Source organism: Podarcis bocagei (genome assembly GCF_964188305.1).
Source record: "Podarcis bocagei genome assembly, chromosome: 2".
Taxonomy (NCBI): Eukaryota; Metazoa; Chordata; class Lepidosauria; order Squamata; family Lacertidae; genus Podarcis; species Podarcis bocagei.
In genome coordinates this window covers 105,541,812-105,685,990 of record NC_138126.1, presented here as the reverse complement: position 1 = coordinate 105,685,990, position 144,179 = coordinate 105,541,812, and positions in this window count along the sequence as shown.

Here is a 144,179-nt window from a genome sequence, read left to right as displayed (position 1 = left end):
AAAATTATTAGACGCCATTGGCATATTCTTAAGGACATCCCTGGGTGTGAGAATATCCCCCTTTTTGCCAAACGATGCACTAAGTCATTTAAAGATATATTGGTGCATACAGATTTAAAATCCACACCCATACAACGTACGTTTTCTAGTCTTCCACGTGGTTTTTTTAAGTGTGGGCATTGGATGTTATCGCCAGACACGGCCATTTTAAAGAGAGAACCTTTTGCCTTCTGAGCTTTGTGTGTGTGGACGGGTGACACAGCAGATTAGAAAGTAACAAGAACGTATTACTGTTGGCTATTTGCAAATTAGTTGCGCTGCAGAAGGCGTGCTGGGGAGACCACATATTCAAGAAATGCAAAATAACTAGCTAGGTTTTAATAATAAAAACAAAAACTCCTTTTATATTATTATTATAATATTATTATAATAATATATCAATAAGCATGACCCAACCACCATGGTACTGAGAGAGCTAGGTGCTACTCTTTATATACTATACCCAACAGCTTAAATAACATAACTAATAGCACCTACTATACTGCTTCACAGCTGTAAAACTAGGTCACATTATTTGCTCTGGCCCTTAAAGAAATACACATCTTGCGGAACAATAATGAACCTTCAAATATAAAGAGACCATTCAACAATTACAAGGTCAGATCAATGATCCAGCCAGAATCCTTATCCTGATAACAACTAATATCAGTTGTTTTTTAAAGAATGAAGAGAGTGTTTTGTCCTCGGTCAATTGTTGCCCCCTTCCACTGGTCCAATGGGATGCGCTTTTGTGGGCTCTCCTTCCTTGGAGGTTTTTAAGCAGAGGTTGGATAGATGGCCATCAGTCATAGCTGCTTTAGTTGAGATCCCTGCATTGCAGGCAGTTGGACTGGATGACCCTCGGGGTCTCTTCCAACTCTGCAGTTCTATGATTCTATGATGACATTGGGTTTGATCAAGGAGAGGGAAGAGCAAGACTCAGAAGCAGCCAAACATCCTTCCTGACTTCTAGTTCCGGCCTTCGCTAGTGTGGGTTGATATTTCTGCTTTCCGCAAGTGCATGTCCTCATTATTTGAACCCAGCTGTACTACTTGATCATTGCCTCTCCACTTCAGGGCATGTAGTAGAAATCATGGGGTAAATTTGCCCATACTGTTTCCCAACTTCTGTCGCTCATGGCAAACTAGCTGTGTGCATTTGCTTAGGTGCAGCTTTCAGTTTTGCTCAGAAGGTGGCATTGATTTGTACCTCAAAATCGTGCACATGGTGGTGGGTGTATGTGGAATATGACTGGGTAACCTCAGAAGGAAGCAGCTGGGATACAAGACCGGTAGGGCTTTCCATACTGCTGGCTTCCAGATGGTTGGGTGAGCAAAGTCTACATTGCACAGATCTGTTATATGTTCTGTGAAAGCAGGTCGTTCTTTTTACTTAAAACCTGTTCGATATTAACAAAAATTGTGACTACATTGCCCTCATTCACTTTTTCCAAGACATTTGTGGTTTTAAATATTTCTTCCACATACTTGAAATGTCCCCTTCTTCAAGGAAGATCCGTAGGAGAGTTGCTAATTGAGATTATAATAGAGTATCTGTAAACATGCAATAGATTTCTCTCTCTACTGAACACCACTTTGCACATATAAACATCTCATTTAATATGCCCTTTCCTTTCCCATTTTTCTGAATTCCACAAGACTCTTCAGTAATATTTCAGTCTGTGGAAGGCTTGTCTGCTTGGAATAATGCTGTATAATTTGTACAACATGCCATCGAACCTTTTGTTTCTTTGGGGTCATTCTGGAGTACCGTATCTTTCACTCTATAAGACGCACTTTTCCCCTCCTAAAAAGTAAGGGGAAATGTGTGTGCATCTTGTGGAGCAAATGCAGGCTGTGCAGCTATCGCTGAAGCCAGGAGAGCAAGAGGGATCAGTGCGCACCAATCCCTCTTACTCTTCTGGCTTCAGGGATAGCCACGCAAAGCCTCTTGAGTGCAGCCGGAGCGTTCCTCCCTCTTTGCTCAAAAGGCTTTCCGTTGCTTTCTTGTTTCTTGTTTTCCTCCTCTAAAAACTAGGTGCATCTTATGGTCGGGTGCATCTTATAGAGCGAAAAATACGGTAAATCAGAAACCATTGGTTCCAAAGGAAGCTGCTGCCTCCCATAGGATTTTCTCATGTGCCTCTTCCCTACCAACCACCAAGGCTTGTAAGTGTTTAGCAGGTGAACCCATTCTTAGCCTTGAAATAAGTGGTAGAAATACTTTGCTGGCTTCATATCTGCAAGCAAGGCCACTCTTAAAGGCACAGGGACAGCAAAAGGTGAACACCTGTTCCAAATTGGTCTGTCAGATTGCAATCCATATAGCTTCGAACATTTCCAGAGGCAGAAGAAGAAGAAGAGGGACAGTTTGTTATGTTAGATGCCACCAGGCAATTAGGAGGAAGATATCCAGTCTTCCTTTCTTTACCTCCAGAATAGGGTTTAGCATGAGCTGTCAACCCTGCCAGACATACTTGTCAATTCTATTATTTGAGTGGCAGGCTGGTGATTTTAGGACATTCCTGCCCCTTCACTTTTCTGTAGGGCTGTTTAGCAGAGACGTCATTGTAATGTGCAATTATATGGTATCCATAACATGCAATGCCTCTGGTTTTTGTTTTTTTATTTATACCTCCTCCTCGGTGGTGGGTGTGTGGAAGAACAAGCCTTTTCGAGATCGGTTGTTGGATTTGTAACGCACCTCCTTCTCGGGGCATTGTCCCTTCTTTTCAGAATAAAAACCATCTCACAAAGCCTTGTTCTAACTCCCGTCATGTCAGAGAATATGCCGGCACCGCCTTGTGAGAAAATGGCAGTGACGATTGGGCCATGAGAGCAAGGGACCCAGTTTTATTGGGCCTCGTCCAGATCTGATGACCTCTTGGGCACAGATCCGACTTGCCCAGCTGTTGTGCCATGGGAGGGGAGGGAAAGGGCCGATTGGAAGAGAACAGGCTGCAGATGTCTGGCCAAGATCCACGCAGGAGATTGCAGAAGGCAAAGGGGGGTGGGTGGGTAGGAGATATTTCCACAGCAGAAAAAGCTTTGCTTTATGTGCCTCTTTCATGCAGGCCATCCGGGCCCTTGTCAAGCCTCCTGGAAAGGGGACAGGCCTGAATGACTGTAATATGAGCCGTGAAAGTGGATATTAAAGTCTTTATTACAGGGTGATGCCTGCTAATTGCAGCACTTCTTTCAGGGAGCGGAGAGATGATGAACGCCGGAGACAGCACCCAATTATTAGAACTCAGTTGGTGTGAAGGGAAGGCGGCTCAGCAGTTACCAGAACTTTATCAAGCTAACATCATATAGGCAGTGAATTATAGGTATAAAAAAAATAATGGAATGAAATGAAATTTTGCCTCGATGCAGCCTGTTCCATGTCATCTTATAGCGTTGTTTTGATTATAATATTTTCCCCCTCAAGAACAATGCAGGTTTTCATTCTAACCATGTGCACTGTCATTAACATTTTGGGGCTGGAATTTGATTTGGGATTGCTGGGGATCCTAGAAGGGTTTTAGACGAGAGGCCAGTGAAAGCACTTTCCCCAGTCACTCTCCCCCGCCCACCCCCTAAGTAAAATCCAAGCTATTATTTGATTCTGCCAATAAAGATTCTCTCTCTCTCTCTCTCTCTCTCTCTCTCTCTCTCTCTCTCTCAACACACACATACACAGAAAGTGAGAGAGAGAACAACTAGGGCTTCAATGCCTTTCAGAGGAAAACCCAATGCATATGTGTGAATAAATATTGAACCAGGAACCAGGCAGAAGGCCTCCTCGGTGGTGGCTCCTTCCCTGTGGAACACCCTCCCATCAGATGTCAAGGCAATAAACAACTATTCGACTTTTAGAAGACATCTGAAGGCAGCCCTGTTTAGGGAAGTTTTTAATGGCTGAAGTTTTATTCTGTTTAATATTCTGTTGGAAGCCGCCCAGAATATGGGCGGGGAATGAATGAATAGGAACCACTTGGATGGTAGAAAAACTGGCCATGCCACTTCACAAACAGCTTTGTTTCCATAGTGGCCTGTTAAAACCACAATTCCATCCCCAAGTATAGCCTACTTCAACCTGGTGCCCTCCATATTGGGCTGCAACTCCCACCGCCCCTGACAATTGGCCATGATGGTTGAGGCTGATGAAAGTTGGAGGCCCACAGACAGGCTCCCCTTCTCTGTTTTACTAGAAGGGAAGAAATGTGCTTGAGAACCTCATATGCATATGGGTAGGTGTGTGGGAGGGAGGAGTGGAAGGAGCAGGAGGAGTTTTGCGTTAGTAAAATGGAGGAATTTGGGAGAGCAGATTACAGGATGGTGAGGAAGAGCTGGAGGAAGAGAGCAGTCTTAAATGCCATATTATCCTTGGTGCAGCTATGGATGGGTTGCAGGGTTGTATCAGCACCATGGAGAGAATAAACATGTTTCACTGAGCATATTATTTCATTTTTTCATTCATTCATTCATCCAGCCACCCATCCAGAGATAGTAGACACCTGAGCTTAAAATTCTATGGAGAAGCTACAGTGGAGTCTGTTGCCTTCATGCCCTGATGCTTGTGGATTTCCCAGAGTACCTGCCTGCCCTGGAATGGAGGCAGAGCGGTGAACGAGATGTACCTTGGTCTGATCAAGCTGGACCATTCTTAAATTAGATCAATTGTTTATATGCTTAGTCCTTGCTTTATTTGTTTCCAGTCCCATGTGCAAATGTTAATGTACTGACCAAGGATGAAGACTGGGGTTGCAACCTTGTGTGCACTTAACCTTAGAATATGTGCCATTGAACCCAGGAGGACTTGCTTTGAAGAGCACATGCACAGACGTGTGATGAGAAATGCTTAAAAGACCAGGAATGTTTACAATTTAGCAAATCCTTCCAAAACACTAAGCCAGGGGAACTCAACGGTGCGCACTTGAAGTTGTTGGACCCCAACTCCCATCAGCTCCAGCCAGCATGGTGAGTGGTCAGAGGGAACAGGTCTCCATCAACATCCGAAGGGCACCACAACAGCTACCCCTAGTCCAAGTAGTAGCTTGGACTACTGTAATGCTACCTTTGAAGGTGACTCAGAAACTACAACTAATCCAGAACGTAGCAGCTAGACTAGTGACTGGGAGCGACCATTGGTCCTAAAGAATCTTCACTGGTTCCCAGTATGTTTCCGAGGACAATTCAAAGTGTTGGTGCTGACCTTTAAAGCCCTAAATGGTCTCAACCCTGAAGGAGCTTCTCTACCTTCATTGTTCAGCCCAGATACTGAGGTTCATCTCCGACGGCCTTCTGACCGTTCTCTCACTGTGAGAAGTGAAGTTACAGGGAACCAGGCAGAGGGACTTCTCAGCAGTGGTGCCCTCCCTGTGGAATGCCCTCCCATCAGAGGTCAAGGAGATAAAGAACTACACAGCTTTTAGAAGACATCTGAAGGCAGCCCTGTATCAGGAAGTTTTTTAATATTTGACTTTCTATTATATTTTTATATGTGCTGGAAGCACATATAAAACCACCTAGTGTGTCTGGGGTAACCCAGCTAGATGGGTATAAATAAAATAACAACAACAACCCCTACACTAAAATGTTACCCATTGTCTGGAAAATGAAGAGAAGTTCTTGGAGAAGAAAGGAACCCAGTGAATCCAGACTGCAAATGGCAAAACACAGGACAGATGAAAGATCTTCCATTGTGCCAACTATTAGCTTGAAACATTACAAACTTTTGAAGCTCCTGAGTTTTTCCTTTTCTTTTTATGTTCAAGCTTGGCTGCTCAGAGCAATGATAAAGTAATGGAAAATGGAATATGTTCTTAGATGTCCAAGCTTGGCTGTCAGTCACCCATGGTATTTTGAGAACAAAGGGATGGTCAAGGCCATTGGTTTAATTAAAGGCTATTTTAAAACTGGGGTGTCCAAAGGAAGCCATCAGAGAAGCAAAGGAAAGAGTGACCTTATAATGAATATGATAATACAACCAATATAATTTCTGGTGAAATAGTGCACTGGAAAAGTAAGAAACAACTGGTCGTGGTAAATCAGTAGTTAAGAAAGATACAGGATATTTAAATACAATCTGAGAGACCTCAGCAATTAAACTAGGAAAGAGGCAGAATTAACAAAACTTTCTTAATTTAAAATTGGGTTTTTGGAGCTCTAGATAGGAAGTGAATCCGAATCAGTTCATTACTTAACTTTTTAAACTTATGATTTAGGTATGTAACATAATGGTTCTTCTATGGGAATAGTAAGAGTTTTCTCTTTTTATTTTGCATTTCATTATTTTGCATGGGTTTTTTCTGTTGTAAAATAAGACTACATGTCCTCAGTGGTAAATCAGCTGTCTTAAAACCTAAGAAGTAATGATAAAAATAGTGTCAACTATGGAAAGCAGAAGTATTGACTATCCAGCCACCCAACTACCAGGTTAATATAGTGCCTTTCCTTTGATGAACTTGGAGTGTGTGTGGCAGGCCTGTTAGTAGGAACCTTGAGCAGAAAAACCACTTTTGACACGGCAGAGGCAAAAATCAAGGACCCGGAGCTCGCACAATACTTGTATTGGCACTGGCTCTGTAACTGACAATTAAATTTAATTACACCTTTGAGAAATAATAGAGTAAGTTTTTTAACGGGCTTATGTAGGGCTGCTCTGATTTTCATGCCGTACAGTTTCTCCTAAATGAGATGGATAATGCAATGATGTTCACACCTTTATCGAGGCTATTAGCTGAACTCAGCAGTAGGACAAATAGCACGGCTGGGAATATTTCAGAAGGCTGAAATGTGGTTGCTTAAAATTGTTTGTTCTTAGTACTTATCATAAACTAGAGGCTGATGTCAGGAGGCTGCCAAGCTGCGGATGCTAATGTTCATATTTACCTGGAGACCTCTTTAGTCCAAAGTAAGCTGAGCAAACCCAAAGCAGAACCTGGATTTATGCAGAAGGTAGGCTGGTGCTGTACAGTAGCGACACCTGTATGGGGCCTTGGTTCTCATGAACTCTTTTGCAATCCTTTATTCCAGGCACGTCCAACTCTCTAGAGACTGCGATCTACTCCCTTTAGTGGGGAGTGGGGTCTGAGTTGTTCAGCTGTTTTGGGGAAGGATTGGCAATAGCTGGAGTGCCCCTCCCCCCATTTTTCACGGGGGGGAGGGGCACTCCGCCACAACCGCAGGATATACAAGTTTTCAGAACTGAGGCAGCGGCGCGATCACTCAGGAGAACACAGGCGATCACTTCCTCCCATCCTGCGATCGACATGGAGCAGCCCGGCGATCTACCTGTAGATCACGGTCGACAGGTTTAACATGTCTGTCTCCAGATGTTGTTGGACTACAACTCCCATCATCCCTGAGCTCTGGCCTTGCTAGCTAGGGGTGATGGGAGTTGTAGTTCAACAACATCTGGGGACCCACAGGTTGAGAAAGGCTGACTTAGAACAACACAGTATCCGAGCATGGGATTCCTGTTTTGAAGGGGGGGGAAACTCATGTTTTTGTACTCATGATCTGTCAGTAAACCAGGTTGGGCTGTTGTTGTTGTTGTTGCTGCTGTTGTTGTTGTTGTTTCTAGCCATAGAGAAATTATGGCCAATGACACGTTAAGATGAACTAGAGCTAATTTTGCTATGCAGGGTGGTGAATTACATCCTATGCTCTTCAAGAAGAAGGATTCTGATTGATGGGGGTAATTCAGAAAAAATAACGATGATGCATGTTATTTGTGGAAAAAGAAGGAAGAATGGAAGGGAAATGTCAGGGAACTGACATTGGAGCCAGAGGCGGAGGCAAGGCTCCCAAGTGATGCTGGAGAAGGGCCCAGCAGGGAGAGAGGCAGCTCCGCAGATGGGGAAGGAAATCAGCGTAACACCAGGGATAAAGGGGGGCAGATGGGGGAATCGGCGAGAGGGCTCCAGGACTCCTCGCCGGAGACCAGCGAGGAGAGCACGGGTCCTCCGCTACCCGCACCCTCCCTGTGCAGAAGACTTCCACGCAGGGAGAGTAGGAGGAGACTTGGCGTCAAACAGCTTTTATGCTGGAAAAGGTTTAAGAAACGCCCACTGACGGATTCTGCCAGCGACTGAAACAGCCACGAAGTGAAGGGCTGTCCAGACAGAAAAGGTTTAACCAGGCAACCTAGCCAGGAGTGGCGGCAACTTACGCACGAGTAACCCCTATCACTATTACAGGAAAGATAGAATGGCCTTGTGGGATTAGAAAATCAAACTGCATTAATTCACCATTGGATCAGCCCCTCTCCAGTCTCAGGGCAGTACGAAAACAATGAACCAGCGCAACTAAAGGGATGCTATACATCAGAGCTTCCAAACTGTGCCGCAACACATTAGCGTGTTGGCTGCAGTGTATAGGTGTGTTGTGTGAATGCTCCCCATGCTTCTCCTGGGGCTGGAAAGGGGTTAGTTTAACCTCCAATTTGCTAGTAAAACTGAATTACCTGTGTCACAAAATGAAGCATGTCTAAAAAGTGTGTCACCAGCATGAGAAGTTCAGAAAGCTCTGCTATACAGGCAGGGCCAGATTTAGGTTTGATGGGGCACTAAGCTACTGAAGGTAATGATGCCCTTTATATGTCTAGCTGTCTTTTGTCAACAACAAATTGTTGCTGTTTGTTTCACCAGAAGTGGCTTAGTCATGCTGGCAACATGACCCAGAAGCTGTACGCCGGCTCCTTTGGCCAGTAAAGTGAGATGAGCGCCACAACCCCAGAGTCGGCCACGATTGGACCTAATGGTCAGGGGTCCCTTTACCCTTTAGGTATCTATTACTTACATCATAGGAGACTACACAACATGAAACACTGTTGCTGTATGTAGGTTTTATTATTATTTTTTTATCTTCTATTTTGGAAATGTACATCCAGTTTTTTCCCTTAAATTTTTTTGGGGGCCACAAGAGAGTGGGGCCCAAGCTATAGCTAGTTTAGCTTATATGTGAATCCAGCACTGTGATGGTCTCTTGTACTACCAGTCCTATTCGACCTGCAAGTGTGGGCTCAAGTCAGTGGAAGTATACCTGGGATTTGCAATTTATCTGTTGGAAAGAGAGGCAAAGTAGGATGCCTTTGTTATTGTTGTTTTTGCACTGTGGAGCCCTGGGTTTATTTCTATATTGGAGTCAACATTTCATCTGCTGATGGCTGGTTTCCTACTCCGTCGTTTTTTTATAAGGCTATTTCCCCCCCCCTCCAAAAAAAAGATTACAAAATACAAACATATAAAGACATAGAAGACATTAATTCCTCAACAGGTAGAAACAGGTCAGGAGACATCAAAAGAAAATGGGAAGAGAAAAATCAAAAGGATCCCGAAGAAGATTACACGAGGAGAGTTCTGATATAGAGGGGAGTTGTAGGCTGCCAGAGAACATTGATAAGCTTTATGCTTGCTGCAACAAGGGATGTGGGAGAAAAGTGATTTTGATGCTTTGTAATGAGAAACCACCTAATTTGCACTTTCTGAGCCAAAATATGAACTGAAATGCCAGCTGTCCTTCGAAATGTGCACTTCTCTGAATTTTGAAATGCAATTCTCCACCCAAAGCATGTTTACCAAAATGCATATATATGGAGAAAGTGTTCATAAAGGTGCATACAGTGGTACCTAGGGTTAAGAGCTTAATTCGTTCTGGAGGTCCGTTCTTAACCTGAAACTGTTCTTAACCTGAAGCACCACTTTAGCTAATGGGGCCTCCTGCTGCCGCTGCACCGCCGGAGCACAATTTCTGTTCTCATCCTGAAGCAAAGTTCTTAACCCGAGGTACTATTTCTGGGTTAGCGGAGTCTGTAACCTGAAGCGTATGTAACCTGAGGTACCACTGTATATTAGTGAAACACAGGCTTGTGTTTTATTAGGAGAAGCTGCTTGCAAATATATGACAATGCATACAAAAATATTTTATCAGGGAGAAGTTGCAGTAATATACTGAAGAATTTTTAACAATGAAAGAAGTGCAAATGCTGTAGAAGTGTGTAGAATTTAGGAATTGGAGAAACTGAATTTAGGATTGGAGAAATGAGAAACCGAAAGAAACCAAAATTGCATGGATTCATCCACTCCTAGCTGCAAGTCTCCCAGGGGAGCCAACTTGGGCCCCTGGTTATGAGTGCCCAGCATGTGTGATGTCATGCCATCATGTCGTAACATGACACACACACCCTGGCCTCGGTGGTACCAGAAGTCAAGTTCCAAGATCTCAGAAGGCCCCAGAAAGCATCTCCAAGGCCTCAGAGATGCTGTCTGAGGCCTTGCGAGACCTCAGAAGTTGCATGGGGGCCCTGCGGTGTGGGTTCCGAGCACCCACAATAATTTTTTGTGGTTGCTCAGGCACCCAGAGCCCCCCATACTTGGCGCCCTTGAATGGGGCCTCCCGCTGCTGCCGCGCGATTTCTGTTCTCATCCTGAAGCAAAGTTCTTAATCCAAGGTACCATTTCTGGGTTAGCGGAGTCTGTAACCTGAAGCGTATGTAACTTGAAGCGTATGTATCCCGAGGTACCACTGTACTGCAAGAGTTTCTCATTATAGTGGACGCTCAGGTTGTGGACGTGATCTGTGCAGGAGGAAAATTCGCAAACCAGAGCGCCGCATCTGCTCACATGTGGGCTGTGATTTGGCACTTCTGTGCATGTGCAAAGTGCAATTTAGCGTGTCTGCGCATGCGCACGCGCCGAAACCCGGATGTAACCCATTCCGGTACTTCCAGATTTCGACGCGTCCGTAACCCGAAAAAATGCAACCTGAAGCGTCTGTAACCCGAGGTATGACTGTAGTTTGTTTTAGAGAAATGGATACTGAGCCCAGCGTTGGAGCATATGCCCGTGCTGCCCAGGACAGGCGCGCTCCCAAGGGGGCGGGGAGTGCCCTCCCAGGCATGGGATAGCTGCTTGGGGTGCACAGAGCGGCGCATGTGCCCTGCAGCTGGCGGTGGACATTTGGCACGCCTCCCACCTGTGACTGCCAAATGTCACCCCCCCTCAGCGAAGATACCGAGGGCGGTCCAACCCTGATTGAGCCATGTGGGTTGTAAAGATGACCAATTCTGAAAAAGTAATCAAGAGCAACCATTTTCCAAAATGCATCTTTGTCTGCAAATATCTAGGCAAATGCCCCCGCAACTATAATTCTCCATTCTCTTCTTTCCTGTGAAGAATATTGACCTTAATAAGCCTGCCTCGAGTTTCCAACTGTTCAGGGAAAAATGGAGCAAAACATTTTGCTCATTATTAAGGTTTTTCACATCTAAAAACGCCAGCAGTATAGATAATGCACGGAAGTTATATCACTCAGAGCGACCTATCAACAACTCAATATTCATACTATTTGCATATCGGGGGTGTGAATGTCCTCTAGCAAGTTTTGTAGGAGGTTAATTTTAAAGATGAGGAAAATGAATTGATTATTTCATTTCCTACAATGCATGTGAAAGAGCAATGAATTCCCTTTGCAACTAGCACAGTTTTCCACCTGTAAGGGGAGGCAGTTCAATGTCAACCCCTTGTCCAGATCCTGAGCTTCTGAAAGATTAAGTTCAAGATTAAGTTGCAGGAGTTAATTACAAAATCTAGGGCTGTTTCCTCCTCCCGCTCCCCTTAGCAAATTATAAAGCCTTTTCTTTCCTTTTTTTTAAACTGCCTGAAAGCTAAAATTTTCTACACCCCTCCTTCTCTTCTTGGAGGAATTAGCGTCTGTTTGATCCGTAGCCACCATGCAGATTGCATGTCTGGACATCAAGGTCAGAAAATTATCGTTGCAAATCAATCTCTAAAGAGGATTTTTTGTAGCATAATCATTTTCAATAAATGTGCTGGTGTGTTAACACCACAACCGAATCCAAGGATGATTTAAAAGAAAAGAAAAAGCCAACCTGTGTTTTAAGGAAGGCCATGCAATAACTTTTTCTGTGAGGACAGCAGGGAGTCCTTTGATGCTTCTCTTCTTTTTCTTTTTTGTGTCATCTTTATCTGTCATTTAATTATCTTACTTGCCTTCTGCTTATTTGCTTTTAGCTTCTGAAATGAACTTTGTAACAGAGTCCCCCCCCCCTTTTTACAACAGATTGCTGGGGGTGGGGTTGAGAATAATCGGGAGAGCAAGCAGAGAAAATTGCCCCAGATCAATAAGATGTGGGATTATGAGACTTTCCTCCCAAACTTGCATTTAACATTGTATGTTATGCACACGGGTTTTGCTTCTGACTAATGCAGTGTTATACATACCAGTTTGTTAGAGTAGGGCACCTATATGGATGTCTGACTTTCTTAACGAGATGGATTAGCCTAATTAAATTCATATGGTTCGCAGGAGACAAAAGTAGTAGGGGAGCAATGGGTCATTTGGTTACTGAAACTTGTGATTCCCAAATTCTTTTTGCTAATTTATAGACTTCCTGTAATGATGGCTTAGCTACAGACTGCCTTTAATCCATTTCACCACTGTCATATTCTTAAGGAATTTGGTTTCTGGGAATTCCAATCTAAATGGACCTGATCCACACCTTCTGGACTTGTGGATTAGAACATTGTTTTGGATCAATAAGTTGAGGCTGAATCCTAACAAGATGGGGCACTGTTTGTGGGCAGTTCCCAAGTTCAGGTGTCAGGCCATTTTGTCTGTTCTGGATGTGGGATCTCACACTGGTGTTGAAGATGCAAGTGGTCTCACCGCTGGGAGTGCCTTTTCCAGCTTGGGTTGTTGTAATAATAATAATAATAATAATAATAATAATAATAATAATAATAATAATAATTTATTTGTACCCTGCCCATCTGGCTGGGCTTCCCAAGCCACTCTGGGTGGCTTCCAACAAAGATTAAAAATACATTAAAATGTCACACATTAAAAACTTCCCTGAACAGGGCTGCCTTCAGATGTCTTCTAAATGTCAGGTAGTTGTTTATCTCTTTGACAGGGAAGGCGTTCCACAGGGCGAGCGCCACTACCGAGAAGGCCCTCTGCCTGGTTCCCTGTAACCTCACTTGTTGCAGTGAGGGAACTGCTAGGAGGCCCTCGGAGCTGGACCTCAGTGTCCGGGCAGAACGATGGGGGTGGAGACGTTCCTTCAGGTATACTGGGCCGAGGCTGTTTAGGGCTTTAAAGGTCAACACCAACACTTTGAATTGTGCTCGGAGACGTACTGTGAGCCAATGTAGGTCTTTCAGGACTGGTGTTATATGGTCTCGGCGGCTGCCCCCAGTCACCAGTCTAGCTGCTGCATTCTGGATTAGTTGTAGTTTCCAGGTCACCTTCAAAGGTAGCCCCACGTAGAGCGCATTCCAGTAGTTCAAGCGGGAGATAACCAGAGCATGCACCACTCTGGTGAGACAGTCCATGGGCAGGTAGTGTCTCAGCCTGCGTACCAGATGGAGCTGGTAGATAGCTGCCCTGGATACAGAATTGACCTGCGCCTCCATGGACAGCTGTGAGTCCAAAATGACTTCCAGGCTGCACTCCTGGTCCTTCAGGGGCACAGTTACCCCATTCTTGACCAGGGAGTCCTCCACACCAGCCCCCCTCTGTCCCCCAAGAACAGTACTTCTGTCTTGTCAGGATTCAACCTCAATCCATTAGCTGCCATCCATCCTCCAACCGCCTCCAACAGTTGTGCCAGCTATGGCCATTCCTGAGTGGGGATAGATAGTGAACATAAACTAGTAATATCAAGACTGTTGTAATGCGCTGTTTGTGGAATTGCTTTTGATGTTGGCCTGGAAGCTATAGCTGGTGAGGGATGCTATGGAACAACTGTTGCACTGGCTGTCTATATCCTCTTGAGCCAAGTTCAAGGTGAATGCATCAACAGCCCAAATCCCAGGCTGTGTGTGGGAGCTAGAAACCTGACACAGTTATGGAATTTTCTCTCATCTCAAGGCTGGTGCCAATTCATTCATATATATAATATTTGCACCAGTTAAAGGACTTTCTATTTATCAAGGCCTTTGAGTTAACCTCTTTTTGGTCACCATGTCTGTTATGATGAAAATTTTGTGTTGTTGCTGGTGTTTCATTAGTTGGTGGTTTTTATTATGCATTGAGTTTTAATGTATTTTGATTGTAACCCGCTCTGGGATTGCTTCAGGCTTGAAATATTTTACTTAAAAATAAATATCCTTTGGATTTCACACTCCTCCAAATTTTGCAGTGCAGCTGCTGGCTTGAAAATAAAGTAAAATATCAAAATGCTTTAAAAATGCATATTTTAGTATAAAATGTGTACACTGAGATAAAATACATATTTAAATAGGTATTATGTGATAAAACATGTATTTAAATACAAATTCTTTCGTGCAGCCGAAAAAGCAATTGCAGATTAATGGAGAAAGGGGACTGGACAGACTTATGAATGAATATGTGGAATTTACATGGACTGGAAATAGATTCATCCCTAATGACATGTATATCCAAGTTGTTGCCTTTTACTTCCACATCATCTAGAGATACTGCACACAGCTCTTGCTCCATCTAGGCCGAACAAGCCTCCTGGAGTTCAAGCAATGTGGACGCAAACAGAAACTGATTTTTCAAGCACAGAGCTTGCTAGTGGAAGTGGATTTCTCAGAAGAATAAGGTATTATGGAGAGGACATCCTGGTGAAGAAGTGAGAAATGCAAATTATATCTCCAGATTTGCTAGTGGGTTTTTCTTTTTCTTTTGTTCAGTTAAGATTTACAATTTCGCTTTTATGTGTGGCCTCAGGCATTTCTATGTATTCAGACAAATATATGAGCCCTCCTCCTAAGAGAAAATTACTGGTTAAAGGGAGACCCATGTTATACAGCATAACATGACAAAGAGGTCAGGTTTTTGCATGTTCATTGTGGCACAACTAACTGACAAATTTCCTCTTTGAAGGGGAGAGACCCTTAGAGGTGGCTTTTTAGCCAATTTAGCTGAATCTTTGAGCCTGGGAGAGTTTGTTTGTTTTTAATGCCGTCCTTGGTATTTAACAAAAGACATAATATTATAGTGTTAGGAGTTGTGAGGGGAGTTGTAGGGTGTACAGTATACAAAGACCCTTCTAACCCCTGTATCTAGCAAGTGTTGAAATAAAGGCCAGGCTAGTTGCCCGGTGAGGCAATTGCCTGGGAGATGGGCCATTAAGGGGAACAAAGGAAGTGGACAGCAAATGGGTGAGGTCCCCTTCCTCAACTCAAGTCACAGACAGTGAGAAGGATAAAGCCAGAGTTGAGAGCAGGGAGTTGAAGTGATGTGATCTAGAAGCAAAGCATCAAGCTGGAAAACAAGAGAGACAGATCCGATTGATTACTGTTTGATTGCAAGGCTACAACTATGGAGGAAGCCAGGCCCTTTCGGGGTGGTAATTCTGTGAACCCCTCCATCGTAGGCTCAGGTTGTATTTATGTGAAAATAAACCATGTATCACAAAGACACCACTGTCACCACTGTGCCTCAAAGGAGGCAAAAACCCTGAGTAAGCGCCTGGAACCCCTGGGATCTCGCACCACTCGGAGACTGAGGTGTCTTGCAACAACATCACTTCTGGATCATACTCCTGAACAGCCATCTCTAGGACCATATGGTCTTCTCATGACATAGAAGTAAAATGTGGTGAGCCACTCTACACATTGCGTGTGGTGGTGCAAGTACTATTTTGTATGATAACCAGAAAGTGTAGAGCAAACTTAAGTGGACCCAACAGTGGATTCACCACATTGAACCAGATTCTTCAGGCCAAGCAAAAAGAATACAAGAAGGACTGTGGCTGACCTGAAGTCTGATGCTGAAAGTTATTGCAGAGATGGCCTATTGTCTACATGTCCAAAATGTCATCTGGTTGAGAGCTGAAATGTTGCCCTGAAAATGTATGCTCCATTGATCTGGGTGAATTTTTGTCTTCTTCTTCTTTTAAAAATTACCTTGGAAAAGAAGACGTATAGGTGGGGAGAAAGATCTGTTTGAAGTCTCCCAGGAAATCTATGACAAAGCCTGAAATATCAGGTAACTCTACTCGACTAACAACACAAAGCTAACCGTGTCTACTCAGAAGCAAGTCCTACTGAATTCAATGGGACTTACTCCCAGGTGAGTAGGTAGGGTTGGAGTTGAAGCCTAAGCCTTTCTTATGTTGGCCAAATAGGCCTTCCTAATATGCCTCTGTGGTCAAGTCTAAAAAGAACATTAAGAAGTGCCTGCTGGATCCAGTGGTGTAGCGTGGGGGGGGGGCACAGCGGTGCTTACGCCAGGCGGAAAATTGTTAGGTGCACAAAATTTCAACACCTGGTGCTGCCTCAGTACAACTGCACCCTTCCGCCACTGGGCTCTGTTCAAAACAGCTTTTTTATGCGAACTAGGGAGTGATTTCTCCAGACAATGGAGCAAGTCCTCTTCTCTTATCTCTGTGACTGCAATCTCCTGGGTGACATGGATGCTGTTATGCAGTTGAATATGCATGTATACTCCATTTCCCTCTCCTTCACGCAGCCCCGGATGCTGTCAACCCATGCTACGCCACTGGCTGGATCAGACCAATGGCCTTTCTAGTCCAGCACCCCATTTTTACAGTGGCCAACCAGATGCATTTGGAAAACCCACAAGCAGGATACAATAACACTCTTCCCTCCTGTGGTTTCTTGCAACTGGTGTTCAGAAGTATTACTGCCTTCAATCACGGAGGCAGAACAAAACCATCGTGACCATCAGCCTTTGACAACCCTCTTCTCCATGAATTTGACTAATCCTCTTTCAAAACCACCCAGGTCTCTTGCTAGACGTTTCCCACACCCTGCTCTCACCCAAGCCCCCGAGTCCAAATTTCATACAAAGTGTATTGGGATTTTCAGCTGTTAGAGCATGAGACTCTTAATTTCACAGTTGTGGGTTCAAGCCCCACACTGGATGAAAGATTCCTGCATTGCAGGGAGTGGACTAGATGAGCCCCTTCCAACCCTACAGTTCTATGATTCTACTCTGGCCCTGATAAGGTCAGCTTGTTCTGTTTACCCAGCGGCAGTCAATCAAAATGAACTGGCCTCCATATCATTGCTACTTTTATTATATATGAAGAACCAATCTATGTTCCGTTAAGGAACTCTGTCTCTAGATAACTCCTCTTACCCAGTTCCTAGTTTTGTGTGCGAATGAGCTGGCCTCTGCCGTTGAAGACTTGCCCTCACTATTAATCCTTCTTGTCTCAAAGCTGAACCTGCAGATTTGTCCTTGAGTGCCCATGAATTATTATCTGATAATTGCTTTTATAGTGGGCAGGAAGGGGGCAGGGAACCTTATAGTGACCTCCCACTCTCCCTGCAGATCTCAGCAGCAGGATGTTAGCATTGCTTTTTTCCCTGTAGATCCATTCAGCTCCCGCCGCATGGTGCCTTCTTTTGTCCCAAAAGAATATGTGCTTGGTTCTTTAAATTCTCCAAAGGGGGGTTCTGCTTTTGATGATGGAGCATACTGGGCAGCTTTGTGTATCACAACTCAATGGACGCATTGCTTTGAGAAGGCTGAAATCCCGCTGCACGCTGCAAACTTTGAAGATGCGTTACACTTTTCTTTTCTAGTGGTAAAATAGGAACATGCTCTCTGGCCATCTTTCCGTAATGACACAAATCCCTTCTAACAGGCATGATTCCATTAAATGCAGGTCAAAGGGTTTTTGATACATTTATAATAATTTTTGCTTACATTGTGGGATATGGTCAGGTTAGAGTCTTTTAGATGAATTACGTACAGACTAATCTTCAGTCTAAAAGTGATTTGACTGCAGAATGTTCCTGTAAATCAAGTTTGGATAATCTTTGGCCCTCCAGACACTGCTGAACTACAACTCCCATCATCCCTCGCCATTGGTCAGGGTAAAGATTAGGGTAAAGGGTGAAGGCAGTCCTGTTTAGGGAAGCTTTTAATGTTTAATAGGTTATTGTATTTTAATATTCTGTTGGAAGCCCAGCCAGATGGGTGGGGTATTAATAATAATAATAATAATAATAATAATAATAATAATAATAATAATAATAATAAATATTAATATTATTGCAAAAAAGTATATTAGGATAAATTCACACTAAAATGTTGATGAATTTTCATGAGGACTTTTAAAAAAGAGTTGCAAAGTGATATGGAAATGTGGAAAACTAAATATAAATCATTGGGAAAAAGGAAACTGGAAAGAAACCAGAACTGACAGATCCACCCATCCCTAGACAAAACATTTGCATACATTTGTAGATGTAGAAGTGATTTCTGGGAATCTTCCAAAGCAAAGAAAGTATGAAACTGCCTGATACAAAATCAAAACAATGGTTCATATAGATCACTACTACTTGCACTGACAGTGGCTGTCCAGGATTTCAGATGGGAGTCTTTCCCAACCTTAATGGGGAATGCCAGAGATTGAACCAGAGACCCTTTGCTCTACCACTGAGCTTTGGTTTCTAGCCATATAGTGGGAGGGTGTTTTGTTTCCTGTAGAAGTACTTTGGCTAAGCATAGATGAATTGCTGAAAACTGGGATGGGAAGCGTTATATGGACACTTGCTGGAATTATGGAGAGTGACAAATCTATAGATCTGGGGGATGGGAAAGCTTTTCAGCTCAGGGGCCCTTGTGGACAACTTTCCAGGGGCCACATGCCAATGGGCAGGGCCAGAAGCAAAAGTGGGCAGAGTAATGAATGTGAATTCTACCTTTGTAAACAAGCTTCTACTCACATATTTACACACCTGAGACACAACAAGAAACACCATCAATATTCCAGCCATGCCAGAGCACTCAATGATGGTGTGGTCTGGGGAGGTGGTGTTGCCTGGGGAGACTCCTGAGGGACAAATAAAGTGGCCTGAAGGACCACATTTGGTTGCCAGTCCTGAGCTTCTCCGCTCCTCTTCAAGATCCTGTTCCAGTTGTGTTCAAGGAGACCAAACAAGTGGTGCTAGGATGATGTAGCAGATGCATATTAAATGCTGAAGGGCACCTGAAGAGGTTGGAATGGATTGGTGGAGTAGACAACAATAGGAGGGCTGTTGGTCAAGATGGAGAGGCATCAGCAGAACTTGAATGGGAGGGGGATGCCCTCTGGAGCTGTGGGTCAATAATGAAAGGGTGATCCTTCATATACATGAAGATACCAACATACAGACGCAGCTAGTGGCCCCCATTTCAATCTAACCTGCCCTCCTCCACTGCCGCTGTCCAGGCTGACAAAAGGACTTCTGGTGCACTCATGTGTGTCTCAAGCTCACTGTTTCATGCAAAGGCCAGCTGCTGTCACCCCATAAAGTATTTGAGGAATATCTTGAGCCTGGGCAGCTGTGCCGTGCCGGCAAATCCCTGCTATTTGTATTAGGTAGTGGTCCTCTGAGCGGGAGGCAATGAATATTCCAGCCTTGTCTGCGTTTTTCTGGCCGATGTGCCTGTCATCAATCATTGGGGCAGGTTCACAAGGCCACGGCAGGCTGGGAGGCCCAGCTATCAACTTGCAAGCTTCAGTGCTTGGAGGATAGTCTTCATAGCACAGCATGGAAGCCTAAACGATATAACCTAAGAAGCCTGTTTGTGGGGTGGCCACTTACATTAGAGGTGCTGCTGCAATCAAGAGTGGAACCGACTGTAAAGGAGAAAAGGATGTTTGCAACCTATGCTGCTTAGCTTGGCTGTACAGGGTGGGCTTCGTTTGGAGTTTGCTTGTTTTTTGGAGATGTATTCTGCAACATGCCATTGATACAACAATAGTACTTTAGTGGTGGATTTATGCCTATGCTATCCACATGTCATTCTGCTTTATCACCTGTTCTGCAATGCAGTAGTGTAGCGTGTGTGGGGCTACAGGGGCACTTGCCCCCAGGTGCAAAATGGTGAGGGGTGCAAAATTTCAGCACCTGGTGCTATCTCAATACAGCTGCAGGCTCCCGTCGCTGGGCTCCGTTGAAAAGGGCTTCTCTGTGAAAACCGGGAAGTGACCTCTCCAGATAACAGAATGACTCTTCTTTTCTTATCTCTGTGGCTGCGATCTCCCGGGTGACGCAGACACCATTAGGCAGTTGAATGGTCATCCACACTCCTTTGGTTTCCCTCCCACCCAACCACCCCTCTGCATGGCCCTGGAAACCCAAGAAACGCCACTTCTGCATTGCTTCCCCAATGTTACCGCATTATTGCTATCTGGAGGGGCACCCTTACACTATATAGCAGCGGTTCTCAACCTGTGGGTCCCCAGATGTTGTTGGACTACAACTCCCATCATCCCTAGCTAGCAAGGCCAGAGCTCAGGGATGATGGGAGTTGTAGTCCAGGAACATCTGGGGACCCACAGGTTGAGAACCGCTGCTATATATAGTGCAACAAAAGCAAGACAATTGATGAGGAAGTAGTCTCGAGCTGAGGCAATGGGTTACTTGCGTAAAGTACACTCCACTGAATCCCAGTTCGCTGAGGGAAACAAGCTGTGCTCATGTCCAGCTTGTGGGCTTCTGGTAACCCAAATTATGGTTTTCTCCAGTTTATTGCTGCCCACTTCACAACCAAACAGAAGCAGTGGTGGGATATGGGGTTGCAAGTCACTGTGGCATCAGCACTGCTGTCAACACTTTTTTTAAAAAAAAAATGGGACACAAGGAAAACCTTGCTGGATAAGGTAAAAGTCCTGTCCTTTCCTAGCTCCCTCTCCTTTCCACCACAACATATTTCAGAATATTTTTCCAGGGGCAGGGCAGAACCGCAGACCCCCTCAAGTGTCCTGATTTAATTGGGACACCCCGAATTTACAGAAGCTGCCCCGACTTCTGATACCCATTTGGGATACCCCGATTTTCCTGGGGGCTGCTCTAGGCTGTACAGCATCTCCCCATGCTGCATGGGGTTGGATTGGACCTTCCTGGAGGAGGCGCTAGGCCGTGCAGTGCCAGGAAATGCAGCATTTTGTGGAGGCTGCTTCTGGAGGTCCAAGACAGCAAAGGTAAAAGAGGGGGGGAAGAGGGGGGTGGGCAGGTGAGGAGTCGAGGGGGGTGCCCTGAATTTTTCTCACAAAACGCTGGAGGCTATGAAACTGAGGGAATGGAGATTTGTAATGGACCTAGCATGAGAGAAACTATTTTTTTTTTAAGGCTGAATTTTTCAAAGAAATGTAAGGAATTTATTTCTTTGGGGGGGGGAGAGGGTTTGGGCCAGCATAATCCCTGTGAACACATACAGACTTTAACAATATGTGTACTCGCTTCAGGGAGGGCTTAAAGCAGTGAAATATGTGATATTTCACCCCCACTACCCAGAATTATAAGAATAATAATATTTTTTTTATTTATACCACGCCCATCTGGCTGGGCTTCCCCAGCCACTCTGGGCAGCTTCCAAAAAAAATATTAAAATACTGTAATACATCAAACATTAAAAGCTTCCCTAAACAGGGCTGCCTTCGGACATCTTTTAAAAGTCTGGTAGTTGTTGTTCTCTTTGACATCTGGTGGGAGGGTGTTCCACAGGGAGGGTGCCACTACCAAGAAGGCCCTCTGCCTTGTTCCCTGTAACTTGGCTTCTTGCAGCAAGGGAACCACCAGAAGGCCCTCGGTGCTGGACCTCAGTGTTCGGGTAGAACGATGGGGGTGGAGACGCTCCTTCAGGTATACAGGACCGAGGCCGTTTAGGGCTTTAAAGGTCAGCACCAACACTTTAAATTGTGCTCGGAAACGTACATCTCTAGCCCCCAGCATGGGCATGAAAAAACCCACCTGCCCAAGTGGAAACCTGGGCAGTGTTGAACCGCCCTGAGCCATTTCTAAATGGGGAAGTTGAGAAGTTTCAGCACTGGAGCTGGGATGCTCCATACATAATAAAGACACTGTAGGGAATGACAACTCGCTGCCTGTGGGTGAGGTGTGAACCGGGCGACCTAGAAAGGCCTCCCCTATCCCCCTCCCATTCTGAGCCAAGCAGAGTTTTTCTTCAAGCCGCTTCAGAAGCAAAAAAGGTACTCAGTTTGTAAGGGATGAAAGTGATGTGTGAGAGAGATCTCAGCGTCATTGTGGAAAGCTGGCTGAATGGGATCAGGCTGTGGCCATCAGAAAGGCAAACAGGAAAGGCCAAGGGAATAATGCAACAGCCTTTCATAACGCTTCTGTGTAAATGAATGGTGCTCCCCCCAACTTGAGCGCTGTGTATACACACCCCGTGGCAGAAAATAATGTAGCAGAACAAAGTGCAAGAGAAGAAGGATAAGGCAGCGACGATCACAGAGAGATCATCCTCGCAAAGGGGAGCAGAAGAGAATGAAGACCCTTTTTAACTTCCAAAAGGAAACAAAAGGCTAATGGAAAGGTGAGAGGCGAAGGCACAATAGAGGAATATAAAATTGCTTATCTCGCCCTGGGAAAGGTAAGCCCTTTTATGCAATATGCATCAAGAACGACTCTTGCAGAAATTAATACAGCAGGTTTAAAATAAACAACTGGAATATCTTTTTCCAGGCAATTAACCTGGAGACCTCCCAGCCAAAAAGGAGAGAGGAAAGGACTTGAGGGCATGGCTAAAAGGATTATCAACATCGCTAGCAAAGACTGTTGCAGAAGACTACTGCAGCCGTGCTTGAAGTCCCTTAAAATTGAGGAACCCCTCCCCAAATAGTTGTTCTTATGTATGGGGGACATCTTTCCCTTATCAACATCTTAAGGAGTTGCACTGAAATAAACTAGACTGTGTTTCTGCACTTGTGTAGCTTCCTCTTTTGCAGGCTCAGGCTGGGAAAAGACTAGGCGAGACAGGTTGAGATGGCAAGAAGGAGCCTTTTTTCTCCCACTAACTTCTGAGACCACTGGCTAAGTCCATGCTTCCTTGACTCCATCTGCTTCAGCCCACGCAGCACAATAATGGCTCATTGCAGCCGTCCGAGTCAAGATATGCCACTCAAACACACCTCCCTGTTATCTGTGGCCGGTTGCCAATGATCTCTTGGGCAGGTGCCATCCTGCTGGCGAGGAATATGTTGCAACGTCCTCTACGTTCGAATGCTCTCGCCTGGCAAGGAGGCTGCCTCATCTGCTTGCAGCCTGTCCACCTTCTGCGTGGAGGAGAAGGGCAGACAATCCAGCTTGGCCCAGATGCCTGGCAGAAGTGGTAGGAGAAGGGCTGGCTGGGTGGATTCCAGGCATCCGGGCATGTCACACAATTACCAGCAGAAAATTAGGGCAAAGCTAAGACCGGTTTTCCTGTCTCTTTCTGTCTGAGTGATCATCAGCCTCATTAAAAAATGACTAATTATTATTCTGGCTCATTAGCAGCTATAAATCTCCAGTGCCACAACTTCATTTAAAGGGGGGAAAATATGACAAGTTAGTACTTCATTATGTTCCTTAGTGCCAAACGTTAACCTTTTTCTAGGCAGGCTGGGTCCCCCCCCCCAGTTCAAAGGGGCCAGCTGATGCCAAGGCTGAAGGGGCATGAGCTTCTCCAACCATGCAAGGCCAAGAGAAACAGCAGAAGAGGTAGCTGTGATGACAATGTAGGAGGAGTATGCTAGGGGAGGAAAGAGACATGTGCTTGCATAGAGGTGTTTCCTTATTTAAGAGGCTGGGTGGATCGAGACAAGTTAGTCAACTAGAATTTGCCCTGAAATTTAAGAATGAACAGAGAGAGTTGTGTCATAGGTCACTCTACAGCCTCAAAAAAAGCCAGGTTTTGGATCCATGTGCCATCCCCATGCCGGAAAGTAGGTCTCTGGACATCTAAAATGGAGCCTGTCGCTTTATAACTTGTATTAGTGTGCCTGTTACTGCTTGCTCTGGAGAACACATACAGTGGTATCTTGGGTTACAGACGCTTCAGCTTACAGACGCTTCAGGTTACAGACTCCGCTAACCCAGAAATAGTACCTCGGGTTAAGAACTTTGCTTCAGGATGAGAACAGAAATCGTGCAGCGGCATCGGGAGGCCCCATTAGCTAAAGTGGTGCTTCAGGTTAAGAACAGTTTCAGGTTAAGAATGGACCTCCAGAACGAATTAAGTTCTTAACCTGAGGTACCACTGTATTCGGCCTTTGATTGTGATAGGCTGATGAGAATATTGAATCACAGACTTGTTGAGTTGGAAGGGAACCCAAGGGTCATCTCGTCGAACCCCTTGTAATGCAGGAATCTCAGCTAAAGCATCCATGACAGACGGCTATCCAACCTCTGCTTAGAAACCTCCAAGGGAGGAGAGTCCACAGCCTCCCGATGGAGACCGTTCCACTGTTAAAGTCAGCAAGTTTTTCCTCATGTTCAGTTGGAATCTCCTTTCTAGCAACTTGAAGCCATTGGTTTGAGTCCCACCTGCAGAGCAGGAGAAAAGAAGCTTGTTCCCTCTTCCCTGTGACAGCCCTTGAGATATTTGAAGGTGGCTTTCCTATCTCCTCTCAGTCTCCTCATTGCCGTGCTAAACATACCCAGCTCCTTCAGCTGTTCCTCATATCTTCCCTGGGTTGTATCTGCACAGTCTGCACACACCAAAAATGAGGAAGAAAAGGATTACCACTTGTCCTCTTAAGAGAATAATCCCTTACAGCAGCATTCCCCAACTTGGTGCCCTCCAACTGTTGTCAGACTCCAGCTCCCTTCATCCCCAGCCAGAATACCTGATGGTCAAGGATGATGGGAGTTGGAATCCAAAACAACCAGAGAGTACCAGGTTGGGGGAAGGTTGCTTTATGGTACTTGACCAATAGCTTTATGGCTCAGGTTGAAGGTCTGTCAGTCATGAAATAAAGTCCTAGTCCATTGATGTATATGGTGTGTATGTTCCTTCTTGCCTTTGTTTCTTCTATATGAGATCGATATTCTGGTCAGTGGAGACACTGTGAAGATTTATACTCTGGTCTTTTCAGCCTTATTTAGGGGCTCCAGATTCTCTCTCTCTCATCTATCTATCTATCATCTATCTATCTATCTATCTATCTATCTATCTATCTATCTATCTATCTATCTATCATCATCATCTATCTATCATCTATCTATCTATCATCTATCTATCTATCTATCTATCTATCTATCTATCTATCTATCTATCCAGTGGCGTAGCGTGGGGGGTGCCAGGGGTGCCGGCCGCACCGGGCGCAACATTTGGGGGGGGCACGTTTGGCCGGCCCTCCTTGAGGAAGCAGGAACCCCACTGTCCTCGGACCTCCTCCGAAGGCTGGCGGTGGGGCGGAGAGACCTTCTCCCCGCGCCAGCCTTCAGATGGCTGTCCTGAAGACTTGTGGTGGGAGCAGTGACGTAGTGTGGGGGGTGCAGGGGGGCCTGCTGCACCTGGCGCAACATCTGGAGGGGGGCGCGGAAGAGACTTGAGTGCTAAAATCCACGGGTTAGGGGGCGCAAATTACTTGCCTTGCCCCGGGTTAGGGGGCGCAAATTACTTGCCTTGCCCCGGGTGTTGAGAACCCACGCTACGCCACTGTATCTATCTATCTATCTATCTATCTATCTATCATCACACGAACAAATGATACAGTAGAGCTAGATTTTGAAGGAAGATCCATGGTAGTTTACAGCACAAGTTATATCTATTTCTAGAAGTGACTTCAAGATCACTTTGTCACCCACTTGTTTTTGATGACATCTCTGCTGCTCTAGCGGACCCTCAGTACTGACTCTCAATTGCGCATGAGTTTTCTCCAACTGTAGAGGCTGCCAAGCTCTCCTCTAGCCACTTCAGATGGGGATGTTCTCCCAGTTGTCAAGACATGAGGAAATATATGGCTCTATGATGATCACAGTGGATGGAGGCCCAACCACGTAGGACAAGTGACACGAAAAAGTACATGAGGATTCTGCATAAGGATTGTGATTATAAAGCCGCCTTCCTGGGTAGCTTTTAATGGATTTAAAAATGGCGTCCCTGTACTTTAAAAAATGCATTGTTTATAGCCATTTGGGTAGGTCCACAAACTGTGTGAGTGATGCTAAAGCAAAGGTAGCTGACCTGCGGATCTCTAGATGACAGAGTTTTCATGCTCATTCTGCTGCATAACAGTGCCTGTGTCACACAGTGCCTGTGTCACCCAGGAGATCGCAGCTGCAGAGATGAGAAAAGAAGAGTCATTCTGTTGTCTGGAGAGGTCACTTCCTGGTTTGCATGGAGAAGCATTTTTTTCAACAGAGCCTAGTGACAGAAGTGCTGTACAGTGGTACCTCAGGTTCCATATGTTTCAGGTTACAGACTCCGCTAACCCTGAAATAGTACCTTGGGTTAAGAACTTTGCTTCAGGATAAGAACAGAAATCGTGTGATGGTGGAGCAGCAGCAGGAGGAGGCCCCATTAGCTAAAGTGGTGCTTCAGGTTAAGAACAGTTTCAGGTTAAGAATGGACCTCTGGAACGAATTAAGTACTTAACCCGAGGTACCACTGTATTGAGGCAGCCCCGGGTGTTGAAATTTTGCACCACTAACATTTTGCACCACTAACAATTTTGCAGCACTAACATTTTTGCTAGTGATGTATGGAAGTGAGAGCTGGACCATAAAGAAGGCTGATCGCCGAAGAATTGATGCTTTTGAATTATGGTGCTGGAGGAGACTCTTGAGAGTCCCATGGACTGCAAGAAGATCAAACCTCTCCATTCTTAAGGAAATCAGCCCTGAGGCTCACTGGAAGGACAGATCCTGAGGCTGAGGCTCCAATACTTTGGCCACCTCATGAGAAGATGAGACTCCCTGGAAAAGACCCTGATGTTGGGAAAGATGGAGGGCACAAGGAGAAAGGGACGACAGAGGACAAGATGGTTGGACAGTGTTCTTGAAGCTACCAGCATGAGTTTGACCAAACTGCGGGAGGCAGTGGAAGACAGGAGTGCCTGGTGTGCTCTGGTCCATGGGGTCACGAAGAGTCGGACACAACTAAATGACTAAACGACAACAAACATTTTTGTACCCGGGGCAACCGCTTCTGTGCCCCACGTGCCACGTGCCACTGGGAGAGATTGTTCCATCTACGAAGCAGAAACGCTTGCGTTGATGGAATGATCGGATTAGTGTGACAATGAATTCCACCCTTAGTGGGGGGTTTAAAGAAATAATTTCACTCAAAACCAAGTAAATCTATCTATCTATCTATCTATCTATCTATCTATCTATCTATCTATCTGAGAAATCAATCTAAAGGCACAGGGTTATTCTCTCTCTGCAATAAATGGCATCCATTTCTCAACCAGTAAGACTGGTGAACAGTTTCCTGCTTCTTCTTTGGACGCGATCACTTAATTTGTCAGTTTCAGCCATTCAAGTGTTTTAATAAGCCCTTCCTTTATAAATGGTGCTGTGACTAATTCCCCAATGTCTGGCCAGAAGGATCTTTGCTGCTACCAAAAGATTTAATGTAAGCGGTCTATCAGAGTGCTGATATCTTTTATTTAAATTACTGAATACCACGTTATGGAGTCTGGAGTTACGACGTTGATCACTGTAATTTGGAAAAATTACATTGAAAACCTGCACCTCAAATGTCTGAACATTATTGTAGAAGCATGAAATGCATGAGAAAAAATAAATAAATAATGCCCTAGACCACAATTCACTTCCAATAACAACCAATTAGAGAGCTATGTTCTTTTCATCCTGTCAGATCCGTGGCAAGTACCATCTAAAGACATGCTGATGAACTGGCTAGTCTTTAAAGAGCTCCACAGCACTTTTATTTATTTATTTTTGCATTGTTTGTTTGTTTGTTTATTGAATTTATATACCACCATAAAGCCACAAGTCTCAGGGCATGTTCACAGAATAAAATCAGACTGTGGGACCATGAAATACATAATCAAAATAAAAACAACAACAACAGCCCAATAACCTCCCCAACACATTTTAAAGGGGCATAGGATGTCAATCAAATCAACCATATTATTGATTGATTGATTGATTGATTGATTGATTGATTTTTTATGGGACATGGGCACAGCTAGGTGGTCAGCTTTATAGCAAGCTTTTGAGTGAGGTGCTTGTATAATCTAGGATGGGGTAGGGAATGAATTTTCAGCCAAATTCTCAGCAGAATTCTTAGCTGAATTGGACTACAACCTCTTCTGCTCATCCTTCCAGGGGCAACATACATACATCATACCCTCCAACACATTGACGCAAGAAACCAGGATGCACATCTTCCTGGCCGGCTCCCGCTTGAGTCACGTGACCCGTGCAAGAACACGGCACATTTTGGAGCAAAACGTGTGAGATCGCAACCTTACGTGAGATCATGGCACCTCAAAATGGGTTCTCCCTCTAAAATGCGGCATGATTGTAAGAATACCTCTAATCAGTTTACTTCATGGCATGTTGTTTGTAAGCCCATAGGGCAACATAGGTTCCCTCTGGTGTAGTGGATATTGAATAGTGCCAGATTCCAGGCAATCTTTGTTTCTGCCTCTTTCTTGCCAGCCACAGCTGTAAGGGTTGGAAATGAGGGCAGGCCTAGCATCTTCTTCTCTGGCGATCCCTTTTAGCCGAGTAAGATTGTTTTCTGCTGGGTCCACAGGGGACCATCACAATGCTCAACGTGCAACATTTTTGCCTGCAAACTAGTTTGAACAGTGGTCTTCTTCTTCTTCTTCTTCTTCTTCTTCTTCTTCTTCTTCTTCTTCTTCTTCTTCTTCTTCTATCATAGCTGAGTAATATTGTCTACCATGAACACGATCTTAGCAGTGAGTCCATAAGTGATTGTGGAAGCCAATTCTGGATCCACATGTCCTTCCATAGTGGGGACATGGGTTTCCAGGCAGGAGTTTATCACGGTGAGGGTTGCCAAAAGTGCCTTCCTCTTAGCATGTTTCTCCCTTTTTGCCCTTCGTTCAAGCATCTTCAAAGTCCACGACACCTTTGGTAAAGGCTGTTCTCCAATTGGAGCGCTTGCAGTCCAGTGTTTCCCAGTTGTCGGTGTTTATATTACATTTTTTGCCTTAAGAAAGTCTTTAAACCTCTTCTGTTGACCACCAACACTACACTTTCCAGCATAGGAGCGGGTCAGCCAGTGGAAGTTGAGGGGAAAATACAGAAATTTGAGGAAACTCAACTGGTGGCTTACAAGGTAATAATGGCAAGCTTCTCCTCAGTCAGAGCTTGAAAATAAAATTAGCTCCTTAGGCCAGAAAGCACTCACAGTGCCATTCAAGGGCTGAGAGGAACAGCATAGCCCTATCACAGTTGTCAGTCCAAAGGACTAGCATAAAAAGGGTTACACATTCTTTTAAAGACTCACCCCATCCTGTGCTTAAGAGGGGAGGAAAAAAACCACCTTCTGCTGCCTGACAGATAGCTGGCTACTAAATCCCCACAGGGAAGCACTGGTGAGAAAAAAATTACTGCTGTGGAACTAACTTTCCCAAATTATATCACCCTCCCTGACAGCATAATTGGCCCCTTTCTTGAAGATTTAACATGGCGCATACATCCTTAAACAGTTGAGTGTTATTTTTAAGAGCGCTCAATCCCCCCCCCCACCTCGCATCTCCCCACCACCACCGAGCCAGGTGATGTAGAAAAACTGACTTCACCTTCATTGCCCCAAATGACTGAAAAGGTCATTTGGGCTGATAGTGAGATTGGAGAGAGGCTGAACAGGAAGAGATGTGCAAGTTGGGAGCAGCAAAGAAACCCAAGCTGCTTTTGCCAACGGTACTGCAGCAAAGAGCTCCCTTTTCTCAGCCAAGCTGACCCAAGGTTGTCGCACACACTCTTCTCCAGAGTGCTGGCAGGGTGGATGCTTTGGGATGAGGAAACTGTTTTGGAAAGGTCATGGTGACATATAATTAATTCTGAGGTTTAATGACAAACACAGAGAGGCAAACAAAGCATTTTTCATGCTGCGTGATGGGAAAGAGTAAAATTATGGCTGAGTTGAAATGGGGGGAGGAATTGTTTTGCAAACCTTTTTGTCCAGTGCAGCTGGTTGCAAGGGTGAGAGTGTACCAGGTGTGTGTGTGTGTGCGCATGCGTGCACGTGTGCATGCATGCGTACATATGCCTGTGTGGAAAGGGAAAGTATCCCTATTGCTTAGGCAACTGGACTGATGCTCTCTTGCTTCAATCTGGGAGTGCATAGCTGACTTGTTGGAACATGATGCACACTTCCGAAGCACACCCAGAAGCACAGTCTGTTGACATTTGGTGGATAGATAATGACCACCCAAAATTGGTTCCAATATCGTCAAATAATGGAATTTTTTAAACAGGACAGGAAAGTCGGCTTCCAGGTGGAAAAATCAAAATTAGAAACCGAATTGTTAGAACCCAATACTAAGAATTTATCTAGAATGTACAACTTGTTGTTGAAATGGAACACACAGGATGAAACAGTTAAATCGGCTATGATTAAGTGGGCTCAGGATGTTGGACATAACATTATGTCAGCTGACTGGGAATGGTTATGGAACACCGGTATAAAATTTACGGCATGTAATGCCTTAAAGGAAAACATTATGAAAATGGTATACAGGTGGTACATGACCCCAGTCAAGCTGGCAAAAATCTATCATTTGCCCGATAACAAATGTTGGAAGTGTAAAGAGACTGAAGGTACCTTTTGTCACCTTTGGTGGACATGCCCGAAGATTAAGGCCTTCTGGGAAATGATCTATAATGAAATGAAAAAGGTACTTAAATGTACCTTTTCTAAAAAACCAGAGGCCTTCCTCTTGGGCATTGTCGGCCAATTGGTGACAAAGAAAGATAGAGCTTTTTTCATGTATGCCACAACAGCAGCAAGAATACTCATCGCAAAGTATTGGAAGACACAAGACCTACCCACTTTGGAAGAATGGCAGATGAAAGTGATGGACTACATGACATTGGCCGAGATGACAGGCAGAATCCGTGACCAACGAAAAGAGACGGTAGAAGAAGAATGGAGAAAATTTAAAAGCTATCTTAAGGACTACTATAAACTTAATGAATGTTAAAATGTCGTAGTTTCCAGAAACAAAGGGGTACAGGGACATAAGGTCAGAGTGTAAGAGAGGACTAAGATGATAGAGATTGGAAAGTAATAACTGGGAGTTGCTAGTTGAACTATGGACATTGGGATGCAGAGAGGGGGGGTATGGGGAAGTCCTAGAAAGGAGGTTTATGAAAATATGTTTGAAACTATACGTGTATGTTTGTCATTTTTAATGTTTGTCTGTTTTTCTCAAAAATGTTGTAAAACCAATAAAAATTTTATAAAAAAAAAAAAATAGATAATGACCACCCACGTTCCTATGTGAGTATCTACAGGTTCGTCATGACCATGCATGATGAAAACTGGATTGGAACAAAAGTGTTACCACTCCAGATCCTGGCAGACACTGAGACAAGACAGGGAGCGTTGGCTCAGTGGCCCAGTCAACAAAGGCAAGTTCCTGCTTCCATGCCGCCACCACCCTCAATGGAAAGTGAGGGCAATGGGAGGGTTTTGCCAACCCTCAGGGACATCATCTGCTGACACTATGCAGGGGAGAAGTTCTTTCAAGTAACAAACGAACTGAAAGAACAGTGCAGAATTAGCAACAGACCAGGGTAGTAATGGCTGCAAGCAAGCCTGGAAAAGGACACAAAGGAGTGGAAAGGTTACGGGGGGGGGGGGAGAGGTGCTGGAATTCACCACGAACACCTCCCTCGTCCTCTTAGAATGGCAATGGCACTCACATGAGAGATGCTGTAACTGAGTTCCAGCGACTTCAAGCTGGAAAAAAATCCCTGGTTGCCCCCCCACCCCCAGATCTGGCTCTTTCACTCCCTCCCCTGCCCCAGAGCAACTATGCATCAAAAGTCAACGCTAATGAAAATTTGCCAGATTAAAATACAGTGTATGTGGAGAAGGCCTACCTGGGAATGTTCTGTGGGTCCTGCAGTTATGTGTGACTCCAGAGTCACGTAAGAACATAAGAGACCTGCTGGATCAGGTCAAAGACCCATTCAGTTCAGCACTCTGTTCCCTCACAGTGGACAGCCAGATTGCAATAGACTGGCTAGCTCTGTCTCTTATGTCCTGGTTATCTATGTCTAGGCACCTCCTGTGGTCCTGCTAGGAGTACAGCCAGAGCCCGCCTTTCAGAATATGAAAAGGTACAGTCAGCCTGCACCTTATGTGGGGGGTTACATCCAGGGTTCATGCCTAAAGCCAAAATTGCATATAGTGAAAACACATTGGGTTCAATGGTGGGCGGGAAAGCCAAAGTTATCCTGTGCATTTTGCCCTTAGACTTTTATACTTTGCTACATTATGGGGCAGGAAATTCTATTAGCTTGTTATGCATGCTGTGAAAGTTCAGAGTCTCTCAGATTGGCTTGAAACTTTGCCAACTTCTCAATGTCATTAAAAGTCCCTCTTGTTCTTGTTATCGGCACTAGATTGATCTTGGCATCCGTCCTGGTACAGATATATCATCTGAATGGAAAGATATCATTGAGATCCTCAGTATATAAATATCACCCACTCTAGAACTCCATTTCCTAGATTTGTCCCTGATTAAAAGGAGTCCAAGTCACAGGAGCAACTGACGGAAGATGCTTTTAGGAAGCAATTTTACCTCTTTGGCAGGGGAGGAAGGGATTAAGTAAGGCTAAAGACACAGGCCAGGAAACAAAGGCAGCAGCTATCAAAGGCATGCACATCTGAGCTGTTCTTTAAGACTTCACTGCCCTTTTTGTGCTTCTTTAAATAGAGATGCAATGAGATGGTCTATCAAAGTGCATCCAACGATTCTTAAGGGTGTACCCCCTTCCTTCCTGGGGTACTAAGTCTTGCAGGGTACCCTCTGTAGTGTCTATGTGTGTGGATGAAATCCTTAGGCAATCCCAATTAAAAGAATGTCTATCAATGAAATAAAGTGATGACATCACTGGAAAGTCAAAGGGTACTATGTGGTACATTTTGCTATGAGGCAATCACATGCTCTCCAACAGCATTGCTAAATGCCAAAATTTAGTAAGCGCAGGTTTACTAGAAATTTACAGCTACGTCCCATAGAACCAACCATCCCCCTGAGGATATCTTCCCTTAGGCACAAGTTATTTTTTGCACTGCCAACCCACACATGATCCCTCAGGGGGAAAGCATGATTTTATTTTGAATGTTACAAACAAGCGCAAGTCACTTTTTCCATCTGTTCCCCTTGGAAGATGCAGTATCCAAAGCCACTCTTGAGCCTATCTATGCTGCAAACTTTTATTAATGCTGTGCCGTTTTAACTGTCATTGTTCCTCCAGCGAATCCTGGGAATTGTTATTTGTCAAGGATGCTGAGAGGACGACTGTCAGATATCCCCCATCCCTCTTCACAGAACTATAGTTCCCAGGGTTCCCCAGGGAGAGGGAAGGAAAATCAAACCCGCTTGAATCTGTCAGGTAGACATCCTGAGCAGCCTTTATAAACACATGCACTGCGCTATTAAAAGATGAGCTTCTTTCTTCAAAACTCACTGCCTAGTGAATATATACACAAGCATACTGAACCCCACCATGTTATGTTCCTTTGCCAAAACCTCTAAGGCAGTGGTTCTCAACCTGTGGGTCCCCAGATGATGTTGGACTACAACTCCCATCATCCCTAGCTAGCAAGGCCAGAGCTCAGGGATGATGGGTGTTGTAGTCCAACAACATCTGGGGACCCACAGGTTGAGAACTGCTGCTCTAAGGCAACAAAAAAAATTTACTGCTCAGGGGCCACATTTGCTTCTGGACAAACTTCAGAGGGGTGCATGCCAATGGCAGGTGGGTCCAGAGGCAAAGGTAGGCAGAGCGATGGATGTGACTCCTACCTTTGTACAGAAGTCTACATTCCAGCCACACACAAGTCAGAGGTGCGGCTAATCACACACACAAACACTTCCATCCAGGCACGGAAAAGGCAATATCACAGTTCAAGGGCGCATTCAAGCCAAGCAAGAAAACTCAAGGGCAAAATTGTCATGGGGTATGGTCTGGGGAGAGGGCTGTGGAGTGTCCCAAGGGCTGGATAGAGAGGGTTTTTTGGGGGGGCACATTTTGCCCCAGCCCTGAAGATCCCCACCTGTCAGAGAGTGGGCAGAGGTGGAGACCACCTCCCCATCCTGACCCTTCCAAGGAGGAGGAAGGGGAAGGCAGTATAGATTTACAACAGGGGCTTGAGAGTGGTCACATCTCAGAGGCAGATGAGGGGAAAAGTTGGGAAATCATGGTAAAGCCAGAGCAACATCCAGCTGACACGTTGTCATTAGAAAGCATTCCAGACCCTCCATCTCCCAGAACCCGGCAAGCCTTAAAAGTAGGAGAGCAAAGAGCTCAAAGACAGAAGGCACTTGGCGGCACCCGTAGAGGAGGTTATGATGATGACGAATGAAGAAGTGGGAGAGACAGGGGATGGAGATTCACTTGGGACAACGCCAATATCCAAGAGGCTGGGTTCTTTAGCCTCTCTCTGTAAAGTTTGAAATAAAAAAGGACTGTAAGAAACTTTCCCTTGTCTTTATACTTTCCTGGGTGACAAACCAAGAACTGCTGACAGCATCCTGACACCACCCCTGCTCTAAGGAAAGAAATAATTTTGTGTGTGTGTGTGTGTTATGCAAAAATCACAGTGTGGGAAAAACTGTGAAGCCAGCCAATGCCTCTACGTAGCTCCATCCTTATTTCAGACATTGTGATATATCAGTATATCACAAAGTTTAGCTGGTGATACATTGCAATGTTGAAAACCAAATATCACCCAGCCCTATCCCTGCTGTAAACAAACACATCTGAAATTTGCTAACCGTCAAGATGGCAACACCTTAGTTTCAAAGCAAATAATGTTCACAATCCCTCTAACTTTCTGATAATTGTTATGCTTTCTTCAATACTTCGTTCTGAGCAGTTCAATAGCCATTCGTCTTATGGAAATTTCTTTCGAACCCTAACCAGTCACAGTTTGAACCCACTTTTTGATCTGATTTGGGGCCTGGCTCCTACCTTTTATCTCTGGCCAGCAGCCTAGCACTGCGATATATATATAAATATTTGCTGCTGCAAACTGCGAAGCCGGCAGGATCGCAGGCATTAATCTGAGACCAAGGCTTCCATCGCCACATGGTGATTATCTCCCTTAATTTGATGGCATGCTATGGCTTCGCCTTCGACGAGTGAGCTGGGATTCATGAATGGGAAGGGAAAAGGGACTGCTTGCAGCAAGAGGTTTACTCTCCCCATGTAGTAATGGCTATATCAATGTTATCTCCCCCAGAAGGTGGCCTGTGACAGATATATTAATGACACAGCGTGCAGCTCCAAGGGGAAGGATGCACAGAGCATAAGGAATTCAAACAAACAGCAGCAACAGGAATGGAAGAAGATTTCCTCTCCTACAAGAGAGCAGAGGCTCCGTGCATACATCCGGCATTGATTCCCATCAATCTAGCAGATATTGGCTCGTGGGGATGAACGGTGCTAAGCCACGTGTGACTTGATTGAATACCGAGATGGCCAGCTAGCACAAGCCTGGTCTTTCCAAATGATTCAAGTAAAGCACAGGAAGCCATGGGAAGGGATTGGGAAGAGTGGCATTGGTAAGGTAGCATTCCCCAACTTGATGACCTCTGGATGTTTTTAGTTTCCAACTCCCATTGTCTCTTGGCTATTTGACATGCTGGCTCACGTTGGTGAGAGGTGGATGCCAGTAGCATGCAGAGAGCATCAGGTTGGAGAGGACTGAGTTAGGGCACTGATTTTCAAACTCTGCCTTCAGGAATATTTGGACTCACAGCTGTCCATGGAGATGCAGGTTAATTCTGTGTCCAGGGCGGCTGTCTACCAGCTCCACCTGGTACGCAGGCTGAGATCCTACCTGCCTGCGGACTGTATTGCCAGAGTGGTGCATGCTCTAGTTATCTCCCGCTTGGACTACTGCAATGCGCTCTACGTGGGGCTACCTTTGAAGGTGACCTGGAAACTGCAATTAATCCAGAATGCGGCAGCTAGACTGGCAACTGGGGGCAGTCACCGAGACCATATAACACCGGTCCTGAGAGATCTGCATTGGCTCCCAGTACGTTTCTGAGCACAATTCAAAGAGTTGGTGCTGACCTTTAAAGCTGTAAACGGCCTCGGTCCTGTATACCTGAAGGAGCGTCTCCACCCCCATCGTTCAGCCCAGACACTGAGATCCAGCACCGAGGGCCTTCTGGCGGTTCCCTCATTGCGAGAAGTGAGATTGCAGGGAACCAGACAGAGGGCCTTCTTGGTAGTGGCGCCCGCCCTGTGGAATGCCCTCCCTTCAGATGTGAAGGAAATAAGCAGCTATCCTATCTTTAAAAGACATCTGAAGACAGCCCTGTTCAGGGAAGTTTTTAATATTTAATGCTGTACTGTTTTTAACATTTGATTGAGAGCCGCCCAGAGTGGCTGGGGAAACTCAGCCAGATGGGCCAGGTATAAATAATAAATTATTATTATTATTATTATTATTATTATTATTATTATTAGGAACCCTGTGGAATTGGAGTGGGGAGGGGCGGAGTCCTATATTAGCTTTGTTCCAGGCATGACTGCATAGAGGGCAGCGTTGATCTAGACCAGTGTTTCCCAACCTTTTTTGGGCAAAGGCACACTTGTTTCATGAAAAAAATCTCGAGGCACACCACCATTACAGCCCCGTGACGTCAGCGCGCAGCGTCACTCCGGGAAGGACATGAATTGCTAGCAAATTACATAATCACCTCCTTGAGCGCTGGCTCATCTTCTCCGAAGGCAGAACCCCATTAATTAACAGCACAGACTCACACCATAGCCAAGACGAGGGGGGGAAACCTCAGTCATGCACAGTCATGCACATGTGGGGGCTAAATGAGGACGAAGACCGGGCAGAGAGCAGGGTTCAAATCACCCCACCTGGCCAGGACAATCCCTGGGTGCTCCCTTGGGCCACTCGCCTGACCCACCTCGCAGGGCTGTTGTTGCGAGGATAACACGGGGAGAACCACGCGCGCCCCCGGGAGCTCCTTGGAGGAGAAAGCGGGCGATGAATGCAATGCACGAAATATATGAGAGGCGACCAGGTTTTGCAGGTGAGGGGCCCCCGCCAGCCTCCGCTTCCAACACCCGGCGCAACGACGCCAAAGTTTCCCCCCAGGCTCGGCTCGGGGAGCAGCGCTGCTCCCCCCGGCTCCCCTTCGCCCTCCCGGCTCTCTCTGCCGCCCACTGGGGACCCCCCTCACCTGCCAAGTCCGGAGCGCCGGTGGAAGTTGCATGCATGCATGCAGGGCGCCGTGTTGCCATTGCATTGCACTGCACTCCATGCAACGCCTGCACGCATGCATTGCCTTGCACGCCCGCCAAAGGGTCTCCCCGCGGTCCGATGCGTCCCCTCCGGCGTGGATGCAGCATTGCAAAAATAACACACACCCCGACGCAGCCCTACCTGGGGGGCAGCCTCCGCCGCCGCCGCTCCGCCGCCGCGGGGATCCCCGGGCTCCATCCTGCCGCCCGATCTCCGCGGGGGCGCAGGCAGGCTGCGCGGGGTCTGCGCGGAAGAGCCCCTGCCCGCCGCCGCTGCGCTCATTCCATGGCCGGGAGAAGAGTGCTTCAAACAAAACGCCCGGCCCGCCAGGCCACGCTGGGAAACGTAGTTTGCACACCCCGCGCGGGCGCGGAGCCCAAGGGCGAGGGGACTACGGATCCCGGCAGCCCCCGCGCCGGGGACGGAGGGGGAGAGGCCGGGTGCAGGGATGGAGGGACGGGTGGGCGAGCGAGTGAGTGGCAGCCGCCAAGCCTTGGCCGAGAGCCAGGAAGGGCCTCCCTGGAGGAGGAGGAGGAGGGAGGCGCAGAGCGGGAGGGAGGGAGGGAACCCCAGGGGTCATCTAGTGACGGCGCCCCAATCGAAAATTTGACTTTTAAAAAAAAATCTTTCGAATTTTTAAATTTTTCCCGCGGCACACCAGGCAACATCTCGCGGCACACTAGTGTGCCGCAGAACAGTGGTTGGGAAACACTGATCTAGACAATGGGGAGGCATAGTTGCTCCTCCTTCTCATGCTCTCACATGATCTCACAGAATGAGATCTTCCCACAGAATCTCATGAGAGGAAGGGAAGGTCGAGGTCTTTAAAGGCCTCACCTATGAGGGGTCAGGGCTTCTTGCCCTGTGAGCTTCCTACCCACCCTAAGGTTAGAACCTCACTGAGATATTTGGGTTGCTAGCTTACTGGGTAGGGCCAGGAGAGCGCTGGATACTCTCACTCCTTTGTCATTGGGCCAGATACTGTCCAAGATAGCCATTTGTCCTAAGAACCCCAAGAGACACATCTCTTTGGAAGCGAAGCACTCCCCATCAGAGCGTTGGAACATCAGCCCCGACCAGAGAAGAATGGCAAATCAAGTTGATGGACTATGCCAAAATGGCAAAACTAACTGGGAAGCTCAGGAATCAAGAAGGCAAGAAATTTTAAATAGAATGGGAAATGTTTATAATGTATATACACAATCATTGTAAGCAGGTTAAAACATTAGCAAGATTTTAAATACATTTGTAATGTAACAGAATGTGTAGATAACTTAGGAAGATGAAAAAGATGGAGAAGTATTGATATGCAGTTGAAAATAGAATCAAAAGGACCTATGGAAGGATTGGGGGGAAGTCAGGAGATTCAGAGCAATCTCTATATTTGGATTTTGAATTGTTTTATGTTTATATTTTTGAATATATATGCAGGTTTTGGTGTCTTCGGGTGTCTTCCCGTGTAAGAGTTGGGGTGTCTAGGCGACGTTTCGACGAGGTCTCACTCGTCGAAACGTCGCCTAGACACCCCAACTCTTACACGGGAAGACACCCGAAGACACCAAAACCTGCATTCCTGTACCCGTGAAAACCTACGAAAGCATATATATATATATATATATATATATATATATATATATATATATATATATATATATACACACACTGTGAGGGGATGATTAGCTGCTTGTGCGTAAAAGCGTACTCCCTCAGAGTTTGTGCGGCTCCACAAACCTCTGTGCGTGACAGAGCTCCTCAGACATGTCTGCTCTAGTCACTCGTAGAGTCTGACAGTGGCTGCCGGCGGAAGCGCTTCCAGCAAAGAAGCTCCTTGACGGAAACGCGTCTCCTGGATTCACGGCGTGACAGTTTCCGGCGAGGCGTGGGTCTCCCCACGGGCGCCTCAGATACCTCCCCACTGTTCTCACTGGAAGCGTCTCTGAGCCCTGCCTCCTGCTCGCATTCCCTCAGAGATTCACTCCTCCCCCTGCTGGTTCCTGCCTCAGCTGTTGAGTCTCTTTCTTCCTCCCTGAGCCCCTCCGCCTGTTCCTCCGATGGCAGTTCCCTGACACACACACACACACACACACACACACACACAGTGGTGCCCCGCAAGATGAAATTAATTCGTTCCGCAAGTTTTGTCGTCTAGCGAATTTTTCGTCTTGCGAATCACGAAATCCCATAGGAATGCATTGAAAATCAATTAATGCGTTCCTATGGTCAAAAAAAGTCCAAACAAAGCCAAATTTGGTACAACAACAGTTTATTAACTGCTCTTTAAAGTCACACATACTGTAAAGAGCAGTTCAAAAACTGAAGGGAAAATAAATTAACTTTATAAACAAAACATGTCTTTGTTTTTAGACAAAGGAAACAAAGTCGCGAGACGTTTTCGTCTTGCGAAACAAGCCCATAGGGAAATTCGTCTTGCGAGGCAAATCGAAAACGGAAAAACCTTTCGTCTAGCGAGTTTTTTGTCTTGCGAGGCATTCGTCTTGCGAGGTACCACTGTATATGAATGAACATACCGTATGTCATCCACCTTTGTTGAAAGTTGGGATAAAAACCATAGGATAGCTATTATCCTTCCTCTCCCGCTCCCCTGTGCAAAGATACCTACATCTGCAAACAACAACAGCAGCAACAACAACAACCCTCCCCTTTTCATTCATTGTGTGTAGACTGAATAGTACACTTTTGGTTACTAGTCTATTCGGCAAATACTAAAAAAGCTATAGTGGTATGATGGAACTTAACACCCATATAAGTTTTACATTTCAGTTTCCCTCTGAATAGTTCCTTGGTCCCCACAAATAACATTGAGATGACTGATAGCCATCAGAAGATATTGGGGGGGGGTTTACAAAATGGTTCATGGGTATAGAGTTCTGGTTAGACAGATGATCAACTTCCAGAACTCCAAATAGATGCTGAAATCTTACCTAGTTCCAGAAGTTTATTGCATTTTATTTATAGGCGACCCGTAACAGAAGGCTTATAGAGTAAAACAATAAATTCAAATTATGTGTAACCAGACAAACCACACCAACTGAGACGGAAGCAAAACAACTAAAACCAGGAATTGGAGGAATTTAAAAGAAAACATGGAGATAAATAAATATTAAGAACCACAGCATAATTTAAAAGGCTTGGAATAAGAAAAGGCTGTTTGCTTGGTGCCAAAAATACATGGCAGAAGGTGCCAGGTGGCCTCTCTGGGATGGAATTCCACAAACAGGGAAATGCTCCTGTTTGAACCCCTAAAGCAGGCTTCCTCAAACTCGGCCCTCCAGATGTTTTTGGCCTACAACCCCCATGATCCCTAGCTAGCAGGACCAGTGGTCAGGGATGATGGGAATTGTAGTCTCAAAACATCTGGAGGGCCGAGTTTGAGGAAGCCTGCCCTAAAGAGTAGTGGCCAATCAGTGGGGACAATACTGAGCTAGATAGACCAATGACTGAGCTAGATAGACCAGTGACCTGACTCACTATAACATGACTTCCTTTGTCCCTAACTGTGCGGTCTCTAAGACTGCCGTATGTAATATGCAAAATGAGCTGACAGCATGTTCACAGTGGTTGAAGTTGAAGCTCACTTCACAGCTGCATTTATGGACAAGCACAACAAGTCATCAGTCTCCTTCAGCTGCTCCACCTGCGAAACATTAGCAAATGTTGCTCACTAAGTGTATTGCACAGCCATCCAATAACATGCATTCTCTTGGAGGCTTACAAATATTAAGAGAGTAAACTGCTATAGTCATAATGCAATACAAATCAATGAAAGCACCATCAAAAATTGTTTCTGGCAGATACACAATAAAGAAACATTCATCGTGAAACCAGGAAGCCCAGATTAAGAACATGGGTTGTGAATAATAAAGCAGTCTTCATTTAGTGCCGGAAAGCTCATAAGGTGCAGCTGGGCAAGCCCCTTTGGGGAGGCTGATTCAGGACTGGTCCTATTATTGAGCAGGTTGAGGCAGTCGCTTCAGGCTGCGGGTGCTGGGAGGCAGGCAGCAGTGCTGCAGTGTTGGGAGGACAAAGCGGTGTCTGCTGCACTTCACCCCCTAAGCTAGCCTGCTGCCCTCAGGTGTGGTGGGGAATGCTGTCTCTTCACCAGTGCCAAAGTAAGATCCAACTATCTGTCTTTGTTGTTTAGTCGTTTAGTCGTGTCTGACTCTTCGTGACCCCATGGACCAGAGCACGCCAGGCACTCCTGTCCAGTGGTGTAGCGTGGGGGGTGCAGGGGGGCCGGCCGCACTGGCCGCAACATCTGGGGGGAGCGCGCTCGCACTCGCAGCTCTCTGCCCCTACTGGGTTAGGGGGCGCAAATTACTTGCCTTGCCCCGGGTGCTGACAACCCACGCTACGCCACTGCTCCTGTCTTCCACTGCCTCCCACAGTTTGGTCAAACTCATGCTGGTAGCTTCGAGAACATGTCCAACTATCTTGTCCTCTGTCGTCCCCTTCTCCTTGTGCCCTCAATCTTTCCCAACACCAGGGTCTTTTCCAGGGAGTCTTCTCTTCTCATGAGGTGGCCAAAGTATTGGAGCTTCAGCTTCAGGATCTGTCCTTCCAGTGAGCCTCAGGGCTGATTTCCTTCAGAATGGAGAGGTTAGATCTTCTTGCAGTCCATGGGACTCTCAAGACTCCAGCACCATAATTCAAAAGCATCAATTCTTCGGCGATCAGCCTTCTTTATGGTCCAGCTCTCACTTCCATACATCACTACTGGGAAAACCATAGCTTTAACTATATGGACCTTTGTGGGCAAGGTGATGTCTCTGCTTTTTAAGATGCTGTCTAGGTCTCACTATCTGTCTAGTGGGCTTCAATATATGGAATGAATAACACTATCTCGTCATTCACCTCTTGAGTTGTCTTTGACCGTTCGTTGCCTCCATCATCCTGCCACTTTCTGGGTGGTCCCCATGGTCAAGTCTCTTAGTTGCTACAGCAGGCATGGCCAAACTCAGCCCTCCAGATGTTTTGGGACTACAACTCCCATCACCCCTAGCTAACAGGACCAGTGGCCAGGGATGATGGGAATTGTAGTCTCAAAACATCTGAAGGGCTGAGTTTGCCTATTCCTGTGCTACAGGGTTTCCCAAAGTTGGGTCTCCAGCTGTTTTTGGACAATAACCCCCATCATCCCTAGTTAGCAGGAACAGTGATCAGGGATGATGGGAACTGTAGTCCAAAAATAGCTGGAGACCCAAGTTTAGGGAACCCTGAGCTGCACTGTACCAGCTTTCCAGATGACATTCCACCTTGCAAAGGCCTTGCTAGGTGTGGGAGGAATTGTATTTCCCCAAACTCGTTTGATTGTCGGTTGGGTTCTGGGACAATGCAACAACTTTGAAAAGAAAGACACTTCCTTCAGGGAAGATGTCCAAAGTCCTGTGCAACAACAAGTGGCAACTGATCATTTGTTGCCCTTTAAACTGATCATCTGGAAATGCCCTGTGGTATTTATTCCCGGTGACTCTTTGTCTGTGCTGTTCCCTGCCTATTTGACACACGCTCTTCCTTTGATCTGAAAGTCAGGCTACATTTTAAACAGGAACAAGCAAATAGCTGAGGCTTTGTTTTAAGCCCTGTAAGCAGCGCACGGTCTTGCTGGCTCTGGATCTACCTACCAACCGTAGACATAAATCCCCTTTTCCATTCCCTTTGTAGCTTTTTGATGTCTGCCCCCTTAAACCTTTCTCTGCATGCCCTGTCCCTTGTGAAAACGTATACACGGCAATTGTCTGCAGGCCGGCATGAGGGTCTGGATTTACTCTTCTTATCAGGAGGCAGCAGCTTCTCACCAATTGACGTCGGCAGCGCAGAAGGAACAGCCAGCCCTGCCAGAAATTGAGGCCTAGCCCATGGGACTTCTTAAAATGAGCTAGCAGCCTCACTCACTTATGCTGCCTCCCGCTTCCTCTTTCACTGCCCAGTACCCCTGGTTATAATAGTACCCAGGCTTCTTCCATCTTCCTTCCACCCAGCACACACATAATACTGAAATTACTGTTCCCGGTTGATAAGCTCATCTCCTGCTGTTGTTTTTCACTGCCCCTCGTGGTTCTCTGTGCTGCCTTGCTTCTCTTCCCTCGGTGCTCCCTGTTTTTTTCTAAAGTGGCAGAGCAGAGAAACAGTGCGCAAAGGTTTGTGGGTCGCTGGAGGATAAGGAAGCGACACAGTATAGGTCTAGCACACCACAGGCTGCTGTGCGTTCGGTGACACAACAGTGTGTATAAGTTGCGGAAGGGATGCGGGAGAATTCGATCAGAAATAGGAGTGGAAATTGCTGCAATCTGCATTGTTTCCTGAGGTCAGGAATGGAAATTATGTGGGCAAATATGGGCTGCATTTGCTACCATTGGATATTTAGTCTGCAAACAGAAAAAATAAACAGATTGTTTCTGACTTTTCCCTTCCATTGAAGTTAATAACATCATTAGTTATATCCAGTGGCGTAGGGTGGGTTATCAGCACCCGGGGCAAGGCAAGTAATTTGCGCCCCCTAACCCGTGGATTTGCACCCCCTAACCCCCAGATGTTGCGCCTGGTGCGGCCAGCCCCCCCTGCACCCCCACGCTACGCCACTGGTTATATCATTACAGTCATACCTCGGGTTACAGATGCTTCAGCTTGTGCGTTTTTGGGTTGCGCACCGCACCGAACCCAGAAGTACTGGAACGGGTTATTTCCGGGTTTCGGCACTCGCACATGCGCAGAAGCGCTAAATCATGCTTTGCGCATGCGCAGAAGTGCCTAATCATGACCCGCGTGTGCGCAGGTTGTGAACGTGCCTCCCCCATGGATCACGTTCACAACCCGAGCGTCCACTGTAATTACTTTAGCTTCAGACATAGTGGATAGTGCAACGAATAATGTAGCTTTTAGCAGAAGCCACATTGTAGCAGAATGGAAATAGTGCTGATTGTGATGGGATGGAAATTGCTGTCTTCTTAAATTCCTAGTTGGAGCCCCTTGACCACCTCTTACATTATTTTTGGGGGTTTAGGTTCTGATACTCAAGTACAAAACCCTGATCAAAAGAGGTGGAGAATGGGACATCTGTGACTCCAGAACTCTTGGGCCACTTTAGTTGCCAGTGGGTGAAGTGCTGCCTCATTGTCCCTCAAGTAAAGTGAACTATCAACCAGAAGGAAGATGGTTATCTCTAGATACCTCTCACACTGATAGTTTTCCCCTTGTGCAATATTCTGTGAATGCCTAATGATCAAGTGTATTTCAGGACATGACGGAGACGAAACTTGCAATGAGTATGTACACAATTCACCCAGCATCTTAAACTAATTTCATATCATGGTTTAAGATCCCAGCTCATTCCAGTCCTGGTAACCATAGTTTCCTGTTTCACGGGCAACAGGAAACTGTGGCTAACTGAAGAATTTCTGGAACAGCTCAGGGAATAGGTAATGTGAGGATGGACTGTGCAGCCAGAAGACTCATGAATGTTGGTTTATTAAGCTTAGATTTCATCACCCTAACAAGGCCTCTGTTGTTTCATTTGAGCATTTCCCACCATTAGTTATCAATGAGCAGATTCAAACCATACATTTTAAGTACATCCAATGCCTATGTAAAACACACCCCAAAGAATCACAGGAACCGTAATTTGTTAAGGGTGCTGGGAATTGTAGCTCTGTGAAGAGGCAACTACAGCACAGTTCCCAGGATCCTTTGAGGAAAGCCATGTGTTGGATGTACTTTACAAGTCTGGTGTTGATCTGCAGAATATTACCCAAGACTCTTAAGGCTCTGTTGCTTTTTACACCTAGTTTTTAACTTACAGGGTGATAATTCAGGCATGTTGGTGTGACATGAGTATGTGGACAAAGTGCCACAATTATGTCTGAGTGGAGATTTTAATCCCAGGACAGATGTTCCCCCTTCTGTCCAGAAAGTTGATCAGGGTGCATTGGGTGCCCCTAAACAACACATTTTTAATGTTCTGTTGGACATTGGATTAATGGCTTTAGACCCTAATCTCTAAATATTCTGCCAAACCACAGAAATAACCAGACTTTGGTATGAGTTCTGTGGGTCCAGTGAAATCTAACCTTTTCCAAAGTCAGTGTCTATAAATCTCCCAATACAGTTTCCAGGTTAGTATTCTGCAGCATATATGTGCCTTCAGCATTCTCACCAGGCCATGAAGGGTGTGATTTGCAGTCATGGGAGTGGAAAGCCCAGACAAGGCATCTGTATTTGCATTAGCCCGTTATTGAAAAGTGCCTTTTGAAAATGTCACCAAATCTCAGGAGAACTGATTGGAAAATGTGAATGAATTACTGCAAATTTACAAAACAACACCTCTTCACTGTATGTAGAACTTCTATCTCATGAGGTTGTTTCTTCATTTGTCATGCTTCCAACTATTTACAGACCCCTGACTTTTAGCTTGGGAAATGCTTGACTCCAGGACCAGCCCAAGGCATTTTTTCTCCCCCTTGCTCCCTGCAGTTGCTCCATTGCATGATCAGACACCTGTCTTGCAGCACTCTCTGAAGGCATTCTGGGCTGCACTCTTCAAACCACAGGGTGCTTCATATCCCCAAACTGCTTTTCCACCAAGCAAGCAATGTTTGGGCTCCCCCTACTCATTTCCTGAAACAACATCTTCCTATCTATGCATCCATGCAGGGATGGTCAGTGTGGTGCTCTGGATGTCACTGGACTACAACACCCATCATCCCTGACCACAGGCTATGCTGGCTGGGGCTGATGGGAATTGGAGTCCAGCAACAACTGGAGGGCACCACATTGCCTACTTCTGCGTTAGTTTTGTTGGAAAAACGCCCTGGGAAGGCTGCAAACTTCCCAAGTCTCCAGAGCGTTCCCCGGTGGCCCTCTCTGGCTGTAAATCTTCTTCAGTCCAGAGTAGCCGGTAATAAGTGACCCTTCTCTCCTGAAAAGAGCACGCCAGTCTTCTGGTATATCATAGCAGAAGAAAGACTCAGTCGTAGTTCTAAAACGACTTTATTTACAGTCTTATATACAAAGACTCCATCAGTATGTCTGTGCTCTCTGAACACCAGTGCAGAACTGCGACACACACAGAAGTGAAACCAACTTCCAATAGTACTCAGAAGGAAGAGATAATACAGACTTCCTTCCTCACGCTCTCTCTTCCCTTCACTAGGGAGCGTGCAGACAGAAAGGGTAAAGGTCTGGCGGTTTGCAACTCACCAAGATAGCTCAGTCAGAAGAGAATGAGACTCTTAATCATGGGTAGGCAAACTAAGGCCCGGGGGCTGGATGTGGCCCAATCGCCTTCTAAATCTGGCCCATGGATGGTCCGGGAATCAGTGTGTTTTTACATGAGTTGAATGTGTTCTTTTATTTAAAATGCATCTCTGGGTTATTTGTGGGGCCTGCCTGGTGTTTTTACATGAGTAGAATGTGTGCTTTTATTTAAAATGCATCTCTGGGTTATTTGTGGGACATAGGAATTCGTTCATTCCCCCCCCCCAAATATTGTCCGGCCCACCACATGGTCTGAGGGACGGTGGACCGGCCCCCTGTTGAAAAAGTTTGTTGACCTCTGCTCTTAATCTATGGCTCAGCAGGCGAGGGGTGACATAACTGAGCTCCTGAGACCTGGAGCACCTTTCCCCACATGGGAGCCACAGAAAAAAAGAATGTAATTGGTCCAGGGAGCCATGGACTCATAAGGACAAAGGTACTGCTAAGGTTCAATGTTCCTTACCGTGTCTGGAAGGATAAAAGCATATTGTAACCACCAAGAGCAACTTGCCTTGTACTAAGACAATTGGTCCATCTAGCTCAGTATTATCTGTGCTGCCTGACCTCAGTTCTCCAGGATTTCAGGCAGGGGACATTCCCAGCCCTGCCTCAAGATGCCAGGGGTTGAACCTGCGACCTCCTGCATTGAAATCGGATGTTCTACCACTGAGTCACCTGTACACACTCCCTTTCTGGCTGTTTATTGTAAGCACAACACATCTTGTGTGACTTGCCCTAGTTCTAACATCATATTAAGACTACGTCGGAGCAACTTCTGAGAATAAACGAATGCTGCTGCTTGAACATCAGGGAGTGATTTGCCACTGCTCTGCCAGGAGGGCAAACGTGGTATCTGAAAATAGTCTTGGCATTTGTACAAAGAACGCAGAAGGCTTCCTCGCTCACAGACAGACAACGGGGGTGAAGGGGATCAGGTGCTAGTTCACTTGCTTTCTTGCTTCTTGGATCGCCACTTGAGCATCCAGTCCGTAAGCAGGAAGAGGCATAAGGCCTCCCTGCCTATCACATGCGCTCCCCACTGAGGCACCCCACAGCTTGCCTCTCCCCTGCTCCCACTTCCCCAAATGCGGTGGTTGGGAAATAAATGGCAATTTCTCAGCAGCTGTCTGGAATGCGAGAAGTGGTGATCGATAGGGCCCTGCTCATCTGTGCTGTTTGATTCTCCCTCCGCCGATGCAATCAAGGTGCTGGAGACAACGGGTGCCAGGCAGCGAGTGGTATAACACATTCAATCAAGGAACAGATGTGGAGCTGATAGAGTGTGTCGCAGAATCACATTCTGGGATAAGCTCCCTCCTCCTCCCCTCCTCCTTGTCTTGCTCCCTCCGTTCTGTTGCTTCTCAGGCAAATGGGGAGTCTTTTCCTTCCTCCCCTTTGTAATGCCCTAAGGGCCCTCTACCAACCTGCACCAACGCTTCTTTCTGCTGGGCATTGATCTGTCCATTATGATAAAAGGACAAACCAAAGAGGTAAGTGAGCGGACTCCCAATGTATTATTGACAAGCTGGGCTTCAAAGCCCCCTGCACAACTTGACTGAAAACTCTTTGGTAAGGTAAGAGGTAAAGGACCCCTGGACAGTTAAGTCCAGTTAAAGGTGACTATGGGGTTGCAGGACTCATCTCGCTTTCAGGCTAAGGGAGCTGGTGTTTGTCCACAGACAGCTTTCCGGGTCATGTGGCCAGTATGACTCAACGGGATACCGTGATGGAAGCCAGAGCGCATGGAAATTCCACCGCAGTGGTACCTATTTATCTACTTGCACTGGTGTGCTTTTTGAACCTGCTGCTCCAGAGAAGCGGACACCGAGCAATGGATCCAAACTACAAGAAAGAAGATTCCACCTAAACATTAGGAAGAACTTCTTGACAGTAAGAGCTGTTCGACAGTGGAATTTGCTGCCAAGGAGTGTGGTGGAGTCTCCTTCTTTGGAGGTCTTTAAGCAGAGGCTTGACAACCATATGTCAGGAGTGCTCTGATGGTGTTTCCTGCTTGGCAGGGGGTTGGACTCAATGGCCCTTGTGGTCTCTTCCAACTCTATGATTCTATGATTCTATGATTCTAACTGCTAGGTTGGCAGGAGCTGGGACAGAGCAACAGGAGCTCACTCAGTCGTGTGGATTCGAACTGCCGACCTTCTAATCGACAAGCCCAAGAAGCTCAGCGATTTAGACCACAGCGCCACAAACGCTGTGCACCTCACCCGGCTGAAGGAAGATAGACAGAGTTACAGAGGGAAACTGGAAGGAGTTCCATTTTGTTTGCTCGTTCTGTTATCAGTATTACTACATTCTGTACATCCCATCTCTAAGCAGTGAGAAGTTCCAGCGCATGGGGTTGGCTTTCTTGGAATGAGGGCACTGTGGAGACCAATGGTGTTTATGTGGTAGAATCAGTGCTTTTTTCTGGGGGGAAGCAGCAGTACACATACCCCTAAACATTTTGTGAATCTAAGTTTGGCCTCATTGAGGGGCAGTGTTTTAATATGAGTAGGAAAATGAGAGTACCCCTAAACATTTTCTTGAAGAAGAAAAGCACTGGGTAGAATATTTTAGGATAAGACTAAATCACTATTATTTATTATGATTCATTAAATTGTTATTTATCAAATTTATTGAGCGAGGGGAGGCGGGGAGCTTCCCATGCCAAAGTTCCAGGGCTCACTGGAGGGATAGATCCTGAAGTGAGGCTCCAATACTTTGGCCACCTCATGAGAAGAGAAGACTCCCTGGAAAAGACCCTGATGTTGGGAAAGATGAAGGGCACAAGGAGAAGGGGACGACAGAGGACAAGATGGTTGGATAGTGTTCTCGAAGCTACCAGCATGAGTTTGACCAAACTGCGGGAGGCAGTGGAAGACAGAAGTGCCTGGCGTACTCTGGTCCATGGGGTTACAAAGAGTCGGACACGACTAAATGACTAAACAACAACATATGAGATATCCCTATCCTCCATGATGTGACTTCCCAGGGCTGCCTTGACAGGTGAGAGTGATACTCACAAATATCTCTTCCAATTGCACTTTCTAAAAGAATATTCTCCCAATAAAAGCCTGTTGCTGCCTAGCAAAGCCGTTGCGCACAGTGACTCTTGCAAAGCCCAGGTGCGCCATACAGCCCCCAGGTGGCCTGCCTTTGCAGCCTGCAGATCTCTGCTGCTCTCCGCCGAGTTTGTTTTGTGCAAAGCGAAAGCGATTTGGTTTGCAATCTCAGTTTTTTGCCATCCGTCACTGCCTGTGACACCCAGTGGTAATAGAAGGGCCTAGGATCCCTGGATTTTATAGCTCCGCTCGGCAGCATTTCTCCTTTGGCGGGGCCATAAATTTTGCCTCTTTTTGTGGGCATGTGTGCCGATTGTGCAAAATTAGTCGCCTTTTTGCAAAGCGCTCTGTATTCTGAGCAGCGCCTTTGGGGTCTGGGGAAGAGCCTGGCAGAGGAAGCTTAATTAGGGGCCTGTATTTTGTTGGGAACAGCACAGTGGCACGTTGGCAAAGCCCTGACAGCTTCCAAATGAAATAAGTTTTAGGGGTCTTGTTGAAGTGACCCTGGCGGTATATCACAAAACACAGCTCTCGGAGTTAGTGCATGGACAATTTTTGCTTTTGCTTTTAAGACAGAACCAGGGCCAGCCTGAGGTGTGAAGGGAGAGTGAGCTGAATCTGGTATGATGAAGGGAAGAGACTCTACTGCAGGTGAATTCTTGACTGGATTTTCATGGGGTTGTGGGAAAGAGCAAGGGGTTTCAGTGGGGCCAGGGCAGAGAGCTCTTTTATGAAATCACTGGGGAGGGTGCAAACTGCAGGACCCTACCCTCCAACATTTCTCCGACGGAAGTAGAGATGTCCTATTCAACAACAACAACAACAACAACATTTATATCCTGTTCATCTGGCTGGGTTGCCCCAGCCACCCTGGGTGGCTTCCAACATATATAAAAACAAAACATCAAACATTAAAAAGCTTCCCTATACAACTTCCCTGAGAGCCAGTCAGGTGTAGTGGTTAAGAGTCTCTCAGCCTCACTCACCTCACAGAGTGTTTGTTGTGGGGGAGGAAGGGAAAGGAGATTGTTAGCCACTTTGAGACTCCTTAGGGTAGTGATAAAGTGGGATTTCAAATCCAAACTCCTCCTCTTCTTCTTCTTCTATACATGGCTGCCTTCAGATATCTTCTAAAGGATGTATGGTGACTTACCGTATATCCTTGGCTCGGGGGGTTGCATCAGGGCGGAGAAAGGGGATGCATTGGGGGTGGGCTGCCCCAGGTGTCACCACAGGAGGGGTGAAAAAATGCCAGGAGGCACTCACTGTGGGGTCTGCAGCATGCCCGCGCCATGTGTCTCTCTGGGAGTGACACGGTGGCTTGAGTGCCCACAGCCTGCACTGCCCTAAACGGTCTGCCCGCTGCCTCCCCCTCAGATGTAGGGCGGCTGAGTGGCAGGCAGACTCCTTGGAGGCCCTGCGGATTATCCTGCCCCAGCTGGCCCCGCCCCTGGGCACCACCCCAGGTGCCCAATCAGCTTGCTCCACCACTGGGTTGCGTAACTCCATAGCCTCCAATGTTTCTCCAATGAAAATAGGAATCTCCTAAGAAATCCTAAGAGCTGTTCGACAGTGGAATTTGCTGCCAAGGAGTGTGGTGGAGTCTCCTACTTTGGAGGTCTTTAAGCAGAGGCTTGACAACCATATGTCAGGAGTGCTCTGATGGTGTTTCCTGCTTGGCAGGGGGTTGGACTCGATGGCCCTTGTGGTCTCTTCCAACTCTATGATTCTATGATTCTATGATTCTATGAAATCAAATTAGAAATTGGGACAGCTTCTTTAATCCAGGACTATCCCTGGAAAACAGGGACACTTGGAGGGTATGCAGAACTGGACCTGGCATGCAGCCAGGTGAAGTGACCTGCTTTCATCTGGCATCACAGTGGTGGGACTAGATGAAGGCAAAACTCTGGTGTCTGGCAGCAGGACTTTTTGATGCCTTAGCCAGGGCTCCTCGGCTTCAGGCAACTCCAGATGGCCATTATTTTGCAGGAGAGATTTGAGTGCATACCGGGAAAATTTGGTTTGCGCAATTAAAGTAGATTAAAGTACTCCATTGCCCCAGCACAACAAATCCACTCTAAGACGAAATCTACTTTTTGCAATTAGGAAAGTGATGGGCAGACACATTGAAAAGTGTGAAATGAATGAATAACAGGAAGATGTAAAAATACCCCACAAGTAAATCAGGATGAATGTCAGATGAATGCTCATTGTCGTACGCACATCAGAACAAGTGCTCGATAAAGGCAGGATATTATCTAACCACTGCAAAAGCTTTGTGCAAGCAAATTGAGACGGATGCTCAATAAATAGCCCTAAATGTCTCAGGCCAGCGCTGGTGACTGTGATAAGCAGGTGCTGTTGCTAAAGGAAGAAAGGAAGGGGCATTGTGGAAGCCAAGGGAGGGGCCCGCATGGTGGATCCAAGCCAAGGAGCCCTCAACAGTGCCAAAAGGGGCAGGACAAGGTTTGGGAGATGAAATGGCACAAGTAATGCTGAGATGAAGGCAGCATCAGCACAGGCCTTTCCCAGCGCAGCGGTTGCCCCACAGGACACACAACAACTAGTACGTGCCTATCTAACCCCTCTCTGTCTACAGTAGGCACAGTGGAAAAATTCGCCACCTGAAGGGCAACAGTAAAAGAACTCAAGGAGACTCCTTGTGGATCAGGTCAGTGCTGGATCCTGCTCTAACAGTGGCAGTGAGGTGGCACTGGTGGGACACTGTAAGTCTCTTGGCTTTCCAACAGGGGGTCACTGGTTCTTACTAAGTGGAAAGGGGAGGTGTGAGGAGCTTGGTCCAGCGCAACACATGGCAGCAAGACATTTGGAAACACTGTGGTTCCCACCAGTATTTTCCGTTGGGGACACAGCACAGGGATGAGGTTAATTTCACCACCATCTTGGCCCCATGGCTGTGATTCAATATGTCTCCCCACAGCCACGTTTTGGGTGGTGGTAGCGGGGAGAGATCCTCTGCTATGCCAGTAGAACCCATGTCTCATGGATTTACTTGCTGGCAGGTGAGATAGCAGTGGGCAGCAGCAGCAGGGTTCCAGTGGAGCTGCCATTTAAATTTCCCACAGTGCCCCTGATGGATACCCACAGGGGGCTTCCATTTCTCACATAGTGATAAGGAGAATTGCGGGAACTTAAAATGGCTGCTGCCAGACCCTGCTGAATGGGGTGGGTGTCAAGTGGGTATCATCAGTTGGTTCCACCTGAGGATACTACAGCTTCTCAGTTTCTGAATTCTCATTTTCAATACTGTTTATCAATACAGTGGTACCTCTGGTTGCGAACAGGATCCGTTCCAGAGCCCTGTTCACAACCTGAAGAGAATGCAACCCGTGTCTGTGCGTCTGCATGTGCGTGGGTCGTGATTCACCACTTCTCTGCATGCATGTGACATCACATGCATGTGACATGCACGAGTGGCGCAACCTGGAAGTAACCCTTTCTGGTACTTCCGGGTTGCTGCAGGATGCAACCTGAAAAGATGTAATCTGAAGCTAACGTAACAAGAGGTATGACTGTACTATTTTCAGCATTTCATCCAACTTCCCTTCAAGTTTAAACAAGAAGTGGTTGTTGTTTTCATTTTCTTTCCAAGACCCTTCCCCTTCCTTAATCCCTGTCCTCCTAGTACCTGTATTATAGCATCCACTAAATCCTTTGTGCATGGCTCTGGGAGCACCCACAGAGATTAGGTTTGAACCGGGGCTGCTCTCTCCCAAGAGGCCCATTAGAAATTACACCACGGAGAAGGGTGAGCAGCCCGTGATGGATGAGAGTCATAAATTATCACTAGGATGACACTCTTTGATTAAGCTAAGTGCCAACTGTGGCACCTGGGGCTTATTTATTTATTATTATTTTAAAAGGGGGTGAAATTAACAACCTTATCACGATTCAAAGCATCTCTTCCAAGAAAACCTTTCTCTAAATTAAAAATAAAAAATAAAAATGTTGCTCCGTGTGTCTTTGAAGTGTAGCAGAAGGCAAACGGAAGCAGCCGACTGCTTTGAGGCAGCACCTCTCTTGCCCGACAATGGCTCCTCCATCACCCCTGGCCTCTCCAAGGATAATTCTCCCTGCCTCTCATGCACAAGTGTGAAGCTGGGTTAATCCTAAACTCCACCTGAGTTGCCCTCCTAGCCCAGATGGAGACATAGGTGGAATTCCTTTTCTTTCTGAAATAGAATCAGGGCCATGTCTATATTCTGCTTCAGAGGCACCAGCTTATCCCGAGGTAGGCAGTGGCACAACGTTGCGAGGAGCCGGGAGCGGAGGCAAACACATTCTGAAAATTAATGGGGCCCGGCCCCCTCAAAAAAAATATATTCCGGGGACTGAAATTGCCTCGGTTCCTAGGAGTTGACAGCTGTGTTCTGCTTGTATCCATGGAGCACCCACTAACCACTGTGTCAAGGAGCTGTCAAGGAGCCAAGTCAACCACAGGGCAGGCACACACATGGGAGGCATGGAATACAACCCCCCTGCTTCTAGCACCTCCCAGGTCATCCCTTTTGCAGACTGCTCTTCAGTGTCACACCACCAAGATCCGGGATCTAAGTTGTTGTCTTCTGTGCCCTCCCTTGAGGCAGGTGGCTGCCACCACTCTTCCTCACCCAACCAGTTGGTCCTTGACACACTTTCTTTGTCTCCACTTGCTCCACCTCCTTCTCAAAGGTAAAGACCAGGCAAAGGCAACCTCGGCCCTCCAGATGTTTTGGGACTACAACTCCCATGATCCCTAGCTAACAGGACCAGTGGTCGGGGATGATGGGAACAGTAGTCCCAAAACATCTGGAGGGCCGAGGTTGCCTATGCCTGGTAAAGACAAATCTTACCGAGGGGAAGGGAAGAGGCAGCAATAGCATTAACCTGTAAAACAGGGGTGGGAAATTGGGTGCAGCTAGAGAGTTAGATCCAGTAGTGGCCAACCCTCTGCAAGCCAGTATTCGCACATTGCATATGGCAGAGGTAAGCAGAGCTAAGCTCAAGACTCTCAGACAGTTTGTGGCCTGTACATCCCAGGTTCATGCATGAACTACAGACTTGCTTTGAGGGGCAGAAGAGCTAGCTTACAATAAAATCGTGTCACATAAAGACAGAGATGGCTCCACAGTCTGTAGAAGTCATGCCGGCTGAGAAACAGGAACCCCCCAACATGTCCTAGGTGAGCCCCACATGAGGTCATGGCCCTGAAAAAGTTTCTTTCACAGTGAGATTGTGGTGCCCAAAATGGCAGCCATACTCTCACGCAAAAAATTGGGATGTCCCAGTTTTCTCGGGACAGTTGAGGGGTATGCCACTTGTGGTCATGAACAGGGGATTGCTTGAGTCTTTTGCTGCAGCACAGTTTTCCAGGGTGGGAGCCAGGATAGACTGTAGCAAGAAAAACCAGTGAAAGAGCCTCATGGTAGTCTACAGTGTGTAGTCGCCTGAGCAAGCTCCTTTAAGCCACAGAAGGCCCTTCCTACAGCTATTCACGTCAGAAACGAAGTGTTCGAAACACCGAGACTGCAATTTTATGTGCGCTTAGTTGGGTGTGAGACCCATTTAACTCAGGGGGAGCTTCCTTCCTTCAAAGTAAATGAACATAGGTTTCAGATTGCACAGTGGCAATCCTGGGCATAATTACACCGATGGCGCCACCCCTCTCTTCAAAACCTGCTGTTTCGGCATAGCCTTTGGCTGTAACTCTAATCCTCATCTTCTAACTTAAACAAAGACTAAGTATACATGATTGTGCTTTCTGGGATCCAGCTCCTGTTATGGTTGCCTCCCCTCCTTCCTCTCTCTTTTCTCTCTCCATCCCTCCCACCCACCGCCCAGCATCCCACCTACACTGCAGTCAAAATGTAGATTTTAAATAGCTGGACTTTGTTTGCTGATGAAACTCTATAAATCACTAGGCAAATGGATGGTGCTAAATAGATAATGCCACCGAACACAGCGGGTCTTTGTTGTAAGTAAACCTGCTTTGGGATTACGTTGCCAAACTGTTTGTGCGTATGCTAAGAATAAGGGGGGAATGTGGTGTGGAATGCTTGCAAGCATTTCAACAGGAACTTTGGAGAACCATCCATCTATGTATACCCCAAGGCCAAACTGATAAAGGTGCCCTTGAGTGATCAGGTAGGAAGCTGCCTTGGTGCCCTCTCTTGGTCACTTGTGGAAGGTCTTGTTGTTCCTCTCCTTCAGTCTCATAGTTGCTGGGCCTGAGTTGCCCTGCCCTTGCATGAAGTCTTGGGTTTGCAATTTTGGGAGAGGGGAGACTGCGGCATTGGGGAGAGGGCAGGCTGGCGAGGCCCCCTAGATTCAGAGGCCCGAGTTGCCCTGTCCTCGCATGAAATCTTGGGTTTGCAATTTTGGGAGAGGGGAGACTGCCTGCTGGGGAGCAGGCAGGGTGGCGAGGCCCCCTAGATTTAGAGGCCCTAGGCTTCAGCCTACTTAGCCTATACAAAAATCTGGCACTGGTTGTAGTACCTTTTAGATGTTCTGAAGTGTTATGCTTAAAATGCTCCGTAGAACTGGTCCAAAGCATACCGGGGTGGGGAAAGAGCTGCACCTCATTCATAGGGCGGCCATGTGTCCTTACTTTACAGAAAGCTGCTGTCTGGTCCAGGTTTGGCTAAAATGTAAAAGAATCCTAAGAAGGGAGAGCAGCAAGAGTCCTGAAGATGTTACAACTTTAGCAACAACTTTTTTGGTGACTTGCTCCAAAAAAACAACTTTCCCTGAAAAAGCTCAACAACTTTTTGAAATATGGGAACCCTACTTAGGGTAGAGGGATGTGGGAGGCACTGTGGGTTAAACCACAGAGCCTAGGGCTTGCCGATCAGAAGGTCGACGGTTCGAATCCCCACGATGGGGTGAGCTCCCGTTGCTCGGTCCCTGCTCCTGCCAACCTAGCAGTTCGAAAGCATGTCAGTGGAAGTAGATAAATAGGTGCTGCTCCAGCGGGAAGGTAAATGGCTTTTCTGTGCGCTGCTCTGGTTCGCCAGAAGCAGCTTAGTCATGCTGGCCACATGACCTGGAAGCTGCACGCCGGCTCTCTCGGCCAATAAAGCAAGATGAGCACTGCAACCCCAGAGTCGGCCACAACTGGACCTAATGTTCAGGGGTCCTTTTACCCTTTACCTTTTACTTAGGGTAGACCCACAGAAGTCAATGGATTAAAGTCCACGGTGCCTGAATAATGTTTGGCATCACCCACCACATTTATATTTAAAATTATAGGCATTCTTTCTAAATCAGAGGTATACATTCAAATTAGCATATGCACATTTTATGCAAATCTGCATCCTCTTTGTTGGCAATGCATTTCCTCTTGTCCGATGGCCTCCCAATTCTTGAACATTTAGGAGCAAGGCAACAAAACTTTCCTGTGCCCAGTATGTCCTTTATGCCCTTTAGGTTACTCTATCCCTAAATGGGATCATCTGACCAAAGCCATCACCTGCAACTCTGGGTACCATGGGTACCATGTGCTGCCCCATTCCCCTATATACTCTATCCCCTCCAAGAAAGATAGTCATTCTTCAGGCACAGCTCTCAATGATTTCTGAAGCTCAGAGTTCACCAAGCAGGCCATTAATTTCTCCTCTGCAAATGTCTTGGCTGTCGGAGATGCTTATGAATTGTACATCTTGGACTCTGTGTATCCCCCAAGCCCCCCTTCCCCACCACCATTGGCCAAGCAATAACTCAGCTGCCAAAGGGGTGGGGAAGCAACCCCCTAGGCAAAAGACAGAATCCTTCACTGAACTTACAGCTTGGCTGTGCATTGGGAGCGAGCAAGAACAGTAACACACATCACTAGGTCAAGAAAAATCATCCGAAAATGGGAAGGGGTGTTTATTTCAGGGGTCTAAATTATGTTTTAGAGGCACCGTCATAAATCTGGAGGCTCTCTGCTGACTCTGGTGTACTTGTTCCTGATTAAGAGGAGAGGAACTGAGGCAGAGGAAGAGCAGGATACGCCCACTCAAATTGAATACTGATAGATAGCTCTCCCCCCAATTCTGACAACCCTTCTTCCTGGAGCAGATGTACCTTCAAAATGGTTCCTGGGTAAGGAAACTGTTTGCAGCTGGGAGTGTCAGGAGTGACACACTGAGCAAGGTGGAGTCAATGGAAGGAAAGAGATGGCATACTGGCTGAAAGGGGAAATGAGGCAAAGTATATAGGCAGTAGTGGGTGGCACTGTGGGGTAAACCACAGAGCCTAGGGCTTGCCGATCAGAAGGTCGGCAGTTCGAATCCCCACGATGGGGTGAGCTCCCGTTGCTTGGTCCCCGCTCTGGCCAACCTAGCAGTTCAAAAGCACAAAGTGCAAGTAGATAATTAGGTATCGCTCTGGCGGGGAGGTAAACGGCGTTTCCATGCGCTGCTCTGGTTTGCCAGAAGCGGCTTAGCCATGCTGGCCACATGACTCGGAAGCTGTACGTCAGCTCCCTCGGCCAGTAAAGCGAGATGAGCGCCGCAACCCTAACGGTCAAGCGTCTCTTTACCTTTACCTATATAGGCAGTAAGCTCACAACTTATATGGGGGTTACATTCTGGGGACTGTGCCTAAATGCAAAATTGTGCATAGTCAAAACACATTGCTTGCCAAAATCTTTTCCCCCAGATCCCTGCCCCTTTTCTAATGTATTTAAATTGTTTTGCCAAATAATTTTCAGCGAAAAGCTGAACACACATAAGTTAAATGCAGGTAAGTTGCGGCTTCCTGTATTTGGGAGCTGATGTTGTGTTCTGGCCTGGTGCTGCATCCATAGAGCAGGGGCCAAGGCTGGCCAGGCATTGCAAACCCACAGATAGCTCCAGTGGAGCCAAGTTGCGCCAACAAAGGTGGAGAGCCTTTTCAGACTGTCAGACCGCCTCTCTCAGCCTCCAGCCCCTTGTGACTGCTAAAGGGACAAAGGCTTGACACGTCCAGCTTGAAATGCTCTAATCAGGCAACAGTTTAGAAGACCAGACCCAGATGGTCTGGTCTTCCACAACTTGGAATGTAAGATTCTGTCAAATTCTTGTAAGATTCTTGGTCAGCAGTCAGGCTGACAAAGTGGTTTTGTGGCACAGTCACTAAAGTTCTGTATTTTGCAGTAATTTGGAAGAACATTGACCCAGGTTCTGCTCCCATCACTTCTCCTTTGCCCCATAGAAGGGTTTCTCTGCTGCCACTTCCTTTGGATGAAAATTAGGGGTAGGGAGAGATCTATACACCAAGGATAGGGTATCCCTGGCCCTCCAGGTGTTGTTGAACTAAAGCTTCCATTACCCCTGACCATTGGCCTTGTTGGCTGTTTTTTTAAAAATAATTTTTATTGAATGATTTTATGTTACAAAAAACAATACAGCCACACTACCACTAAATATAATTAGGAAATAAAAATTACATACATCGATATTTAGTTTGTTATTTGCTATTTACTGTCTTATTTCCTCCCAAACATTGCATACAACAACACACATATGTGCAGACACCCACACCCACACACCCACACACAAAATGATAATAATGAAAGTAAATATTTTTCCCCTTTTATCTTCCAAAATCTTTTCTTCAACTTTGACTTCCTGTCAAGTCCCTTTGCATATGTTTTATCTTACATTTGAATGTACACAAAACAATAAACCTTTCTGTATAATTTTTCTAATACATTCTGAAAACATAATAAATCCTTAATTGTTATCCACCTCCTTTTAGTTCCTTTGTCACTCGAATGCTAGCACGGAGTCAAAACTATTATTATATTTTTGAACATATCTTCTATAACCATCCCATTTTTCTGCAAATTTTTGCTTTGAGTTTACTCTGAGTTTATTAGTCAATTGAGCCGTCTCCACCAATTCCTGTAATTTGATTTGCCAATCTGTTATTGGCCTTGTTGGCTGGGATTGATGAGGGCTGAGCATCCAACAACGTAGGAAGGACTGTAAGCTTCCCACCCCTGCTTTGTGCCTTCCCATTCCCAGCCACCATTACCCAAAGGCTTCTCTCGGTCTCCCCCTTCATTCTTGCGACAGCAGCAACACAACAGGCAACCCCCACCCCCAGCTTATAGAGAGAAACTCTTGGGTTGCAAGTTCATCAATTGGAATAATATATCTCAAAATGAAGACTTTTATTTAGGATACACAGAGGGGAGGGAGCAGGGGGGGAAAGTTTGGTGTAAAAGAAAACAACAGCTCTTGCCATACATTTGACAGGCAGGCAGAAGGAATGCGATACTCTCAGTTTCTATGTGAGCTTGAATTTCAAAGCAGCTGACATCTTTCTTTAGGCAGAAAAGTGGTATGCGTCAGTTCTACTGAAGAGAGAAAAGGGAGCTGGGGCAGAAATAGCTTGTTCAGTTGGCTCCTAGGAGGTAGATATAACATCCCAGCCTCTAGTTACAATGTGCGAAGATGGGGGGCTAGTTGAAGAGGGCTTCCCCATAGTCAAGGAGATCCCATGGACAGTCTCCAGAGTAGTTCAACCATTGAACTTGCCTGTTCACCTCCTGCTCATTTTTAAGATGGGATGGGAATGGAAGTTAAGATAACAAAGGAGGGAAAGGGAGAAGAGAAGATGGGGCAGTTTCCTATCCCTACAGAAGACATTCTAGCCCATGTGGCAGACCAGAAAAGCAATTTAATTTTAAGGCGGCTAAGAAGTGAAAATTAAGGCATTCAAAAAGGGATTCTTATATCTTAAAGTTCTTATATCTATATTGTTACATCATCTTATGCTGGATGAAACACTCATTGATTCTTGGATAAAGATGTGAATTACAAAGCCTAGTGCTTTGTAGGTACAGCAGCAGACGTTTGTTAATGTTAACTCCTTACTCTCAATGAAAATTCTCGGCTTCCACAAATGAGGCAATATGACTGCCCCCGCTTGTCCATCCGAGCAGACTTTTGTTTGGTGAGTTATCTCAGTGGATTCCTGACATGTTCTGTGGTTGCTGTTCCTATTGAGATCTAAAATCGCCTCTTATTCCCTAGTGTGTAAGCTGAATTTCCAAGTCACTCTCAGTCATGGTTGGTGCTGGGAACGCCCATTCCTCAAGGGGCAACGTCAGTCAGTCAGATTTGTATGGCTTGCAATCAATGGTTATTGCAGTATATATTACAAAAACAAACTATGCAAACCCAGAGCAAGTTTATTTATTATGTGACAGCTATTGGCTTAACATCCCAGGGATCTGTTTTTAGAACTGCAAATAACCGAAACCTAAAAATGTAAACTTTCCCTAATTGTTTAGATTTACGAAGCAAAAAACAACAACCCAAAAAACTTTGGCAGTCAATATTGGGGTCAAAAAAGTAGCCCATAACTTTCTCACTACTCATGCATGTAAGATACACCCTATATTTTCACAGCACATTCACAGCATATTTCCCTTCTCAGTGAATTATGGGTACAGTAGTTTCTTAAGGGTTGCTGGGAACTGAAACTTGGTGAGGGGTAAAATACAATGCCCAGGATTCTTTGAGGGAGAGAAATGTTCCATGAATGAACTTTAAAGATATAGTGTGTATGCGGGTAACAAATTTGTCTGCATTGGCGAGCAACCAATTTTGAAATCACCTGATGACCTTATAGAAAAGTAAGAAATGAATAAAGGAATCTATCCCTAGGTGAATTGTATAAAGGGCAGAACAGGACATTGTGAACCAGGGAAGCTGTTACAATATGCACGTGTCTGGCAACATGATGAGCTGGGGGGGACGGACTCTTGGGAATCAAATGAAGATCCCCCTCCCTAAGAATTCTCTGAGAAAACTCACAAAAAAATGAGCCAACCAAGCCTATAGGAATTTGTCCATCACTGAGCCCACCACTTAAAGTGAGGAATTCCTCCTTCCTTCATAATGTCAGAACCTGGTGTCATCCATTTAAGCAGGAGATACAGGACAAAGAAAAAGGAGTTCTCCTCTACACAGTCCATGAACAAATAGTAGAATTTTCTACCCTAAGATGCAGTGATGGCCACCATCTTGGACGACTCTGAAACAGGCATTTGTTTTTATACTCTTTTTTATACTCTTCAGCTTCCATATTCCTTTGCTTCTCCCCCACCTCCATAAACCAGGCGAGAGGAACGGGCCTGATTAGATGTGTCAGGGGCAAGTCATGCCAACTTGCCCTATAACTGAGGTCATCAAAAATGTTGGGTGTAGGGAAGGTAAGGGCAGTTCCTGGCCAAAAGCCGATCAATGGTGTCTGCAAAGCCTCTTTCAACACAAAGGGCAAAAGAACACTTTGAGAGGGGCTTCTGCAGACATCTACAGAAGCTTCCCTCAAAAAGGCTATTTTCTGCAGCAGTGGGAACTGGGCTTCTGAAGATCTGGCATGCTGCTGATTGTCAAATCTTCAGAAGCTCAGTTCAAAGTGCTGTGGAGAAAAGGTCACCTGGTGTCATTATGGCACCAGGTGATTGACAGCTGGGAGTCTCTGCCTACCTGTCAAACTTTGCCTGTGAGGGGTTGAGGAGATAACAATATCCCCCACCACCACCCTGGACTAGAAAGGTTCCCACATCTGCCATAAACTAAAGGTTGGCTTATCACACATCAGCACCAATTTGGCATATATATATCTCACACTAGAAACTGACAGGCACCCCTTTCATGTTTTAGCCTTCCATGTGGAGAGCTAATATATAGAAGGGGAGTAGAATAATGCCTCATGGCCCTGGCCCATGTGTCTGAATGGCTCCACCCATAAATCTATGTTTCTAGGATGAAGATTAGAAGGGGGATCTGACTGTCCTCATATAGGCTCCTCCACACACAGGAGTGTTTTGTGATTGCTGCGCCTGATGGCTTGCAGTAGCCTACATGAATAAAGCCTTGAGAACTTTGCCCAAACATTCAGAGGTTTGGGAGTAGGGCCTGGTGTGCACACAGAACATTAAAGCAGGGCCAGTCACTCATCCTCACTCCCCTTCATTCGCATGTTAGCCCCTTACATGGTCTAACTTGGGCAGTTGCAGCTTGTGATGTCTCCTGCTGTCTCCTGCTGATACTGCTTTGATATTTGCACTTTTCTGCTTGTGTGGTGGCACCTTGGTAAACCACTTCTTGCTGTTTGTAGCAGAGTTTTCCCCAGAGGCAGATGACAAAGAACAGGAGTCATACTCAAATTCACAGTCAAGAGCTTCTTTATTGCTTGATTGGTTGCACAAGCATCTCTGTTACTATTATATACAAGCAATTTACATTCCTTCTTTATCTCTCTGGCATGGTATAATCTCAGTCCAGTAATTAATAATCCTGACACAGCAAAACTCACAGTATCAGCAGCACACATTATCTTACTTCCAACCTTGAGGTTGAATCCTGACAAGACAGTAGTACTGTTTTGGGGGGACAGGAGGCAGGCAGGTGTGGAAGACTCCCTGGTCCTGAATGGGGTAACTGTGCCCCTTATGGACCAGGTGTGCAGCCTGGGAGTCATTTTGGACTCACAGCTGTCCATGGAGGTGCAGGTCAATTCTGTGTCCAGGGCAGCAATACTGTGCTCCCAGTACATTTGCGAGCACAATTCAAAGCCCTATATGGCCTCGGTCCAGTATACCTGAAGGAGCGTCTCAACCCCTATCGTTCTGCCTGGATACTGAGGTCCAGTGCCAAGGGCCTTCTGGCGGTTCCCTCGCTGTGAGAAGCCAAGTTACAGGGAACTAGGCAGAGGGCCTTCTCGGTAGTGGCACCCACCCTGTGGAACGCCCTCCCACCAGATGTCAAAGAGAGAAACAACTACCAGACTTTTAGAAGACATCTGAAGGCAGCCCTGTTTAGGGAAGCTTTTAATGTTTGACGCACTATTGTATTTTAATATTCTGTTGGAAGCCGCCCAGAGTGACTGGGAAAACCCAGCCAGATGGGTGGGGTATAAATAATATATTATTATTATTATTATTATTATTATTATTATTATTATTATTATTATTAGAATGTCTGCTGATAGCGTGTGTGTGTGTGTGTGTGTGTGCTTTCCTTGTGTGGAAATTGGAGCCTGCAACTTCCTCCCTTTATTTGCACCTCTAGCTGACACCAGTCAAGCCTAGAGTGTCACTCCTACACACTAAAGAAAATTCTGGAACCCTCTTTAAAGCTTCCAGGAACTTTTATCCTTTTCTTAAAGAATGTTTTCCAAACACTCCGAACCTTAGGCCCCTCTCAACAAGAGGGAAGAGTCTTACCCCAGAACATTTCTCTGCTTCTTCCCTGTCCTGTCTTCTGTCAGAAAATGCAGCATTGGCTTAAGTTCAGCCAATAACTCCATTGGAACGTAGACTTCTCTTAGACAAGTGTCTCTGGACAAGGTGTCTGTAAAGCTTGTTTACCTGGGATAATGGATGACCCATCCACATGAAACACAAGTCTATTTATTGTAATAAAAAAAATAAATCCAGAAAAAGCACCTGCTGAGAGAAACTGCATGATGTTTGCAGTTCCTGCCGTGTTTTTGTGATTTTTGATTTTCATGTCCACATTTGCATGTTCAAGGAAGGAGAACCTTTCACTCGATAGGCAAGCAAATTGCAAAGAAATCAAAAGTGTTTGTCTGCTTTCTGTCATCTCTCTTGTATTGCTCTCTATTAGATCTGCCTCCAGACACATATTCCTTTCCATAGTCCCAGGAAACTAGGCCTGTGCATGACAAGAGCCACATTGGAGTGACTGACAGTACAATCTTCTCTACTCAGAAGTAAATCCCATTGAGCTTAATGGTGCTTGCTCCCAGGTACACAGCCATAGGATTGCAGCCTGGGTCCCGGAAGGTTTGGCTTTTCATCTTATCTTTATAATGAAAAAGAACAATTGCCTGCGAGCTGAAACTGTGTTTTTTTATAAAAAAAAGATAGTAATAAAAGACAATCAAATAAGATCATATCAAAATATATCTGAACGTATGAAGGTGAGGCACCGCTGCGATTTCAATACTCTCAGTTAAGACCAAAGATCCATACCTAATGGGGTAATAAAAAATTCAGAATGAAATGTACTATATTTGAGAGGCTGTGTGACAAAACACAACAGAACACCAAAGAGTTCCCATCAGAAATATACAAAACAGTAGTCAAGTCTGAGGAATAACTTTAAAAGGAAACGGGAAGCTTTTCTGGGAAATCATCTGCCAGAAGATAAATGGAAAAACAATTTCACATCTACTCCTGTGGCATGCCTGTGCATTCATTTTAAATAAAATAATTACCAAGTAGTATATCAGTGGTATTTAAGGCTGGGAAAAAAATTAAGATATACAGTTTGAGAAATGCGAGATGTTGGAGATACGGTAAAAGAACGAACTACTTATGTGCATGTTTGCTGGGAATGTTGAAAAATTAAGGTCTATTAGACAGGCATTATGTAGTCAATGCAATTGTAATAGGCTGCACAATTCCAATGAGATCAGAGCTGATGCTACTGGGTTATTATTAAAGACTCGGCTAATAAATAAAATCACCAATTAATAGAAAATACATTGATAATGGCTAAATTCTGGCTCATACTGAATGGAAATGAGTTAATGTGTGGTCTGATAGAGCATGACTTGATCAACTGTCAGGCTGGTAGAGCAGGCAGATCACATCTTAAGCAAAGTATTAAAAACATCCTGTAAAGAGAAGGGTCTTATCAACACAAGGGCCAAGGATAAGGATTTCACCTCACCTACTACATTCACTCACCTTGGCCCACCTTGGAATGGGTTTGGTTTTTCCCAATTATCCAGGGCAATTTTCTGGGAGGAAATGGCCTTCTTGATCAACATTCCTTAGTTGTTGCCAGTTAAAGACCAATCATACAAGGCCTCTGCTGTTGACTGGGTGAAAGTCAACTAGCTCAGTGATGACCCAATGACATTAATGGACCCAACTTACCCATGGCTATCAGTTTAAATGGGTCTACTCCAAGCAAAGCCTGTTTGACTACCACCCACTGTGCCCGTGTCACTACTGGCTACCCCATCTGTTTGATATATAGGCTTGTTTGGGAACAGGAGCTGGATGGCAGAAAGGGCTGGCTGGCAGAGATGGCAAGCCCTGTTATAGACTGGGCCTGTGGATTTCTGAACAGAAAGATTCATATTTTGAAGTTCCCACTTTCAAAGTTTGCCACGATTGTAAGATACTGAATGTTATCATGAAGTAGAGGGATATGTGCTGCAATTTGTAGAGTTAAACGTTCCAAATTCTCTCTCTTCCCTTTTTATTCTTGTCACATTAACATCTTGTTTGTTTCTGTTATGTTGGATTCCATTTACAAATCCTGCGTGCATCATAAGAGAATGCCCATGCAGTGATACTTGATGCGTTTATCTATAAATTGAAAGTGATAATCAAGTATTTGCTGTGGGGGTTTTGTTTTTTAAAAAAGGAGGCTGCTTCTATGGAACACAAATAGCCGACAGAGTAAAATCAACAGCTTTCTGTTTCTCTGAGTCGTAAGAACAAGATCAACTCTCTGCCCCGGTATCCTGTCGCTAATAATGGTGAACACCGGGTGCCATGCAGTGAACTGTACAAGACATGGAACAATTACAGAATGACTCACCCCCTCATTCATCCTCTGTGAGGGACAACAACATTCAGTCTGCAGGGAATGCACAAGCAAAAGGATGCATCCCACTGCTTGCCAATCTCATCTAATAACCACTGCTACTTCTACTCTCCATTGCGCTAACAGTCTCCTCTCTATTAATGAGCCATGTGAAACAGACCTAAATGAACTTCTGGACGCTAGTCAACTTTTATTGAAAACAAACCTTTGCAAATTGAAACTGCACTGGTCTTTTCCAAGCAATGCAACTTCCCTGGTTCTCATCATTCCTCTTCCCCCACGATGCACTCCCCGCTTTCTCCATTAGCTTGGAAGTTGAAGAAACAGCCAACTGTATCCCTACCTCTGCAAGCTGTAATGACACAGACGCTCGGCTGCGGTGGTAACAAATTGTCCATATTATAACACTTTACATCTTGATACCAGCGCCTCCTTAAACAGCTTATCTGTAAACCAAGTGAATTCTCCCTGGGATGTTAAGCAAATAGCTGTCATGTAATTGATGGGGTACCGGCTGAAATGAACACTTACAAATGGCTGTAGCATTTACTGAAATGTCACGACGATTCCTCGCTGTTGTTGTTATGCAATGAGATTGTTTCTACTCCATCTCTGGGTCTTCAACCTTCAGAGGCTATTTTTAAACGTGTATTTAGAAATGCTTAGAACTATGCTCATGGAGTGGAAGACGCATTGTCAGGGGGAAAGAAAGGCAGCCTGTGTGTCATGTCAAAATATGTGTGCTGGGTTTCCTGATTGGGGCATTATAAACAATGGAAACCACTGAAAACAGTCTAGTCAATATCCCCTTGGAGACCCATGTACTCCCACTCACCCTTGGTCTTCCAGGTTCTGGCTAGACTCGTTGAGTTTTAATTGTTGATTTCTTGCTTACCAAAACATCGGCTTGGTTTGTGTGTGCTTCCAAGTCGAACCATGGCTTAGTGTGAATGAACAAACGAGTGGGTTCCTAAAGTGAAAGCTGCATCTTCAGCACACAGGGCTGACCCAAGACCTTTTGCTGCCTGAGGTGAATGACAAGATAGTACCACCCACATTCCATGTACAATACCTGACCAGATTGGCGGTTGAAATCTTGTGCCAATGCTGGCAACGAGCTGGTGTCCTCCATGGCACTAGAGGGCAGCAGGTTGGCTTCAGAGGGAAACATAGGAAGTTGCCTTATATCAGTGTTTCTCAACCTGTGGATCCCCCGATGTTGTTGGACTACAACTCCCATCATGCCTAGCCAGCATGACCAGTGGTCAGGGATGATGGGAGTTGTAGGCCAACAACATCTGGGGACCCACAGGTTGAGATCATTGAACCATCTTGCTCAGCATTGTTTGGACTCGCTGGCAGTGGGTCTCCAAAGTTTCAGGCAGGGGTTTCTCCTTGGGATCTTCTGCATGCAAGGCAGATGTTCCACCAGGAGGAAAGGGCAAAGCATGTGGCACTCACAGCTCTGGCCTCAAACACCTTCCCACAGCTCTCTTATGCTCCCAGTTTTCAAACTGATTTGCCAAAAAAGAAAAGAAAAGAACATTAGGGCTAGGTAAGTGATTCCTATTTTCCCACCCTAAAATGGCAAAGTCTGCTCGGGGTGAGGGGGAACCATGTACCTATCTTTCTAAAGTCTGACAGTCTTCATTACTTCAGAAGCAGTGGCCATGTCTGCAAGTTGTGTCCAATTCTAGAAGAAAATTAAAGAAAATTCTTGGGATAGATATGCTTGAAATTTGGCAGAGTTAGTCTACTTTAGGTGGGGGGGGGGAGGAAGCACACTGCCTACAAATTTCATCCACTTGTGTGAAGAAGAAAAGTTGTAGCCATTTATAGGTCCCTCTCATCAACAGGAGCAAAACAGACCTTCAGATTTAACAGATCAAATTCAGACCTAAGTAACAAATTGAATCGGAATGACAGGGTGGATTGAAAAGATACTGGATATATCCCATCCCTGGGTTCAGGCCTCCTCCCTTTCCCCTGCCCCTTGGAGATCTCTCGCAAAGCTCCCATCAGCCCTTTCGCTTCTGGGCTTTCCAACTCATCTATCTCCCCAGCTCTTCTCACTAGATGGCGTTCTTCTTCACCCACTCACTTTTCAGAAGTTTTATGGCTTACACTCCAGAGGGAACAATGTTTTTGTTAACAAACAAACAACCTTGAGACTTTTTACATTTTTCCAAGCCCGTTATCCACTTTACCTCTGTGACACCAAAAAAATCTTCATTCCATTTTGGAAAACTGTTTGTGTCCAAATATCTGCAAATGCCATTGCCACATAGAAAAAAGTCCTTTCCTGTGTTTAGAGTGTCCCCTTCCACATACAACTATAATGCACACAGCTAAGAGTACTGAAAAGACAAACAAGTCAAAATCTACACCTTTGTCACGTTTGCATCTTGTTCATATGAGTGGTTTGGTAAGTGTCTGGCCTGGGATTTATGCATTCATTTATTTAGATGTATGCAAATGCATTCATTTAGCAAGTTAATTCATTTAGCAGGTCAAGACATTTTTTTATGATTTCACCAGTCGATACAATGTTTTTAGGCTTTTATGAGTGGCTTTTCTTCTCAGATTCTTTTGTGCTGAGACAAGCACAAACTTGTTTTAAAAAGGGCAGAAAAAGAGAAGATCATTCAGCTGTAGATTATAGTACCTCTGCCTCTTACCACCTTAGCATCCATAAAGAAAGGTTTCACGTCTTTCTCTCTATACAGGAGAGGTTATGGGAAAGGCAAAGTTAGAGGTGCATCAACAATTGCAAAAGGAATCACGAATACTTGGAATAGAGAAGAAAAATTATTTGATCTTCTGAAGTCTGCATCTACACACACACACACACACACAGTTCCCAGTAGCTAGGAGCATTGACAGAGATGAGTCATTAGCTATGCCCTCTTGTTAGTCTTATGACCACGCAGCATAGCTATAAGGCTGAAACCTAGAAATGGATTCAAATAGGGCAAAAATTAAATGATTACACAATTTGAACTAATTTCATTGACTCCAAGTTCCAATTTGCACCACTTCTACTGAATGTTTAACAATGGGGTTTTCATAAAGAAACATTTATCACTTGTTTGTAACTCGATTATTAGATTAATAGGTTTTATTTTTTTACCTTTTGGGCCTAGCTAATTTGATACCATATACTACATTTATCACCCTATGATAAAACACAAGATGGAATACAACATAGTGCTAAGTGGGGAATGTATGTAGGGAATCAGGTCTGCTCACACAGACACCTGCATCATCCTGCATTGAACTAGGTGATCCTCAGGGTCCAACTCTATAGTTCTATGATTCTTTGATGCTGTGAGTCACAGCATGCTTTACCACAGTGGTGTGTGGCACCGTCACTGGTCGTTGTTGGACTCCAACTCTCATGAGACCAGTGAGGGAACTGCCAGAAGACTCTCAGAGGAGGACCTCAGTGTCCAGGCTGAATGATGGGGGTGGAGATGCTCCTCCAGGTATATTGAGCCGAGACCGTTTAGGGCTTTAAAAGTCAGCACCAACACTTGGAATTGTGCTCGGAAACATAATGGGAGCCAATGTAGATCCTTTAGGACCAGTGTTATATGGTCCTGGCAGCTGCTCCTAGTCACCAGTCTGGCAGCCGCATTCTGGATTAGTTGTAGTTTCAGAGTCACCTTCAAAGATAGCACCACATAGACCATATTGTAGTAGTCCATTGATGTTTGCTCTGCTTTATCGCTAAGGAGCAGGTTTTCCCAGGAAAAGCCGTGGGGCAAGAACAAAACTGCTTGGACTCATGCCTAGCAAGCATGGGGCAAGCAAAAAATCATCATCATAAATTATTATTATTGAAAACATCTGAAGGCAGCCCTGTTTAGAGAAGCTTTTAATGTTTAATAGGTTATTGTATTTTAGTGTTCTGATGGAAGCAGCCCAGAGTGGCTGGGGAAACCCAGCCAGATGGGCGGGGTATAAATTATTATTATTATTATTATTATTATTATTATTATTATTATTATTATTTGTTGTTGTTGTTGTTGTTGTTGTTGTTGTTGTTGTTGTTGTTGTTGTTGTTGTTGTTGTTGTTGTTGTTACTTGAACCCATGATCTCTAGGCATGGAACAAGTGCAAGACTGGATGAGCCCTAAGTGAGAATGACTGTTTCCACATGCAGATAGGTAGCCGTGTTGGTCTGCCATAGTCAAAATAAAAAAATTCCTTCCAGTAGCACCTTAAAGACCAACTAAGTTAGTTCTTGGTATGAGCTTTCGTGTGCATGCACACTTCTTCAGATACACTGTATCTGAAGAAGTGTGTATCTGAAGAAGTGTGCATGCACACGAAAGCTCATACCAAGAACTAACTTAGTTGGTCTTTAAGGTGCTACTGGAAGGATTTTTTTTGTTTCCACATGGGATGAGTGTGAGCTGGAACCCTGATCATCCATGGGCACTCATCTATCAGATTCTGAAGGCTGGTTTTGAGAAAAGAAGGGCTGTAGCTCAGTGGTAGAGCTTCTGTTTTGCATGCAGAAAAGTCCCAAGTTCAAGCCCCAGTACATCAAGATAGGGTTGGGAGTCTCTATCTGAAATCATGGAGAGCTACTGCCAGTTACTGCAGACCATACTGAGCTATATCAGCCAATGGTCTGACTCAGTTTCAGGCAGCTTCTTCATTCCTATGGTTACATAGGGCATCATGGGACAGGTGTGGTTTTTGAAGGCGTGGTTACTCATAATTGGGAAGATTTTTGCCTGGGATGTCCCTGGAAACTGGCCTTTGCGGAGGAAGACTGGAGGTGAAAGCAAAAGTATCATTAGCTCAGCTGCATTTTGGCTGTGAGAAAGATATAAAACAGAATTTACCAAACATGCAAGGTATAACTTCACCACCCCCCTCTCTTTATAAGAAGCCAAATTAGATAGCAGAACTGAATGGAGTACTAAAATGCACTAATTGTTGCCAGAAGTGGTATTATATAGAAAAAAGAGAGAAAATACTTCTATAAAGACAACCAACTTCTATAAAGATAAGTGTAGCTGGAATCTCACAATTTAACTGTGACCAGCCTTGACAGTTTATTTGTCAAGCTTTTGTCTAATCCTCATGGACAATCAATGCAGTGAACAATGCTACACAGTGGGGGACAAATCTATTACCTGTTAGTATTTTTAAAAAACACCATGTTTTTTATGAATTCGGCTCTAAGATGAAATGTTATTCATCAGACAGGAGAGCAATTTCTTTCTAAGAGACTGAGGGATGAAGCCAAGAGATAATGAGGCTGATATTCTATCTTGGAGGGCTCGCAGATACATAATCTGGATTCAAATGAATATTCTTTTTTAATTTTGTATTTTACAGATGTTGAATCTTGCGTTCATATGCATTGCAGAGAAACCAACATTTTAACTCAGAAGATTGCATCCAGAAAATTTACCGTGTGAATGAACAAGTTTCACTTGTGCAATAGAACTTCCTCTCCCTTTCCTCTCCCCTGTGACTTCTGCAAGCCCACACCAAATTTTCTCTGATGGGAGGAAGGGCAAGTTCCACTAGGCAAGCAGAATTTGTTCCACCCATGCAGTGATTTTGTTGGATCCAACCCAATGCCATCCAGTGAAATTGATTGGTCATAGATTCTGAACAGACCAGGGCAAAAAAGTGTGTGATTTCACACAACACATAAATATGGGAATTCATTGTCAAAGATGTGATGACCAAAGGCTTAGAGGCCTTTAAAATATGTATTGTTGCCCCAATTTCCCAGCGGCATGAGATTCCAGCAGTTCCGAACTCAGAATTTGGTTTTCTTGGAATGAGGGACAGTGGAGACTGCGGTGTCTTTCTTTTATTTACACACAAATACTACTAGAGCATGGGTAGGCAAACTGGATCCGCCCCAATTGCCTTCTAAATCCGGCCCACGGACGGTCCAGGAATCAGCATGTTTTTACATGAGTAGAATGTGTGCTTTTATTTAAAATGCGTCTCTGGGTTATTTGTGGGGCATAGGAATTCGTTCATCCCCCCCCCGCAAAATATAGTTGTCCCCCCCACAAGGTCTGAGGGACAGTGGACCGGCCCCCTGCTGAAAAAGTTTGCTGACCCCTGAACTAGAGCCTATGATGGAGGGATTCACAGCATTAATACCCCAAGAGGGTCTTGCTTCTCCCATAGCCACAGCCTTGGACTCAAGCAGAAATCAAGCATGTCTCAGACTTCTGCCTGCAGAGAGCTGCTTCTAGCTCAGCTCTCTCACACACCTCTGGCCCTTTGTCCTTCTCAGCAACAGCCAGGTGAGGGAGAAGAGCCTACCCATTTGTCCTCTGGCACAAAGCCACTTCCTTTGTTACTCTAACAACCCATACTTCAGGGGGCTATTAACTCACCAAAGAAGCTGGCCTGGCTATTCCAACAATCAGATCCTTTCTGGATCGAGGAATTAGAAGGGACTCAGGCATACAGCCTATTCCCTCCTCCAAATGCACAACAATATATTAGGCATTGAGTTGCTGTAGGAGGCCATGTGGTTGGCTGCCAGAAGGCTCAATTGCCTGTGGTCTCCTTGGGAGGAAAGGTCTACTATGGAGGAGGCAATTCCAGCTTCAAACAATGACCCAGCAGATGATCAGGAAGAGGCAGAGCTGGCAGAGAGGATATAAATCTCTCCATTGCCTTTGGACCTTTGATGAGGCCACAGCTTCCTGTTAGTGTTTGGCTTGCTGTTTAGTATCCTTCTCCAGAACTTGGTAGCTCTGCTTGCTATATCTCTGATCCCAGCTCCCACAGTAGGTACTAGTCATGGGCAACTTCCTAGAGGCAACAGATTAGCCAATGTGGGATTCAGGATGCTAGCAACATGGTTCATCTGAGTTGATCCAGCTGAGCTCTTCTCATGCTCTTTTTGGCCAAGGTCTCATCTTCGTTTTGTCCAGTGAAACAAGATTATTGTTTAATGACAGATTCTTGTTTCAGAAAATCCAATTTTGGAAACCTGTTGATACCCTCTAGTATCTATTTAAGCGAGCCTTCCATGACATGCTTTGAGTAGAGAGCGCCATTCAGTCTGCCTGTGGGAGAGCTAAAATGTCTGCACTGTGCGCAGAGAGAGCGAAAAAGAGATTTAGCAACCTATTTCAGACTGAATCCATAATGGTGTAGTTGGCTTCTTGCAAGTCCCACATCCAATGAAAGGTATGTCTCTTGTTTCATGAATCTCTTTTGCCTCTGGCTGGGCAGTTGGTAAATCTAAGGGGAAAGATTTGGCTCTGAGAGCCAATCCCTCTTGTTGCACCTGATCATGTCATTTCTAAGGACCATCTCCTGTTTCAATGGCTTCTCATTGGATTCTGGGAAATTTCGCTTCTGCCCCTAAAAGGAACCAACTGAATGCTTGCTCTATTAAGACTAAGCTTCAAATTAAAGCTAATTTCACTTGTGCATTTAAAAGGTTTTATGAGTTTGTTTCTAAAAAGGGAGCTGTGAGATGCGATGTAATGTATTACAAATGGATGAGAAGGCCCATTTGAAACATTCAACTTGAAGCTTGTGCTAATTGCATTGTACACTTCAGGGCAGAAGCGTCCACTTGGGAGGGGAAGGAAAAGCATCACATGATGTGCCGAGGGGAAATGTTTTCTGAGAATATGCTTTTTTAAAAACAAAAACACTGCCCCTTTTCTTTTCTTTTCTTCATGCCTTTGTTTCCCTCTAATTGCAAAGCACCTTGTATGAAGACTACACCCTCCTTAGCCAGCACTATTGTTTCCTGGTAGGCATTCCACCTTGCACAAAAGCAACAACAAAGAAACCCAATATTTCACCTATGGAATTGGAGATAATCTTTGCCTCGGGACATGACTACACTTGCTGCTGCTTCTTCACCAGCTTCTGCTTTAATGAAATGCTCCGAAATGTGGGAAACCATAGCCCACAGATACATAAGAAGCTGCCTTATACCAGGTAAGGGCTTCGGTTCAGCAGCAGCAGCAGCAACAACATTCATTCATTCATTCATTTATTTATACATACATACATACATACATACATACATACATACATACCCCACGCCACTCTGGGCAGCTCCCAGCAGAATATTAAAAACGTGATAAAACATCAAACATTATAAACTTCCCTAAACAGGGCACGTCAAAGTGCAAGTAGATAAATAGGTACTGCTCTGGTGGGAAGGTAAGCGGCGTTTCCGTGCGCTGCTCTGGTTTTCCAGAAGCGGCTTAGTCATGCTGGCCACATGACCCAGAAGCTGTACACCGGCTCCCTCGGCCAATAAAGTGAGATGAACGCTACAACCCCAGAGTCGTCCACAACTGGACCTAACGTTTAGGGATCCCTTTACCTTTACCTTAAAATAGTAAAGTTATTTCTTTCCTTGACATCTGATGGGAGGGCATTCCACAGGTTGGGTGCCACTACCGAGAAGGTCCTCTGCCTGGTTCCCTGTAACCTCACTTTTCGCAGTGAGGGAACCTCCAGAAGGCCCTCGGACCGGACCTCAGCATCCGGGCTGAACGATGGGGGTGGAGACGCTCCTTCAGGTATACTGGGCTGAGGCCATTTAGGGTTTTAAAGGTCAGCACCAACACTTTGAATTGTGCTCGCAAATTTACTGGGATCACATCATTGCCAGGCAACACCTTTCCTGGGTTTCCATCAGAAGACATCCCCATCTTTTGCTATCTGGTTCTTTTAACTGGGGATTCCAGAGGTCAAAGGTGGGAGCTGCTGCATGCAGAGATTGTGCTCTGCCACTGAGCTGTGCTTCTCCGAAAACCCACCCACCCTGTAATAAGCATGCATGTGTGAACAACTCCTTTATGTCCCATGGGCTTTCATTCCCCCTGTACGAGTTCCAACTGGGCCAGTGAGACGGTTCCCATAATTCTGCTAAACTGTCATGTGGGCTACTGGTGGGGCCTGGGATATTCCAAGCAGGTTGTGCCCAGTTGCTATATGACCTTTAGAGACTGGATTATCCCCTCAGGTCCTGGGTTGTCTTGTGATACTTCTGAACGTGACCCATAAATTGAAGGAGGGGAAAGCAATAGTGAATATTTGCACCACTGCAGCATTCTTGCTATTTCAGGCTTCACTGCCTATTGATAAAAAAGAACCTGTTCAAATGCATCAGTCAGATTTACAGAACAATCCTAGCCGTGACTACTCAGAAGTAAACCCTAATGAATTCAATAGCTTGCTCCCAGCTGTGTCAGTGAAGCTAGGACTGCAGCCATGGCCTCTGGAGAAGGGGCATGTGCCTCACCCCCAAAAGCCAGGAGCTCCAAGAAGAACTCATATACCCTGTCTATGAGCAGCTCTTCTACCATTGCAGCTAGCTGCTTTGCAGAACTTAATGGGGCATTTGATGTCCTCATTAGCAGCGAGACAGACTCATTTGTGCCTGCTGCTTAAGACAGCTCCTAAGTGTCTCTTAGCCAAGGCTGGAGGAGTTTTCAATGGGCTCCCTATCTCGATTATACCTAGAGTACATCAAACAAATATTAAACCTTTCTCTGCTGGCCCCTGCTGTTGCTTTTTTCCATTAGCATTTTTGGATTTTTACCTTCCTGACAGTCCCCGTGTTCTTGGAATGACTGCAACAATGAATTGGATTGTCACCTGATTAAAGAAAGTTGATCAATTGCATGAGCTTTAATCAGTTGAACAATAACTTATTCAATTAAATCTGCAGGCGTTCAGATATGAACAAAACAGTAGTTTAGAATGCGTACTTTTTCTGGCGATCGTAGAATCGTAGCGTTGGAAGGGATCCCAGAGGTCATCCAGCACAACCCCTTGCATGCAGGCATCAAAATAGCAGTCAGCATCTAAGAAGAGGTGCTCCTAGCTGTGTGTGAGAGAGCAAATGCCTCTTTTGCAAAGACAGCTGTCATGCAATCTGCAATTTTTATATTCATTCTTATAGTAAAAATTCTTCTTTGGCGATAACTCATAGCCAAGTAAGATTATCTTCCATGAACATGTTCTTAACAGTGTATTTGTAAGTGACTGTGGAGGCCAATTCTGGATCCACACATAGGTTTCCAGGTGGGAGTTGATCATAGTGAGGATTTGACAAATGTGTCATTCTCTAAGCATGTTTCTCCTTTTCGTCCTGAGTAAGGCCACCTTACCCATAGGCGCAAGGGGTGCAGGGCACCTGGACGCTGGGCTCTCAGGGGCACCAGGCTGAGAGTCTGGGGCCTGAGAGCTGAGTCCGGGGAAGAGCCTGCCCATCAGTCGGAGCACCATGGTGGGGTTTTCTGCTGTGGGTAGCTCTGTGCCACACGTTTGGGGGCGACCAAGCCAGTGAGATGCTGTGGCGGCTGGCCAACTCCGCTCTCCTGCACGCCTGAGACTAGACAACCTGGGGGGGGGCACCAGGCAGATCTTTGCACCCCAGTGCTGCATATGCTTAAGACAGCCCTGGTCCTGAGTCCGTGCTTCTTCAAAGTCCATGATACCTTTGGTAGAAGATATTCTCCAACTGGAGTGCTTGCAGGCCAGTGTTTCCCAATTATCCATGCTTATACTGTATTTTTATTTTTATTTTTAGATCTGCCTTGAGCGTGTCTTTAAACCTATATTAAAGCCTATATTAAAAATAGGCTTACCTAATTAATTGTGGGCAACTATTTAGTCATTCAATAAGCTTTTAATAACTAACCAACGGATCAATTCAGCATTTCAACCCTAGTGATACACTGGTTAGAAGAGAACACTGAAGCTCTGTCAATCTCAACAGTAGTTATTTTGCGGGTATCCTCACTGGCATACATGAAGAGCACTGCTGATTGTTACATGTCTGCCCTGTGGCTTAGGAGGCAACTAGACTCTTATATTAGTAGCTGTCCCTGGTGCTGAAATCAATGCTGTGCTCTTCTCCAGCCTCAGCCACAGAACTGTACCAGTGAAAAATTAAGCCAAGCAGTGAGGGAGGGAGGTAGTCCATAGTCTGCTCCTTGTCTCCCACCCCAAGTGGGGGTAGATGTGGTCCTCCAAAAGACTCTTAGGTTTGACACATGTGCCCAAGTCACTGAAGGGTTCCAGTATAAAGCAAAGCTGATATTGGCGGTCAACAGATGATCTTCAAGGTTCAACCTGAGCCCCTGGGGCTGAAGTTGGCAGAAGGCAGAATAATAATAATAATAATAATAATAATAATAATAATAATAATAATAATAATAAATTTTATTTATATCCCGTCCTCCCCAGCCGAAGCCGGGCTCAGGGCGGCTAACAACAATAAAATAGTACAACATTCTAAAATCATTTCATTATAAAATTAATTCAACTCAAATTGATGGCTACCATTGGGCTAAAGTTCTGTGAAGTTTGCCAAAGGAGGGAGTCAGGCTGTGCCCTGACCAAAGGCTTGGTGGAACAGCTCTGTCTTGCAGGCCCTGCGGAAAGATGTCAAATCCTGCAGGGCCCTAGTCTCTTGTGACAGAGCGTTCCACCAGATTGGAGCCACAGCCGAAAAAGCCCTGGCTCTAGTTGAGGCCAGCCTAACCTCTCTGTGGCCTGGGACCTTCAGGATGTTTCTGTTTGAAGACTGTAAGTTCCTCTGTGGGACATACCAGGAGAGGCGGTCCCGTAGGTACGAGGGCCCTAGGCCGTATAGGCTTTAAAGGTTAAAACCAGCACCTTAAACCTGATCCTGTACCCCACTGGGAGCCAGTGCAGCTGGTATAGCACCAGGTGAATGTGATCTCGCAGCGAGGACCCCATAAGGAGTTTCTGGGTCAGTCTCAAGGGCAGCCCCACGTAGAGCAAGTTACAATAATCCAGTCTGGAGGTGACTGTCGCGTGGATCACAGTGGCTAGGTCAGGGCGAGAGCTGACGCAGAAGTAGAATGGGATCTACTTGCAGCTCTCTGCTTGATCTGCAGCAAGGAGTTTATGATTCCTAATTGTTAAACAATATGACAAAATTGTTCTCCCCTCACAATTAGACTGAGGAGATGAAGAAATTGTGGAGTCACCAGAAATGAATTTTTGTGTTGAAGAATTGCTGATTCAGCTCCGTTCTGGTACTCCAGACAAATCCCTGTGCTGCTCAGAGGGACAATGTTCTTTCTTTCTAAGTGAATGTCTTTTTGCACCTGGATCTCATGGCTCTAGTAAAACACAAAGTACACTCCTACAAGCCTGAAGTCTGTCTTCCCATGCTCTGGGGACTTTTAAAAATAATGAGCATCATTCCAAGCCATTATTTTCCCCTTTTGGGGGGAGGGGTAAGAATTCTGAAGAGTTCCCGTTGTCCGGTCTCAATAGTCCACAAAGCAGGAGAGGCATATACTAATATTTCCAATAGATACAAAATTGTCCAAAGATGCTATAGCTGACTGAGTTTAAAATCCCATTAGCTCAGGGCAAAACAAAGCCTGCAATGTGTAGCATTTGAGCTCTCCAGCCTAGTGAAAATGGAGATGTGCTTAATCAACATGTGGCTGATTAGAAGGGCCATAGCTCAGGGTCAGAGCACATGCCTTGCATATGAAAAAGCCCCAGGTTCAATCTTGGGAGAGCTGCTGGCAGTCGTTGTAGACACAACACTGTACTAGCTGGATCTGTCATCTGATTTAGTATAATATAAGGTTCCTGTGTTCTGACGCGGAATACCGCAGAACTGCAACTGTGCTGTGTAAGAACCAGTGTACTGGTGCACGGAGCTGAACTCAAATGTACTTATTTGCATGCATAGGATTGCATTGTTAGTAATTATACATGTGGATAGATGAAGATCCCTGCTGCATCAGACCAACATAGGAACATAGGAAGCTGCCTTATAGCAAGTCAGGCAATTGGTCCATTCTAGGCCAGTAGCCTAAACTGAATTGTCTACTGACTCACTGTGGCTGTCCTAGGGTTTCAGGCAGGGGTCTCCCCTGCCCTACATGGAGTTGCCAAGGATGAAACCTGGACCCTTCAATATGCAGTGTAGATACTCTAGCACTGAACCATGCCCCTGTCTAGATCAGCATCCTGTTTCCCACAGTAACAAATCAAATCCGTATTAGTGGGTTTTGCTGATTCCTACAGACCAGTTAGGAGCAGGATGGTACAATTTCACAACATATTTTAACTAGGAACTTATCAAGATGGACGCTGCAATGATTGCCTATTGAACTCAATGGGACTTACTTCTGAGTGGTCAGAATTGTGCTACAAATCCTTAACATCCCTAGGAATTGATCACCCTGAAGTTTCCTGCATGTGCTCTTCTGAACTACCTGGCCAGCAAATACTGCAGACAGGCTAAATTTAGACAAGCCTCACTGCTCTTGTTAAATTAACCCACATTTGATTATCTGCTCTGCTTTTGGCTGTGCCCGATGGCAGTGGATTTCAAGAGATGAAGATATCTTTAGAAACGACTTTGATCTCTAATTCGCAGCCACAGAGGCCCCCCCCCCACCCGCCAGCATAAACTTTGACATCGTCAGTTTGCTTTGCAGTCATATGAAAAGAACTTCGTAAGTGCCACCATTACAATTTCAATAACAAATTCAAATGCTGTCATAAAGCGTTGGTTCCTTTTCTGCGATTTATACCCAAACTCTCTCTAATGGCAAAACTAACTTGATTTTACCACGATTTGCAATCCTTTGAGATGATTCACGATTGAATCTGACAATTGCAAATGCAGGTAATTTGTCAGATCTTGAGTTCCATGCAACAATTTTTTCCCCCGTGCTAATTTTGTCCTGATGGAACAATTTGGATGCCAAAAGAGGGAGGGAAAAGGTTGTGATTGGTAGCAGCTTTATGTCCACCCTCGGGGAAACCAGTTGATTCATGGGAGAAATTAAATGCTCAGCATCAGGCTGAACTTCTCCAGAAATGATATTAAGTGCCCAGGTCACACGTTACATCTGGTACTTATTGGGAAAAAACCTTTTGGAGCAGACCGGGGCCTCTTGAAATCTTTAGCTCTGAGATCCATTTCACTTGGCATTAAGACCCCTGGAAGTGTTTTGTCTCTGACACCTTGTGCATTGCAAGCCCTCCACGCAAGTTAAGCCTCTCTAGAAATTAATACCTGGGATAGCTCCTCTCAGAGACAGGTCTTCTTGTCTGCTGTTATTCCCGGCAGGTCCCTGTATCATTCGTGACAGGTCTTCTAAATCTTCTCTCCTTGTGATTCAGATATAGGTTTTACCTTGAGGGCTGGGAAAATGGCCTTTGACCATAAAAATTTACCACCATTTATGTTTATGGATGTGCTTAACTGTAGTGCAGTGATTCTTGGATGAAAAGCTGGGCTGTCTGCATGAAGGCAGCAAGATTCTGCTGCGCTGTGCCTTCTGCAAAGGCAGCTGGCTACACAGCCCTTTCAATGTTGCTCTAGCAGGTTCTGTTAAATGGAGATGAAGGCAGTGAAATTATGAAGCTGCTGGTATGTTGAGAAGAAAGGGAGATCTCACAACCATTGAACACATCTGGCGGAGCCATGGGACGCACACACGCACGCACACGTGCGCGCACACACACACTGCTTTTTTCTAATGTTTAGGGGTACTCTCATTTTGACTCAAGAAAATCACCATTTTATAGTTTAAATCGGGGAAGATAAATACAGTAAATGGACAAAATGTTTAAGGGTGTGCGTACCCCTGCATTCTCCCAGAACAAGCTCTCTCTCTCTCTCTCTCTCTCTCCCTCTCTCTCTCTCTCTCCCTCTCCCAGATAGTACTTAATGGAAAATTCCCATGTTAAGGGGAAGTTCTGACTCCTAAGAAGGAGTTCTGTACATTGTAAACAGACGCTTGGAAGACTGTGTCCTTATCTCTGGAGATCTATTGAGTGTCTTGATGGAGACAGCTTACGGCTGAGCAAAAATAGCCCTCTTTGTAGGTTTCAGAAAAGGTGTGTGTGGATGAGGCCACTTTCAAAGGTGAGGCAAATTTTAAGAATGAGGGGCACAAGCCTAATTAGTGCTGCTCTGCGCTGGCGGCTGCCATTTTTGTTTACTTGAACACAGCATTGTTCTGAGGATTAAACTCAAAGTGGAAAATATGGAAGGCAGGTTCTCTCCCCTCTATAAATTCAGCCCCCATCAATTAGTCCAACACATCTCTGTTGAGAATTAGCAGCCCAGCACTAGCAGTTGAAAAAAGGTGACACTCCCATTTGGCTAAGTAGAAGGGACAGGTGTGTGTGTGTGTGTGTGTGTGTGTGTGTGTGAGAGAGAGAGAGAGAGAGAGAGAGAGAGAGAGAGAGAGAGAGAGCACTCTTAGTTGGCTGGAAGCTAAATACCTTGGTAATGTATGGCTTCTTCTTTTCTGAGGATCTCATTTGGGGTAACAGATTTGCTGCCTTGCAGGAGGTCTGGCTGTTTTCCTCCACTTAACGTTCCACATGCATATTTGTAAATGAAGCTAATATTCCAAAAACACTACAAGTCTCCAGTGCTTACTCTCTCTCATCCAATAGAAAACCAAAACTGGCTGCACCATCCCTGGAATGTCTCACTGCTTAAGGAAGGAGAAAATGCTCAACAATTAGGTCTCCCTGCATGGAGTACATTTTTAAAGAATGGTCTTTCTCATTCTGGTATAAATCTTGGTGACCCAAAGCTATCGTCTTTGGCAAATAGGGTTCCAATTTAGATTTCATACCAACAAGACTAAGCATTTTAGTATCTGATATGGAGGATTTCCCCCAAGAATTCTGGGTAGGAAACCCATCACAGTTGTACTGAAATAGCAACTCATATTCTCACAAGAGACCCACGAGATTAGCTAAGGGATTGCGGAACAGCAATTTGACATCTTCGGAGCATTGGAGGAATAAGGTACTAGACTAGTAGCAAAGGTAGATTTCATCAGAAGAATCAGGGTGGTTGGGGCTGCAAGTTAAACCATATGCCTGGTTCTCTTCTGTGTCTTGTCAGAATGGTGAATTTCTGCTCCTCAACAAAGAGGGGAAATATTACCCATCTGATCTATCAGAGATGAAATTTTACAGCCTGAGGTGGGCATCAGGCACTGATAAAATCCATCTCACTCTAAGTTTAAACTGCTGCTTAAAAAGCTAATGCATAATTTAACCAGAGCAATTGAAGCTGCCTCATTTATAGCAATCTAGATGCTGAAGATGCCTGGAGTGAGCAGGAGGCTACTGTGGGCAGAAGTCATTTCCACCACGGCTGCTCGGTCACAACCCCAAACTTCGGCAATTTGGGAAGGCTCAGATGAGTCTGCTTCTTGATAATGCATTCTGTCATTTTGCCACGTTTCCTAAGGTGCTGCTACCTAAACAATCTGCTTTTAGAAATTACATGAAAAAGAACCTTTCTGCCAGTGTCAAATGCCAATGGCATGGCCAGTCACTGCTGGACCATGCTGAGCTGTCAATCACTCAGTTTGACAGGCAGCTGACAATCAGTTAGTATGTCTGGCCAATCAGAAAATGGCTTATGCCCTGGATGAAGAATCCATGCCAGGAATCTGATCTTAGTATTTTACTGAGAAGCACAGTGAATTGGCCACTACTCTGTAGTTTAGTGCACCTCAGGGTACATGGCCAATTAGCCATGGTTTGTCTGAAAAACATCAGCTCATAGAAACAGCCTGCTTGGGAGAAGCATCAACAGGGACTTTGGACCTTGAATCAGGAACCCAGGACTAGGGATTTGTGTGCTACTAGAGCCTTTGCATGTTAAGACCTTCAGGCAAAGAAGGGAATAAAGGAGGGCAATGTCAGTTCCAACAAGGACCTTGAGATGTCAAACACAACCTTGAGATCTAAGTTTAGGAAAGCAGTGGTTGGGATGCTTTTTCATATTGTGGGTCACATTCCCATTTGAGCAACCTTTTGGGGACCACATTTCATTGGTGGATGGGACAAGGGAATTTTACAGTTCCATTGTAAAAATGCACTTGAGGCCATGGTCAGAGGCAAAAGTGGGAAGAGCAACTAAGGTGAATTTTACTTTTGTACGGTAGACTAGTTCCTACACAAAGTTGCACGCCCCTTTCTGACCTGCCTCTAGACAAGCAAAAAGCATGATCAAAGTTCCAGGACACATTCCAGCCAGGCAAAAACACTCAAGGATGTCTAATGATGAGCCTGGGAGAGTCCTGAGGACCAGATAGAGAGGGCTGAGGGGCCTGAGCTTCCCCATCTCTAGAATATGAACATTATCTGGTCATGTCAATAGCTGCTGTCCAAGATATACCATTTTCTGAGATCTCCTTCTTGGCCTTGCTATTGCCAGACACCCCCAGAAGGATATGTGTAATTATTTCTGGTCTTATTTGGTCATTCATACCATTCAGTGGCTCTGCTGACACTCCTTTGGATGATGTCTTCTCCATCATCTGGTCAGTCGTTCCTGCCTTTGCGCTCTGTGGACAGTCCTGTGAAAAGGGCACATTCCAAATTGCGACCCGTGCTTGCAAAATTCTAGGTGTCTAGGCCCTGATTTCCTACTTATGATCACTGTATGGAGCTCTGCAATGACCACAGAGAAGGTGCACCAGTCTGTACCATTTGCTCGGTTTCTATTGTCTGAACCAGTGACCTTATTACATTGGGGGTTCATGCAACTCTGGTGAGGCCCCAAAAATAAGCCTTTCCAGAATAGTGATGGATTCTGATGTAGGGACCAGCCTTAAAATTTGCTTTTGGATTTTGGATGTGTCCAGAGTTCAGTAGTAAAATTATGGAGAACTCTTAGGTTTCATCCAATACATGTTTTCATCGTCTTTCTTTTAAAATAGCCTTCTGCTGCTGTGTACACCTTGCATGGTGTAAAGGAAGTTTTCCAATTCAAGGTGCCTTCTTTAGCTCTTCCAGCCATGCACTATTTAACTGTCTGAGCAGTCAGTACCGCTATGCTCTAAAAACTTTACTCCAGCCGTGTTGGTGATGATCAGCTAAGCAACCAGAGAAAGGGACTGTTATCCTTATTGGTGCTAATAAAGGTAAGGGCACTTGATTATCTGGGGCAAGCACCATGCAGTATGTGAGACATGACCTGGACCTCATCATTGCTCATTTCCCTCTCCTCTCTACCCCACCCCCAGTTTCTCAGGCATTACAATTTGCTGGCTCTCACTCAATTTCCTCTTCTCAGCTGGCTGTGATATTAACTTTACAGTGAGTGATTTTCAATTCAGAGGGGCAAAGAATGGCTAGGGATGCTCAATCCTTTCCCCTCCATGCTTATTGCCCAGGCTGTTCCATTGTAGCTCATGATGCTTTGGTTTCATAGCTTAAGGCTGGGGAAATAGCTCCTCAATTATTGACTAACGTTTCCCTTCTTCTGCCAGGGACTATTAGCCCACAAGCCCATCTATTTTCTTTATCTTCAGCTTGGAACATTTCCCATCGAGTAGTTGAGGAGGACATCATTGTTCTAGGCGTTGGTGCTGTGGGTTAAGCCACAGAGCCTAGGACTTGCCAATCAGAAGGTCGGCGGTTTGAATCCCCGCGACGGGGTGAGCTCCCGTTGCTCGGTCCCTGCTCCTGCCAACCTAGCAGTTCAAAAGCACGTCAAGTGCAAGTAGATAAATAGGTACCGCTGCAGCGGGAAGGTAAATGGTGTTTCTGTGCGCTGCTCTGGTTTGCCAGAAGCAGCTTAGTCATGCTGGCCACATGACCTGGAAGCTGTACGCCGGCTCCCTCGGCCGATAAAGTGAGATCAGCGCTGCAACCCCAGAGTCAGTCACGACTGGACCTAATGGTCAGGGGTCCCTTTACCTTTACTTATGTGGCAACAGGCAGCCACCCTTTCGCTTCAAATGTTGGGCAGCAGGTTGCAGCAGCCGTTACATCAAGCTGCTGAGCAGCAGAGGGAAATGAAAGGGGAGAGGGTGACTCCGTTAGCATGTGGGAGAGACCTGCAGCTTTGGGCTCTTTCTTTTCTTGAACTTTTTCAATGAGCATTTAAGAACTGGTACCTGTGTTTGCATATTTCCCGCTCCTCCCTGCCCCCAAATCCATTTTCCTTTTGTGTCCTGTCTTTAACTTGTAAGCCTGGGGGCAAGACCTGTCTTGTTTGTATTGATTTGCAACCCACTCTGGGATCCTATTTCAGCTGGAGAGGAGTGCAAGAGATTATTTAAATAAGAGAACAAAGCAAAAATCATTGAAAGTGCAGAGGCCAGTGTGCTGCCCTTCAAATCTGGAGACCTGAGTTCAGATCTCAATTTCACCAATTTATTCATCTAACCTACCTCACATGTTGTTTGTTTGTTGGTTGTTGTTGTTGCCTGTTCTTCTCCAGAAGAACCCAGGCAATATAAAAAAACAGAACAACAACATATTACAATCACAACTAATTTGCCTGCTAAATTTGCCCTAAATTTGTGTGCAAACCTGGTGGCCACCTACAACAAACATCTGACCTCTGTAATTGCCAGCAAGGGTTTTGCCACCAAGTACTAAGTCATCTTTTGCAAAGGGATCAAATACTTATTTCACCCGTTGATGCACATCAATCTCTGGCTTTTGTCTTCTGGGTTTCTGGGGGGTTTTCCTGTTGTTATTCTGTCTCTCACAGCTACAATAAACCTACCATTAAAATTATAGACTGGTCATTTCTTCGTCAAGAGGGCAAACGGGCAAATTTAGCAGAGGATCAAATACTTTCCCCCCTCACTGTATATACACCTTAAGCATCAAAGGTCAAGGTAACAAGGCTCCCCTTCTCCTCCCCTCTTGGCTGCCTTTCTATCTCTTTTGAAGGTGATCCTCAAACTGTGCATTTGCTCCCATCTGCCTCCAGCTCCTGTGGCTTCAAACCGAGGGTGGAGAACTTCAGCCCCAAATTTGGCTCTCTGGACCTTTCAGTCTGACCCTCAGACCTCTTTTCAAGACAAACCTCCTTTCCCAAAACCACGCCCTTCATTGTCCCCATTTCCCACCTTCCTTGGGTGTTTTCACGTGCCTATAATCTGTCCTTGAACTCTGATAATGTCTCTTGCTTGGATGGATGGATGGATGGATGGATGGATGGATGGATGGATGATAGAGAGGGGTATGTGAGTGCATACAGTAGAAAGTAGCCTACTGTACAAAGCTAAAATTTAGGTCAACCCATGATCTGACAGCAGCTGCCAAGTGCCACCAGCTCAACAAGAATGCAGTATAGAACCAGGTCATAGAAATACAAAGATGGAAAATAAGGGTTTCATGTGTACTGGTGGAATGCTGCAGGGCCTCTTCTAGGTTAAATATGGTAAAGAGTCTGAGATGCTAGACAATGCATTGTTTAAAATTTGCATCAATATTAGGGCTGTGCACTGGGTTCAGCTGAGTCCTGAACTAAATCGAGCTGATTGGGGGGGATCTTGGTGTTACTCAAGTGCAGTTAAGACAGCCCCAGATTGCCACAAGTGGGGTGGCCCGGAACAATCCAGGGCTGTCAGAGAGCAGAGCTCCAGGCAGGAAGGAGTGGTCAGGAAGGAAAAAGGAGAACACACAAGAAGGCCTAGGGAAGTAGAGGGACCTATCTGGTTGGTTACATCTTCCTAAGAAAGGGTAGAGGTGTTTCTGGATGCAAGCTGCTTTCCTGCCTGACCTCCACAAGCTCTTCCCGCAACTAGATCTCTCTGTGGCAGATTGAGCTGTGGTTTTGAAAATGACCAGAAGCCTCCAGCAAAGTATTAACCGCTAGCAATGGAGCAAGATCCTTTTAGAATCCAAAGGAAGCACAGCTCCTTTCAAGAAAGGATTGCATGGACTGATGCCTACTAAAGGGGCCATTGAGGAATCCGCTTCATTGAAACCATATGAAATGCTCATAGTCCCCACTCTACCTCTGACTCATATGTCCTTTCCTCACTGCCTTTCTGCATCTGTACCAAGGGAGTCTGGTTTGTGTTTGCAGAAGGAGCTTGGCCTGGAGAGCAGCATCACATGTTGGAAATTCTGTAGGGCAAGAGTTCCACTGAGAATGGTTCCACTGAGAATTTCACTTCCACCTCAGGTGGATGCTAGCTGACTGCCCACTCCCACATCTCCATTTTCACTTGGAAATGATTTATTGTGCTGGAGGAGGATCCATCTTCCCATGAGTATCAGGGAGTACTAAGAAATGTCAAGCTGTCCTGCTGCTTCAGTCCAGCTTTTTCACTTCTCTTGAGATTTAAGCCTGCTTGGCTTTCTTCCATTAGGGGAGTTAGGTGGCCTCTGTTGGTTCATTCAGAGCCCATAGAGAGCAATAAAAAAGTCACTGTCTCTGTGCTTTGTGGTTCAGTTGGGAGACAAAACCCATCTGATTTGGAATGAAACATCAGTTTTCTCTGTCACCCGGAGGATGCTATTGTCTAAAGAGCTCCTGTAGTGAATACAAAGAGGAATATCAAAAAGCAAGGAAGTTGAGAAGCAATTTTAGACTCACACACAACAGAGTGATAATGACTGGAGGATATTGTGGCCTTCTCTGCTAAATGTGACATTCGCAGTATATCAAATCTCTATACGGATTGTTTCAAAAGCACTCTGTTTGAGGCATACCTTTTATGAAAACTGGACCCTTGCTTAGGACTGGCAGTGCTGCGTTATAGAATGGCTGCAGAGGATTGTGACCTAGGGAGAGGGGGTGTGGCTAATAATGAGGTGTGGCCTAGTGAGTGTCCCAAGGGCCATACAGAGAGGCCTGGAGGGCCACATTTGACACCTGTGCCTGAGGTCTCCTTTCTCTGATGCAGGCGGTGGAAAAAACATCCCGGGCAGCACATAGGGCTATGAAATCATGATCTGTTATGCCTGCTGTAAAGAGCATATAGTCTTGATGCGAATCCGTTCTTGTTCCATCAAACCAGTCAGTTTACCTATCATGTGTAAAACGGGAGCTGTCTGAAGGTGTGTTTGACTTCTATTCCAACCTTCCTGAAGCGACATTTCAAGCACACCTTTCCCAGGGTCCAGATCCCAGAATGCAGCATAGGATGCAGTGGGAAGAATTCTCCCTTTAATTGCCCCCCTGCCCCTGCCTGCAAAGATCTGAGATATGTGCTTGAAACAGGCTTTGACAAACACACTCATGAGGGTTTGTAAATTTCTCAAATCGGTAAATCAAGGTACGTAAATAAAAAATGCAAATCGACATTGATGGGAATGTACCTTTCATTTTGAAGTTGATCTTTTTTTGCTTTCTGTGATGTTTTAACAACATTTAACAGGATGCATGTTCCAGGTTAAAACAGCATTCTTAATATCACTTGTCAAAGTGCCATTAGATTTGGCAGAGATCCATTGGATTGCCTGATGAAAATATCCAGCATGAAATCTGGCTATTTCCTACTTGGAGGTTCGTCAACAGTTGCCTAACAGTGCAATCCTATACAGTGGTACCTCTAGTTACAAACTTAATTTGTTCCGGAGGTCCATTCTTAACCTGAAACTGTTCTTAACCTGAGGTGTGCTTTCGCTAATGGGTCCTCTTGCTGCTGCTGTGCCACTGGCACACAATTTCCATTCTCATCCTGGAGCAAAGTTCTCAGCTCAAGGTAACTCTTCCAGGTTAGGGGAGTTTGTAACCTGAAGCATTTGTAACCTGAGGCATTTGTAACTCGAGGTAACACTGTACATAATATTTATTTGCTTATTAACTAAAAAATTTATACCACTTCATTGTAAAAAAACCCAAAAAACACCTCAAAACAGTTTACAAAAAGTACCAGACTAGGGATGGGGGATATACTTGATTCATTCCTCATTTAAAGCTGAATTGATCAAATCTAATCTTTCCAAAACACCGTGAGAACCAAAACAAAGACATCCTCCAAAATTCTCAGTTATCTGAAATTCACTATGCAGTTCTTCAACCAAACAATGATTACCAAAAATGCATACATTATTGGAAAGAGTGCATAATGTGAAATTAACATCAAACAACATGTTAGGAGAAACTGCTTGCAAAAATGTGTTAGTCAAAGGGGCATTGTCCCTTAGAGAGTCCTCCCCTCCCTTCGGTAACTTCACAGATAAGAATTAACGAGCAGTTGATAGATTTATAGTCCTTTTATCGCAGTTTCATGTTGTGGTCACAAAATACACAGCTGTCCGCAAGGAGAGCAGTTGCCTACTCTGAATCCGACTTCCTACTTCCGCAGCAAGGAGCGCGCCAATGGGAAGCTCCTTCCCCCCTTTGCCTCCTTTGTTCTCTGATACATTCGGACCTCCGAGTCCATGGGGAGGGGGGTTCCCCCACACTCTCAAGTGATGTGTCTCCCAGCTGCCCCCTCCCTTTTGGATCTCTTGTCATTATCTTGTAGCTGGGTAGCTCCTCCCTAATCTGTTCAGCTTCTGTGTCTGTCTGTCTCTCTGCTTCTGAAAACACTGGAAGTGGCGGCGGGTGTGTTTGTGTGTGTGTGTGTGTGTGTGTGTGTGTGTGTGTGAATACTTCCCCTCCTCTTCTGAGAGAAGCTGATCTGTCTGTGACTGCATCCCCCAATCTTCAGATCCAGACCATTCCCTGACTGGCATACAAAAATATGTTCATTTGGAGAAATTTACACTAAAATGCAAGAATTTTCATGAGGGTTTTTCAAAAGAGATTTCAGAAATTGCTGCGCATATGTGGAAAATGGAGAGATCCAAAATTGACAGATCTTTCCATTTCTAACCCAGACATAAGTTCCTCTGAGTTCGATGAAATCTACTCCCAGGTTGGTGTACATAGGATGGAAGCCAAACTTTAAACCTTAAAGGAAGGGCTTCCCACTTCAAATACTAGCTGACTTCATTTTTGAACAAGGGCTTCTGGCCAAAAAAGAATGTATTTGGCTTAATATTTTGGCTAAATCTTTAATACCTCCTCTGCTTCCCACCTCTACTGGGCATGGACACACACACACACACACACAAATTAACTGATCCAGTCCATGATTAGGGGGAGGGGGAGGGGAACCTGCAGATGAATTTTGAATAGTCAAAGCTGGGGATATTGTGATAAATAAAGTCAGATTACTGCTGGGGTCTTATGCATGATCAATAATCCATCCCTCCTCGCCTAATTAATGCAAATTAAAAGTGTTGCTCCCCTGCTTTGCAATGACATTTTGTTTCAAAAACACTCTTCCCCTGAATGTAAAATTCAGAAAGCAGCAGCAGCAGCACAGGGATGCAAAGATTCCTGGTGCTCACCTGTGATTCTGAGGTGAAGCACTTGGGTTTATCAAAAGCCAGGACAGTTGTCCTTCAGTGCTAGGGGCAGAGGGAAGCAGTGAGAAAGAAAGGGAGAGTCTTCAAGAGTGGGAGGAAGAGGGAGAATTGGTCGTCCTCTGCTTCTGCCCCTTCCCTTCCATTGAGTATATCTGGAGGAAGGGGTAATATAAAGGAAGTCCAGGAATTCACAGAGGTAAGGGTCACAGTGGGGGGCTGGGGGAGTGGAGAAGGGGTCTGGGGATTCATGGAATCATGGAAGTAGGAGGTAATAGCAGCAGTCAGGGATGGTCACTAAGTCCATTTGCTTTTTAAGATCTCTTCCGAATTCCCAGAAATCTTGCATTTCTCCCCAGATCTTGCAAGGGAAGGCCTCTCCCCACATCCCCCAAAAAGGAAGTAGAAACTGGGGTGAGCCAAAGGAAGATTTTACCCATCACTAGCTGAAAGGCTATGTTTTCCCTTTTGGCCTGGGCTGTGCTTTTCAGTTTCCTTTACAGAGTTTTAATGTTTGAGCTGATCGACTGCTGATCCTTATTGATTGCGTAGCAGCTCATGGTCCTGCCATGCCTTGACGCCTTTCCCTTCCTCGCAATTGATCCGTGAGCCTTGAACTCCCCCATGCTCAGGATTAGCAAAAGAAACACAAATAGGGGCAAAAAGAAAGAAAGAAAATCCCTCGGAAAGAAAAAGTGGAAATGACCTTGAAAGGGGGGTAGCTATGCAACATTTGCAACAGCTCTTGCCACCGTCCGTCAGTGCTGGCTCTGTAGGAAGGAGCCGTGACTCACTCTGCTCATCCTTAGCCTCTCTGCCTCTGCTACCTAGGGACTGATGCATCGCTCAGTGTTGGTTTCTTTCCATTTCTCATTTTTTCCTACCTTAATTTCAGCTCCCCATGCCTCTGCATCAGTTTCTGCAAAGTTCATTTTTTTTTAATGAATGCACATGATTCTCTTAATTATTTCAGGTATGCCATTCTGCCTAATAGGCAAATGCTTAGAAGTAATTTCCCCAAATATAAAGCATGCTTGTATGTTAATTTTTATTAAAGCATGCATTTTTTTGCCTACTTTCCCCAAGTGTGTGTGTGTGTGTGTGTGTGTGTGTGTGTGTGTGTGACAGAGAGAGAGAGAACTTTTGCTTGAAGAACTGCAACTTCAAGTGGGAATTCTGAAGGATGGCTGCATTTCAGTTCGTGTATTGTTTCTGGGAAGTCTGGATTCACATGCAAATCTGAACCAAGCAGAATTTCTCTCCTACCCCAAGCATGACTCTTCATTTCCCCTCTCTTATCTTTTATTGTGCTTGTTGTTTTACACTTGATTCCCTCCTTCTCCCAGCTCTGCTCTGTCTTCCCCACAGGTCTCTTACTTTATCCACTCTATCTTCAGTTGCATAAGAATATCAGAAGAGACCCACTGGATCAAACCCGAGGCCTAAGTAGTCCAGCATCCTGTTTTCTTGGTGGCCAACCACATGCCCATTCGAAGCTCGCAAGCAGAACTTCAGCGCACAGCACTCTCTGCACATGTGATTTCCATGAAACTGGAATTCAGAAGCATGCCACCTCCAATAATGGGGGGAGTTGTACACAGCCATCATAGCTAGTAGGCACTGATAGCTTTATATTCCATGAAACCAGACTTTGGTTTCTCAGCTGCTTCCCCAGGTCCTAAGGACCACCCACCTTTCCCTACACACCCAGAATCCCTTTGTGTGTCTGAGTCTCCCTAGGGAATAGAATGGCAGTTTCACAATAATATGTACAATACATATTTAATGTTGTTGTTTTTTATGTTTCTTTTAAAGGAAAAAAAAACCTTTCCTCCCACGGATGTATTTGATGTTTTTGTGTTGTTGCCTTGGGTTCCCCAGAAAGACAAGTTACATGTTGAAATTAAAACAAATAGACAATTCTATATATATATGACGCGAGAATTTACATACAATAACCTACACACATTCCTCACAATAGATCCCCATTGTATTACGATACACCATTTGCTTTATAATGTATCATTACAGAGAGAAGTTGCAGAATGATTGATGGCGGTGGGACGAATCCAGAATCAGTCCCTTTTCCCTTTAACAAGAACCCTCTCCTTCCTGAAATATCAACAATTTCCGCTGAAGCTGCTTCTTGCTAGTCATCCTCAACCCCGTCCTGAAAAAAACGACACCTCATCTCCAGGAGACGTTTCATCTCAATCAATTAGAAGTTAAATGCTTTCTAACAACAATGAGAGGAGGCTTTAATTTTAGAGCTAATTAAATATCAACAATTGGAATGTAGCATCAGACACTTAACCTGAAGTAACCCCACTATTTCTAAAAGAAGAAGCTGTGTAGACTGAGGATTTGAAGTGAGTTGTAGCCATTTTAATATCAGCTGTCACACTCTAACTGTTTCCTTTTGTTTCGCTGCAGCACAATCATCTCTTTCGGCTTCCTCCAGGACCACTACCTTTTCTGCATCAGACAGAAGATTAATTAAGTTGGCATCCGAGCAAAGGATCAGATCATGTGCTTGTGCCCACAGCTGCTGAACCCAAGTCAACCTGGAGCAAAGCCCCCAGCTTCCAGGATGAATGATGAGAATAACATTCTCTCTCTACCCCAACAGAGGTGTTGGCTGTGGCAGCAGCTAAGAAACGCCTGGGTTGTTAGCTGTGAAAGCATACTGCTTGCCTGGGTACCTTCAGAATAGAATTACAGAATCGTAAAGTTGGAAGGGACGCGGGTGGCGCTGTGTGTTCAACCACAGAGCCTAGGATTTGCTGATCAGAAGGTCGGTGGTTCGAATCCCCTCGACGGGGTGAGCTCCCGTTGCTCGGTCCCTGCTCCTGCCAACCTAGCAGTTCGAAAGCACATCAAAGTGCAAGTAGATAGATAGGTACCGCTCTGGTGGGAAGGTAAATGGCATTTCCGTGCGCTGCTCTGGTTTGCCAGAAGCGGCTTAGTCATGCTGGCCACATGACCTGGAAGGTGTACGCCGGCTCCCTCGACCAGTAAAGCGAGATGAGTGCCGCAACCCCAGAGTCGACCATGACTGGACCTAACGGTCAGGGGTCCCTTTACCCTTTACTTTAAAGTTGGAAAGGACCCCAAGAGTCATCTACTCCAACCCCCTGCAATGCAGGAATTACAGCTATTATTACAGTGGTGCCTCGGGTTACAGACGCTTCAGGTTACAGACACTTCAGGTTACAGACTCTGCTAACCCAGAAATAGTACCTCAGGTTAAGAACTTTGCTTCAGGATGAGAACAGAAATCGCATGGCGGCAGCAGGAGGCCCCATTAGCTAAAGTGGTACCTCAGATTAAGAACAGTTTCAGGTTAAGAATGGACCTCCAGAACGAATTAAGTTCTTAACCTGAGGTACCACTGTATTTAAATTTGTACACCGCCCCATACCCACAGGTCTCAGGGTGGTTCACGGGATAAATTCACAATTGAAAACACACAATACATAACCAAAATAAAAACAAGAACAACCCAACACCAGTTCCCCAGCACAGTCCAAACGGGCACTGAATCTCAATCAACCAAAGGCCTAAAGAGGAATGTTTTTGCCTGGCACCTGAAGGTGTATAATGAAGGGATAAAGAATCCCTGACAGAAGGCTATCCAACCTCTGTTTAGAAACCTCCAATGAAGGAGAGTCCACCACCTTCCAAGGTCGAACACTGTCAAACAGCTCTTACAGCCAGAAAGTGCTTCCTAATGTCTAGTCAGAATCTCCTTTCTTCTGAGTTGAATCCATTGGTTCAGGTCATACCCTCTGGAGCAGCGGAAAACAAGCTTGCTTCACACACACCAACTTAGGATAACTCTGGTCCATAGAAACTTATGCCATTGTATGCTTGTCAGTCTTTAAGGTTCCACAAGACTCCTGGTTGTTGCAACTGTATAAAGTTTGGGTTGACCCATCCTTCTCTTTCCCCCCATCCCAAAGAGCTGCCTGCGGCTCAAAAGCTCTCTGTCTGACTCTGCGGGCACAAATTGCTTTTTAAAATACATCGTTTGGAGTTATTTTTGGCCCACTGTGAAGAACAGCCTGAATTATCACTGCTACCTGAGCTTTTGAACAACAGCGGTGCATCTCTAAGATGTACTACTACATTATTATGAAAAAGCACATAGCAAGGAAACCTGCCCTGCCTCTGGAGTGAGGCCACCATCCAGATCGGAGACACTGCAAAGAGAAGAGGTATTTTGCCAAGACACTGATTAGTGCAGAGAGAAGGGTGGGTCTGGTGTGTCCACTGCGAAGGCTGAATGTCTGCTAGAAGATAAACATTAGCAGTATCACAGCCTCCTAAGTTTTTGTTTCTCTTGTGCTGCTTCTGCACATGACAGCAGCAGCAGACCCTCCAAGTGTCCCTATTTTTCCAGGGGCAGACCCAGATTTACAGAAGCCATCTTGGTTTTTGATTCGATCCCACAATGTCCTGCTTTTCCTTTGGACGTCCCTATTTTCACTGGAGAAATGTTGAAGGGGACATCTTTATTTTTCATCAGAGAAATGTTGGAGGGCATCAGAAAAACATTGGCAGGTACGAGCAACTGTCGTTGGCATCCAAGCAGCCATTTTGTACCCTCTGCAAGGTCCAAGACCTAGTTTCATTCCAGGGCATTATGTGTGGAGAATATTTAAAGAAAATTCTGCATAAAAACAAAGTGACAGTGAGAACAGGAAAAATCTTAGGAATGTTATAAGAAAAATGTGTTCTGAGACATTTTGGCTGAGCTCTGGTTATAGTATCCTCTGCTACTGGAAGTATAAGGGAGGTTTGGCTGGTGCTCCAGGCAAAAATGTTCCTGTTCAACCAGGTCTTTGGTTGATTAACATCCTATACCCTTTGAAATGTGTTTCTGGAGAGGTAGAGGGAGAGGGGTTATTGGTTTGTTTTGGCTCTTACTTTTATTATGCATTTTGTGTGTGTTTTTTTATCTTGTATTTTTATGTTGTGAACTGCCCTAAGGTCTACAGCTGAAGAGCGGTATACAAATTTAATAAATATTAATGATTACAAGAACCACACCCACTTTCTTCTCCAGCTGCCAGAGCTGTTTCCTAGGAATAGGTTATATTGTCCCAGCTTGACCAGAACAGGCAAATCCACCACTGTGACACGTTTTGCCTAGTTGCTATTGGTGCTGTGACAAGCATAACTTCCCCTCCTCTATCTTCTTGAAATATTGGTTCTTTCCCCTGTGTTTATCTGACTTCCTGCTCTGCCTTGTTGTGTTACATCATTGGTACCTTTTTCATGCCTGGGAAGCTAGGAAAGAGCTCCTGGGACAGCAGCAGGAGAATTTGCTATCAGCCTTAGGCCTGGAACAAATGCTGGTATGTAATTGAGATTTCTTGGAGGGGAAAAAATATTATTTGTGCATGGTATGCAGCTAAGGCTACCCATGAGATCTACACGAGTTGGCAACTCATTTTTATCACTTTGCTGAACTGCAAGCTGGGTTGCCTAAGCTTGGACGTCAAGATTGGACAAGGGCCTTGGTGGAGCAATTGGTGTTAGAGAGATGTTTTGCAGATGTTTCTTATGTCTCTGCAGCAAGGGAAGAGAAAAGATAAGCCTTTGGCATCATTATTTGGGGAACAGGAGGTGGGCGGGTGTGGAGGACTCCCTGGTCCTGAATGGAGCAACTGCCCCTGAAGGACCAGGTGTGCAGCCTGGGAGTCATTTTGGATTCACAGCTGTCCATGAAGGCACAGGTCAGTTCTTTGTCCAGGGCAGCTGTTTACCAGCTCCATCTGGTACACAGGCTGAGACCCTACCTGTCCGTGGACTGTCTCACCAGAGTGGTGCATGCTCTGGTTATCTCTCGCTTGGCCTACTGCACTGCGCTCAATGTGGGACTACCTTTGAAGGTGACCTGGAAACTACAACTAATCCAGAATGTGGCAGCTAGACTGGTGACTGGGAGCGGCCACCGAGACCAAATAACACTGCTCTTGAAAGACCTACATTGGCTCCCAGCACATTTCCGAGCACAATTCAAAGTGTTGGTGCTGACCTTTAAAGCCCTAAATGGCCTCGGTCCAGTATCTCTGAAGGAGTGTCTCCACCCCCACCGTTCTACACGGACACTGAGGTCCAGCTCTGAGGGCCTTCTGGCGGTTCCCTCACTGCAAGAAGCCATGTTACAGGGAACCAGGCAGAGGGACTTTTTGGTAGTTGTGCCGGTCCTGTAGAACGCCCTCCCACCAGATGTCAAAAGAACAACCACCAGACTTTTAGAAGACATCTGAAGGCAACCCTGTTTAGGGAAGCTTTTAATGTTTGATGCATTACTGTATTTTAATATTTTGTTGAAAGTTGCCCAGAGTGGTGGCTGGGGAAGCCCAGCCAGATGGGTGGAGTATAAATAAATTATTATTATTATTATTATTATTATTATTATTATTATTATTACTACTACTACTACTATCATCATCATTATCATTATCATTATCAACATACTAGCTACTTATAAGAAGTACCGGAGAGATATTCCCTTCAAATAAGGAGCTGACTACCTTCCTTGCCAGGCCCTTGGTAGGTGGACATTATTATTAGTTGGGTTCTGATTATTTTGAGCAAGAAAAACAAAACATATATTGTGCTAAGTGCTGAGGATTTCATCTATGAGCAAGGCAGGGCTAGACGGCATTGTGATTTCTTTCTCCTCTTCCCCTTCTTTCCCCCCTCCATTCATTGTGCTTTATTTCTCTCCTTTCTGCTTTGCATCTAATCTGCTTAACCAAGTCGGCTGAACAAAACATGCAGGAGGGAAGACTTTTCCCTGGCATCGGGCACACTCCGTATTGCTAATAGCATAGTTGCGCCTGTGTTTAATAAAAGCGGCTGACAGGAAAATTCAAGCTAACAGAATTATTTCCTTATTAAAGTGATAGGTTGATTCCTCCCCGATATTTATTCATGCTGCCAGGCTTGTCTGCAGCTGCAGTTCTTATTATTTCCATTCTGCATGTAATTAGGTGGCAAACTGGCTCTGTCCAAAATAGCATTTGGTGGCTGCCATGCCCTGTGCATGCAACCACCGCTGAGGGGCCTTCCCTGAAGGCTGCAAAAGGAGCCAGATCAATGGAGCCAGTGTCTCTTGACTCTCCATCCAAGAAGGAAACTGCTTCTCTGAGGGCATGTGCAGATGCCAGCTTCCTATGATCCTGTTTGTAGAAAGCTCTCAAGCAGAGGGGGGGTGGGGATGAGCGGGCGAGGAAAAAGAGGGCCATTTTTTTTAAAAAAAACCCAAACAGAATCTCTGTGTCTTTAAGACATGCATACCAAGCACAGCCCTTCAAGTGTCCCTGTTTTCCAGGGACAGTCCCACATTTACAGAAGCCATCCCGGTTTCTGATGTGATCGCGGAATGTCCCGCTTTTCCTTAGGATGTCCCTGTTTTCATCGGAGAAGCTCCCAAGCCAATGAGATAAATAACTATACAAGCTTTAGGAGATATCTGAAGGCAGCCCTGTATAGAGAAGTTTTTTAATGTTCGATGTTTTATTATGTTTTTTATAGATGTGAGAAGCTGCCCAGAGTGGCTGGGGCAACCTAGTCAGATGGGTGGGATACTATTATTATTATTATTATTATTATTATTATTATTATTATTATTATTATTAAAGATGCCCCTATTTTCATCAGAGAAATGTTGGAGCATATGGAAACAGCAATCCTCAGGTGAAGCTTGTTTTATTTTGCCGCCATTCTGCATCTTCCACAAGGTTTGTGGAAGGCTTCCATCTTGCCTTCTTCCAGGGCATTGTGGGAGGGAAATGGTGGCAGCCAGCCACAACCAGCAGAGAATTTCCAGAGGATATTCGGCAAAGTGGTTTTTGTTTTCAGAGGAGGGTGGAGGGTGAGAAAAAGAGCATATGGTGCCCATATGTTTGTTATCTTGTTTGCTTTTGAAAGATCTGACATTGTGTCAGAGAGATTCACTAACTAGGAAGGAAGCCTTTAGCAGACAAGGATTTGGGGGGTTCTGTTTTGTCTGGCTTCTTGAATGTTGGCAGCTATATTTGCGTAGAGTTGGGGAATGAGGAAACGACTGTGGCTGCGTACTCACCGCTCCTTTGACACATTTAAAGTACACAGACAGCAGCAGCAGAAACAGCAAGAAGTCTGGGAAGTGCAGTTTGGTAAGGGTGCTGGGAATCGCAGCTCTGTGAGGGGTGAGCTACAACCCCCAAGATTCTTGGTGGGTGGGGATGTGTGCTTTAAATATATGGTGTGTTTTTAGCCTATAGCCTAGTGGTAGAGCTGCTGATTTGCATTCAAGAGCTATCAGGTTCAACCTTGGTAGGGTGACCAGGTGACAAATTGTACACGGGAACCCTAATACTTTAGTTGCTAAGGTGTTGATACACTTGGAACAAAGTCACTTGTTAGGTTGCGTCTGCAGTCCCACTCATTCTACACAATGGCACCAAAGTTTCTTCCTTCGCAAATCCCCTGGAACACTCGTTGTCTCTGCCAATCATCACTGTGGTACCTAGCAGTTCTCTGGAGTTCCAGTTTAGAGCAGGCAAAAAAACAACATCCCCATAATTACTTCTTGAGCAACTTGTGACTGGATAATCCTGCAGTGGAAAGTCTAGAGAAGTTGGATGGATGCTTCAAAAGTGAGCTTAGACTGCCCACCCATCCCTGCCACCCACTGGTCAAATAAGCAGCTCTACCGCCCAGCCTCTTTTCTGTGGCAGCCACAAAACCACCCCCTTCCTCACTAGAGAGGCTGGGGCTTGGAGTATGGAGTCCTCTAAAGTATCTGATGCCAAGCCTGAATTGGGCTTCTCTTTATCCTTGACATGCCGATGTTCCTCTTACCCAAAGCTTAATGGTTATATTTCTTGATTGCATCATGTCTTGGCCATTGAAGAGCATAACAGCATATACAGGTTTTGGTTTTGCTCCCAGAGAAGTTAGTCTGTTGCAGAGCAAACAACAGAATTTTGTGGCAGCTTCCTGACTAACAGATATCTTGTGCATAATATATTGTGGGCCAAAACTCACTTTGCTAGATGAATGGTCACCTATGTGTGTTGGTTTCTTGAGTAAGGGGAAATTGCTTGGGCTGGAGGGATCTACTGATAATTGTGGGTTGTGTCCAGTGGCGTAGCGTGGGTTGTCAGCACCCGGGGCAAGGCAAGTAATTTGCGCCCCTTAACCCGTGGATTTGCGCCCCCTAACCCGTGGATTTGCGCCCCCTAACCCTAACCCCCAGATGTTGCGCCCGGTGCGGCCGGCCCCCCCCCTGCACCCCCCACGCTACACCACTGGTTGTGTCAAACGGGGCTACAGTTGGAGGGGGGAAATGTCTAAAACTGGGAACCTTCTGCAAGCAGTGCAAGATCCTTCCACCAGGTTTTAGATTATTCTTCAAAAACTGTATAAAACCTCCCCGCCCCCGATATTTGGTCAGCTCCTCCAACCCTCAAGAGAGGCTTGGGCAGGGGAAGGGGACAGAAGGCTACAGGAGTAAAAAGTCAGTTGCATGAACTGCCTTTGTGCTCACACACAGTTAGATTCCACCTTGAGTTTCCTTAGTGCATGCATAAAGAAACCCATGTTTAGGAAAATGCTCTGCATGAGGCAGGCTCACGATTCCCACTTGACCTCTTGAAGTTGTGTGGAGAGCATGCAGATGCTTGTATCTGCCTGCATGATATCAAAGAGTTGACCTAGAAGCATTCTGCTGTTATTGGCTTTTCCACAACATGAAAATGTACATGTTAGAAGTTATTGTCAGGATTTGATTCTATCAAGCTATCGAGTTACTTCTGCCATAGCAGTGGAGATGGTTTGTTACCAGCTTGCCTCCTCTGCCTATTGCTTTATGATTAACATGAGGTGCTATGATGGCTTTGTTGCTGTGTATTATATGATATATTTTTTTATGGACTGTACCCAGGAGGAGGAGGAAGAGGAGGAGGAGGAGTTTGGACTTGATATCCTGCCTTTCACTCCCCCTAAGGAGTCTCAAAGCGGCTAACAATCTCCTTTCCCTTCCTCCCCTACAACAAATGTTCTGTGAGGTGAGTGGGCCTGAGAGACTCCAGAGAAGTGTGACTGGCCCAAGGTCACCCAGCAGCTGCATGTGGAAGAGCGGGGAAGCGAACCTGGTTCACCAGATTATGAGTCCACCGCTCCTAACCACTACACCATGCTGGCTGGTGAAGGATGGGTTATAAATATTTGTAATAGCACAACAATGATGGGTGGGTGGGTGGACCTATTTCCATTTTATGACAGTTTCACTTGTGTTCATCCCAGTTTTTTGGCCATTTTAAAAAAATGTACAGAAAATTGCATTTAAACCATACGCACAGTCCCCTAAAATATGCACTATTCACTTAAAACACACGTTTCTGTATGCATTTCGATAGCGAAGGGCCATGGCTCAGTGGTGGAGCAATTAGCTTGCATGCAGGTGGTCTTGGGTGCAATCCACAGCATTTTTAGATAGGGCTTGGAAAGTCCCCTGCCTGAAATCCTGGACAGCTCCTGCCAGTCGGTGTAGACCACAATTTCCCAAACTTGGGTCTCCTGCTGTTTTTGGACTGCAAGTGCCATCATTCTTGACTGTTGGTCCGGCTAGCTAGGGATGATGGGAGCTGTAGTCCAAAACAGCTGGAGACCCAAGTTTGGGAAACCTGAGCTAGATGAGCCAATGGCCTGACTCAGTTTCAAAGGCAGTTTCCTTTGTTTCTATGCTCATTTCCCTGTAAAGTGTGTGTTGAACCAAAGCTACCTTGTAAAATTAAGAGTGTGTAATCTAACTAATAGCTGTGCTCTGTTGATCAGCATGTAAGTCTGCAATCAGTGAATTAGGTTGCTTCACTTTAAAATGCAGTCCGAACAAATTTCCCCTCCATCTCTAACAACAAAAACAACATGTGGTGCCGGGGTTCATTGATAGTTTGGTGTTTTTTTAAGCCACCTTCTGAGCTGTCATTTGAGTTCTCAGAAACGTTTGCTCATTTGAGGCGGCTTGCCTCCCCGGTTTTTCCTTTGAAAAACTGCCAACGGCATCAACCTTCAGTTATAAGCTTGAATGAGGCTTTGTCTTAAAACATTTTCTCTGAGTTTGGCAGGTCTGGGGGAAAAAAGAAAAGGAAAGATGAAGGGGTTGGAGGGAGAAGTTTGAACACTGAGAGTTTGGGTTTTCCCCCCCTCCCCCTGATATCAGACACTGGATCTATCAAAGGAAGTCTCCATCGTGGAAAGCTCACTCCATCAGCACTGCTGTCAGAAGAAGAAGAAAATTGATTACAGATAAGGTTGCCAGGGCCTTGGTCAAAAGAAATCCTGCCTGTCCTTTTAAATGCCTTGAGGCAGTAGGACAGAATGTGACTGCTGCCTGTCTTACCAGTTCCTCCATTGATCCACTTATCTATCACCTACCAGAGCAGGGACAGAGAACCCTGTGGCCTTCTGGATCCCAAGCTACAATGGCCAATTGTCAAGAATCACAGGACTTGTAGTCCACCATCTTCTGGAGGGCCACAGGTTCCCCATCCCTGCAGCAGAGGGAGAGAACCAGAGTTGCCTCAGCGGCATGATTCTCTGATACTTGATGACATTTAAAGCACAGGGGCATGAATTGGAAGATCTGAGTTCAAATCATGATAGATAGCTTCATTCCTCAGTTTTAACAACAATCCACAGATAGGATTTTCACCAGTAGAAAGGAAACAGAAATAAAATTGCTGCTGAAATAATGTTTTTGGCAAAGGAAATATTTTGCGGGTGGGAACAGTGAAGTTGGTTGAATGAATCCACACTTCAGTTGACTTAAAATCTGTGCCACAATGTGCAGCTTGAAAGATCCCTAGTAAATTTGCAGATGCAGCATTCCAGTTCAAGTAGGCAAAGGAATTCTGTGGTGGTGTCATCAATCCCTTTTAATCACATGCTCTAGTGTCAACATGAGACCATGGCAGCCTAGTACATGCCAGTTCATATTAATATCACCCTTCCCCGCAGTGGCAGCAATGAAATAAGAAGCAAAAAGGCGCATTACGGCAGCTGGGCATGTAGCCAAAAAGTTCGGTAATAGAAATTTAGCTCAGGGTGGTGAAGTCAACAGCCACGTTATTTTACTGTTATTTACGGTGGCTGTTCGTGACTTGGATCGGCCACAAATGCCGGCTGTTGGCTGACATGCCACATTTTAAGTTCCATTAGATGTGAAATGGACAAGTAGAGGTTGTCCTTGGGTGCCTGTGGGTGTCCATCAATCACCCATTGTGGGGTTCTCTTCAACACCTAATCATAGCCAAATATCAAGGTCTCATGACCTTTACTGCCTCCTGACAACAGGTCGGTGAGACTGACTGGAGGAAGACATTTGAGGGGGAATTGGCAGGGAGAAGAGAAAAGGTTAATTTTGTCTTGTCATTCCTGACCTGGGGTGTTTAATAAGCCCTTCGCATTGGGAAGAAGCTAACATTTCCATGGCCTTTCCTTCGTTCACACTCACATCGACTCTGTCCACCAAAGGTTCCCTGTGTGAGGCAAAATCACTTGTCGAAAGGGAAACAGTTTGGAAAGGTTGGCTGGCCTAGTTTATAAGGAAGGGTCATTTTCTATGTGGTGGAATGGAAGACCCCCTCCACCATTTTGAAACTGTGGCCAAGCCCTCTCATTCATTTGTTCAGGACAAGCCAGTACTCCTTGGTGGACATCTATCAGGAAGACAGCTCTGGTGCTTTTTAAAAACAGACAAATCCAGGTGGCATTAGCTGATCATTGGGAGCAAGACTAGCCCTGTGTGAGTGTATCCACTATCTTAAAATTAACCCACATACATGAATGTAACCACCATGTGCTTAGCTTCTATGCAGACTGCATATGGGCTTGTTCAAACATACAGTGGCCGCCCCACAGGTCCACTAACCCCCTTTTAGGTGTGTGCCAGCGCCTCCTTCCCACTGACAATGCAGGGCTGGGCGTGGGAAGCTGTTCCTGGCTGGAGCGCAAACATGCAGAACATTCAGGTTCCAATGAAGTCATAACTGCTCTCAGCTGAGCAATCTGGGCATTTGAAATTCTTAGAAAAATCACATAGGTAAAGGGTAAAGGGACCCCTGACCATTAGGTCCAGTCGTAACCAACTCTGGGGTTGCGGCGCTCATCTCGCTTTATTGGCCGAGGGAGCCGGCGTACAGCTTCCGGGTCATGTGGCCAGCATGACTAAGTCGCTTCTGGCGAACCAGAGCAGCGCACGGAAACGCCATTTACCTTCCCGCCAGAGCGGTTCCTATTTATCTACTTGCACTTTGACGTGCTTTCGAACTGTAGGAGCAAGAACCGAGCAACGGGAGCTCACCCCGTCACAGGGATTCGAAACGCCAACCTTCTGATCAGCAAGTCCTAGGCTCTGTGGTTTAACCCACAGCACCACCCGCGTCCCAGAAAAATCACATAGTAGCTTGATAATATAGCAGGCGCCACACAAAACTGGTATCCCAGAGATGCTCCTTTGAACCAGCTCAAAGAGTTGACAGGGACCAAAAGACCATCTCATCCAACCGAAAGGCAAGTCCCTTCACCCGTCAATGTCCCTCACCCCAATCTCAGCACAACCCAGCCCACAATCTGTCTCAAGCAGAGACCAGGTGCACTGCTAAAGTTGTCGGGACAGCAGTGGCCCAGATGACTAGAGCAACCACTTACTGAAGGACAATGCCAAAAGCTAAGTGTGAGTTGGTGATCTGAAGGAAAGCTTTCTCCAGCCTCACATATGGCTACCAGTCAGAGCTTGAGCATGAACAAAACTTGCCCACTGAAGCATCATAAGGAAATTTTGGTGAATAAAGTTCCACAACAAACTTCATCCTCTCTCTGGCTGTGCGTATATCTTATTTCACTGGGGATTGCAAAGCAATCCGTAGGGTTATATTGTGTGGTATATTGTTTCTGAAGGGTTTTTCATTACTTTAGGGCTGCCTAGGTGATGATCTGCTTATGCAGGATTCCCTAGAATTTTCTTGAATTGTGCATAAGCTGGTTTATTTATATTGCATTTAAGCATGCTGCTTTGATTCAGTTGGGCTGGGGATATGCTGTTCCTCTCTAGCATCTCCCCTGTTGTTTGAAGATGGCTTTGCGGGGTTGTTTTGCTATCTCCTAACAGTTGGAGAGGTATCAGCAATTTCAAACAATGAACGGCTCTCCCTGTTCTTCCCCAGAACCCATCAGGAATTGCAGACAGCCATGCAGATTTCACAACAAAAATGGTGTTTCTTCATGTGAGTTTGGTTCGCCGAGGAAACAAACAATTTGCAACAACAACAAAAAAGCTGCAGACAAAAATTATTGTGCGCAGGGATCCTCCCCGAGAGACGGGCTGCCTGCCTTCATTACTAAGCGGATGCAAATTCACTTAGTGGTGGATATAGCAGGGAATAAGTTGCAAGCAGTTCCCTGGTGCTGTCATTTCTTTTTCTATCACACAACAGGAGCCTCCATTTCTGCAATTTGGCAAAACTGTCAAAACAATTTGATCCGGGAGCAGTGACGATCAACGCCTCCCTGTGGTCCAGAGCACGCCTGCTCTGCGTGTGCCCATTGCAACTCCCTCCATCTTTAAATCAACAGCAATTACATAGCAAAAGCATCAAGGCGGGGGGGGGGGGGAGGCAAAATAAAGAAACTCTCCGGAGCACAGGCAAAAACCTAGCCAATGTTTATGTGCTGTTGTTTTGCTCCCCTTCCCCCAAATGAGGAAAGTTCAGGGAAATGACTTTCCAGAGTCCTTTTCCTTCAGAGAGGACTGTGGGACTCTTGCAGTAGCTTTGTGAAGTCCCCAACACTGAGAGTGATTGGAATAGGAACTTGGTCCTGTAGTGAAACAGGCATGGTCAGTGCTATTGTTAGATCTACTAGGTAACTGACTAGGGCTCAGAGCAGTGGCGTAGCATGGGGAGGCCCACGGGGGGGGGGGTGCCCCGGGTGCAAAATTGTTAGGGGGTGCAAAAATTCAACACCGGGGTGCTGCCACAATACGGCTGTGCACTTCCATTGCGGAGCTATGTTGTAAACAGTTTCTCAATGCAAACTAGGAAGTGACCTCTCCAGACAAGGGAACGACTCTTCATTTCTTATCTCTGTGGCTGTGATCTTCCAGGTGACACAGTCACCATTAGACAATTGAATGCACATGCATTCAATTGTGCGCAGGGATCCCTCCCTCTGCATGGCCCTGGGCACTGTCAACCCACGCTATGCCACTGTTACAGAACTCAGTACTGAGCTTTGAGGGATACAGTTTTATACAGATTGGTTTTTGGTATACCTTAAGAATTTCTGATAATATTTTACTTTTATTTCATATTTTGAAGGATTTCATCATTTTTGAAGTAATTCATACATTCATTTTTTTCTTAAATGTATCTTACTCTTATTTAGAAAATGCAGTCATTTTTCTAGTGACCTATGGAGGAATTTAAAAAAAAAACAACCATCTGGAACTCAGTACAGAAAATAAAAGGCGGGGGAAAACTAAGGAGCAAGGAAAGCAAGGTTGGTTCTTCCTGAAATATATTTGTACGCAGAAAGCAACTGAAGAACGAGCACTGAGGAGGTCAGGAGGGTGGCAACAGAAGACCGGGCCTTCTCTGCAGTGGCTCCTCGTCTGTGGAATGCTCTCCCGAGGGAAGTTCGCCTGGCGCCTTCACTATACACCTTTAGGTGCCAGGCAAAAATGTTCCTTTTCAACCAGCCTTTGCCTGACTTGATCTACACCCTATACCCTTTTTTAAAAAGTGGCTTTCGGGGGGGGGTTATTGGGTTGTTGGTTTTGTTTTGATTTTATGTATTTGATATTTTATGTGAACCACCCTGAGACATTTGGGTATAGGGCAGTATAGAAATTAAATAAATAATAATAATCTAATAATAATAATGAGAGAGCTGGATGCAATGCTCCTACTACAAATGACATAAACTCTAAGACAGAGTTTCACAAATTGGAGATATTTCTTGAAAACACATGGAGGAAAAAGAGGGTGCATTCATTCATTCATTCATTCATTCATTCATTCAGGTTTTGTTACCAGTTTCTTTTTCTCTGCCCCACTTTGCTGCTTCCTCCTAAGCTTCTCATGCCACGGAGGTCTTCGTGAATCCCAAAACAACATGGCACCTCTCAAACAGTCTGTTATGTCTATGGTGCATGAGTTCCTGTTTTGCATCTCTTTATCTAGGGATGTGGGTGGTGCTGTGGATTAAACCACAGAGCCTAGGACTTGCCAATCAGAAGGTCGCAGATCCCCATGACGGGGTGAGCTCCCGTTGCTCGGTTCCTGCTCCTGCCTACCTAGCAGTTCAAACGCACGTCAAAGTGCAAGTAGATAAATAGGTACTGCTCCGGCGGGAAGATAAACGGTGCTTCCATGCACTGCTGTGGTTTGCCAGAAGTGGCTTAGTCATGCTGGCCACATGACCCGGAAGCTGTACACCAGCTCCCTCGGCCAATAAAGCGTGATGAGCTCCGCAACCCCAGAGTCGTCCGCTACTGGACCTAATGGTCAGGGATACATTTACCTTTCTACGGTATCCAGTCAAAAGGAGGTTTTCGTCTTTCTTTCTTTTTTGGTATCAATTCAAGATGTAATGTCAGAAAGCCCAAGCTACCCCTCAGAAATGTGATGTTCCAGTAGCAGAGACGGGTCTGTTTCAATCTGACAGTTACAGCAGACCTTCCCCAAGTGTCCCTATTTTCTGGGGACTGTACCGGATTTACAGAAGCTGCCTCGGTTTCTTATTTGATCCCAGAATGCCTTGCTTTTCCTTAGGATGTCCCTATTTTTATGGGACAAATGGTGGATCGTATGGAGTTACCTGACCCCTGAGCCATCTGAAGGCAACCAACCCTGTATAGGCAAGGGTTTTTTTATGTTTAATGTTTTATTATGTTTTTATATATGCTAGAAGCTGCCTGGAGTGACTGGGAGAACCCAGCCAGATGGGCAGGGTATAAATAGTATATTATTATTATTATTATTATTATTATTATTATTATTATTATTTAATAGGGTGTTGCTATTTTCATCAGATGAATGTTGGAGGGTATGTTACATGTTACACCTAATGGATAATGCCTTGCCTGGAACTGTTTTGGAGCTGTCTGCCTGTCTGTGTGTTTCTGTGTGTAAGTAATCAATATATGAAGGGGTGTGTGGCTACTTTTCAATGTGAATTCCCATAAAGCCTTAGTGCTGGCATGTCCAAAGTCCACTTCAGGGGCTTAATCTGGCCTGCTGATCGATTTAATCTGGCCCTTGTGGCAGTATATGTCCCGGGGTAAAATCCTAAAAAGCTCAACAACTTTGGGGTAAAATTGTAAAAAAAAAGGTTCAACAACTTCAATCATAAAAAAGGCTCAACAACTTTGGTGTTAAATCTCAAAAAAAGCTCAACAGCTGTGGTCGGCCCTCACGCATGTTCACTTCATCAAATCCGGCCCTCTTTGAAAAAAGTTTCGGCACCCCTGCCTTAGCGCTATAAGTCCTAGGAGTGAAATTGATTACACCAGGAGCTGCCCATGATCTAGTCAATTTCATTCCTCCGTTGAACTGTGGGACTAAAAGAAATTACCACTGCAGCTGCTTACCAAGAAAAAAAAAAGAACAAGCAAGCTTTGGGGCACCACAGCAAGAATTCTTAACTCATCCCTTTCCATCGAACATTTCTCAAGCTGCGCATGTGGGATCAGGGCTGGTTCCACAGAAGCACTGAGGGAAGGCTACTGCAACATGCTGTTCAGTAGGGCTGGTCCTGAGGCTGCCATTACCATTGCTGCTGCTGTTTGCTGTGTTGGAAGCTGTAAAAAAAAAAAAAGGAGTGGCAATGGAGAAAGAAGCTGTGCTGTTATCGCTGTTAATGGTAAGCCCTGTCTTTGAGAAACTGTTGGAGAATTTCTCTTCTTGCTCAGCAAATGCAGTGTTTCCACTCCCCACCCCCAGGTTTTGCACCCGCAAATGTTGTTGTTTAGTCGTTTAGTCGTGTCTGACTCTTCGTGACCCCATGGACCAGAGCACGCCAGGCACTCCTGTCTTCCACTGCCTCCCGCAGTTTGGTCAAACTCATGTTGGTAGCTTCGAGAACACTGTCCAACCATCTCATCCTCTGCCGTCCCCTTCTCCTTGTGCCCTCCATCTTTCCCAACATCAGGGTCTTTTCCAGGGAGTCTTCTCTTCTCATGAGGTGGCCAAAGTATTGGAGCCTCAGCTTCACGATCTGTCCTTCTAGTGAGCATTCAGGGCTGATTTCCTTCAGAATGGAGAGGTTAGATCTTCTTGCAGTCCATGGGACTCTCAAGAGTCTCCTCCAGCACCATAATTCAAAGGCATCAATTCTTTGGCGATCAGCCTTCTTTATGGTCCAGCTCTCACTTCCATACATCACTACTGGGAAATGCATAGCTTTAACTATACGGACCTTTGTTGGCAAGGTGATGTCTCTACTTTTTAAGATGCTGTCTAGGTTTGTCATTGCTTAAAAGAAGCAGGCTTCTTTTAATTTCGTGGCTGCTGTCACCATCTGCAGTGATCATGGAGCCCAAGAAAGTAAAATCTCTCACTGCCTCCATTTCTTCCCCTTCTATTTGCCAGGATGTGATGGGACCAGTGGCCATGATCTTCATTTTTTTGATGTTGAGCTTCAGACCATATTTTGCGCTCTCCTCTTTCACCCACATTAAAAGGTTCTTTAATTCCTCCTCACTTTCTGCCATCAAGGTTGTGTCATCTGCATATCTGAAGTTGTTGATATTTGCACCCGCAAATAGGATGGACAATTCTGAGAGCCCATTTGCACTTAAGCTGCAAAACTGTACACAGTCCTGTGCTCTGCTGCCTTCTCTTTCTCCAACCCCTAACCATCGTGGGAGCAGATCTAGCCTTTACAACATGGTTAATGACACAGGGGAGATTCCCCTCCCCATAGTTTCCCGTCCTCCCCATTTGTTGTAAGTGAGATTTAGGAGCAGCATAAGGAAGGCTGGAAATTCCCCTATAAAGGGCTGAAAGAAGAGCTGCTTTAACGGTGAAGTCATGGTCATGGTGTTTTATTTTTAAATTTCAAGGTCGTAGGATTTATTGCCCGAACTTACTTTTTATCAGGCACGACTGAATAAAAATGATATATATCTTTGCTTGCTTTACAACATCCTTCTATGGTTATTAAGGCCTCTAAAAATGTTTTCTTAAATAAATAAAAAAAGGAAAAAAGAAAGAAAGCAAGAGTGAAAGAGAAAATCCAATAGGATCTTGGCAAATGACAGATCACTGGAGATAATCCATCTTGTCAGCCCAGGACTGCATAACCTTGATGTCATCGTATATTCCTTTTCCTGGTCAAAATTTACAATTTACCTACCTGCAGGAAAGGATATTTTGGGGATCCTGCATTAAACTTGTGTTCCATCCTTTGGAAGTAAGCCATCAAACAGAATTGCATCAGCACCTAATGTTGCCTTCTTTGTAATCTTAATATCCTACAGGGACGTAGGGGGGACTATTAACATTTTATTGAATATTAACTGGAGATTTTTGTCTCTCTCTTGCACGCTCACACACACATACACGTACACACAATGTCATCAAAAAAGGAGAGAATAAGACAGCAAGTTTAATATCTCCCATGTTAGCACCCCCTGCCTAACCAAACTACTAATCCAATTAACACTCCAGGTTATTATAACTGCTTTTAAAAGGTGGAGAATTTTTAAGCCAACTGGAAAATGAAACGAACAGGCAAATGGAAACAAAAGAAGTAGACAATTTTTGCACATGAATGAGAATCAGAGGAACAAGTTAAGAGGGTCTAGTAATGGTTGCCAAATGGCACTGAATTTCTCTGTGCTCTCTCTCCTATGAAAAAAATATATACTGTTTTTCGATGTACAACTCTGGGAGGCCTGCAACACAAGATCTTGATTTTAGATGTAGATCGCGACTTCCAGAATTATAATACAATTTGCTTTTGCTTTTAATGCAGTTTAGCAACCAAAATGTCATGATGCTGCCAGCGGCTCCCGGATGGTTGCCCAGGAAAGCATAAAGACAAGGAAAAGTTTCTTACCGTCCTTTTTTATTACAATCTTTACAGAGACAGGCTATAGAACCTAGCCTCTTGTATAATGGCGTTGTCCCAAGTGAACCTCCATCCCCCGTCTCTCCCACTTCCTCATTCTTCATCATCATCATCTCCTCTATGGGTGCTGCTATGTGCCCTCTGTCTTTGAGCTCTTTGCTCTCCTACTTTTAAGGCTTGCCGGGTTCTGGGAGATGGTGGGTCTGGAATGCTTTCTAATGACAACATGTCAGCCGAGTGTTGCTCTGGCTCTCCCATGATTTCCCAACTTTTCCCCTCATCTGCCTCTGAGCTGCTCCCTTCCTCAAACCCCTGTTGTAAATCTATACTGCTTTCTTCTTCCTCCTCCCTGGGAAGGTCAGGATGGGGAGGCAGTCTCCACCATTCCTCCTCTGCCCAGTCCCTGACACAAAAGTACAGCAGTTTTTAGAAATCTCCAGATCACAAGGATATGTCCCAGAAGGAGACCACATGAGAATGAGTAATATTCTGATTCTAGCAATTACGCTTTCCCAACAAGATTCAAATAGCAAAACAATTCCAAAATATGCAAACAGGAGTAAGTTCCAAATTATTTATCTGCAGCAAGCATTTCTCCTTTTGTAAATGACATGGGCAGCCCTCCGTGTGTCTATGCAATCATCCAGCATCACAGAATTATGATAGAATCATAGAGTTGGAAGGGACCCTGAGGGTCATCTAGTCCCACCCCCTGGAGTGTAGGAATATGCAGCTGTCCTTTATGGGGATCGAACCTGCAACCTTGGCATGATCAGCACCACACTCTAACCAGGTGAGCTATCCATTTTGCCCTTAATCCAATTGGTTCTCAAATAGCCTGTATCAGTTTTGAGACTATCTGAACTTAAACCCACTCTTTCTCAGCAGCAAATGATACAATTTGGAGAAAGTCTTGCATTTTTGGAGGTTCTGATGCAGCAAGTGCATCAGGGGCAAACTTCTGAGACAGACACACTGTACCGTAGCTGTAATTGATCGTTGTGAGATAACGCTAAGCTCGCTGCAAATCCATAAAAGAACATGACTTTTCACGGTGGCCCATTATTAGAGATAAATGAAAAATTCCCCCTACAACCCATTACTTCCACTAGATTTGCTTTTGAGTAATACAAAACTCAGGGGTTTGTTCCTAGAATTCTGTATTAAGGACTGGTTCTCGCCCCACCTTTTCTTGCTTCAACACTTTAACTCACAACAATCTGTTGTAGCCACATGCTTAAAGGCTGTTAAGCCTCCAAGGGTGCTGGAAGTAAGTTGGTACAGTGAGATCAGATGGCTAAAATATGTTTTAAGAGGGCTAGCATCCCTGGGAATAGCATTCCACAAATGAGGAGTGTTGTAAACAAAAATTGCCCTTTTCCCTTATGGGGTATCCAAGAGCCCATATAGAGTCCTTACATAGGTTCCCTATTGGTAGGAGAGAATAACAGAGGCCAACCAGAGAATATTGAGAAGCAAAGCAGCTAGTAAGCTTGATCTTTATTGATCTGTTGCAACAGGATGCTCCCCTCACCCGCAGGAGAGAGGAGGGCCCCAGAGAAATGGCATGCAAGGCCTTATAAAGACTTTTGAAATTCCCATCCTGTAGATCAGGACCACCCCAGAAACATCATACATACATCACAGAAGGGGTGTAACCTAAGACCACCCCTCAGATACATCACACCTACATCACAGAAAAGGCGGTCTAAACAGAAATTTGAATGTTGTTTTTCTCCTGTCCTTGTTTATCGCCTGTCTGGCAGGTTACTTGATTGGATTGCCTGGGTAGCCTGGCCATTCTCTTGTAGTGATAAATACTTAGTTCCTGGGCCATGTCACAGGCTCATACCCTACTCAAACACAGACATACCCTTAAGACAGGATTTGTGAAGGAAAAGACAATGGGGAGACTTTTCCACTTGTATTCCATTCCATTCTTGTATTGCCACCCTCTGGACCTCTCATGGAGGAGGACACGAAGAAGGGCCTTAGCGGATGAGCTCAGGGTCCAGGTAGGTTCATATGGAGAGAGGCGGTCCTTGAGGTATTGTGATCCTGAGCCATTTAAGGCTTTATAGGTCAAAACCAGCACTTTATATCAGGCCCAGAAACATTGCCAGCCAGTGCAGTCTGACCAGGATCGGTGTAATATGGAAGTTCAAGACAAAGAGTATCGATGAAAGATTTTTGGTCCGTGGCCTTTCAAATATGGGGATTTTTCAGCCATTGTGGGACTCCACGTTCACATCAGCAGTCATCAGTTCCCTTGTTGCTTCAAGTTACTTAGTTGCTTATATCCATTCCAGACTGTTGCGGTGAAGAGCAATTGTGAGCATGATTACAGGTTTCAGGTAATCCGCACCAGGATAAGGCATGTGAAATAACCAGAACCTTGAAACAAAAGGAATCCCGCAAAGCAATGACTCACTACAATGTCAATCAGTAACTCGCTGGGCTTTTCATGCCTGGGAGATAATGTAAAGAGAGGAGAGGGTGGCAGGTATTTCCAGACGGTTCAGGTGGGATTCAATCACATTCCAGTGAATTCAGGTTGCAAAATGATAGTTGATCGGGAGGTCTCATACAATAAATGCTTCTCCCGAAAAGATTGGGCTTTTTGCAATAAGGGAAGTGTGGGATAATACTTGCTTTGATGCAACGTCATCTAATCTCCATGCCAGTGAATCCAAAAGAATGCTCAGTAAATAGCCAACATCGTCTAATCTCTCTCCAAACAAATCAAGATGAATGCTCAATAAACAGGACAGCTGGAAGAGCCCAGTTACTTTCGCTGGGCAATTTGGAATAAAATCCTCATAACATACATGCCCAATACAACATCATTATTCTGCAACCAGAAAAGAAATCTGATTTTTATTGTTAGGATATATTATACTAACGTACACAAATGCACATTCCACAGAATTCAAGATGCATGGCTAGCTCTCCAACCAACAGCACAGCACCATGCATAAATCACGGCAATGTCTCTAATGCACAATGATTATCATGCAAATAATATTTGCTGGCTTAGCTTGCAATTCCTTTCTTTTGTAGGTTTGACTAATGCAAAAAATAATTAATATGAATAACACAAGTTAAAACAGATTTATTTAGGCCCCTTCTAGACTGGTGTTCTATTGCTAGATTTATTCTGTGTAAGCTTGTTCCGCGAAGTCCTACCACACTTTTGCTATCTGAAGGGGCTATGGTTCAGCAAAAGCGGAAGAAAAACAAACCAGACTAATCCGCGGTATAAAAAGCTACAGGATTTTAGGAGGAAGCTATGGGATATGGGATACTGCAAATGAAGCAGTGTGACCACCCCAAAACATTTGCAAACAGTTTTGAAAATTAAATCACATGTGACCACTCTGATAGCAGCAGGAGCACACAAAAAATCCTGAATGCATAATAAAAGGAATGTCTGTGGTGCGTGGGTGTCATTATATATTTGCCAAATAATGGGTGCCATCTGTGGGTATAGTTTGGATTTGCTCTGTAAAGATGGTGCAGAACTTAGCAGAAAATGTGCCTGTTGGTTTGATGCTGAGATGCAACAAATGGTGAAATGAGGTCCTACTATGGCAGGGGTTGTCAATATGGTTCCTGTCCAGGTATTCAACTGCAACTCACATCATCCCTGATTATTGCCCATGCTGACTGAGGTTGATAGGACTTGTAGTCCAACAATATCTAAATCATCTAGCCCATTTCCTGCGGCATTTGGAACAACTGTTGTAACAAAACTATAATGTGATATAATAGAGTAACTATCAAATATCATTGCTATGCATTTGCCCACAGCAAGGTAAAGCTCCAGTGCTGCAAAGCGAGGCAGGAGGGTGGGAGGGCACCCCATGCCCCAGCTTTAAAAGCTTGGTGGGAGGGGCAGGGAAACTTGTTGGGACATCTTCATCACTTCTGTCGAGTTCTAAATATCTTTCCCTGCTCTTGCATTGACTCCTGAGCATGGTGTCTTCTGCAGAGCCTATATCGTTATTTGCTTGAATAAATATTTATTTCATACTTACAAGTAAGAGTTTTGATTTGCATGGGGTTTCTTTTAGGGGCAGAGGAGGAATGGTAGGTCATTTACAACCAAAAACCACAGTAAGGAATACTGGAAAATATTAAGGCTGCCTAGATGCATCTTATGGTCTTAGCTAAGAGACGGGGGAGGACCCCCAACACACACACACACACACACAGAGAGAGAGAGAGAGAGAGAGAGAGCGAAAGAAAGAAGAAGAAGAAGAAGAGTTTGGAGTCTCAAACCTACCTGAAGGAGTCTCAAAGCGGCTAATATTCTCCTTTCCCTTCCTCCCCCACAACTCTCTGTGAGGTGAGTGAGGCTGAGAGACTTCAGAGAAGTGTGACTAGCCCAAGGTCACCCAGCAGCTGCATGTGGAGGAGTGGAGACACGAACCCAGTTCCCCAGATTACGAGACTACCGCTCTTAACCACTACACCACAATGCCTTAAGGAGCTATGTTGGAAAAGGAGTATTCAAGCTGTTAAGCCTCAAAAACTTTAGATTGCCATGGATTGTTTGTGAACTAATGGCAAACCACTTGTTTGCTTCAAATATTCATTATTCAGAAGCAGGAGAGAGAGAGAGAAAAGCTAGGAAAATAGATAAATACATGGTTGTTGACAGTATATGCCAAAAGAACCACAGGTGAGGTCATTTACATGAGTAGGATATGAAATGATGCTATAATATATGGGCTGCTTTATTCCGTGTTTATGGTTGTTTTGAACAAGATTATATAAATTTAATTAAGTTCAGCATGAATATATCATTCTAAGGTGCAGATGGTGAATGCAAGATGGCATCATACGACAGAAGTGCATTTTGATAATGGAAAAACAGAGCAAGGTCTGAAAATGGCTTATGAAATCAATGTTGTTTTTCTGTGGGGATGTTGTACTTACCAGATGCAGCAATAGTAGATTGTATATTCCATGATTGCTTTTTTGTACTACCTGCTATATCAAAGGGGAAGAAAGATAGCTCCACACATTCGGAACAATATCATCGAGCAATTTCCTCACCTCCGGCAAAGACCAGAATACACTTGGCCAAGAGTGTGGACGATACTGTGCTGAATAGACCAGCAATCTGACTCTTTGTGAAGCAGTCTCCTCTGTTCATTCTTGGAAGTCCGATTGGCCACCCTGTGTAGTTCTTTCCTTTGACCAGAACTCTATGGTTGTACCTGGTTCACACCCACATGAGCCAACTGGGTGGCTGAGAGCCTTGGCACTTCCAGACTGTTGCTATTTGGTTGTAGGGTGATTCACTCACAGTCCAGAAAAAACTCTGGTTGCACAACTATAGTTGATTGGGAGGTTTTGCACAGCAAACCCACTTCCCCCAAATGATCAGGCTTTTTGCAATAAAGAATTGGGGAAATGCTGTGGATGGTTTGGGATAAGAATGCTTGCTCTGATGCAGTTAAACTCACTGGGTGACCTTGGGCCAGCCACTGCCTCTCAGCCTAACCGATCTCGCAGGTTTGTTGCGGGGATTAAATGAGGAGGAGAACCTTGTATGCCAGTTTGAACTCCTTGGAGAAAAAGGTGGGGTGTAAATAAATAAACAGTTAGCCAGCACCATCCGGCCTCCCTGCAAACAAATCAGGATGAGTGCTCAAATGAGCAGGTTGTCTGGAAGCGCCCCTGAAATTCTCCAAAGCAGAACCACTACCAGCCCTTCCTAACAATTAAAGCAGAGGTGGATGAGAGATTCCATTGCTCATCCAAGATGGTGGAGCAAGTCAACAAACAGACTGCCTTTTTCCCATTGGTGAAGGGAACTCCTGTGCTTTTCCATAAATTGAGAGTGTTGGAGAGGACGGTCTGAGCCAAGTGACTTCTTCCTCTTCCTGTGCCGCTGTCCCTTTACACTTAGTTCAATATGTGTTTGCTAATTATCTGAGATCATTGTCATGGCCATAGCAGAACTAGGGCAGCAGGGATGTGCATTCAACCTGCTTTATGACCCGAGATTAAAGGCTCATGTGAATGAATCCCCGGTGGCAGTCAGTGGTGGATCTTCCCTCTTCCCTCCAGCTCATTGTCTTTCTCCCTTTCACTTACTGGACATTACAAACATCACAGTGCCTGTTAACCAGAAGTCATCCCAGGGCTCCCCCCTGGCCATTAAGTGGTTGGTTTCTGTTTTTTAACCCAGAGCTGGTGGGTGATTCATGTCCCTTGTCAAAGTTAGTCAGAAGGGTCAAGGGATAGCAGAGATAAAATGTTAACATCTTCCAACTGAAATTGCTCTGGTCATGTTCAGTTTTTTAAAAAAGGCTCCCTCTCCCTTTCCCCTTTTAACATTCAGTACCTTCATCTTCTCTCCTCCTCCCTATCCTCAAATTCTATTTCCTGCATCTTTCTTATATTCTCCCTCCCTCCCCCAAAAAACCTCAAGACTGGCTGTGAACATTGGTGTGAAATAAAAAGGCATCTGTGCTCACAGATGTAATCAATTGAATTGGCAAGATGCCTGCGGACACCTATGAGCTGCATATCCAATTACAGTGTGGACGTTTGCAATGTACATTGTTTGGTCCTCTACATTCTTCTCTTGTCTTTATTTTCAGTTTTGCTATTTCCCCTGCCCCACCACCCTCCAGCTTGGCTCTAATCTTCTTGCTCTTTTCTGCTCTGCTTTTAATGGCAATCAGCTTCCTGGTGTGCATGCACTTCTGATCAAACACTGCTCATATCCAGGATATATATATATATATATATATATATATATATATATATATATATATATATATATAATGCCTGCAAGGCTGATGTGCTCTGGCTAACACAGCTAATTTGGACATTTGCTGTTAATTAACCCTTTGCATGGGTGGCATCCAGGAGGATATTGAATATATTGCCGTTATCAAGCCACGTGCAAAAGTCTTTCCGCCCAACCCCATTCATCTTGCAGCTCAGGCCATGTCTGCATCACAGGTCAATGCTTCAGTTAAACTTGATTTAATGAATAAGTGACCTGCAGTTTCCCCCTGCACTGAAAATGCTGGGCAATCAGCAGCCGCGGTTTTTGCACAGTTCGAGCTAGACTACTTTTGAGCAGAGAAAAACGCTTTAGGGATGCTGCAGAAATTCATTAGCATTCATTGGGGTGCTTGAACCTTTGAGCTTATGCCAAAAGCTGCTCTAAAATGTTCCTCTTGGCTCCCCAAATTGGAGCGCAGGGCTGGGATATGGCAAACCAGGGTTCAAATCCCCACTCAGCCATGAAGCTGACTGGGTGACCTTGGGCCAGTCACTGTCTCTCAGCCTAACCTACCTCATAGGACTGTTGTCGGAATTAAAAGAGGAGGAGGAGGAGAACCATGCATGCCACATTGAGCTCCTTGGAGAAAAGGGTGGGAAAGAAATGTAATAAATTATATAATACAAATAAATAATTTCTACAAGAAGAAAAGGTGTCAAGTTGCCTGCACTTCTCCAACTGGCACAAGAGATGTTTGGGCATTTCTATCCCACTTTATTCAGGTGTGTTGTTGTGCTGTTTTGAGGGTTATTTATGTTTGATTTGCAGAACTACACATTTCTCAGACACACACAACCCCAGGCATTTTCTCTTATGAAATGATAATAAATAAAGAAAAGCGAAACTCGGTTTCACCAGAGGTTTCCTTATAAAAGAAGTTCAAAGGCTGCAAAAATTTGGCTTTTCAAATGCACATCTAAAAATTCAGTAAATCCAATACAATTAAATGGGAGAGGTGAGAAAACTGAAAGGTGACGGAAAGGGCATGTGTGTTCATACATGCGTGCATATGTGCCAAAAATATATATAAAAAATCAACAAGGTAGACAAGGAAAGAACATAGCAACTAAGCATTCCAACTAAACATTAGGGGTCTCTTCCAACTCTGCAGTTCTATGATTCTATGTTCCTCAGCAACTGGTATTCAGAGGCATACTAAGGATCTAAGAGGTGACTGCAGAAATTAGGTCTGTTGGCTCTTGTAATTCACCGGCCGAATTTCACAGCCTTCAGAAATGCCTTCCGATTCCCAGAGGTATTCATGGCTTAGCAATTCTGTTGAACCCTTTCTTCAAAATGTCCCTTCAATTCACAGATACATCCCATTGATTTTCAGCTGGGCACCTCAGAACACAAATAGCAGTGGTCTCCTGAGCTTTGACTGAAGTAGCCAGCCAAACCACCGTGGCTTTTATTTGCCAGTGGAGCTGAATACCAGATAAATTAGAGGAAGATCAGAGGAAGAGATTAAGGGAGGGTTAAAGGAAGAGATACCATAGGAAGAAGGGAAAAAAGGGGGTGGGAAATAAAGTCAAACGTGTGAAAAGTCAGCTTTGCCGAGGAGGCCGCAGACATTTCAAAGGACCATTTGACAGGAATTCAAAGCAGCTTCTCTGATTTAGTGCAGGACCGCACGGTTGTGGTCAAATCTGCACCATCCATCGCTCAGGCTGCTGGTGGAAAGTGATGGAGATCTATGGTCTCTTAACAACCTGAAAGGGAGGGATGCAGGAGCTGTGTGAAAAAAGTAAGGGAAGCCTTCAGACTGCAGATAGGAAGGGTGAGCAGCGAGGTTTCTGCATTGCACCTCCAAAGAGAAGTTGTTTTCCTTTTTCAGCTAAAAGAAATACGTTGCTGCCTTATGGAGGTAAGGTAAGGTAAAGGACTCCATCCAGTCAAAGACGACTATGGGGTGTGGAGCTCATCTTGCTTTCAGGCCGAGGGAGCCAGCGTTTGTCCACAGACAGCTTTCCAGGTCATGTGGCCAGCATGACTAAACCGCCTCTGGCACAATGAGACACTGTGACGGAAGCCAGAGGAAGCATGGAAACTCTATTTCCCTTCCCACCACAGCGGTACCTATTTATCTACTTGTACTGGTGTGCTTTTGAGCTGCTAGGTTGGCAGGAGCTGGGACAGAGCAACGGGAGTTCACCCCATGATGCGGATTCAAACCGCCAACCTTCCGATCAGCAAGCTCAAGAGGCTTGGTGGTTTAGACCACTTATGGAGGAGCTGTAATCTACATGGGTGATGCTGTTCTCCAAACTGTTGTCTGTTGTCTTGGAGTGCTGAAGTGTATTTCTCCTACAAAACGCAACCCTCTTGGAGGATGGTTAGATATTATGATCAAGTCAGCAGCATCTATCTGCAAGGGATTCACAGGTTATGAGCCTTATCCACTCTTGCATGACTATGTCTTTTGAAAATAGTTTTAAAACTAGTGAATGTGTGAGCAAATCTTTGCTACTTCTCGATCACCATCTTGTCTGTATTTAATCGATTTTTTAAAAATCTGCCTCCTCCTACACTCACGGTGGCTTACAACCATCATAAATATAACCAGTAGAGCTTCCCAGCGGAGATGGAGACAGAATACAGTAGTTGCTTTCTGCAGCAAAAGTGGCTTTTCACTAGCGGCTCTCAGTTCCTAAATTGCATGTGTTGGATAGATAGTTCTGCAAAATCTGCCCCATCCCTTGGACTAGGGGCAGATCGTGGCTCATGTGCAAAGTGGGATGCGGGGTGCAAACTGACCGCAGTGCCAGACCTGCGCTTCTGATTTCAGCAATCACTGTCTCCATGCAGCTGCTCTTGTGATCAGGCTGTTAGAAGAGAATAATGTCCCATTAAAGGGAAGAATGGAGAATAATGATAGCCGTATCTGTGAAAGTACAAGGATTTCCACTATGCCTTCTTTCAAAGGTCCAGGGTTACTAGAAGTCCTTCCTTATGAGAGGCAAAAATCAGTAAGAGGACAATGGTTGGGCCCAATAAGTTGGACCTTGCGTTCTTTGCTCCCATCTTTTTGCACCTGAGCCAAAAGCAGCAGCAGCTGTGTACATCAAAGCACCTGTCAGGCAGCATCTCAGGGAAATGGTGCTTCCTCATTGTTGTATCCCAGAGTTTCCAGCACAGCAGCGTAACTGTCCACAGAACATTAGTTTCACATTACAAAGTTATGTACCATAAAACAGTGTATTCCCTCGACTGGAGTATATTATAAATGACATGCACATGCCAAGGATGGTGGGGCGTGGGGGGTGGGGAGTAAAAGGCTGGTGGGGAGGGGGAAAAGATATATTGATGGTGTGTTATTGCAATGAATGCAGCAGGCAGGTGGGCAGCAAGAAGCAGGTCGGCACACAAAAAGGAAATAGTAAATCACTCTCCCAGACTGCCCTAGAATCCTGAATATCCTGGCAACTGGGTAGCCCTGCTATCTCAGATCGTTGTTTGGCTACATCTCTCATTCTGGACTGTAGACTCAAAACAAAATATACTATTATCTTCTCACAGCACCAGGCTGCCTTGGGTAAAGTGAGGTGGAGAGATGTGGAGAGAGCCGGAGGGAGGGTGACAATAAGGCTGACGTTTTGTTCCGATATCCAACATGGCTGCTTATGCACTTCCTGCAAATAGGCAGCAACTAACTAAAGTTGGCTCATGTGTCTCTGATGAGGAGAGGGGGCTGGTGAAAGAGAGGAACATAGGAGTCAGAGCACTGGTCCATCTTGCTCAGTATTGTCTACACTGACTGTCCGTGGCTCTTCATAGTTTCAGACAAGGGGACTCTCCCAGTCCTACCTGGAGATGCCAAGAATGGAACAAGGTTGGTCTCTAAGGTGCTACTTGAAGGAATTTTTTTTATTTTGTTTCTTTATTAGCAAAAACATGATCTTCACAGGCGGAGTGTCGGGCCTAATGAGCACAGCAGCTCATTCCCTGTAGGTCTTACTCAGGCTTCCTCAACCTCGGCCCTCCAGATGTTTTTGGCCTACAACTCCCATGATGCCTAGATAGCAGGACCAGTGGTCAGGGATGATGGGAATTGTAGTCTCAAAACATCTGGAGGGCCGAAGTTGAGGAAGCCTGGTCTTACTCCATGAAATCACTTGCCAATGCGGAAAGTCCCTGCTTCCCCACAGCCATCTATTTCTCCTCCTCTCCAGGGCTTCTTCCAAGCAATGAGAAGCTATGCTTACCTGCAGCTTGTTTTTGCTCTTCCTTTTGCTCCTTCCAGATCCTGCCTCCTGGTTCACCTCAGATTGCTGCCCATGACCCATCGCGGACTGTCAACCCAAGGATGGAAGGAATACAAGCAGCAGCCCCATTTGCCTGACACATCTTTGGAACTTAGCTTGAACTTTGAGAATGAGCTTCATCCAAAACTATTTGCCCTATTTGTGTACAAATACCCTGAGTCATCTGCGTGCTGTCTAGCAACCTTATGGCGGCAGTTAACTCGCTAATGGGCCCTTCCCAGTCCCAGCATGTGAGGCCCTTCGCAATGGAGATGAGGAACAGCTGCTTTGCTCCCACCCTCCATAAAATTTATCATCATTTACCCCTCCAAAGAGCATCATGGTGCATTCTCTCACAAATGCCTCACAGCTGCTGCTGCCATGACAGATGCCAAGAGGGAAGGTCTTCGTGGGGAGGTGTATTTTTAGCTTTCTCATTAACCGAATGCTTTCAAATTAGCCTTCTATTAACCTCAAAGTAGAATGAAAGCATTTGAAAGTGAGGCGCTTTTTCATTTTCATTTTTTTTTTATATCCCTGCTTCCAGGCTCAGACTCCTATAGAATACCAAGGTTCTTGTGATTAACATTATGTATCTGCCTTGGAGCTCTAATGAAGTGGAATTTTGTAATGTTTGACTCCAGTGTTATAATTGGTGCGGATGAAGAGAGTATCAGGAAGGCTGCCTTGTAATCTGACATGGCTTGATCAGTTGTTAATATTATTAATTTAATTTGTATGCCACCCTTCATCTGAAGATCACAAGGCGGTTCACAGGAGAAAGACACAAAATGAGAACACAGAATACATAACGAAACAAAAACAAACCAATAACACTCCATCCCACAAACTCATTTTAAAGGCCATCAGTCAAAGGTCTTGTTACATATCTCCAGGTGCCCTGGGGAGAGCATTCCACAAATGGGGAGCCACCACAGAAAAGGCCCTTTCTTGCATTGACACCCTCCAGACCTCTCGTTACCTTCCTCCTCCTCCTCCTCTTGTGTAGCTCTCAATCTAGTCCATTCTGTTTTGCTTTGTTGGGGGGGGGGCTGTGTAAATCTGAGACTTGTGGATCTCTAGCATATGCTCTGCAATCTGCATTGTCTACAGTGTTGGCATCTGAGAATCACAATAGTTTTGGGGTTAACTGTGAGGACAACTACACCAGGACAAACATTGCCTGCTTCAGCTTGCCACTAGTTTGCAGGCAAAAATGTTGCACATCAGACATTGTGATGGTCCCCTGTGGACCTGGCAGATGTTCTTCACATCAGACTCTTCCAGGTTGACAAAATTGTGTGATGTTGTGGTTGGGGTGTTGCACCGGGACCTGGGAGGTCAGGGTTCAATTCCCTACTTGGCCATGAAGCTCACTGGGTGACCTTGGGCCAGTCACTTTTTCTCAGCCTAACTTACCCCACAAGGTTGTTATGAGGATAAAATGAGGAGGTGGGAACCACATACAACACACGGCAGGATATAAATGCAATCAATACATGTGAATAAATAAAACGACTCACCCATTCGCAAGCTCATTTCCACCAACTGTAAGTCCCAAGGCCCGTTTTCATCTTGGGTGTATGTGCGCACTCCTGCAAAATGTTTCTCTGTGTTAGTTTGAATTGTTGCATTCGACTCAGCAGTTAAATTACATACAGTGGCGTAGTGTGGGGGGTGCAGGGGTGGCCGGCCACACCGGGCGCAAAATCGGGGGGTTAGGGTTAGGGGGTGCAAATCCATGGGTTAGGGGGCGCAAATTACTTGCCTTGCCCCGGGTGCTGACAACCCACGCTACGCCACTGATTACATACCCTCCAACATTTCTCCAATGAAAAAAGGAACACCCTATTCAATAATAATAATGAAATTTTACCCCATCCATCTGACTGGGTTGCCCCAGCCACTCTGGGTGGCTTCTAACCTATATAAAAACATTTTATATATATATATATATATATATATATATATATATATATATATATATATATAAAATTCCCTATACAGGGCTGCCTTCTGATGTCTTCTGAAGGTTGTATAGTTACTTGTCTCCTTGGCTCAGGGGTCACATAACTCCATACACTCCAACATTTCTCTGGGGAAAATAAGGACATCCTAAGGGAAACCAGGACATTCCAGTATCAACTCAGAAACAAGGATGGCTTTTGTAAATCCAGACTGTCCCTGGAAAATAGGGACACTTGGAGGGTCTAAAATTATCTGTTGCCAGATCATGATTCTATGATCACAAAAGTGGCCCTCTTTCCCTTGACTTGCTGTCTACACCTATATTCAGCAACCATTGACTAAGAAACTATGCTATGTCTCAGCAATGCATACATCACATCTCCAGCGCAGAAACTTTTTTGGCTTAATAACTTCACGTTACATTATTTATGGCAGTCATTGTTAACTATGGAGACCTCAAAGGGCACTACAACCATGGCAGCTCCTCTGTGTGGGGTTGGGGGTGCATAGACAGTGCCTCTTCCACCTTCTCCTCCACCTTCTATAGCCAACAGCTCCACAAGAGCCACATTGGTTGCACAAAGATATCCCACAGAATAGTATCTTCATAACAGGTGGCCAAATGAACACAAAGTAAAGCAAAGGTGTGAGAGAAAAATGATTGTGAATGCAGCCTCCCTTCTGCCACTGACAACCACAGGTGTCCAGTTTTAAATCATCCAACAGACATGCACATTGCAGAATCCAAACAGTTCACCCCAGCCCAAAGAGACTCCCCAGATAGGCTCATTTATCATGTTACCGTGGCTCAGTCCCACAAGTGCATCCCATGGATTTTCAAAACAGTTTTCAGAAAAGTGCTCTGAGAAGGTGAGAAATCGAATCTCTCCTGAAACGATTTGGTTTGATGCAGAGGTTTAGCACCTTTCGCAAACTTGTGCAAGTTTACAGTGTGAGCTCAGCAGAAAGGAAAGGAGGACACAAAAGCTTTAAACAAGAGCACAGTCTTTGAGAATTCTCATGTGAGAATTTGAAACATCACATGAGCTGATGAAGAACCTGCAGCTCTGTCTCGGAACTGTCTTACAAAAAGGTATCCCTAGCAGCTGAAAAGAGCAGCCATTTCCACTTGACAAAGAATGCAATCAGACTTCGCTGAAAAAATCCAGCCTCTCTGAAAGAGATGTTCACATTTCAAAGAAGAGAACATTGGGCAATATTTATTCAGCACTGGGTAATTACAGCTGTTTGAGCTTTTGCTGTGCTATTTGTTTTTAATTGCTCCCTTGAATTGGTTTTATGTACAGTTTTAAGCCTAGTTAGTATAAAAAGTGACCTATGAGTTTTATAAACAGTAATAACATGTTATTTGTACCAGCCTTTGACAACCTGGGGCCTCCAGATGTTTCAAACTGTATTTCTGATATGAGAATCAGAGATCCAGGGTGTATATTTTGATTTAATTATGTTTCAAATATTAATGGCATTTAACCTTTAGAAAGACAGAATACATCATGGAATAGTTTTTATGTATTGCTCCTGTGCACCTACATTTTATAACCCCTGTGCTCTCTAGGTCATAAATAAGAAACTCTATCTAACCCTGAAAGTGGCACAAATTGTCATTAAGGATTTTGTTGTAGTTAACATCAGAGTGTGAATCCAAGCATCTCCTTTAAGCTTCCTGGGATGGTTCAGGGACAAAGGGAAGTGAGATAGGGACAAGAATGTCAACAATCCTGCTGAAGGCCTGGTTGTTAAGGAAACAGTGATAAAGTAGGACATTTGAGACCCAAATGGCCTGGGCACTTAGGGGAACCCAAAGGTAATTGTGGGGGTGAAGTTACCAGTTGCCATATTTCAAAAAATTACATTCCTGACACCCACAAAGTAGTTTTTTATAGGAATACCAAAAATTGTGTTGTTTTTTTGAAATCCACCAAAATTGCTGAACAACCACATTAAGCTGGGTTCTGCCCTATTGCAATAGCTACAATAAACACTGGGTTTATGGGATACTGAACTTGATTTATTTCCTTGGTTTCATGTTTTATTTAAAAGGTGGTGTCTCACCTTGTTGAGAGAAAGGTGGTATAGAAGCAAATTCTTACCACAGTGCCCATCAGCCCCAGCCAACATGGGGCTACCCTTGATTAGACCAATGTCCAGACATAATGTAGCTGTCTATGTTTTCAAGGGTATCAGATATAAATCTGGCAGGCTTGACCGAGGCTCTGAAAGTCTAACCAACATTTGCAAACCAAAGCAGGCGAGTGAGGCTACTTCTGAGCCCTTTGGAACTGGCCGAAAACAAATGGAACAGACAGCAAATCACACACCCAGTAAAGAACGGTTCAGACTTTGAAGCAGACAAAATAATAAACAAGGTAAATCAGATTTGGGGCCTACTGACCCACGCTGTCTCTCCGACGATGGTCTGTGATATACCAAGCATCCGAAATCGCATTTGGGCTAAGCTAGATGAACGAGTTTCAGTTCCAGCTCTGTCTTTCCCGCTGGATGCTGCCAGTGAAAAATGTCCCATCATAATCTGGTTGAGGGCATTTTTCACAGAAACGCTTGAGGAAATTGCTTGCTGCCAGGAAGGTGTTTATTTAATGAACGTGTTGCTAAACAGATAAAGATGATTTTCTGCCCCTGATGGACTATAGCCTTGCAGTAAATTATAGAGAGGCAGAGCTAGGGCTGCCACTTACCCAAGTCCTTACAGCTTGTGATGATGCTGAGAAACAGAACAACTGAGCTTTCAGCTATGTCCCAATTCAGCACCGCACTGGTGTACAAACCAAAGCTTGCGTAGATGAGCTGCACTTAAGTGTGGTTTGTAGGACAGGGTTGGCAAAACGTAGGACTTACAAGCTATCACGAGATGATTCTACATTTCTTACAGAATAACAGAAGCAACTCAGCAAACGAGCAAATCATTATTAAAAGCCTGCAAATGTTCTAGGCAAGTTGTTAGGCTATTGGTTTGGATGATCGGATTACAAGATATAAGACCCAGCAAAGGCAGGGGGAACTCATGAATGTGAGGTGCTTTTGCTTCAAGCGGCTGCCTTAACTCCCTTTGGGGAAGGGGTATGGCTTTCCAACTAGGTAAGCTGACAGCAGGTGGGACGTGGGTGGCACTGTGGGATAATCACAGAGCCTAGGACTTGCCAATCAGAAGGTCGGTGGTTCGAATCCCTGCGAAGAGGTGAGCTCCCGTTGCTCGGTCCCAGCTCCTGCCCACCTAGCAGTTCCAAAGCACGTCAAAGTGCAAGTAGATAAATAGGTATCGCTCCGGCAGGAAGGTAAACGGTGTTTCCGTGTGTTGCTCTGGTTCGCCAGAAGCGGCTTAGTCCTGCTGGCCACATGACCCAAAAGCTGTACACCGGCTCCCTCGGCCAATAAAGCGAGATGAGCACCTCAACCCCAGGGTCGGTCACGACTGGACCTAATGGTCAGGGATCCCTTTACCTTTACCTTTAAGTTGACAACAGGCTCAAAAGGAGACCATTCAGCAATACCAGAATACCAGAACATGTGTCTTGTTACAGTATCCCTGTTGCAGCATCCAGACATGACTGCGCTGGCTGAAAATGGACAAAAACCAAAAGGTTAAAACAGTGATACCATGTACTAATCCTAATATGTGCACAGTAGGAGCTATGGTGGCATATTTGGTGGTTGGGTGGTGGAGAAGACGGTTTGTTGTTTTGTCATCAGGATGGGGCCACATTTATTCAAGGCTAGATTGGGCAGGCTGGCTGGCTGGCTCTAAAACACTATTCCTGCTGTCAGATTGGATTGCAATGACTTTGGGATTTGTTGAGACTGAGATTCCAGGGCTAAGCAGGTGCCACTCCTGAACGTTCAAAAGTTATATTGGCCCATTGGTGGTGCAGGAATGAGTGCCTGTTTCCCAAAAGTGCTGAAGGAGTGAACCCACATAATCAATGGTAGCCACAATATAGTATTCTGGCCAGCCAGAGGATGCTTATGTCCTCTATTGGGCTGCAGTTCGGCCACAGTGAGTTGCCCACACTGGAATAGATGGGCAGCCTATGCACACTGTGGCACTATTTGCTACCCACCATCTGCCAGGAGAGGTCAAGTATGTTGTCACGGGCACTTTTAATTTAAGGAATTCATCACTTTCCATTTCCCTTGGTTTCTCGTTTTTCCAATCTTAAGTTCAATTTGCCACATTTCCAAATCAGTTTGCAATAACATTTTTAAGAAGCCATCACAAAAATTTTCAGCATTATCTGTGTGCATTTCTCATATACTCATTTTATACGTTAGCATACATTTTGCATGCAATGTTGGCGAATATATGCATTTTAGTGGACATTCTCCTAATACAATGCATTTCTTAATGTTACCCTCACTAATACATGCATTTTATACACTGTGTATGCATTATTTGGTTGGAGAACTGCATCACAAAATTTGAAGAAATGTGAATATTGAAGGATAGTTGCATTTCAGTTCACATATGGTTTTGGGAAGGGCAAATTAGGTGGGTCTACAAAAAGTGAATTTCTACCCCACCCCAAATCTCAGCAAGTCTAATTTACAGTGTGTCTCTGCAAAGCCCTGGCTTGGGTAATGTATCACTTTCTTGCCTATTATGTAGTCATGTGTGAAAGACAAATCCATATAAACAGAAGACTTTGCACAAAACACAGTTCTAGCATAGGAACAAACCTAAAGGGCTGTTGTCACCATACCAGTAAAGTTTCTTACAAGGGCATGTCTAAGTTCATGCTAACCTTTCATAGCCCAGCCTTCCTTGGACTGAAGCAAGCCACAAAGCTTTTGCACCACTGACCATAAAGAAATTGAAGGAGAATTGCTTGAGTCACTCCCTCACTTTCTCAGTCTATCACCTTTATGGATTCACTGAACCCACCAAGATAATGATTAGAGTCCCCAGATCTGTAGTACAAAAAATTAGTTTCTCTGCAGAGTGTTCTATGGCTAGGGTACTTTGTCAAACAGAAGTTGTGCCTTTGGGTCTGTAGAGTTCTGAAGGGGTGGGTGGGGTGGGGAAAATCTTGACAATCCTGGTTGTGATGGGGTGGAAGGCAGGCTAATTTGCTGTCCAGTTTTGGAAATGCATATAAAGGCAGCACAAACGCTGTCCTCATTCTGTCTGCATAATAGCAACTGCAGGTCAAGTACTTTGGGAAGAGTGGTGTGTGGCTGCTTTGCTTTATGGTTCTCAAGGAGAACATTGCATATTCATGATCTGATCCAGCTATCTGTGGCGCACATTTCAATGGAGTCATAGGAAGCCACACTCATCACAGGGAGAGCACTTCATGCAACTATGGCCATGGCTTGCAATGACCTGCCTTGTTCCAGCCAGGTCATCAGCACACAGAGCACCAGAGCAAGGCCAGAGGGAGATTGACCTTCGGTAGAAGCCAATCAGCAGCAAGAAGCAGATAGAAAGTTGCAGCTAACATAGGGCTGGAGAATCTTTGGCCCTCCTGATGCTGTTGAACTACAACACCCATCACCCCTGACCATTGGCCATGCTGATGTGGGCTGATGGAGTCCAACGATGGACTCGAACCAAAGTTACAAGAAAGGGGATTCTGACTAAACATCAGGAAGAACTTTCTGACAGTAAGAGCTGTTTGACAGTGGAACGGTCTCCCTCAGGGGATTGTGGACTCTTCCTTCCTTGGAGGATTTTAAGCAGAGGTTGGAAGTTAGGGATGCTTTAGCTGAGATTCCTGCATTGCAGGGATTAGATGGCACTTGGGGTCCCTTCCAGCTCTGCAATTCTTTGATTCTGAGAATATACAGAGGACCAGTGTCACGATCCAGGTTACAGGCAGTCCCGGCTTAGTACGTTGGGACCGGGGTAGAGGTCGGGAAGTCCACCAGCAGTCCAGGATCAGCAGTCCAGGGGTCAGGAAGCCAAGGGTCCACGAATGAGGAAACCAGGAGTCAAGAAGCCAAGAGTCCAAGAGTCATGATACCAGGAGTCAGGAAGCCAAGGGTCCAAGAGTCCAGAAACCAGGAGTCAGGAAGCCAAGGGTCCAAGAGTCATGATACCAGGAGTCAGGAAGCCAAGGGTCCAAGAGTCATGATACCAGGAGTCAGGAAGCCAAGGGTCCAAGAGTCATGATACCAAGAGTCAGGAAGCCTAAGCACAACTAGGTGGGTAGCATGTTGCTGTGGCAAAGAGCCAGAGGGAAATGCTGGTCATATATACCCCTCCCGGCCCTTGCCACCAGGTGCTACGAGTCTCCTGTCAAGCCTCACCTGTGCGGCCGCGCCTTGCCCTTCCAGGCCAAACTCAGGAAGGCCCCAGTCCTGCGAGGCCCTACCAGTCACAGGGCCTGGCTCCTGCACGCACTCCTGACAACCAGAGACTCCCAAGTCCTGAACCTTTGCCCCCCCCCATATGATGTAGCAGGCAGCACAGGTTCCTATAGCAAGACTATAGGGTCAGAGGATCACAGGATCTGGGAGAGATTACTGAGAAGACAGGTGTTCAACTAGCAATGCCCAACTGAGTCCATGTATGTTCCCAAGCAGTGTCTCATAAAGCCCTATCCCTCAAGCAAATTGAATGTAAAAGAGTAACATTCTGTTTTGGAATCCTGAATTTTGTTTCATGGGCACAAACTGTTCACTGTGTCTCCACCAGTGGAGTCCTGTGGATGAGTGGACCAATTTAGTTGCTCAGCTCAACTGTTCTGGATCTGCTCACTCTCCATCCTCCTCACAGTGGATCTATTTTTTTCACTTCTATTTCCGATGAGGTTCTGAGACCTCCTGGGCAGACAACTCTGACTCATGGTTGATATCAGAGCAGCTGCAAGCAGAAGAGCCTGGCTCACAGCACCCTCAACATCTGCTGCTGAAATTCCCCCTGAACCCATCGCCTCTGCTCCTTATTGTCTCAACCACATCTTCTTATTTTCCTTTATCTGAACCCTACCTCTTGTGACCCCCCCTCCGGCAAAATGTACATTTTAAAGGCCATGGGAGGAGAGCCAGGCAGGTGGGGGAGTGTTGCTTAGATCTCATAACTGCACCTGCCACTACAGAGTCCTGAGAAACCTGTAGTTGGAAAACTCCTACTCTCTATATTAAAGATATTGACTCATCTGAGATCTACGTGCCTGGTTTCCTGGCTATTCCGCCGTTGCTCCCTCTTTCCCCGAAGCATAAAGCGTTAAGAGAAATAACTGAGAAACACTATCAACTAACTGCAGAGGACAATGCTTAAGGGCAGAAGAAGCTATCAGTTTATAAAGCTTGCGTTGGAAAAAGTCCAACGTAATTAAGGCCCCGTGAGTCAGCTCTCTCATTGATGCTTTCATTTGGGCAGAGCAGTCTGGATGCCATTCTGTAAATGAAGTAATCTGAAAAGCAGAAATATATAAAGGGCAGGGCAGTGTTTGTCTGCTGTGAGATCGATTTTTGATACTACAATGATGAACCCATTTAATTCAATTAATTGCTCTTTTTTTCACTTCCTAATGCCTGAATGTTCTAACAAATGCCATGGCATAAGCCAAGAGTTGTGCTGGCATCTATCAATGGATTGGTGCGTGAACCCTGAGATAGACCCAAATAAAAGCATCCAGAGCAAGGTGTCCCTAGATGTTTTCATCTTCTTTGTATGTATCTATCTTGTGTTCATACAAGTTGAACAGGATCATAGGAATCTACTAATTCAGACCCGGATTTCAGGCAGAGGTCTTCCCTAGAGATGCCAGGAATCAAAACTGGGACTGTTTGCATTTAAAGCTCTGCCAATGAACTATGAATGGATAACGTGCATCAACACTGACAACTGGGCATGGTTATATGAAGGTGTGGAGGATGTACAGAAATGGGCAGCATCAACAGAGAATTTCACACATCATCTGCTCGGCACACACAGTCTCCAAATAATATTATGCAGCTGGAGAAGGAGCTGGAGGCAGGTTGCATTTAAATACCCAAGGGGAGGACCAGAGTGAAGCCTGCTGCCTCAGTCCAATCTGCCCCTGGGGCACAGCCAAGTCTGTCAGCCTGCCTGCAATTGGCCAATTGGGCAAGTAGGCTGCTGGCAGGTAGGCCAGCACAATACACAACAAATTCCATGTCCCTTGGTGGGTTGTGGAGTGGCTACTCCCGCCCTCCGTCAAGGCCCCCAACCTAGTATGTAAGCATCATTGTGCAAATGGAAAATTTCAATCAGTTAGTGTGCACATTGGCCAGTCGAAGTACATGTTCTCTGCTCCAGGAGTACACATTTTGACAGTGTAGTGTTTGACATTCCAGTGATCAATTGGTATTGGCAGACATCAGCAGGCAGTGTGCAAAATCCCCTCTCAGCAGCACGGCCAAGAGGGAGACATTTTCTACCCCGTGGTTTGTGCACATGCACCAATCAACTCACATTCACACTGACCTCGGCACGGATGTATATTGAGCAAACCCTATTAAGGTGGTGGGACTTCCTGCCGAGGATCGGAACCTATTGCACACAGGGTATTCTGCACTTTGCAGCATGGCAGTCCCCTTGCATCATGTTGGATTCTGAAGTCTTGAATTCTGGCTTCTTGAAAGTTGGGCTGCAATATAAGGAAGGCAAGGGGGCTGCTGCGCTGCAAAAGAAGAAGCCGATATTTGTTGCAAGGTGGATCTGGCATGCAAATTCCAACTGGGCTACAACCTGTAGAATTTGGCACTTGAAATTCTTCCTTCCTTCCTTCCTTCCTTCCTTCCTTCCTTCCTTCCTTCCTTCCTTCCTTCCTTCCTTCCTTCCTTCCTTCCTTCCTTCCTTCCTTTCTTATTGATTTTCACATATTACATTACAATACAGATGTACCAAAGCCAACACCATTCTTACTTTATTTAATGCATGGAGACAGTACAAGGAGTGTGGGCTGTGTCTGGTCAGTCCAGGTTTTTCTTCCTGGATTTTGTCCCTGAAAGAGCAGTCCAGGAGTAAGTACTCTCCAGGCAGCAATGAGGGGGTGTAAAGGATATGGGCAACCTAAATCACAACACAGGCTTTGCCCTGCCTACTCCTTCTTCCAATCTATTCTCTCTCTACCTTATTCATCTAAGCCACTTGAAGTCTTTATTGAATCAGAGTTCAGGTCAATATTAAAAACATATAATTAAGGGCTCTTAATTAAAATATCTTAATGAGATTGACCCAGCAGAGTTGATGTGACTAAATGAGGGAATCAGAGGTAGCTTCTGCGTCAGCATTCGGATTTGTGATCCTGACATGTTGCGGTCGGTGCTCTTCAGCGGCGTTGTTCTCAACTTCATTATGCTTTATTTAGAATAACCTTTAAGAAATGTTAGGACTCAGCCATTTTTCTCTTTGCAGTCCTAGCTGGATGACAGAAATAAACAACAACAACAACAACAATAAATAAATAAATAAATAAATAAATAAAGGAAGAACAAACAGGAAAAAGAAATGGAATAAGACAGAACGAGGATGTTATATAGTGGATACAGTATGGCTGTGAGCAGATTAAATGACCTTCAGCATCCCTTCCGCAGATTTTTTTGACCATGGTTGCAAGCTTGGGATCAGAACAAGAGGAAGACTGCTTAAGTGATCAAACTGGTTGGGTAGGTCTGGCGGGCACATTCCATTGTTAGACAAATATAGGTAATATATGTTGCCATAGAAACTAAGTAGTTAACCAAGTACAGGTGATATGTCGCCATGGGAACAAATTGCTAGACCATAGTTTGGAGACTCTTCTGGAAGGAGAAAGCCATTTGGGAATTGGAGCTTGCTTTCCCCCATCTCTTGGCTGGAAATGATATCATCAAGCAATCTGTGTATAAAACGAAAAAGAGGAGAAGGCTGCAGTTTTGAGGCAGAGAGTTGAATTTGAGGCTCTGGTAGCATCATAGGGTGTTGCCTGTGTTCTTGCCTGATGTGGGAGCAGTGGACCTGGGTGCCTGCTGGAATATTTAAGCTGTGCCTCTACTTATGCTCAACCTGTACATCCGTAAAACAGCAAAAAGATTGTTGTTGTTGTTTAGTCGTTTAGTCGTGTCCGACTCTTCGTGGCCCCATGGATCAGAGCATGCCAGGCACTCCTGTCTTCCACTGCCTCCCGCAGTTTGGTCAAACTCATGTTCATAGCTTCGAGAACACTGTCCAACCATCTCGTCCTCTGTCATCCCCTTCTCCTTGTGCCCTCCATCTTTCCCAACATCAGGGTCTTTTCCAGGGAGTAGCAAAAAGATTAAAAGACGCAAAGAAGCCCCTAGTGACCTCCTACCAAAGTTAGCCAAACTCATGTAAGGCTGTGCCCCTGGAAGATTTCGCCCCTCAGAGATTTTGGGTGCATACAATTTGGAATTCATAGAATCATAGAGTTGGGTCACGAGGATCAACTAGTCCAGGCATCCCCAAACTCGGCCCTCCAGCTATTTTGGGACTACAACTCCCATCATCCCTAGCTAACAGGACCCGTGGTCAGGGATGATGGGAACTGTAGTCCCAAAACAGCTGGAGGGCCAAGTTTGGGGATGCCTGATCTAGTCCAACTCCCTGCAATGCAGCAGGGATCATTCACCCAACATGGCACTCAAACCCACACCCCTGGGATTAAGGATCTCCTGCTCTGCCGGCTGAGATATTCATCACAAGTAAGCCATAAATGCACTCTAAATAGGGATGGAGTATCCCATAGCCGTCCAGATATTGTTGGACTCTCATCAGCCCCAGCCAGCCTGTCCAATGGCCAGGGATTATAACAGCTGCTTTGAGGTGAGTGTGAAAATCACTCCATAATTGCAAGGTTGTGTGAGGAATGAATGCTATGAGATTTACCTCGAATCAATTAGCAATGAGAAAAGAGGTGTCTCTGCCCCATTTTCCTGGAACTACCTGCACCATCCCTCCATAAAGCCTGGTTTGGCAGACACTTCACGGTGCAGCTAATCTGCTGTAAAATTGGGTTCAAAAGCCACAACTAGCTGGGATCTTATTGGCCTGCAGAAAATGTTCGGCTGAAACGCGCCATTCAACACGGAAAAATTGGGTAAGTGATACCTACGGAGGGGTGGGGAGGGGGCCTCCCTGACACGCTGTTTGCCCTCAGGCAAGTCAGCATAGCTTCCACGTCTGTGAAATGGGGTTACCAGGATTTACCTCCCTTCTTGGGGGTAATCTGGGAGGATTAATTTGTGCCAGTGTTATGATTACATTACAGTACATGGCGCCTGCTGCATAGATAACACGATTAGAAGCCATTCTGCAGTCACAGCCCGCTTCCGGGGATATCGTATCACACTCTGTGCAGCTGGGAAGAAATGACCCGGAGTAACGGGCAATTGAAAGCAGATTTATTGTGTTGGCTCCCGGTTATAAATCCTTGGCACTGAATCAGCGGCTCTCACAGTGTAACACGAGTGGGCGGTGGGTGGTTAGGCGGAAAGGGCGTTTCTAATGTCAACAGAGTGCCCAGGTTCTGAAAGAAGAACATTTTGGAGATTTATAGGTTTTAAAGGTCAGAGGGTCCCACTGAGAAAGTGCAGTCTGAACTTCTTTATGGTTCAGGCCACTGAACTGTGTCAGCTCACTCCTATAGGGAGCCCTATTGAATTGTATACTGTGGTAGCCCACTTTTGAGAAGGGCAATGGGTCTTGATTCAGTATAGTCTGAATGCCTTTCCTCTAGCACTCTGTGTTCAGTCGTCGCATTTCCTGATAAACCAGGGGTTGTTAACTCCAAGGTGGGGTCAGGAGGATTAGGCCTCCAGGAGTACATTTTTTCTACCTCTTCCTAGACCTCACAAATTTTGGCAGGAGTGGCAAGAAGGGAATAAAGTAGATAGAATGTTAATGTGAGTGGGAAGCTTTAAAGTGTGGGCTAGACTGATCCCTTGAGGGGACACCAATTGTCCCCACCAAGGAATCAGAGTGTTCATCGGATGTGTGGAGAGGAGTGATAACTCCAGTTCAGCTGGGAAGAAGTGTGTGTGTGTATGTTTATGTGTGTCATGTAAGTGCGCGTGCATGTAAGACACTGGTGACACCAGTGTCAAAGCAATGATTCTTCAACATCAACTTTGTTGGAGTGGTCATGTTGTGCAGATGCCTGATGATCGGCTTCCAAAGCAACTACTCTATTCCAAACTTAAAAATGGAAAGCGTAATGCTGGTGGTCAACAAAAGAGGTTTAAAGACTGTCTCAAAGCAAATCTTTAAAAATGTAGTATAAACACTGACAACTGGGAAACACTGGCCTGCGAGCGCTGCAGTTGGAGAACAGCCTCTACCAAAGGCTTTGAAGATACTCATGACGAAAGGGAGAAATGAGCTAAGCACACCTGGCAAATCCACACCGTGATCAACTCCCATCCGGAAACCAATGTCCCCACTGTGGAAGGACGTGTGGATCCAGAACTGGCTTTCACAGTCACTTACGGACTGATTGTTAAAACCATGTTTATGGAAGACAACCTTACTTGGCTATGAAGAAGCAGCATGTAAGAGCAGGTGTGAGAGTGTGGGGTGACCACAACCACCACTGACCTGTGGCTCCAAGAGGGCTGGGTAAGAATGAATGTGGTCAATGGGGGCCACAACATAGTTAGCCACCTCTTTCTAAATAATTCGTACATGGAGTCCCAATTTCTTCCTTGAATTCTTCACTTTGAAATTGATATGTGAACTGTGTCTGGGGTGGTGTATGTGGCTGCAGCTAGCTCAGTGGTAAAGCTCATGCTTTGCAAATAAAACCCAGGTTCATTCTGTGGTATCTCCCATTTAGGTGTCAGCATCCAGGGGGTCGAAAGGCCAGCTGGCAAGCCCCCAGCTGGATCATCTCCCGCTCAGCCCTCATGCTGCGGAGATACATCAACTCTGGCTCAGACGAAAATCAGCGGCTCAAGCTGCCTTGAGCACACTATACGTAGCATTATAAACTGCACAACAGAAGAGGCTGAGGCTGTGGATACATACTAAAACTACGGATTTATTTTACATAATTCAGAACAAAGAAACATGTCGTCTCTCCTTGCCGTCTTCTCGGAGAGACTCTCAAAACAAAAGCTGTACACAGAGCGGAAGTTCCGCTCAAGAGACCCAACCACCTGTGCAGGAATGTAAACAGACATGTGACATGCTACAATCCCACGTCTGCAACAGAAGGCGGAATGGAATCTCCCAACATTAGGATCCTAGAGAGAAGAGGGTGGGAAAGGCCCCTCCCCAAAGGCCCTGGAGAACCAGTACTGGGGAGAAATAAAGAGATGTGCATGTGAATCTTGAGTCAAAATGTTCTGAAAATCATGCCAAGTAGATTGTATTGCATTGCCCCTGCTGGAAGCTTAAACATGACCAAATAGCTTCAATACCATTCTTACCAAAGCTCCCCCGTATTGATATGTTTAAGTCTTCAGAGATATGCTTCTGTCTCTCTGCTGTGCTCAGCATGGACAGTTCCAAAAGCATATTGGCTCTATTAACTACTCATCTTCCAGATACCTTTCCTACACCCCCTGTCTTGCTCCTTGAGAGCAGACACAATCCACTGACAAAGCGGAAATATATCAGTGAGTCACAAAACAATGTGCCTTCACGTCTAGGTCCCATGGAAATAGGTTTCTGTTGCTACAACCACTATACTTGCCTGAGCATCGCAATCCCATACAACATGGGTAGCAACTCAGTGCCTTCCAGATGTTGGAGTAAAACTCTCATCAGACCCAGCCGGCATGGTCAATGGTCAGGGATAATAGGAACTGTAGTCCAACAACATCTGCAGGGCATCATGTTGGCTGTCCCTTCCATACAATATCATGGATCCTCCTTTATTTGTATAAACATGACTCCATGTTCTTTTCACACAACATTGTATGATGCTGCTCATTTGAGATAACCATGTCCATCAAATATGCCCTTACACCATCTGGCAACTCTATAGGGCGAACATGCACATAGATATCTAGGACCTGAATTCAAGCATGAATGCTCCTTTCTCTGCTGCATAGGGAGGAAAGCCTCTTTTGATTCCGTGGCCACTGAGCATGCATGCATCAGTATCTTAGAAAAGGCATGCCATCATGGAAGAAAGAAAGAAGGGAGAATGCTTCCTCCAAAAACTGTACTGTAAACTAATTACTTTAACATTCAAATCAGCTAAGAGTGCAATCCTATGCATGCTTACTCAGAAGTAAGCCCACAGTGTGCAGTAAAGTTGCCGCTGAGCGCTGAAATCCTATACCCAATTACCAGGGAGTAGGCCCCACTAAGTTCAGTGCAACTTCCTTCTGAGTAGACATTAAAAGGATTCTTCTTTAATTGGGTGACAGCCACAAACTCGATGAGATTTACATCCAAGCAAAAAAACCCCCAAAACCTTAAAATGAAGGTTGGTGAAATGAAAGCCAGTATTTTGGAAAAGAAAGGAGTGGTTTGCGGGAATCCCTTACCGTATTTTATTTTTAAAAAATTGCTTTCCAGTGGCACCTTTTTCAAAACCACTGAGCTGACCAAAAAGCTTCTGGATAACAAGGAAATTGTTCTCCTCGAGGGTTCATAGGGCCAGAGTTAAATTACTCCCATGGAGCTGGAAAGCAAAGAAAGAATTCTTTAATCCCTTTGCATAGCACCACACTGAAGAGTTCTTGCTACACTACACAATGTCCTCAGCTCTTTCCAGTCTACATTTTTGAAGTCGCAACATTAAAGTTGTTGCATTTTCTTTTTCCTGATGGCTCCTTCAAAGAGGACCCAATCTCCTAAGTCCTGGTGTTTCCAAACAATTAGAATGGCTGTCTCAAAGGAATGGTTTGAGTGGGAGAAAAAGGATTTGTGTGCAATGATGAAATACACTTTACTGAAGGCAAGGGGGGGGGGATTAACTATGCCTACCACTTCATTTGTACCTAACTGTGTGGATTCTATTGATGCTTTAAAAAAAGAAAAAGAAAATTCCAAGGGGGGAAAGTGAACAAGTAAAGAACAAAAGTGGGAGATAATTGTAGCAGAATGGGAAGATAAGTAATGTTTGGTATCCTTTCTATAACTGTTCCCTGGGGGCCCATTATGGTAATTTTTCTTCTATAACTGGCAAATTGTATAACGAGTCAGATGATAAACTAGGAAGCAAGACAGGAATTTGCATTTTAATACAACTGTCTAAATCATTTATCCACATAAAGGCTGGACAGGACACTTTGCAGATTTTGCGGCATTCTTGGTTGCTGTAGGGTCAAATTGCTGGCTCTACTTTCTGCCTTGCCTTTGACCTTCCCTTGAATAGTTTCAGGCAGTAGACTTGGCACCATGTCCTCCCCCTACTAGACATTCTTATGTCTTCCCAACTTTTCCCACGGGTGTTAATATAAGGGACGCTTAAAAACTGCTATTCCCAAATTGGTGGGACGTGAAAGATTCTCCTCTACATTGAGGAATGTCAGAGAATGCTGATGAAAAGGTAAACAGGAGCAGAAATTCCTGATGTTTGCTTATTTGTCCCATGTCTAGAAAAGAAATTGATCCAGTGAATGCAATTGGTATTCGCTGTGGTTTTTGCTTTCAGTCCACAAATTATCTGTAATTGATTATTTCCTTGTACAGTGGTACCTCAGGTTACAGACACTTCAGGTTGCAGATGCTTCAGGTTACAGACTCCGCTAACCCAAAAATAGTACCTCGGGTTAAGAACTTTGGTTCAGGATAAGAACAGAAATCATGCTCCGGCGGTGCAGCAGCAGCGGGAGGCCCCATTAACTAAAGTGGTGCTTCAGGTTAAGAACAGTTTCAGGTTAAGAACGGACCTCCAGAACGAATTAAGTTCTTAACCCAAGGTACCACTGTACCTGTTTGCATTGCACTTCTTTTGCATTGACACAAATGGGGTTGAATAACATAATGACCATGTAATTTATGCAATGAACTACACAGGACATGGGTGGTGCTGTGGTCTAAACCACTGAGCCTCTTGGGCTTGCCAATCGGAAAGTCGGTAGTTCAAATCCACCTAATGGGGTGAACTCCTGTTGCTCTGTCCCAGCTTCTGCCAACCTAACAGTTTGGAAGCACACCAGTGCAAGTAGATAAATAGGTACCATGGGAAGGTAAACGGCATTTCCATGCACTCTGGTTTACGTCATGGTGTTCCACTGCGCCAGAAGCGGTTTAGTCATACTGGCCACATGACCTGGAAAGTTGTCTGTGGATAAACGCTGGGTCCCTCAGCCTGAAAAGCAAGATGAGTGTTGCACCCCATAGCCACCTTTGACTGGACTTAACAGTCCAGGGCTCCTTTACCTTTACCTTAATGAACTACGTAAACTACGTAAGATACACAATTTTGCTGCAGTGAGACAAATAACAAAGTTTTGGGCAGAAGATAAACTATGGTGGAATAAAAACAGGGTTGCATGTGAGTGGAACAGAAAACGATACCTTCTTACTCCTCTTTCTACAGTCTTGTGCCTGCTGATATAAGCAACAGCTTTCACCCTCTTCATAAAAGTGCTGTGTGGTATAGAAAAGGAGTGTTGTGGCTTATCTTGCTAATGGGCCAGCAGTAAAAAATAAGTGCAGAATATCAACATAATGGAGTTCCAGCAAAACACTGTGACCACACTCAGCACTTAGCTTTGTGGACTTCCTTACACACACAAAATGGCTTCTGAGCACTCTGAACCACAGTGCCAATAAACCTCAATGTACCCTTACAGGGTTACAATCTACCCATGAAGGATCCAGCAGAAGAAGAAACTTCCATTGCACTGAGGCAGCGAATGTTGCTCCAATACAATTGCAACATAAATAGCAATTTGCTAGAGAGCCTTGGTAGGTAATGCTGGGGAGAGATCAGCACTTGTGGCACTTGTGGCGCATGTCAGCACCAATGATGTGGGGAAGATGTAGCTGTGTTGTCATGGAAGCCACATTTATATTACAGTGGTACCTCGGGTTAAGAACTTAATTCGTTCTGGAGGTCTGTTCTCAACGTGAAGCACCACTTTAGCTAATGGGGCCTCCCGCTGCCGCCGCGCCGCCGGAGCATGATTTCTGTTCTCATCCTGAAGCAAAGTTCTTAACCTGAGGTAATATTTCTGGGTTAGTGGAGTCTGAAACCTGAAGCGTATGTAACCCGGGGTACCACTGTAGTGTGTCACCACTGCTAGGTAAGAGACTGAAAGTTAGAAACTTTCAAGGTAGAATACTTTCTCTGGAATACTGCCAGTTCTATGTGTGGGGCCAGCTAAGCAGGCACAGATGAAGAGTCTCAGTTCATGGATGAGATGGTGGAATCAGGAGGATTTGTTAGGCACTGGGGAGTCAGGGCACATCAGGTCTCTATAAAGGTATGGGCAGAGGCACTAGCTTCTTCAGATTTTCAAAGGTGCCCAACGCGATGTTGCACGACAGCCTAATGTTGTGTGTGCAACATTGCAAGGAGCTTGGAGTGGAGCCAAATGTTTGGGGCCTAGCCATCTCAAAAAAATACATTGGGGACCCCGAAACTGCCATGGCACCTATGCGTATGGGCTACACTTGAACCAGGATTGAACCAGACTGCTGTTGAAAAGCTGACAGAGCATCTTTTAAACTGGTACCTCAGAGAAAGCCATCAGTGGTTGAAGAGCATCTAGTTCACAGTAGGAGTGAAAATGTTTCCAAGAGCTTGTCCAAATTGGGCTTTGTTGTGTGTTTGAGGCCCAACATATAGCTCAACATTTCTGGGCTTCATACGCATGACATTGCGCTCTATCAGAACCCTCACCACCACCCCACTTTTAGAATGAATTTAGATTTTCACAATCCTGGGAAAATCCAAAAAGCAAAGCAAATTCCCAACCTGGTCCACTGTTCCCTGGATACTGCTTTTTGCATTCTCTTCAGTTAATGTGGTGTTGGAAAGATCTTTGTGATCTGAGGGATGGGTGGGGCATTGTAGAGTTTGTCTGCTTGTTGAAGAGTGGAAGGAAAAAGAGGGTCTCATCCTCTTTGCATTCAGAAGATCCCAGCAACTCTAGATGGCTCTACCTGAAATCCTGGAGAACAGCTGCTGGTGAGTGCGGTCAGTATCGAGCCAGATGGACCAATGGATCTCACTCAGTATAAGGCAGCTTCCTACGTTGCTAACCAGTGATCTGCCTAACAAGGAAAGAACGTCATCACACACTCTGAAGAATGTCATGGGGGAAGGTGCAAAAAGTGTTGCATACAGTTCTGTTCAGTATGCAGGAAAAGACCTATCAGAAGGGCACATTCCTTAGTGGAAGTCAATGGGAAAGAAATTTGGGGACATCTTTCTGTTTGGGTGCTTTCTATACTGGATTGGAATGTTTTCTGTGTGGGAAAGTGGTGAGGAACGTGTGGTTCTCCAGGTGATTTCAGACCCCTTCACCCATGACCATTGGCTATGTTAACTGGAGCTGAGAGGAGATGGAGTCAGGAGTTCAGCCTACACTCGAGTAGGACCCTGGCAGAGACACATGCCCAAATGGCATGTTCTCTCCCTCTTGGTAGATCATTTGGGAGCGTCATAAGCTTTCTTCAGCCCTAACATCACAGCGAATGATGCCAACAGACACTGGCACACTTAGGGATCCGCAGAGTCTTCGCAACTTGCGCGTAACAGACCTCAGCAACTCAGCATTTTGGCTAATCTACTTTATTTACATATAAACACACACAGAGCACTGCACCATGGCTCCCTCTCTCTCTAGCATCAGACAGCAAAGAGGAAAAGAACGAAGCACAATAGTCCCACTTCACGGAACACAGTAACACAAACACCCTGTCTCCGTCACTTCCCACTCTGTGGAGTCAAAACATATACCGTCATATGAAAGACAACAATCCTATGACCACAATCATAGATCAGGAATTCTAACAGTTTAAACAACATCTGGAGGGTGGCAACTTCCCCACCCTTTGAGAAGAAAATCTGTCATGTCTGAATTGGGCCTAAGACAAAATCAGACCAAACCTGAAGGTTCATTTGAATTTGATTTAACCAGAAGGTGGACGTTATTAAGTTTTATTCTTCACAATAAAAAGTTCATGTTTGATTTACTAATTTGGATCTGAGAGTTTAAACAGGGGGTTGTGCTTACCTCTGAATAGTGACCTTTGCATACAGAAACCAATCAATCGCAACAGATCTATCCTTATCAAATTAAGTAGATCCTTGGCCACCTTTGGGAACTTCCACTCAGTGTAATTCCACCGAGCAATCAATCCTCTTTTGAAATTTAAAGAGGTGTTCTCATTTTACCACATGGTTTCTAGGAGGTACTTTCCTCATCGCCAGATTCACTTTTTAATTGGAGGCAGGAGGACAATGAGGCACAGAGAACAAGAGAGTTTGGAGCACTGTTGGGGGGTACATATGTCTGTATTGTGCGTTGTGAAATGGGCTGTGCTGGCCTACACTAGGCAGAAGCAACATGACTATATGCAGGACTTAGAGGCAGAAGAGGCAGCAATGGCCAACAATTTAGATGGCTTTGTTCTGCCTCTACAGTTGGAGGCAGTATGTCTGAATGCCAGTTGCTGGAGACCACAAGAGGGGGGGAGTCCTGCAGCTCTCAGGTCTTACCTGTGGACTTGGCTGGCTGTTGTAAGAACAGGATGGTTAACCAAATAAGCCACTGGACTGATCCAGCATGCGTCTTCTCATGCTCTTAAGTCCAGGAGGAGCAAACACAAATGCAACAGAGATGGCTTACCACAGGTCAAAGTATGTCAAGTAACACAGAGTACCAGATAAAGATGGTGGGTGGTATTCAATTATGCTTTTACTCAGAGTAGACCAAATGAAATTAATGGACCTAACTTGGCTGTGTTCATTCACTTCAATGGGTCTGTTCTGAAAAAAAAAACTTAGATGGCTACCACCTGGTAAGTCCTGAATCTAAAACCATCAAACTGCACCATTGACCATGCAGAAACAGACTTTTGGGAGTTGCAAAAGGTCTCCAGAGTTGTGGGTTTAGAATACAGCAGACCTCTCTAGGGTATGGCTTTTCTCCCAACACCTGGCCCACGTTTTCTCCACCGAGGAGTTTCCTGCTACGTTTTTAGTCACCGCTGGTGCAAGTCAACGGTGCGCAGTCACCCATCTGGCAACGAGGTTATGGCTATTATCATAGAATCATAGAATTGTCGGGTGCCCTGCATTAGAAAAAAAAAACAACCATCAGTCTTTTTCACCCCTCACAACTCACTATTGTTCCTTCCCCGCTCCTTGTTGACCTTCCATCAGTATAGAGACTCAGACAATTGAAACTCATTCAGTTGGGACTTGAGCATCAGAACCACCTGGAAGAATAAGAAACACATTATGCGAAAAAAAGCAATTTACTTCGCCTGCGGTTCTGTCGCATTTCTCTCCCTCCCTCCCTTCTATTGTTGTGCTGCTATTGCAAGTCTTGGTGGAATCTTTCCTCCCTCTTAAGCTCAAAAAAAGTATTTCCTCCCCTGTTCTGCTCTTCCTTTAAAACATAATCCTTACCGTTTTATTACCATTATTCAGTATGTTGCAGCACAAAATGCTCAGAAGTTATTATTCAGGCCACTAAAAATGATGAGATGGTATAAAACACAATGTAATTAGAACATAAACATAATACATTTTGAGGTCTTTTCATCTGCAGTCTTTTTAATTCTTTAAGATTTGTTGCTACTGTGATTCCAAGTTTTGATTTAAACCCCTGGGGCTTAGAAACTTATATTTTAGATAAAAAGTAACATTATCATGATGACCTCATAAGGCCAGCTATTTCG